Source organism: Anomaloglossus baeobatrachus, chromosome 10, assembly GCF_048569485.1.
Source record: "Anomaloglossus baeobatrachus isolate aAnoBae1 chromosome 10, aAnoBae1.hap1, whole genome shotgun sequence".
NCBI lineage: Eukaryota > Metazoa > Chordata > Amphibia > Anura > Aromobatidae > Anomaloglossus > Anomaloglossus baeobatrachus.
Window position 1 is genome coordinate 142,267,922 of NC_134362.1, and position 130,471 is coordinate 142,398,392.

General features: G+C 48.1%; 1 protein-coding gene across 1 annotated transcript; it reads left to right on the top strand.

The window, feature by feature from the left end:
• The first annotated feature begins 593 nt into the window (after window positions 1-593).
• LOC142254378 (5-hydroxytryptamine receptor 3A-like) lies at window positions 594-104,114 on the top strand. The gene is given in 7 exon segments (XM_075325423.1): window positions 594-610; window positions 72,699-72,871; window positions 80,118-80,278; window positions 102,727-102,811; window positions 102,814-102,918; window positions 103,049-103,252; window positions 103,335-104,114. Coding segments are annotated over 7 exon segments (1,026 nt in total). The 3' UTR covers window positions 103,616-104,114.
• Window positions 104,115-130,471: the final 26,357 nt, after the last annotated feature.

Genomic DNA, 130,471 nt, shown 5'->3' on the forward strand with positions numbered 1-130,471 from the left:
GGGAATGTGATGGCTTAGGCTGCTAAAATACTAAAATACCCCATAGTTATCGGCTTCAGAGGATTTTCCGTTGTTGGGAGAGGAGAGGGTGTTATTAAAAATATGCAATTTGCATACATGCAATCACGTGGTCACTTCACTTTAGCGGTCCACGCTCTATCAAAATGTAGTTTGTGGCCAAATATAGTGTATTCATAATGTGGATGAAACTTAGAAAAAAGCAGACTTGCAGTAGCATAACAGGTTCATTACTGTAACGTCAAATACTCACTTGGTGTATTGTGAGTGCTGTGAGGACAGACAAGTACGTAGTCAAATGAAGTGACTATTGGCTTGTCCAGCATTTCTCTGTTTTCCTTTGTCTGTTTTATTTTTGGGGTATTCCCATCACCAAGATCCTATCTCAATATGTATGAGGTGTTATAATAATAATATTAGCAAATATATGCAATTTGAAACGTAGTATACATCTCATGATTAGCCATGTATCTTACCTGATGTGGAAGTGATTAACTCTAAGGTATCCATGGTTACAACCAATCATATAGTGAAAGTTGATACTGTTCGTTGCCATTGATGCCTAGGCCGTTGGAATGCCCCTGCCCATGAGGTAAGTGACATGGCTTATCACGAGAGCTACACTACATTTATAATGCGATATATTTGCTAATATTCTTATTATTACATCTACTACATAGTAGTAGTGGATCTTGGACATGGGAATACCCCTTTAACTGTTAATAATGTTATCTGTTTATCTAATAATATTTTTTTTTAGTTGACATTGATTAAAACAGTTAATATTTTCATACACAGGTATAATTAAAAAGTCCAGTCAAGTACATATCATATTTTTCATTTATTTTATGCAGCAGAAATCACAGAGTGGTGCAGTTAGTGACATGTATCATCCGGTCACCTGCACAACAAGTCCCAGAGTGGAGGCAGTGACATGTAGCATCCGGTCACCTGCACAACAAGTCCCTGAGTGGAGACAGTGACATGCTCTGCTCTGACACATAGTGTGCTGCATGTCACTATCTGTCTCCCCTCTGGGACTTGTTGTGCAGGTGACCGGATGCTACATGTCACTAACTGTATCCACTCTGGGACTTGTGCAGGTGACCGGATGCTAAATGTCACTATCTGTCTCCACTCTGTGATTTCTGCTGCATAGTACCAACTGTATACACTCTCACCTGCAGAACAAGTACCACAGTGGAGACAGTTAGTGACATGTAGCATCCGGTCACCTGCACAACAAGTCCCAGAGTGGATACAGTGACATGCAGCACACTATGTGTCAGGGCACAGCATGTCACCAACTTGCTCTGCTCTGTCACCTGCGGTGCTGCATGTCACATTTTTGCTGCGATTTGGTGCGTTTTTTGCTGCGTTTTAGCTCACTGCGTTTTTAATCAGTGCACAATGCCATTAAAGATTGTTGATGAAAAAAAAAAAGGTCTGATGTCATTTCCTTATTCAAAATGTTCATTGTATGCAGGAGAGCAGACAGCAGCTGCAGAACTACAAGGCTCAGCATCCTCCATTCACTAGTGTATGCAGGAGAGCAGACAGCAGCTGCAGAACTACAAGGCTCAGAATCCTCCATTCACTAGTGTATGCATGAGATCGGACAGCAGCTGCAGAACTACAAGGCTCAGCATCCTCCATTCACTAGTGTATGCAGTAGAGCAGACAGCAGCTGCAGAACTACAAGGATCAGCATCCTCCATTCACTAGTGTATGCAGGAGAGCAGACAGCAGCTGCAGAACTACAAGGCTCAGCATCCTCCATTCACTAGTGTATGCAGGAGAGCAGATAGCAGCTGCAGGACTACAAGGCTCAGCATCCTCCATTCACTAGTGTATGCAGGAGAGCAGACAGCAGCTGCAGGACTACAAGGCTCAGCATCCTCCATTCACTAGTGTATGCAGGAGAGCAGACAGCAGGTGCAGGACTACAAGGCTCAGCATCCTCCATTCACTAGTGTATGCAGGAGAGCAGACAGCAGCTGCAGAACTACAAGGCTTAGCATCCTCCATTCACTAGTGTATGCAGGAGAGCAGACAGCAGGTGCAGGACTACAAGGCTCAGCATCCTCCATTCACTAGTGTATGCAGGAGAGCAGACAGAAGCTGCAGAACTACAAGGCTCAGCATCCTCCTTCCAGGACTGTATGCAGTTTTTTACCCAAAAAGAAAAAAAAATGACATGGGCTTCGCCATATTTTTGTATGCTAGCCGGGTACAGCAGGCAGGTACGGGCTGCCCCCAACCCCCAGCTGCCTATTTGTACCCGGCTGGGAACCAAAAATATAGAGAAGCCCTTTTTTTTTTAATTATTTCATGAATTTCATGAAATAATTTAAAAAAAAAATGACGTGAGCTTCGCCTAATTTTGGTGTCCAGCCGGGTACAACTAGGCAGCTGGGGATTGGAATCCACAGTGAAGGGTGCCCAAGCTTTCTGGGCACCCCCACTGCGAATTGCAGTCCGCAGCCACCCCAGAAAATGGCGCTTTCATAGAAGCGCCATCTTCTGGCGCTGTATCCAACTCTTCCAGCTGCCCTGAAGCCGGGTGGCTAGCCGGGTAATAATGGAGTTAGGGCTAGCTGTATAGCTGTATATTATCAGCTAGCCCTAAGCCCGAAATTCATGGTGTCACGCCAATATTAGACATGGCCACCATGAATTTCTAGTAATGATAAAAAAAAAAAAAAAACACAACACACAAAAATATTTTTATTAGAAATAAAACACAACACAATTAGTGACTCCATCTTTATTGAAATAAACCCCACTCCGCAGTAATCCTGGGTTAGGGTCCCGCGCCGTCCAATCCGGATCCAATATCATCTGATCGGTTTGCTGGAAGGCACAGCGATCAGATGTTGTGTCAGGATCAAGTGCCTGAATCCCATCACACATCAGCTGATTATATAAAAGCCGATTATACAATCAGCTGATGCATCAGTGCAAAAAAAAAAAAATACATACTCACTTATGTGCTGTGGTGATTACCGGCAGCTCCTGGAGCGATCGATTGGACAGGAGTCTGATCCTGTCCGATCGCTGCAGCAGCTGCCGGTAATCAGCTGATGAAGTCCCCTGACAGCAGGATCAGCTGATAGCCGGCCGGACACAAAAAAGCCGGCGAGACTACGATCAGCTGATGCGTCAGGTGACTGCATCAGGTGATCCACGGCCAGGTCCTGCAAGCTTCGTGCGTGCCCCGGGGAGACTGCACACAGCCAGAGCGGCGGGACCGGGACAGGGGCTGGAAGCAAGCATGGCACCCGGACCCTGCAGACAGGTGAGTATGACATACACATACATATACACACTCACTCACACACTGTATATATACACACACACTGTATATACACACACACACTGTATATACACACACACACTGTATATACGCGCGCACACACTGTATATACACACACACACTGTATATACACACACACTGTATATACACACACACACTGTATATTCACACACACACAGTATATTCACACACACACTGTATATACGCGCGCACACACTGTATATACACACACACACACACAGTATATTCACACATACACTGTATATACGCGCACACACACTTTCTTCCCCTGGCTGTGTAGAGCTGCTGCTGTCTGTATGATTGATCTCAGTGCATCCACAGGGAAGAGGCAGGGAGGAGGGTTTGGGTGGGAGCAGAGTGGGTGTATTAGAAACAATGGGTGTGTTAGATAAGCCAAACACCGCCCTAGAGCCACAAAGAATGTTGGGACTTGTAGGAACTGAACACAGGAAGTCAGAGGAGAGATTAACCCCATCAGAGCTGGAGCCAGCAATGACCGTGTGCTGCTAGTGCACAATTAAAGGTAATTTTGCTGAAAAAACATAATAGATGTGTTGAGGGGCACATATTAGCAAGATTTATCAGAAAAAAAAAATCAGTTTTGGTAACTGGACAACTTCTTTAAGTTGAGGGTGCCAACAATTTGGTCCAGCTCATTTTTGGGGGTTTTGTGTGAAAGTACGTCCAATTTGCATTGTTTTCTCAGTTTTTTTTTTGTTCCAATACACACAAAGGAAATAAACATCATATAACAAAATGTATAATTAAAAGAAATACTTCATATTCTGGAAGAATTTAAAGGGTGTCAACACTTTCGCCCATGACTATCTAAATGCCATCAGATTACAGACTGTGATTGATAGTAACATGTTCAAAACAAGTCTTTCCACTTTATAAAAAGCTTTTGCGTTCTTCAAGTGTTACTAGTTCACTCCCATATACATTTTCTAGAGAACAGGGAAACCTGTGAATTTTGTAGAGTTCTAATGTCGTCCCGGATTCTAGTGGAAGAATGTCCCCCTGCCTTCTGTTTCTGCTACTGCCGGTTATTGTATTCGGTAAGTTATGACATATAATTATCATTATGGAACCATCTTTGGATTCTCCGTGACCATATTCTATTTTTTGTTGAGAATGCAGACACCGATGTCAGTACTTTACTAACTTGTATTTTGTGACCTCTGTGGTATGTTAACTTATTACTACTGGGAATTGTCTTTCTTGCTGCTTTTATTCTCTATAGATAGGATGGGTGGACATATTGTTACTACTAGTTGTGGAGTGATATAATATCAGTGCTATAATCCACTTATAAAATATATATAGTATATTTCTAAACTGTTTGCTATCACTCAGTGCCAATCCTATTTTTTGGTGTTGGTTTGTTAAATGATTTAATGCTAATTTGTGTTTTGCTTTGGAATTGATAGTTTATTATCTGACTCGCTTTATGCTGTCTTAGGCCTTGTTCACACGTCAGTGATTCTGGTACGTTTGTGCTTTTTTTTAAACGTACCAGAATCACGGACATACGCAGACCCATTATAATGAATGGGTCTGCTCACACGTCAGTGATTTTTCACTGACCATGTCTCCGTGCAGCGTTCACGTGTGTCCGTGATTGCCGCACGGAGACATGTCCATTTTTTTCTGGCATCACTGATGTCCCACGGACCACACAGTGGTGTGGTCCGTGAAACACGTGCCAGAAAAAAACGTGCTTTTAAAATAAAAATCATTTTTACTCACCCGGCTCCAGCGATGTCCTCTGCAGCCCATGCAGCTTGCTGCTTCTAAGCCGGCTCATTACTGTCGCGCATATTCATGATGCACGACACAGCCGACCCGGAAGCAGCTGCTGCGGGAGTCAGAGCCGTCCGGATGCTGCACCACGGGAGCGATCAGCACCATGGAGAGCGGGAGCGGGTGCAGGTGAGTTAATCTCTAAGTGCAATCATGGGCCACGGAGAACGGAGCCCGGATTGCACTTAGACAACCCATGTGTGCTGTAATTCACGGCACACGGAGGGACATGTGCGTGTTTTACACACCAGTGAAAAACGTCAGTGTTTTTCACTGACTTGTGAAATGGGCCTTAGTATAGCACAGAATGAAATATCTTTTCTATTTCATTTATTAGAGGAAAGGTATGTGCTGCATTTGGAAAGAATCCTATTGCACTAAAATGTCTCCGCAATCTGTGTCCCAGCTGTAACAACTAAAGAAAAAAACTTACCAATTTATGAGAGTAGATTTCCATGTTCGGGTTTACCATAAAGTTTTTAAAGTAAAAAGCAGAAATACCTGTAAAGAAAAGACTGAGATTTATTTACTTTAATAAACTTCTGGCTTTTGATTTCTAAAACTGCATAAAACACCTGAGTGTGTGAATGCAGCCTAAGAAGGGAGTATGCTAATATCGCCTTGACTACTGTAACTCTCTATTAATTGGTCTCCCCCTAACTAGACTCTCCCCTCTACAGTCCATCCTTAATGCAGCAGCCAGGGTCACCTATCTGGCCAACCGCTACTCGGATGCCTCTGCTCTGTGCCAGTCATTGCACTGGCTGCCCATATATCACAGGATCCAATTCAAACTGCTTGTTCTCACCCACAAAGCTCTCCACAGTGCGGCACCCCCCTACATCTCCACCCTCCTCTCTGTCTATCACCCCACCCATTCTCTATGCTCTGCAAACGACTTTCGACTAACATCCACACTAATTCGAACCTCCCACTCCCGAATCCAAGACTTCTTCCGAGCTGCACCAAACCTCTGGAACGCTCTACCCCAAGAAGTTAGGACAAATCACAACTTACTCAGCTTCAGACGCTCCCTAAAAACGCATCTTTTTAGGGTGGCCTATCACACTCCCTAGCCAAACTAATTTCACCTAATCCCTCTACAACTTCTCAGAAAATAACCCCACGTCAAACTCCATGGCACCCAAATGCATCTCAAGGCTCTGGCCAACTGGTCCAGGAAGCCATCATCTATCCCCCATGAGCTGGCTGGATTGTCATTTTAAATAAACACTTGTACCTTGCCCCTCCCCGCATCTCATTGTAGATTGTAAGCTCTCACGAGCAGGGTTGCCATTTTTCCTTTTAAATATTGTATCCTCTATAATTGTTACTTGTTTGTATATGTTTATGTATATGATATGTATATGTTCCTCCTGAATTGTAAAGCGCTGCGGAATATGTTGGCGCTATAGAAATAAAGATTATTATTATTATTATTAATATCAGCTCAGATCTTTAAGGATAGACATCATCCCTATGTGAACATGGAGTCTTCAGTCTCCTTCACTTGTGTGCAGGGAAAGGACACCTTTAGGCTATGTGCCCACGGGAGCTCGCACCTGCGGATATATCCGCAGGTACAGCCGCATGTTTCCCGCAGCTGTTCGCCAGAATCCGCAACTATTTTTAGCTGCGGTAGTACAGCGAAATAGCTGCGGTAAACCTGCGGACATTTCTGAGGATTACCTGCGGAAGTCCCGGCCTCTAACTCCATGGTGGAGGGCTGGGGTTTCCACAGGTATTTCTGCAGAAAGAATTGACATGCAATTACGTGCGGCTGCGGAACATCCGCAGCATGGACACAGCACTCCCCATGTCCCATAGGATAACATGGGGAGTGTCTGTGCATGCTGAAACCTGCGGATTTATCTGGAAATCCATGGATTTTCAACAGATAAATCCGCAGGTTTAATCTCACGTGGGCACATAGCCTAAAACCTGCTTTACACGCTGCAATGTATCTTACAATGAAGAAAAAACAAAAAGCCAGCACTAAATGTGCACTTCAGCACTAAAAATTCCAAACTGTACTTATAAAAATTTTGAGATTTTTGGCAAAAAATTGCAATTTCTTGAGCTACCCCGCCACGTCACGGCAAATCGGCAAATCTCATTTGGGGCAGTCCTACACTAAAATATTTTTATAAAATGTGCCATACGGCCTCACATATGAATAGTAGAACTGCTCTTAGCAACACTCACCTGGTCTATTTCAATCCCGTACCCATGATTGAGTCATGGCTGTGGGCGGGACAGGTCCAAGCAAATGCTGCATAAAGTATATAGCCTGTGGACAGGGCCTGATGACTGAATGTGAACAGTCACCAACCGCCAAAATCTAGAAAGGTGGAATACATCCCAAATTGGGGTGCATAGCAAGGTGGAGGTCAACCACCGACCAATTCAATGAAGAAAAAACAAAAAGCCAGCACAAAATGTGCACTTCAGCACTAAAAATTCTAAACTGTGTTTATTATAAAAATTTTGAGATTTTTGGCAAAAAATTGCAATTTCTTGAGCTACCCCGCCACGTCACGGCAAATCTCATTTGGGGCAGTCCTACACTAAAATATTGTTATAAAATGTGCCATATGGCCTCACATATGAATAGTAGAACTGCTCTTATCAACACTCACCTGGTCTATTTCAATCCCGTACCCATGACTGAGTCATGGCTGTGGGCGGGACAGGTCCAAGCAAATGCTGCATGAAGTAAATAGCCTGTGGACAGGGCCTGATGACTGAATGTGAACAGTCACCAACCTAAACTGGTTGAATACATCCCACATTGGGGTGCATAGCAAGGTGGGGGTCAACCACCGACCAATTCAATGAAGGAAAAACAAAAAGCCAGTGTGGCGCCCCTGACCTGGTCAGGCACCACTGAGTACTGCACCCATGCTGGGGACAGTACAATACAGGTAATCCAGAAGGCTGACCGGGGTGTGGAACACAGGCGCATAGTGATCAGGTCTCACACATGTACCCATGAGAGGACCCCTGGGGATCCCAGGAGGGGGAAAAGCCTTGACCTTCACTGGAATAGTGGAGGGGGCCAAAAGCCTCCATCTCCTCTCAAGGGGTGTGGTAAGAGAGTCTGGTTGCTAGGTGGCGTAGGCAAGAACAGGAGAGGAGGGGCAGTGAGTCAGTTAGAGCAGAACTCCATAGGGCTCAGTGAGGAGCAGACCTGTGGGGCTGTTGCTGTCTAACAGCGCCCGCGCAGTGGCTACTGACGGGGGAGAACGGTCAACTAGGAGTGCTACCCGAAATCCATCTTCAGCTAAAGAGAGGGCACGGAGTGGGAAGTAAGGAGACTGCTAGAGAGTACCAGGCCCAAACGGGCGGCAGATCCCGAAGCGGAGATAGATCCAGCTTTCTTTTGCTAAACCTGCCGGTGTGGGGCTCTCAAAGCCCACGCCACAACACCACAAAAGCCGCAGCCACGTAGCCACAGTTAGGGCCCATAGCTCACAGGAGGCAAGAAGCTGGAGTGATCTGGCCCAGGCAACAAGCACACGGCGAACGAAGGGGAGAGAGGCTGCAGCATCTTCCCTGGGTGACCCCCATAGGGACTCAAAGTCGGGGTCACCCCAAACCACCAAGGGCTAAGGAAGGCGAGTTGGTAGTCACCCTCATAAAGTCAGCCTGAAGGATACCTGGTTCCCACCTGGTTCATCTCAGCTACGCCCGGGCTACTCACCCTGCCACCTGAAGTGAGTAAAAACCCTGAAAGACAGTTCTGCCTGTGTGAGTCATTCTGCGACCTGTAGTACTACGCATCTACACCGGGCCCTGGGGCTTGCCTCACTCTCAGGAGGCTATTCCAACTAACTGCACATACCATCAGCCCCAGGCGACCCTCAACCTGCAGTGGCGGTCCCTACTGGCCGCAATACTGAGAGTGGCGTCACGACAAGAAGAAGATCTCCTACCTGTGACCAGATCCAGCCGAGTGGAGTCCCTGAAGGTAATGCACCGACACTACACCTGTGGGGCTTCACATCTGGCGTCACGAACAGGATAAGGACTAGACCTGTTTAGACAGGTGACCATGTGCCTGGGCGGTCCGCTTGAAAAATTGGAAGCGCCGCCATATTGCCACCATGAAAAGCGCGCTGAAAAACAACAGCAGCCCGCGCTGGAAGAAGTTACCGCCCACGAAGAGGTGTGGCTACCCAGAGATCCCCTGCAGAGTTCTGACCTTGCCAGCTATGAGAGCGGAGGCGTCCAGAGACGGCGGGAAGGAAAGAGAGCCACAAGCCTGCTGCTGGGAGAGGAGCTGCTGAAAGAGGCAGAGCAGAAACTGAACAGCTTGCTATCAGAGGCAACGGCGAGTCCACAGCTGGAGAGTCGTGCAGAAGAGGGCGCAGAAGAAATGGCGTCTGACCGCAGAAATCCAGAACCGGGCTCCGCTGCCTGGTGGTATCGGGAGCTGGCCCAGTTCTGCGACCGACTGGAGACCCGGGTTGTGGAGCAGATCCGGGAAGAACGAATGGAAATGCTGGAGATGACCGCGGCGGTTCGGGCCTATGAAAGGAGAGCCGCGCGCCGAGTGCCAGACAGGACGGCGATGACGCAGACCCCGATGCTGCCACCGGTGGGTGAGTCGAGTGATGCCCCGGCCAGCGCAAGTGCCCCGACCCCTGCTGCCACGCCCGCGGTCCCCGAAGAGGCGTCCGGTGTGGCGACGCTGAAGCAGGCCGCAGCCACGCCAGGTGCGGCCTTCCAAGCCCCAGCGGCCGCAGCGATGCCCTGTTTGGCCCACCAAGACCCGGTCCCTGCAGCGATGCCCTGCTCGGCCCACCAAGACCCGGTCCCTGCAGCAACGCCCAGTCCGGCCCGCAAAGAACCGGCTGCCACCGCGACCCTCATCCGCGCCGCAGGCGTAACGCTGACCCAGGCCGCCGCCCTGCTAGGCCCGGCCCGCCGAGACCCCACCGCCGCAGCAACGCTCGTCCGCGCCGCAAGTGAGGTGCTGAACCAGGCCGCAGCCACGCCAGGCGCGGCCCGCCAAGCCCAGACTGCTGCAGCGACGTCCAGCCCAGCCTGCACAGATCCCATCGCAGCTGCGACGCCGATCCAGGCCGCCGCCAAACAGGGCGCGGCCCGCCAAGACCAGGCCGCCGCCATGCCGGGCGCGGCCCGCCAAGACCAGGCCGCCGCCATCCAGGGCGCGGCCCGCCAAGACCAGGCCGCCGCCATCCAGGGCGCGGCCCGCCAAGACCAGGCCGCCGCCATGCCAGGCGCGGCCCGCCAAGAGATTGCACCACTATTTTCCCCGGCCTGCAAGGCCAGAGCAGACACCGCTCCCCAGTCCAAAGAGGTCCCTGCTAGGAAGACCCTGATAGGAGAGGACCCCGAATACTGGAAGCTGAAGGCTGACCTAGAGGCCCAGTTCCCACAAGAGATGGTGGATCGGTATCTGCTCCCTCCGCATACCCCCAGGAGATTCAGGCAACCCCTGCAGCCGCGCCAGAGAGTCCACCGCCCAGACCAGCTGAGGACCACTCATCCCCAACGCTGCCACAACCAGAGTGCAGCAAAGAACTAAGGGGGAGAGGAGACCAGGAAGCTGAGGAGCTGACTCCGGAGCCACCGGCAGTGGAGCAATACTCAGAGCCGGAGATGTTGCCCTATTCCCGTTGGGATGAGGAGGACCTGACACCGTCCGCTGACGAAGATCTGCCTAAAAGTCTCACCTGGGAGCTTGCAAGCTGTACCACGCAGAGTTCAGGCCGCAAGACAAGGCGTCGCAACAGAACAACGCTGTCCCCTGCACCACAGTCTCCAGAACAGAGAGAAGTCACAGCCAGAGACCTACAGGAGAAAAGGTTACTGAGAAGGTCCAGAGCCCAGGTCAGAGGACCCCTTTGCAGAGGAGTAGTGGAAGATTTCAATTTGAGAAGTGGATATGGATTCATTGTAGCCCCTGGTATCAAAGAAGGGATATTTGTCAACAGAAGAGATGTGAACGCTCATCTGCCTAGAGGACACCCTGGCAGAAACTTAAAGATGGGAAATACAGTACAATTCACTATGCATGAAGGCGAAAGAGGATTGTATGCCTTAGATGTAGCACCATGTCCCAAAGAAGAAAGAAAAGACAGAGATAAAGAAGCAGATGCAGCAAAGGAAACAGATGAAGATCAAGAAAGAAAAGACAAGGAACCTACAGATGAGACTACCTCAGACGCCGACAAAGAGCAAGAAAGCAGCAGGTGCCGCAGCCCAACAGGCCCAAGCCCTGGTATGGAGGAGTAAAGGAAAGTAAGAAGTTCAGCAGTTAGAAAGTTCAAGTTTTGAAAAGTTTGTTTTGCAACGTTTACGTTTAAGCATGTGCCCACAAAAACTATTGTGAGAAAACCATAAACCTTAAGGCTATGAACTGGCTATAGCCACAAACTCTCGCAGTGTAAATAGTTACACCAAAAGGGCACCACCACCACCAGAGTCAGCCTGTTTAGGGGCTTGGCTCGTCTGCAACCAGGAGGAGCCCGTCCGTATATAGGGCCTTGGCTCACCTGCGACCAGAGAGCATACCTGTTTATGGGGCCTGGCTCTCCACCACAAAGAGGGTACCTGGTCAGCACCAACTGTGGAGGCCGCCTCTACATCCTGCCAGAAGAGGCTGAAGGCGCGGATCCACCAGGCCAGGTATACCCTGAAACCACCAGCCCATGTAAGCCGCCTCTACATCCTGCCAGAAGTGGCTGAAGCCGCGGCCAACGTGAGAGGGTTTTGGGTGGGTTAACGGACTTGTGGGTGGAGGGTGGTGATGTATGGTACCTGGTGCTTTTAAAAATGTTTTACATGTTTTAATGTTTTATGCATTTTAAAATGTTGTCTTGCAGCCCGAGGACGTGCTGGTGATAACTAAGGGGGAATGTGGCGCCCCTGACCTGGTCAGGCACCACTGAGTACTGCACCCATGCTGGGGACAGTACAATACAGGTAATCCAGAAGGCTGACCGGGGTGTGGAACACAGGCGCATAGTGATCAGGTCTCACACATGTACCCATGAGAGGACCCCTGGGGATCCCAGGAGGGGGAAAAGCCTTGACCTTCACTGGAATAGTGGAGGGGGCCAAAAGCCTCCATCTCCTCTCAAGGGGTGTGGTAAGAGAGTCTGGTTGCTAGGTGGCGTAGGCAAGAACAGGAGAGGAGGGGCAGTGAGTCAGTTAGAGCAGAACTCCATAGGGCTCAGTGAGGAGCAGACCTGTGGGGCTGTTGCTGTCTAACAGCGCCCGCGCAGTGGCTACTGACGGGGGAGAACGGTCAACTAGGAGTGCTACCCGAAATCCATCTTCAGCTAAAGAGAGGGCACGGAGTGGGAAGTAAGGAGACTGCTAGAGAGTACCAGGCCCAAACGGGCGGCAGATCCCGAAGCGGAGATAGATCCAGCTTTCTTTTGCTAAACCTGCCGGTGTGGGGCTCTCAAAGCCCACGCCACAACACCACAAAAGCCGCAGCCACGTAGCCACAGTTAGGGCCCATAGCTCACAGGAGGCAAGAAGCTGGAGTGATCTGGCCCAGGCAACAAGCACACGGCGAACGAAGGGGAGAGAGGCTGCAGCATCTTCCCTGGGTGACCCCCATAGGGACTCAAAGTCGGGGTCACCCCAAACCACCAAGGGCTAAGGAAGGCGAGTTGGTAGTCACCCTCATAAAGTCAGCCTGAAGGATACCTGGTTCCCACCTGGTTCATCTCAGCTACGCCCGGGCTACTCACCCTGCCACCTGAAGTGAGTAAAAACCCTGAAAGACAGTTCTGCCTGTGTGAGTCATTCTGCGACCTGTAGTACTACGCATCTACACCGGGCCCTGGGGCTTGCCTCACTCTCAGGAGGCTATTCCAACTAACTGCACATACCATCAGCCCCAGGCGACCCTCAACCTGCAGTGGCGGTCCCTACTGGCCGCAATACTGAGAGTGGCGTCACGACAAGAAGAAGATCTCCTACCTGTGACCAGATCCAGCCGAGTGGAGTCCCTGAAGGTAATGCACCGACACTACACCTGTGGGGCTTCACATCAGCACTAAATGTGTACTTCAGGACTAAAAATTCCAAACTGTACTTATTGTAAAAATTTTGAGATTTTTGGCAAAAAAATTGCAATTTCTTGAGCTACCCCGCCACGTCACAGCAAAATCAAAATTTTTATAATAAGTAGAGTTGAGCGCGGTTCGAGGATCGAGGTTCTCCAGTTCTAGGCTCGAGTGATTTTGGGGCCTGTTCTAGATCGAACTAGAACTCGAGCTTTTTGCAAAAGCTCGATAGTTCTAGAAACGTTCGAGAACGGTTCTAGCAGCAAAAAACCAGCTAATTCCTAGCTGGCTTTCCGCTGTAATAGTGTAAGTCACTCTGTGACTCACACTATTATGAAATTTCAGTGTATAGTGTGCGGGAACAGCGCCTTCAGATCACTGCTGTTTGTATAATGGCGATCGCCATTTTTTTTTTTTTTCCTGGTCTTCCTTCCCTAAGCGCGCGCGTGTAGTGGGGAGGGCCAGCATGTCAGCCAATCCCAGACACACACACAGCTAAGTGGACTTTTAGCCAGAGAAGCAACGGCATGTGTAATAGGATGTCCATGTCACATGTCCCTGCATTATAAAACCGGACATTTTCCTCCAGCACGCCATTATCTTCCTTCTGCGTCCTTGGTGTCAGACATCACTGGCGCAGCTCCGTCCTAAATCCTATCGCCGATACAGCTGTATGCGCTCCATCCACAGCGCTGGACAGCTTAGGGAGAGCACTTTCTATCAGTCCTTTTAAGGGCTCATACCGGCAGGGTCAGAGCCATAGGTGACAGGTCCTGAAAACAGAGACAGCATCTGTGTAGCTAAGGTCAGGGATTTCGTCGCTGCATTTCCCCATTAGGAGGGAATAGAAAGGCAGGCTTCCATTCCTCTACCCAGAGCCCCACAATCCTGGCACTGTACCCTCCTGTCCTCTGCACACTCCAACTCATTATAACTAAGCCATTATACTAGCAAACAGTCAGTGTACCTAGTGGCATCCTATACGTGGCTATTGGACTTTGCTATAGTCCCACTAGTGCAAAGATATTTGCAGCACCTCTGCCTGCATTGCACACTCAAACTCATTGTTACTAAGCCATTATACTAGCAAACACTCAGTGTACCTAGTGGCATCCTAAACGTGGCTATTGGACTTTTGTCTAGTCCCACTAGTGCAAAGATATTTGCAGCACCTCTGCCTGCATTGCACACTCAAACTCTTTTTAACTAAGCCATTATACTAGCAAACACTCAGTGTACCTAGTGGCATCCTAAACGTGGCTATTGGACTTTGCTATAGTCCCACTAGTGCAAAGATATTTGCAGCACCTCTGCCTGCATTGCACACTCAAACTCTTTTTAACTAAGCCATTATACTAGCAAACAGTCAGTGTACCTAGTGGCATCCTAAACGTGGCTATTGGACTTTTGTCTAGTCCCACTAGTGCAAAGATATTTGCAGCACCTCTGCCTGCATTGCACACTCAAACTCTTTTTAACTAAGCCATTATACTAGCAAACACTCAGTGTACCTAGTGGCATCCTAAACGTGGCTATTGGACTTTGCTATAGTCCCACTAGTGCAAAGATATTTGCAGCACCTCTGCCTGCATTGCACACTCAAACTCTTTTTAACTAAGCCATTATACTAGCAAACACTCAGTGTACCTAGTGGCATCCTAAACGTGGCTATTGGACTTTGCTATAGTCCCACTAGTGCAAAGATATTTGCAGCACGTCTGCCTGCATTGCACACTCAAACTCTTTTTAACTAAGCCATTATACTAGCAAACACTCAGTGTACCTAGTGGCATCCTAAACGTGGCTATTGGACTTTGCTATAGTCCCACTAGTGCAAAGATATTTGCAGCACGTCTGCCTGCATTGCACACTCAAACTCTTTTTAACTAAGCCATTATACTAGCAAACAATCAGTGTACCTAGTGGCATCCTAAACGTGGCTATTGGACTTTGCTATAGTCCCACTAGTGCAAAGATATTTGCAGCACCTCTGCCTGCATTGCACACTCAAACTCTTTTTAACTAAGCCATTATGCTAGCAAACACTCAGTGTACCTAGTGGCATCCTAAACGTGGCTATTGGACTTTGCTATAGTCCCACTAGTGCAAAGATATTTGCAGCACCTCTGCCTGCATTGCACACTCAAACTCTTTTTAACTAAGCCATTATACTAGCAAACACTCAGTGTACCTAGTGGCATCCTAAACGTGGCTATTGGACTTTGCTATAGTCCCACTAGTGCAAAGATATTTGCAGCACGTCTGCCTGCATTGCACACTCAAACTCTTTTTAACTAAGCCATTATACTAGCAAACAGTCAGTGTACCTAGTGGCATCATAAACGTGGCTATTGGACTTTTGTCTAGTCCCACTAGTGCCAAGCTATTTCTAGCACCTCTGCATGACACCCTCCTCCTCTGTTTTTAATAAGCTATAATGATAGCAAAAAATACTGCCATTTAGTGGCATCATAGAACTGGCTGTTGTATTCCATTAGTGCCCCACTGGTGCCAAGCTATTTCTAGCCACTCTGCATGACACCCTCCTGCACATTTAGCTATGCTAATTTTATAGCAAACTCAGGGAATTCCTTGCTGCATTTGATCATTAGGAGGGATAGAAAGTGAGGCTTCTTTTACTGTCCTGGTACCCACAGAACACGGCCACTGTACCCATCTGTCCACTTTTGCCACGCTATTTAATTTGCACAAAGAGCTGACTCTTTTTCTGCATTCCTAAAATTGTCTGGAATACTAAGTTAGTGTTCCTTTGCTGCCAAGCAAGGTACAACACATGTGCATTCTACACTCCTTTCCATTTCTGGAATGCAATTATTAACTGCAGGTAGTCCAGGCAATCTGTGACAAAGGTGCAGGCGTGGATATAATGTAGCCTGCATCCAATGTTGGTTTTCTCGATGTCTGACAGTTCAACAATACCTTCTGTTTCCACTTCCAAAACAAGTGATGACCTGCCAATCACACTCCCTGTTGCGGGTAAAGGAGTGGAAGTTCAGTGTGAAAAACCATGTGTGACTGCTGTCCCCACAGTCACAGAGGATGAAGAGCACGCAGATACACTTGATGGGGCAGGCGGTGGTTGCACAGCCCCGCTAGGCCGCATTGTAGCACAGTGAAATTCACATTGCGACTTATGCTTCATTTTAAGTCGTGTACAGGGTGGGCTCCCCAGTATGCAGCAAATCCAGGCAACAGGAAAAGGACTCTAGGCAGTTGGGTTGATAAATGATTGTTTAACTTTACCAAAACAAACAATAAGAACCATGCATACAATTAAAATAATTGAACAATCTATTCTGTTGCCTACTACCTGCTAATCCCTCTGTGTAGCAGTAATTGTGTGTTTGTGCGTGTGTGTGTGTGTGTGTGTGTGTGAATGTTGGTCTGTGGCACAGGATGCTGCTCACTGATGTTACAGTGCTCATCATCAAAGTACAACACAACTCCCCTCACAATTGAATGAAGTGTTTCCGTGGTGGCTCCTTGCTGTAACACACACCTTTAGCTTTTCCTTCTGTTCATAGACAGCATCTCCAAGTCCACACCCGAAGAGCAATTTTATATTGCTATAGTGACCAAACAAAGGCAGATCCAAAATAACAGCAGCCCCTTGTGTGTAGTCTGCAACAATGCATACAATGGCAAATTAGCATGTTGCATTGACAGTGGCTAAAGCTGAGCAATACACCTTCACGCTATCAATTCTTATCCATGTGACACTTCATGGAGGAAGTACTCAAAAGTGTGAGTTTTTGCCTTCTACTTACAGATTGTTGACAAATCTTACAGATTACATGACTTTTGTGATCCTTTGCGATGTCCAAAAATTCACAGGCTAGGAAAGGCTTACAGCCCATGCGACCTGCATAGCCAACACGACATCTGCTCAGAGTCAAAGTTGTGGTCCAGGATTCAGTTGTTGACGTGCTTCCAGTACTTCGTCTCTGGCCAGGAAGACGCAACGTAACCTCGTCGTCAGTAGCATCCTCCTCCACCTCCTCTGCTGACCTCATCGACTGGCTGACTTTGGTTTGACAGTAAGTGTTGTCTCCAACCTCATCAATAACCCTGTGTGTTTTCATTCCCCTCGTCCTGAGTCCTCCGAGAAAACCTCTTCCTGCCCTGACCGAATAGTAAAGTTGTCCTTCCAATCAGGTATCTGTGCTCCTCATCATGTTCCCCATTGTCTCCACCAGGAGGATTTAATTTTTGGAAATGAGGGTGTAGATTAGGCACAGCATCTTCTTCATCGGGGCCTGGATCCCAGTCACAAAGCTTCAGGCTATCTGCGCAGATCATTTCCCCTGTCTCATGGAACTCGCTACCTCAACACGTTAGATTATATGCTACACACGCAAGCTTCAAACTGAATCTGAAAACTCATCTGTTCAGAAATGACTATAACCTTCAATGACACCACCACCATACGTACTTGACGCTCAACCTAAACAACTCCTACTGTCTCCTCCCAAAAATCCTTTAGAATGTAATCCCGCAAGGGCAGGGCCCTCTTCCCTCTGTACCAGTCTGTCTATAGTTACTTGTATATGTATTCTGTATGTAACCCCCTTCTCATGTACAGCACCATGGAATCAATGGTGCTCTATAAATCAATAATAATAAAAATAATAATAACTTCCTTGTCTGTACTCATTGCAGCTTTGGAGCAGACCTCTGATTCCCAGGCTATAGTGCGACTGAACAGCTATGCAAACTCAACCATCTCTGTCACCCCATACTCAGCAGGGCTGGTGGAAACTTGAGAGCTGTTAGGAAGCAAGTGCGATTGGATTGACACCACAGAGGAATGGAGTATTTGGGATCTTGAAATTGGGGTGGAGGAGAGGCCACTTTATGGAGCAATTCAGATCCATTGAAGCAGCTGCTGATTTGGCCTCATCTACATTTGTTAGCGATGGTCGTGTCCATGAAAAAAGGGATCATATCAGATTATCCATGGGAAGAAGTAAACCTGTTCTTTTTGATGTTATTTGTTGTTACAAAACGGTGACGCCTTAAACGCAAGCAGCCTGCTGCGGTTTCAGTTGCGCCCAGGCATCAGCTGCCATTTAGGCCTGTCCCTCGGGTTGTCCAGCTGGCTGCTTTCTCCTCCACGTCTAAGTGTGGAGAGGCAGCTAGTGCGCATGCGTGTGCCGATTTACCCCAGCCGCAGCCTAACTCCAGTGTTTCGCCTAGTGAGTATGCTCAGCCTGACTGTGCCATTCCTGAGGCTAAGTCTTCATTTCGGGCTACAGCGCATGCTCCCACACTTAGTGCGAAAAGCCTCTTTGCACAGGTACTTGCACTCCGTGCCGGGTCTAAGTCCTGTGTTCTGCCTAGACACCATGCTAAAGCTGATAGTCTTTTTTCAGAGACTGTATTTCATGCAACTGACCATGGTCAGGCACTTACTGCATCAGAAACTAGGTCCGGTAATGAACTCTTTGGCCCTGCCCCTGATGTGGGGGGCCCATTTAGACCACAGGGCATCAGGTGTCCTGACGATGTGGCCAGGCCACTCCCAAATGGCTTGCAGAGGCCCGCCCCTATGACTTGTCACCTCATTATTGATGGTCAGACGATGACTGGTGAGGTGTTTGGGTCATGACAGCCATGAGGTCATCATTGAAGTTGCGGTTCCAAATAGGACGCTAGTTATGCCACTCATGACGTATCACTCTGCTTTTGTCTCCAGGAGGTGCATTGTGGTCCACCCTGGTTTGTGGCGGACCCAGGTTATAAAAGGGGCTGGAGACAACAAGGAGGTGCGCAGTCTTCTATTATGCTCCGAAAGAGCACACCTCCATGTGTTGAACCCATTGCGGCTTTAGGCCAGAGGTAGGCAGGGATAGGGCGTCGATGCAGGCCTCCACCACAGTTGGTAACGCAGAACGGTTAAGACCAGCTCCTGTCCTACAAGTCCTGCTTGTGCAGCCCAGTGGCATTAACAGGCCTGCTGCTGCTGATGCGCCTGCTGTTCACAGGTGTGGCCCCAATGCACACGGTCAGCGTCCTGAATGGCCCCTGTGATGTTAACAGGGAGTTCCTGGGCTGGGTGGGCGTGTGGACCCTGTTACGCTAACAGGGCTCCCAGTCTCAAGATCCGAGTGGCGTCTAACTTGGTTCAGGCTACTATTAGTTTCATAGCCACACAGCTCTGTATCCTCCACCGAACCTTCCAGTTGCCAACCTCTCCTTTTCCATCTGGCAGCACGGTGGACACTGACTGCTGATGGGGATATATACCTTTCTCTTTCTTTTCTTATTAATTTTCGTTATATAGTGGTAACATAGTATATACCACCTTATCCAAATCTGCCAGTCCCACCGTAACAGATGGTGTTTCTTCATCAAATGTTACTTTTGCTTAACCACCAAACCCACGGACCAAAACTTTTTTCCCCTTTCCAACACACCTGTTCCCCTTTTCACCCGCATCTGTCCTTTTTCAACTCATTTTGTATATGACCAAAAGTGCAACTCTGCAGGGACACCGTACTCAACGCCGTCTCAGCACAGCAGCCAGCCCCCGGTCCCTCAGATGTGGACAAGTAAAAGACCATTTCCTCCTATCCATGACAAAGAGTTGAGATTCACTCTGTGCAGCACTGGTGTTTAGTGGAAAAGCAGATTGAAGATTGCGTAACACCTTCTGAAGATACTCCTGTACACATGCGTCCCTTTATATGGCAGGAATTATTTCGCCAAATTTTGTCTTGTACCGGGGATCTAACAGTGTGGCAACCCAGTAGTTAGCATTACTTCGAATTCCTACACTCCGAGGGTCATGTTGTAGGTAGTGCAGCAAGAAGACGCTCATGTGTCTTGTGCATCCAGGAGGACCAAGTCCTTGGTGTGTTGGTGGCAGAGAGGTGAGAATCGTGCCTTCTTCCTCTGCCCTCTCCCCCCAACCTCGCACAACCGAAATGTGAGCAAGCTCTCACTCATCTACTGAGTCTTCCATGCCCATCGCAAGTTCTTCCTCCATTTCTTCATGGCTCCTGCACCTTCCTCAACAATTTTTGCTGATACTATGCGCCCTTGTTAATCCCTATCCCCCACCATAACTGCTGCCTAGGTGCCGCTTACCGTATGGACCTTGTAGATCTTATTATCCCTTCTGCATATGACTCCTCCTGTACTTCCTCACCTTCCTCTTGGACCAATCCCTGACTCCGAATAATGCTTACAGTGTGCTCCATCATGTAGATGACCAGAATTGTCACGCTGAGAATGGCATTGCCAGTGCTAAACATTTTCGTCGACATTTGTAAACTGTGTAGAAGGGTGCATAGGTCCTTGATCTGACACCACTCCAGCAGCGTGATCTGCACCACCTCTGGATCAAGTTAGCCCAGGGTATACGTCATACCGTATTTCAGCAGGGCTCTGCGGTGCTGCCACACACGCTGCAACATGTGCAGATTCCAATTCCTGCGTGTCGGAACATCGCATTTCCGGCGTTTAACCGCCAGACCCTAAGACTTCCGGAGCGATGACAGTTGTTGAGCTGCTGGGTGCGAAGGATGAAAGTGAGCACACAGCAGCGTGCCCGCTGCACAAGGCCATGTAGGCCGGGATGGTATTTTAAAAATTGCTGGACAACCAGGTTCAACACGTGAGCCATACAAGGCACGTGTGTCACATCGCCCTGAAGAAGGGTCGCAGACTGGTTTGCATCATTGTCGCACCCGACCTTCCCTGACTGCTGGTTGACTGTAGACAACCATTGATGAAACTCGGTCTCACTCTCCAGAGCTAACCGTCCACAATTCCTCAGCGGTGTCTCACATTTCCCCTACATTTCAAAGTAAACATTTGACCGCCTGATGGCCTTGAGCTCTGCTGCCAGCATAGTAAGGAGGTGTGTGGGATTCCTTGGGCGCAGTTACAAGGAAGGGTGGCCTGACCACACAGGGTTTGGGGCGAGGTGGAGGACCCACACGAGGTTGAGGAGGCAGAAGCAGTGGAGGAACTTGTACATACAGAGGAAGGATTGACACACAAGTCGTGGGGACGGCAAGACTTGTACAGCAAACCCTTCTCCATCTCTCACCATAGTTACCCAGTGCCCAGTCAGCAACATGTAACTCCCCTGTCCATGCTTACTGGTCCAAGTATCTGTGTTGAAATGCACCCTGTCACACACAGAGTTTCTCAAGGAATTGGTGAGGTTGTGTGCGACCTACTGTGGTAGCGAGGGCATGCCTTTCTTGGAGAAGGAGTGACGACTGGCCATCGGCTCTTGGGGCACTGCAATGGGCATAAGGTCTCGAAAATCCTCGGTCTCAAAAGGGTGTAAAGGCAGCCTTTCTGTTGCCAACAAGTTGCAGATGATGAAACTCAACCTCGTAGGCATGTCATGCCCTTCGAAAATCATGTAAAACATAGCGAGGGGACTCAAACCACAGTCTCCCTCGTTGCCAATAATTGGGCCACACACACCCCACTTGACTGGCATCAGTTGACCCAATTTTCAAGATGAAAAATATGCTTTGCATGAAGCACTCTCAAAAATACGCGTGCCTTTCGCCTCCCCTGGCTGACCCAGGGGAAGAAAAGTCCTCTGAGAGCCATGTCCACATTGTCAGTGGACAGACACGTGTGCTTATCTGTCAGCAGACCCCCAGCAGCACTGAAGACAGGTTCCGAGAGAACGCTGGCTGCAGGACACGACAAGATCCCCAAGGCGTACGTGGCGAGCTCAGGCAATTTATCAAGATTGGAAGCCTAAAATGAGCAGGGCTCAAGTTGCACAATAATGGAATCGATGTTTCCTTGCATATACTCATATATCTGTGTGTCCTCCTCTTTTTCCTTGTCCAGCTGTTTTGTTTTCGCATGAGTATATGTCCTTGTCACTTTCCCATGTGTTTGTGTTGTGTTGTGAGTTGTTTGTCACCTTTTGGACACCTTTGAGGGTGTTTTCTAGGTTTTTTATGTGTTTGTGAATGCCTGCCATTGTTTCCTATGTGGTTCTAGTTCGGTTCGTCGAACGTTCGACGAACCGAACTCGAACGGGAGCTCTGTTCGGCGAACCGACCTCGAGCCGAACCGGGACCGGTTCGCTCATCTCTAATAATAAGTACAGTTTGGAATTTTTAGTGCTGAAGTGCACATTTGGTGCTGGCTTTTTGTTTTTTCTTCATTGAATTGGTCGGTGGCTGACCCCAACCTTGCTATGCACCCCAATTGCCTGGTTCCGCCCCCTGGTGTGTCTATCAAGCCCTTAGGGGGGTGACTAGGGTTTTAAGATTGGCTGTGTGTTACCTGTGAGGGAAAGGTGTAATGCGGGGCCCTATTTGTGACTACCTGGCCCGGCCACGGCGTCACAAGTACACCCCTGTTTGTGTGATAACATGCTAAGAGGGAAGACTATTCGGGGGATATAACACCCTTGGGACTCATTAGCATATGATATATGATCTTTAGAAATACTTTTTCTAAAGATCCCTTTATCTATGCAAGTGTATACAGGGACGCTTAGGCAGGGATTAGCAATATGCACCTAGAACTGCTCGTGGCTCTGGGTGCATATTGCACCTGACAGGTTCCCTTTAACATGATCTTTTACATACTGTCAAAAGCTACATAGAGAGATAGATAAATAGATAACATAAATGTGAAACACATATATAATGTTCCACCTCCTACATATTGTAAGCTTGCACCCTTTAGTGCTTTTCATATGGCACTAAAGGGTGTTTAGTCTTGTCCTTAACAAAAAAAAAAAGGCAGTTGCGCTCTGTAATGCCGAAGCATGCAAAACATGAATGTAAGAATAAAGATATACATTACTGCTAAAGGAAATCTAAGAAAAGACTGAGAAATTTAGCATACAAAAATGGCCATTTCTATATCTGCATTGTAGCCACTTCAATGCAATCTCATAGACTGGGTACATACTCTAATGCCTTTCTCTGGATTAAAAACCTCCATGTGTATGGGCAAGGGGGGACCTACTACTAGAGAAAAGAAAAATCACATGTGGCTAATGGGGGAGGGGTGCACAGTCAGAAGGCATGACTCTATAGTCTAGGGCAGGGGTGGGGAACCTTTTTACTACCAGGGGCCATTTGGAATTTTCTACCAATCTTCGGGGGCTGCACCAAATTATCAACTTGAAAACTACCCTGCTATATTTGGTCAAACGATTAACTCACCTCTACTGTGGTGGCTGGAGCAGATTTGCTTTGGTGCGACTGTGATGTTCGGTGATATTGATCATGTTGTTTCTCGCAACTGCTTTTCCGGGTTTGTCTCGGTCTGGAGAGGTTGGGGGCATACACATCATATTAGACACTGGGGCATATACATCACAGGAAAAACTGGGGCATATACATCACAGGAGACACTGGGGCATATACATCACAGGAGACACTGGGGCATATACATCACAGGAGGCTGCAGCATATACATCCCAGGAAATGCTGGGTAATATACATCCCAGGAGAGGCTGGGGCATATACTGTACATTCCAGGAGAGGCTGGGGTATACACATCACTGGAGGGGCTGGGGCGTATACATCACAGGAGGAGCGTATACATCACAGGAGTGACTGGGGGCGTATATATCACAAGAGGGGCATATACATCACAGGAGAAGCTGAGCACGGAGATTACTGGCGGTGGCACAGACAGCACTAGGTAGCAGCATGAACAGCAATAGGTGGCAGCACGGAGAACACTAGGTGGCAGCATAGTGAGCACTAGGTGGCAGCATGGAAAGCAGTAGGTAGCAGCACGGAGAGCACAATGTGGCAGCACGGAGAGCACAATGTGGCAGCACGGAGAGCACAATCTTGCAGCACGGAGAGCACTAGGTGGCAGCACGAACAGCACTAGGTGGCAGTACTAACAGCACTAGGAGGCAGCACAGAGAGCATTACATGGCAGCATGGACAACACTAGGAGGCAGCAGGGAGAGCACTATGTGGCAGTACAGACAGCACTAGGAGGCTGCACGGGTTACACAGCACTGAGTGGGTACACAGCACTGAGGAGGTACACACAGTACTAGAGGGTACACAGCACTAGATGGGGGGGCAGCGATGGGTTGCGTACTCACAGTACTGGGGTGGAGGAGGAAGAGTCACACAGGACAGGTCCGGGAGGCATGTACAGTAGGGAGGCATCTGCTGCACCTCTTTTTCTGTGACAGGAGCACAGCGCACTGCTTACCCCACCCACAAGGTAAGCAAGCACAGGCCAGAGTTGAGCCTAGAATGTACGGGCTGCAGTCAGGTCCCGAAAAAAGCACATACATTATACTACGGGCTGAAATCAGGATCTGGAAGAAGCCCGTATATTCTAGCATCTACCCAGAATGCACTGGGATTTTAAAGGGCCGGCAGCAGGCAAAAGCGCGAGTGTCGCTTGAGCACTGCGGTTCCCTGGAATGTGCCCGGGGGCCGCAAAAAAAGTCATCACGGGCCGCAAACGGCCCAGGGGCCGGTGGTTACCCACCCCTGGTCTAGGACATGACTCTATTGTCTAGCATTGTATTTAGCCACAAATTCAATAATAAAAAAAAACCAATGTTGGTACCCTTCTAATTTTAGTAGCCAGCTAACGTAAAGCAGACAGCTGCAGCCTACAACCTGCAGCAGTCAGCTTTATCATGGCTGGTAATGCGAAATAGAGTTCCCTTGATGTTCCTCCAAAGAGAACCTGAAACACATAAAAAGAGAAGACGTATTAAAGAAAAAAGGCAAGAGACACCCTCATTCACCAATTTATTACCCATCAAAACCCTAGTATGGGCTTCTGTAACCCATATGGAGGTCCCACGTCTTTCCCAGACTCACTGTCCCAGCCTATGAAGAACACAACATTTCCTATAGACTGGGAAAGCACCCAGTGCTGGCTCTCATGCTGTGCTGTTTAAGAACCACTGCAGTAAACTGTGATAATCTTATGAGGTCACTGCAGGTCACAGCATATGGGTCACACAGTAGTGTGTGAACCGTTGAGGGCAGGAATGAGTGGTGATGTCATGAGTTCACCGCAGTTCACTGCCCACTGCGGTTTTCACACAAAATATCGCAAGAGCAGGCGGTTTTTACCTGCAGTGAACTCATGACATCACCGCTCGTCACAGTTGCCCGCTCTCATGTTACATTGTGTGACAATCGTGGTGATGAACTGCGGTGAACACATGTTGTTACCGCTCGTCACTGCCCACGGTGGTTCACATTGCTTCTGTGTGACCCACATAGAAAGAAAACCGATAACAGCTATTTATGTTACAAAAATGAGCTCTATTCAGAGAACAAATCAACCAACATGAAAAAGGAGTATTGAGCCAGAGGATAGCATATATAAGAACAACTTTTATTCAGATTTATTATATTATTTATAAAAGTAACAAAAAGAAGAGGTCACTCAAAACAGATCCAGAAGAATGTACAAATCAATAAATAAATAAATATACATACACAATTAAATACAAAATACAGCAGATAGATGTAAAAAACTGTTAGTGTATGCAAGGCTATATGTAGAGTCCACACAACAAAACAAAAAAAGCTGAAACATAAATGGAATGTGCAACATTCACAATGTCCACAAGATGGCAGTAAAGGATCAAAAACTAGAAAGTGCATAAGAGATCTAGTTGGATGAATTTAGATGCACAAATGCAAAGGAATTTGCAGAACTAAGGCTCTGTGCCCACGTGGCGTACTTTCATGCAGTTACGCTGCGATCTGCACCACAGCGTAACTGCATGCGTCCTGCGTCCCCTGCACAATCTATGAAGATTGTGCCTAATCCATGCCCACGTGGCGTATTAGAACGCAGCGCTTCGGCTGCTGCCAAAGCGCTGCGTTCTAAGAAGTGACATGTCACTTCTTTCGTGCGCTCTGCATGCAGCCCCTGCTCTGTCTATGGGAGGGGCTGCATCCAGAGCGCATGAAATCGGCAGTCACCGAAGCTTCAGAACGGAGTTTTTCAGCTGCGCTCTGAAGCGCACATGCAGTGACATTACGCTGCTGTGCAGAGCGCACACACGTGGACACATAGCCTTACAGGGTTTGTCTGCAAGGAAGAATGAAGCAGCGTGGCCACAGCGAGTCAGGATTCTCATAGACTTTGCTGGGATGTTTTTTCCTTGCTTTTATTGAGTAAAATAAGCAAAGAAAAGTGAATGAAAAAACACAAATAAATAAAGCAACGAGTGTCTTATATGTCATTAGCATTTTGCAGTGCCTTGTTTGTATATAGTGATATTTTGTCCTTTGTGGTCAAATGTCCATTCTTATATATGCCTTTAAGTCTGTCTGCTACATCTTCTCACCACTACCTTTTTTCACCTATACAGTGTGTCCACCCATATCCTGCCCACCGCCATTAACTTGAGCACGGCAGCAGCTATAGGTATAGAAGTGGTGTCTAGGTATAGTAAAGTAGCAATGCGCTACGCAATAAAACCACCTATAGCGCCTCCTGGTGGAAAATGGATTTAGCATTCTATCTCGAAAACGGAACGAAATAGAGAAAAAAAGGGAATTAAAAAGTTCAATTCAATTCGACACCTTGCATACAGAAATGCTATGATATGAAACCCATGACACCCCCAAAAAATTGAATGCTGGTCACGCATATGGCGCTCATTTAACTTTGATGCTCAAAGTGGCCACCGTCAGCAGCAATGCATATCTGGACTCTGGACAGCATACTGTATCTTGCTGCACGTTGTGCAATATGGTAGGTGACACGCTTGCACAAGCATCTGTGATACGTCGTCGTAGATCCTGCAATGGTGGTGGAGGGGTCGCATACACCTGCTGTTTGATGTGACCTCACAGAAAGAAGTCCAATGGGGTCAGGTCAGGTGAGCGTGGAGGCCACTCCACGCAGCCACCATACCCAATGACGTGTAGGAAGGTCTCCATGAAGTATCGCTTCATGTCCGCAGCCTTGTGAGTTTTACACGTTCTAATCATAGCATTTCTGTATGCAAGGTGTCAATTCATTTTGAATTGATGATGCCCTACAACTTTGTAATAAACTTTTTTTTCTCTATATTGTTCCGTTTTTGAGATAAAAATGCTAACTCTGTTGTTTTCCACCAGGTGGAGCTATAGGTGGTTTCATTGCGTAGCGCATGGCTACTTTACTATACCTAGACACCACTTCTATGCCTATAGCTGCCGCCGTTCTCAAGTTAAGAGCACTTGAGATTTCTATGTGCGAGTGCGATCCGATAAACAATCGGATTGCACTCACACCAGTGTTAATCAATGAGGCCGTTTCCTCTTGCTAAATTTTTAACGGCACGACTCGTGCTCTTGGTGAAATCGCAGCATGCTGCGATTTGCACCGAGTCTCAGATCTCGCTACCCCATGCAATCCTATGGGAGCGAGAAAAAAGTCAGAATCCGGGTGGAATGCGCATGTCATACAGATGGCATACGCATGTCACACGGATCCTTGACACTTGCATACCGCGTCAGACTGGCTACCGGAGGAATCTCCAGTAATACCAGTTCTGGCCGCGGTTACATGCACTGAACTCTGGAGCTGTCACCTGAGCTCCGGAGTGCAGCCTGAACAGTGAGCGCTGAGTGATTGATTCCCCGGCGACTGTTGTTCAGTTCAGCACAGCTGCAAACAGATCGGGCTGATTTCTGGAGCTCAGGTGACAGTTCCAGAGTTCAGTGCATGTAACCGCGGCCAGGCCTGGTATTATTGGAGATTCCTCCGGTAGCCAGTCCACCGCTGCATGCATAAACACTTACATAGCACTCGCATGATGCTCACATGTCATACGGATGCTATGTGAGGAAAAAAACACACACCGTACGCAGACCACACGCAGATCATACACAGGACACTCGACTCACATTTGTAGTATCGCTGTGATTTTTGAAACGCAAGTGGAGAAGAGCCCTAATGGCGGTGGACAGGATATGGGTGGACACACTGTATATCACAGTAGCATTTCATGCAGTGCTTTGTTTAGACATAGTGATAGTGATGTATTCCTTTGTGGTCAGTCATCTATGCATTTTTGCACCATGTTACCAGACAACCTCATTCTGCAGACCCTGTAGTTCTGCACATTCCTTCTCTACTAGTTCTCCATTTGCAATTGTGCATTTAAATTCAGCCAAATAAATATCTTATGCACTTTACACTTTTTGATCCTCTACTGCCATCTTGTGGACATTGAGAATATTGAACATTGCATTTATTTTATTTTCAGCTTTTTTTGTTTTTTGTTTTTGTTGTGTGGGCAATACATATAGCTTTCTACATCAACATTGTTTTGCATCAATTTGATATATTTTGTATATAATCGTGTTTTCATATTTAATTTATTTATTTTTTTTACACGTACAGCCTACTGCATCTGTTTTGTGTGACCTCTTCTTTTTGTTGTTTTTATCTAATTCTAAGAAAATGTTGTTCTTATATGTGCTGTCCTCTGGCTCAATACTCTTTTTTTCATGTAGGTTGATGTGACCTCCGGTGCCCTCATGAGGTCATCACAGTTCTCTGCCATGGTTCTCACACAGCAAAGTATGCAGCTATAGGGAATGAACTGTTCTTCATAGACTGGAACAGTGAGTCTGGGAATGCTGTGGGACCTCCATATGGATTACGGCAGGCAAAATTAGGGTTTTGATGGGTAATATATTGGTGAATGAGGATGTCTCTTGTCTTTTTTCTTTAATAAGTCTCTCTTTTTATGTCTTTCAAGTTTGCTTTGGAAGAACAATGTGGGACCTCCTTATGGATTATGTTGGAACTTAGAAGATTTTTATTATATAAAATAAATTAATGAATGAGGGCTGGTGTCAGGTTTTTTATTATAAATAAAATATTTTTGTTTACTTTAGATCACTTACAACTACTGGACTAGTAATGGGGTGTCTGATAGATGCCCACCCATTACTAATACAAGGGCTTGATGCCAGCTGGCATCTCACAGCTGGCATTAACCTAGTATATTACCCTGTTTGCCAATGCACCAGGACAGTTGGAAGAACCAAGGCGAAGCGCCAGGATTGGTGCATCTAATGGATGCACAACTTTTGGGGTGTCTGTGGCCTGCTATTTTTAGGCTGAGGAGGGTCCAATAACTATGGGCATTACCACCATGAAAATAGCAAATCCCAGCTGTCAGCTTTACCTTGGCTGGTGACCCAATATGGGGGGGACTCAACCTTTTTTTATTATTATTAATTTAATTTATAAATAATTTTAAACAACATTGTGGGGTGATCTCTGTTTTGGATTACCAGCCAAGGTAAAGCTGCCAGCTGCAGTCTGCAGGCTGAAGCTGTCTTCTTTACCTTAGCTGGCTACCAAAAATAGGAGGGACTCCACATGGTTTTTTAAAAAAAAATCTGGAATTTGTGTCTAAATACAAGGCCAAACACCCTTTAGTGCCACATGAAAGGCACTAAAGCTTATAATATACAGGGGGTGGGACATTATATATCTGTTTCACATCTATTTATCCTATTAATCTATCTTTTGACAGTATGTAAAACTCCATATTAAAAATGCATCACGCACGTACAGTATGTCCGTGTGCTATCTGTGTGCCACCTGTTTTTCTCGCACCAATTGACTTGTATTATTGAAGCATGCAGCTGCAGCATGCTGCGATTTGCCCCTTACACCGAATTTTGCAGAAGAAAAACTAGCGTGCTCTGCTCTATTGTTTAACATTGGTGCGAGTGGAATGCAATTTTTTCTCACAATGCACTTGCAGATTTTCTACGCAGATGTGACTGCACCCTTATTAAAAGGAACACAATATGATGAATTTGTTTTCCTATGTTGAGTTTATGTGTTGTTCTTCATGTGCTGCAGTAACAAAGGATTTTATTTTTAGAGCAAAGAGAATTCCTAATGCTAGTGTGAACAGTATTCTTTCTTCTGTTTGCCTTACTACTCTTTGGTAAACTGTCTGATCTTGACTTTCGATGGCCCCTATGTAGCGCTCCATGGGGCAGGTGTTTTAACCCACTCATCACTGGGCCGGAAGTACAGATCCTCTGCGTCGTCACGGGGTGGCTTGGTCCGGTTCCATTGCCCCGAGGCATACAGGAAGGGAAGAATGGTGGTGGATGGGAGGCAGGAATGGAGGATGTGGGTGGTAGTGATGGTTAGGAAAGTCTCTCGGATGATCGTGACGCCACCTGTGATACGTGGCCAGGTATGCGGCCACCGCTGCAGGGTCTCTCACCGGGGCAGATGTTGGGTGCAGCTGGAATGGTGTCGCTCTCCACAGGCGGAGCGGAATTACCCTGGGGAGGATGACGGAGGTGCTAAGTATCGGAGTCCCATGGCGTGAAGCACTTGGGGATCCCGGTGTCAGTAAAGTGTCCCGATAGCGCGGTTCCATTATGGGGCCGGTTCTCAACCCCAGATCCTATATGCTATTTGGCTGCAGACTCGTTGGGATGGATCCGGTGACTGTTCTAGCTGTTCCCCGCGACCCTTGCAGAGTTGGTAGATAACGTGAAGTATATCTGGCCTAGCATTCTGTATCTTAACAGCGCCAGTCCTGTGGAAGCAGCTGCCTGCTTCTCCCCAGCGACCATGTTGAACGCCTTGGCCCACAGAGCCGCTCACGGCACGTCCGCTCTACTCTGTGGTAGTTGTGCTGTGTGTTCCAAGCTGTTACCCCTAGCCTCTGCCACCGGCTGATTCACTGCTCTCACCAGGTCAACCTGCTTTTTCCCAGTGTCTGCTCCTGACTCCTCCTGGTGGATGTGTGAAGCCCCACAGGTGTAGTGTCGGTGCATTACCTTCAGGGACTCCACTCGGCTGGATCTGGTCACAGGTAGGAGATCTTCTTCTTGTCGTGACGCCACTCTCAGTATTGCGGCCAGTAGGGACCGCCACTGCAGGTTGAGGGACGCCTGGGGCTGATGGTGAGTGCAGTTAGTTGGAATAGCCTCCTGAGAGTGAGGCAAGCCCCAGGGCCCTGTGTAGGTGCGTAGTACCACAAGGCGCAGAATAACTCCACACAGGCAGAATGTCTTTCAGGGTTTTTACTCACTTCAGGTGGCAGGGTGAGTAACCCGGGCGTAGCTGGGATGAACCAGGCGGGAACCAGGTGTCCTTCAGGCTGACTTGTGAGGGTGACTACTAACTCGCCTTCCTTAGCCCTTGGTGGTTTGGGGTAACCCCGACTTTGAGTCCCTATGGGGGTCACCCAGGGAAGATGCTGAAGCCTCTCTCCCCTTCGTTTGCCGTGTGCTTGTCGCCTGGGCCAGGCCACTCCAGCTGCTTGCCTCCTGTGACCTATGGGCCCTAACTGTGGCTACGTGGCTGCGGCTTTTGTGGTGTTGTGGCGTGGGCTTTGAGAGCCCCACACCGGCAGGTTTAGCAAAAGAAAGCTGGATCTATCTCCGCTTCGGGATCTGCCGCCCGTTTGGGCCTGGTACTCCCTAGCAGTCTCCTTACTTCCCACTCCGTGCTCTCTCTTTAGCTGGAGATGGGTTTCGGGTAGCACTCCTAGTTGACCGTTCTCCCCCGTCGGTAGCCACTGCGCGGACGCTGTCAGACTCCAGCAGCCCAGGGGAAGGGGTCAGCTCCTCTCGGAGCTCCCTGGACTCTGCTCTGAACTGGCTCACTGCTCCTCCTCTCCTGTTCTTGCCTACGCCACCTAGCAACCAGATTCTCTTACCACACCCCTTGAGAGGAGATGGAGGCTTTTGGCCCCTTCCACTATTCCAGTGAAGGTCAAGGCTTTTCCCCCTCCTGGGATCCCCAGGGGTCCTCTCATGGGTACATGTGTGAGAGCTGATTACTATGCGCCTGTGTACCACACCCCTGTCAGCCTTCTGGATTACCTGTATTGTACTGTCCCCAGCATGGGTGCAGTACTCAGTGGTGCCTGACCAGGTCAGGGGCGCCACATTCCCCCTTAGTTATCACCAGCACGTCCTCGGGCTGCAAGACAACATTTTTAAAATGCATAAAACATTAAAACATGTAAAACATTTTTAAAAGCACCAGGTACCATACATCACCACCCTCCACCCACAAGTCCGTTAACCCACCCAAAACCCTCTCACGTTGGCCGCGGCTTCAGCCACTTCTGGCAGGATGTAGAGGCGGCTTTCATGGGCTGGTGGTTTCAGGGTATACCTGGCCTGGTGGATCCGCGCCTTCAGCCTCTTCTGGCAGGATGCAGAGGCGGCCTCCACAGTTGGTGCTGACCAGGTACCCTCTTTGTGGTGGAGAGCCAGGCCCCATAAACAGGCATGCTCTCTGGTCGCAGGCGAGCCAAGGCTCTATATACGGACGGGCTCCTCCTGGTTGCAGACGAGCCAAGCCCCTAAACAGGCTGACTCTGGTGGCGGTGGTGCCCTTTTGGTGTAACTATTTACACTGCGAGAGTTTGTGGCTATAGCCAGTTCATAGCCTTAAGGTTTATTTCTCACAATAGTTTTTGTGGGCACATTCTTGAACTTTAAAACGTTGCAAAACAAACTTTCCAAACTGGTCAAAACTTGCTGTACTTTACTTAAACTTAGGCGGATTCCTCTTCACCAGGGCTTGGGCCTGTAGGGCTGCGGCACCTGTTTTCTCCATCCTTGTCTTTTCCTTCTTCTTCTGTATCTGTTTCTTTTTCTTTATCGCTGTCTTTCCTTTCTTCTTTGGGACATGGTACTACATCTAGCGCGTACCAGCCTCTTTCGCCTCGATGCAGGGTAAACTGTACGGAGTCTCCCATTTTTAAGTTTCTGCCAGGGTGTCCTCTGGGCAGATGAGCTCTCACATCTCTTCTATTGACGAAGATACCTTCTTTGATACCAGGTGCAACAATGAACCCGTATCCTGACTTGAGGCTGAAGTCCTCCACTACTCCTCTGCAAAGGGGTCCTCGGACCTGTGCTTTGGCTCTTCTCAGGAACCTTTTTTCTTGTAGGTCTCTGGCCGTGATGTCATCTCTCTGCTCTGGGGATGGCGGAGCAGGTGACAACTGGTTTCTGCTACGGCGCCGTGTCTTGCGGGCTTGATTCTGCTGGGTGGCTGCTTCACTGCTGGCAGGCTCCCAGGTGAGGTTGCTGGATAAATCTTCCTCTTCATCCCAGCGAGAATATGGCAACATCTCCGGCTCTGGGCATGGATCCACTGCTGGTATCTCCGGGGTCAGCTCCTCAGCCTCCTGGCCTCCTCTCCCCCTTAGTTCTTCTGAGCACTCCTTCGGTGGCAGTGCTGGGGATGGGCTTTCTTCAGCAGGCCCAGGCAGGGATCTCTTTGGCATGATTGCTGCAGGAGTCGTCTTGGGGGTATGCGGAGGGAGTGTGTACTGGTCCACCAACCATTGTGGAAACTTGGCCTCCATGTCAGCCTTCAGCTGCCAGTATGCGGGGTCCTCCCCCAGCGTGGGCTTTCCAGCAGGGACCTCTTTGGACTGGGGAGCGGTGTCTGCTCTGGCCTTGCAGGCCGGGGTAAATGGTGATGCAATCTTATCTTGGCGGGCCGCGCCTGGCATGGCGGCGGCCTGGTCTTGGCGGGCCGCGCCCTGCATGGCGGCGGCCTGGATGGGCGTTTCTGGCGCAGCTTGGATCGGCGTCGCAGCTGCGATGGGGTCTTTGCAGGCTGGGCTGGGCGTCGCTGCCTCGATCGGAGCTTGGCGGGCCGCACCTGGCGTGGCTGCGGCCTGGTTCAGCACCTCACTTGCGGCGCGGACGAGCGTGGCTGCTGCGGTGGGGTCTCGGCGGGCCGGGCCTAGCAAGGCGGCGGCCTGGGTCAGCGTCACACCTGCGGCGTGGATGAGGGTCGCGGTGGCTGCCGGTTCTCTGCGGGCCGGACTGGGCGTTGCTGCAGGGACCGGGTCTTGGTGGGCCGAGCAGGGCATCGCTGCGGCGGCCGGGGCTTGGCGGGCCGCACCTGGCGTGGTTGCGGCCTGGCTCAGCGTCGCCGCGCCGGGCGCCTCTTCAGGGACTGCGGCCGTGGCAGCAGGGGTCGGGGCACTCGCGCCGGCAGGGGCATCACTGGACTCACCCATCGGTGGCAGCATCGGGGTCTGAGTCGTCACCGCCCGGTCTGGCACTCGGCGCGCGGCTCTCCCCTCATAGGCCTGAACCGCGGCAGCCATCTCCAGAAGTTCCATGCGTTCTTCTCTGATCTGCTCCACGACCCGGGTCTCCAGTCGGTCGCAGAACTGGGCCAGCTCCCGATACCACCAGGCAGCGGAGCCCGGTTCTGGGTTTCTGCGGTCAGACGCCATTTCTTCTGCGCCCTCTTCTGTACGATTTCCCAGCAGTGGACTCGTCGTTGCCTCTAGTAACAAGCTGTTCAGTTTCCGCTCTGCCTCTTTCAGCAGCTCCTCTCCCAGCAGCAGGCTTCTGGCTCCCTTTCTGTCCCGACGTCTCTGGACGCTTCCGCTCTCTTCACAAGCGAGGTCAGAACTCTGCAGGGGATCTCTGGGTAGCCACACCTCTTCGTGGGCGGTAACTTCTCCCAGCGCGGGCTGCTGTTGTTTTTCAGCGCGCTTTTCATGGTGGCAATATGGCGGCGCTTCCAATTTTTCAAGCGGACCGCCCAGGCACATGGTCACCTGTCTGAACAGGTCTAGTCCTTATCCTGTTCGTGACGCCAGATGTGAAGCCCCACAGGTGTAGTGTCGGTGCATTACCTTCAGGGACTCCACTCGGCTGGATCTGGTCACAGGTAGGAGATCTTCTTCTTGTCGTGACGCCACTCTCAGTATTGCGGCCAGTAGGGACCGCCACTGCAGGTTGAGGGACGCCTGGGGCTGATGGTGAGTGCAGTTAGTTGGAATAGCCTCCTGAGAGTGAGGCAAGCCCCAGGGCCCTGTGTAGGTGCGTAGTACCACAAGGCGCAGAATAACTCCACACAGGCAGAATGTCTTTCAGGGTTTTTACTCACTTCAGGTGGCAGGGTGAGTAACCCGGGCGTAGCTGGGATGAACCAGGCGGGAACCAGGTGTCCTTCAGGCTGACTTGTGAGGGTGACTACTAACTCGCCTTCCTTAGCCCTTGGTGGTTTGGGGTAACCCCGACTTTGAGTCCCTATGGGGGTCACCCAGGGAAGATGCTGAAGCCTCTCTCCCCTTCGTTTGCCGTGTGCTTGTCGCCTGGGCCAGGCCACTCCAGCTGCTTGCCTCCTGTGACCTATGGGCCCTAACTGTGGCTACGTGGCTGCGGCTTTTGTGGTGTTGTGGCGTGGGCTTTGAGAGCCCCACACCGGCAGGTTTAGCAAAAGAAAGCTGGATCTATCTCCGCTTCGGGATCTGCCGCCCGTTTGGGCCTGGTACTCCCTAGCAGTCTCCTTACTTCCCACTCCGTGCTCTCTCTTTAGCTGGAGATGGGTTTCGGGTAGCACTCCTAGTTGACCGTTCTCCCCCGTCGGTAGCCACTGCGCGGACGCTGTCAGACTCCAGCAGCCCAGGGGAAGGGGTCAGCTCCTCTCGGAGCTCCCTGGACTCTGCTCTGAACTGGCTCACTGCTCCTCCTCTCCTGTTCTTGCCTACGCCACCTAGCAACCAGATTCTCTTACCACACCCCTTGAGAGGAGATGGAGGCTTTTGGCCCCCTCCACTATTCCAGTGAAGGTCAAGGCTTTTCCCCCTCCTGGGATCCCCAGGGGTCCTCTCATGGGTACATGTGTGAGAGCTGATTACTATGCGCCTGTGTACCACACCCCTGTCAGCCTTCTGGATTACCTGTATTGTACTGTCCCCAGCATGGGTGCAGTACTCAGTGGTGCCTGACCAGGTCAGGGGCGCCACAGATGCTTCTCCCTGACCCTGAGTCCCCAGTTCCAGTGGATCCGGGGAGCCCCTGGTGCAGTGGCGTCCTGTAAACCCACCGCTGTAGTGACCCCCTACTGTGATCTCACCCTGGCCCGGTCCCCATTGGGGAGGGCAACCCAGTGTTACTGTATGTAGTGTGAGTGGAAACCGGTACTGACCTTCCCTGGACCAAGGTGACCCTATGTATGACATTTGTACATTGTCACGATTCCTCTGTATTCCCTGTGGCGATTTGTATAGTTCTATTCATGTGCCAACTACATTTTTTCCAGTCTCGTGGGCACATGACCACAACTAGGGGAATCACGGCAGTCAGTATTGCATACTGTCACTATTCGACACTATTGTTTGTTTTTGTTTGTTTTTTGTCACTATTCGACAGTCTGCTGTCACAGTGAGTGATTTCTTTCTATTTTTGGCCTTCTTCACCACGATATTCATAGAGTCAGCATGAAGCCCTCAATCATAATTTTTACAGGTCCATCAGGTGACCCTCCTCATATATTTTGATGTGCTCTCTCATCCATTTGGTAGGGCAGCACAGTGGTTCTGTGGTTAGCACTGCAGTATCTGGACACAATGCACACAAGATGGCGTCTGTGGATCTTATTATTTTTTGTTTCTTTTTTGGGCCCTGCAGCACTGCCTCGGTGAAGCAGCGACAGGCCCTGCTTCAATTACTATCTTTAGGTGATAAATCGCATACTGCAGCAGAGTTGTTGAAAAGTCTAATAGACCAGACAAATCTGTGGCTCTTACCATCCGAACCTACAACCAGCCATGAAGGGAAACGGGATTGTGTCCAGCTGCCTGGAGTGAAGGATTTTCCCAGCAGGTTTAAGATTTCCAAGCTTTATTTTCACAATATGTGCTTAATAAATGATGATTTACATCATGGGCAAGACATCCTCTATACAGAGGAGAGGAGGATATGACTGGGACAACGCGATTCGGCTACTTGGCTACTTGACAAAGGGTGCACCAAGTAGCAGAGACGCGTTGTCCTTGTCATATCCTCCTCTCCTCTGTATATAAGACGTCTTGCCCATGATGTAAATCATCATTTTTTAAGCGCATATTGTGAAAATAAAACTTGGAAATCTTAAACCTGCTGGGAAAATCCTTCACTCCGGAGCACTGGAAACAATCCCATTTCACTTCATTGCAGACTTGACTGGAATTGAAGTACACAGTGAATGGGTGAGCTGTACAAAAAACATCTTTTTGTCATTATATTACAACCAGCCATGGTCGTGTGTGATAACGTGCCTGTAACCAGGTGGTGGTTCTGACGCTTGGCAAGTTCACACGTACTATTCCTGGGCCATCTGCTCAACTCAGTGGTTTACATAAAGCAAACTCAATTTTCCTAAGATACCTGTGAAGGTACATTTTCTATGTGCCCATTTCTACAAGTCAACTCCAGCTTCCACTGTGCTTGCAAGTGGCAGCTCACTGACAGGTGTGTGCTGTGAGCACATACTAGAACTCCACATGTACTTGACAATGCTTTCTGACCAACAGAGGACATTAGTTGAGTCATACCTCCCATCCGTCCCGGATATAGCAGGACAGTCCCGATTTTATACTTCAGTTCCGTTCTCACGCCCGGGAAGCTCTGTGTCCCGCAGTGCAGTGAGACGCAGTTGCCATGCCCCCGCACTCTGCCGACCACACCTCCTCCGGATGCTGGCCACACTCTCTGGATGCCTTCCTTGGCATCTATACTGCTGGCCACGCCCCTTTGCGGTCGTCCACACCCCCTCTCTATGCTGGACACACACACTTCTCGGATGCCTTCCTTGTCCCCTCCTGCTGCTCGCTGGATGCTAGCCACGCCCCCTCTGCCTGCCCCTTCTACCCAGGATGCTCACATGTGACCAACTCATCTGCACAGCGGCTGCTTCAAAACCGTCAGTTCTGCAACTGAGGTAAGTGCACCAGCAGCATGGAGAGTACAGAGTGCCTGCAGGAGGGAGAGCGCAGTGTGCTTGCAGCAGGGAGAGAGCAGTGTGCTTGCAGCAGGGAGAGAGCAGTGTGCTTACAGCAGGGAGAGTGCAGAGTGCCTGCAGGAGGGAGAGTGCAGAGTGCCTGTAGCAGGGAGAGTGCAGAGTGCCTGCAGCAGGGAGAGTACAGAGTGCCTGCAGGAGGGAGAGAGCAGTGTGCTTGCAGCAGGGAGAGAGCAGTGTACTTGCAGGAAGGGAGAGAGCAGTGTGCTTGCAGCAGGGAGAGAGCAGTGTGCTTACAGCAGGGAGAGTGCAGAGTGCCTGCAGAAGGGAGAGTGCAGAGTGCCTGCAGGAGGGAGATTGCAGAGTGCCTGCAGCAGGGAGAGTACAGAGTGCCTGCAGGAGGGAGAGAGCAGTGTGGCTGTAGCAGGGAGAGAGCAGTGTGCCTGCAGGAGGGAGAGAGCAGTGTGCCTGCAGGAGGGAGAGAGCAGTGTGCCTGCAGCAGGGAGATAGCAGTGTGCTTGCAGCAGGGAGAGAGCAGTGTGCTTGCAGCAGGGAGAGAGCAGTGTGCTTGCAGCAGGGAGAAAGCAGTGTGCTTGCAGCAGGGAGAGAGCAGAGTGCCTGCAGGAGGGAGAGAGCAGTGTGCTTACAGGAGGGAGAGAGCAGTGTGTGTGCAGCAGGGAGAGTGCAGAGTGCCTGCAGGAGGGAGAGAGCTGTGTGCCTGCAGGAGGGAGAGAGCTGTGTGCCTGCAGCAGGAAAAGAGCAGTGTGCTTACAGCAGGAAGAGAGCAGTGTGCTTACAGTAGGTAGAGAGCAGTGTGCTTGCAGCAGGGAGAGAGCAGTGTTCTTGCAGCAGGGAGAGAGCAGTGTGCCTGCAGCAGGGAGAGATCAGTGTGCCTGCAGCAGGGAGAGTGCAGAGTGCCTGCAGGAGGGAGAGTGCAGAGTGCCTGCAGGAGGGAGAGTGCAGAGTGCCTGCAGGAGGGAGAGTGCAGAGTGCCTGCAGCAGGGAGAGTGCAGAGTGCCTGCAGGAGGAAGAGAACAGTGTGCCTGCAGGAGGGAGAGAGCAGTGTGCCTGCAGCAGGAAAAGAGCAGTGTGCCTGCAGGAGGGAGAGAGCAGTGTGCCTGTAGCAGGGAAAGAGCAGTGTGCCTGTAGCAGGGAGAGAGCAGTGTGACTGCAGCAGGGAGAGATCTGTGTGACTGCAGCAGGGAGAGAGCTGTGTGCCTGCAGCAGGGAGAGTGCAGAGTGCCTGCAGAAGGGAGAGAGCAGTGTGCTTACAGGAGGGAGAGAGCAGTGTGCTTGCAGCAGGGAAAGAGCAGTGTGCTTGCAGGAGGGAGAGAGCAGTGTGCGTGCAGCAGGGAGAGTGCAGAGTGCATGCAGCAGGGAGAGTGCAGAGTGCCTGCAGCAGGGAGAGAGCAGTGTGCCTGCAGCATCGAGAGAGCAGTGTGCTTGCAGGAGGGAGAGAGCAGTGTGCCTGCAGCAGGGAGAGAGCAGTGTGCCTGCAGCATCGAGAGAGCAGTGTGCTTGCAGAAGGGAGAGAGTAGTGTGACTGCAGCAGGGAGAGAGCTGTGTGCCTGCAGCAGGGAGAGAGCAGTGTGCTTGCAGGAGGGAGAGAGCAGTGTGCCTGCAGCATCGAGAGAGCAGTGTGCTTGCAGGAGGGAGAGAGCAGTGTGACTGCAGCAGGGAGAGAGCAGTGTGCCTGCAGCATCGAGAGAGCAGTGTGACTGCAGCATCGAGAGAGCAGTGTGCTTGCAGAAGGGAGAGAGCGCATTACCACCACAGTGTTCATTATCCTCTAGGTAATGTAATTCATGTTGATTTATGGCTAGCAGTGCACTTTTCTTATTTCCTGCACCTCTGCATGAGTACCGTCAATATATGGCTGTGTCTATGGTATCCTGGCGCCACATGTGCTGCGGTTTGACTGCGCCCTTGGTTGATATATAGGGATATATGTTGGCCCTTTATTTGAATGCAATCACCTAATGGACTGCCTGTGAGACATCTGCTATGACTTTATGTTAGACAGATCTCTTTTATCAGTATGTGATTGTATGGTGATGTCCGATGTGCACTCCATTATGTGTTGTATTGCGATTATGTGCTGGAGTGCTGATTAGACATCTCGTGTGATCCCATGGTGGATGATCTCTTTGGGATAGGTTTCCATTTATATATACATGTGCAATGATGGCTTGTGTGCATTTCACTATGGGTATTTCTGCACGCACACTTGTCATGTGATTGCTGGGCTCTTTCTATGGAGTAATTTATTAATCCCTGACATATGTGATTTCCTTGTTGCGCTAGGTTATATCCTATGATCAAAATCTTTTTGATCGTGGAATAATGAACAATTTTTGACATAGACATAGCGGTATTGGACTGGTATGAATATATGTGTATCACTGTTTGCTCTCGTATGGTATGCATTATGTTGACCCCATGTTGTTGATGTGATAATGACGTGGATATATGTCAGAAGTATTGAATATTGGATGGTATACACAGTAACATGGGCTCAACATACATATCCTCTATGCACTGCTTGTCAGCCATTTTTTCATTATATATATAATATCACCTTGCATTTGTGGTGATGTAAATTCGCTTTTTGTCTCTTACCCCTTCACCTGTTTGCAATTATTGTGAATAAAAATAATTTTTGTACCAATTGATCGCCTCTCTCCTTTGCTTGCCTTGTAACCTTATAGCGATTTGGTCCATATTTAGTAGTCCTCACTTGCATTCATGATATATACATATGATATATTGATATATCCCTATGAATATGCTGATGTTTATGCCGTTATTTATTATTGCAGCAGGGAGAAAGCAGTGTGCTTGCAGCAGGGAGAGAGCAGAGTGCCTGCAGCAGGAAGAGAGCAGTGTGCTTGCAGGAGGGAGAGAGCAGTGTGTGTGCAGCAGGGAGAGTGCAGAGTGCCTGCAGCAGGAAGAGAGCAGTGTGCTTACAGCAGGAAGAGAGCAGTATGCTTACAGCAGGAAGAGAGCAGTATGCTTACAGCAGGTAGAGAGCAGTGTGCTTGCAGGAGGGAGAGAGCAGTGTTCTTGCAGCAGGGAAAGAGCAGTGTGCCTGCAGCAGGGAGAGATCAGTGTGCTTGCAGCAGGGAGAGTGCAGAGTGCCTGCAGCAGGGAGAGTGCAGAGTGCCTGCAGCAGGGAGAGTGCAGAGTGCCTGCAGCAGGGAGAGTGCAGAGTGCCTGCAGGAGGGAGAGAGCAGTGTGTGTGCAGCAGGGAGAGTGCAGAGTGCCTGCAGGAGGAAGAGAACAGTGTGCCTGCAGGAGGGAGAGAGCAGTGTGCCTGTAGCAGGGAGAGAGCAGTGTGCCTGTAGCAGGGAGAGAGCAGTGTGACTGCAGCAGGGAGAGAGCAGTGTGACTGCAGCAGGGAGAGAGCTGTGTGACTGCAGCAGGGAGAGAGCTGTGTGCCTGCAGCAGGGAGAGAGCTGTGTGCCTGCAGCAGGGAGAGTGCAGAGTGCCTGCAGAAGGGAGAGAGCAGTGTGCCTGCAGAAGGGAGAGAGCAGTGTGCTTGCAGCAGGGAGAGTGCAGAGTGCCTGCAGGAGGGAGAGAGCAGTGTGCTTGCAGTAGGGAGAGTGCAGAGTGCCTGCAGGAGGGAGAGAGCAATGTGCTTGCAGGAGGGAGAGAGCAGTGTGCCTGCAGAAGGGAGAGAGCAGTGTGCCAGTAGCATGAAAAGAGCAGTGTGGCTGTAGCAGGGAGAGAGCAGTGTGCCTGCAGCAGGGAGAGAGCAGTGTGCTTGCAGCAGGGAGAGAGCAGTGTGCTTGCAGCAGGGAGAGAGCAGTGTGCTTGCAGCAGGGAGAGAGCAGTGTGCTTGCAGCAGGGAGAGAGCAGTGTGCTTCCAGCAGGGAAAAAGCAGTGTGCTTGCAGCAGGGAGAGTGCAGAGTGCCTGCAGCAGGGAGAGAGCAGTGTGCCTGCAGCATCGAGACAGCAGTGTGCTTGCAGGAGAGAGAGAGCAGTGTGCCTGCAGAAGGGAGAGAGCAGTGTGCCTGTAGCAGGGAGAGAGCAGTGTGCCTGCAGCAGGGAGAGAGCAGTGTGCTTGCAGCAGGGAGAGTGCAGTGTGTTTGCAGGAAGGGAGAGAGCAGTGTGCTTGCAGCAGGGAGAGAGCAGTGTGCCTGCAGGAGGGAGAGAGCAGTGTGCCTGCAGGAGGGAGAGAGCAGTGTGCTTGCAGGAGGGAGAGAGCAGTGTGCTTGCAGGAGAGAGACTGAAGAGTGCATGCAGGAGGGAGAGGCGTGTGCCTGCAGCAGGGAGAGGGCAGTGTGCTTGCAGCAGGGAGAGAGCAGTGTGCCTGAAGCAGGGAGAGAGCAGTGTGCCTGCAGCAGGGAGAGAGCAGTGTGGCTGCAGCAGGGAGAGAGCAGTGTGCCTGCAGGAGGGGAGAGCAGTGTTCTTGTAGGAGGGGGAACAGTGTGCCTGCAGGAGGAGGGAGAAGTATGCCTGCAGTAGGGGGGAGCAGTGTGCCTGCAGGAGGGTGCAGAAGTGTGCCTGCAGGAGGGGGCAGCAGTGTGCCTGCAGGAGGGGAGAGCAGGGGAGAGTCCAGCACTTGTCTTCTCAGGTCCCCCCTGTGCCTGCAATAGAAAAAGCAGACAAACAGGAGACTCAGAGAAAGCAGCCAGAGGAGCTCTCAGGCTCTCGTGCTGCAATGCTGCCAACCTGTGCCCTCAGGGCCCCCATCACCACACCAGCCTGTGCCCTCAGCGCCCCCCAGCCCCACAACAGCTTGTGCCCTCAGCGCCCCCCAGCACCACGCCAGCCTGTGCCCTCAGCGCCCCGCCAGCCTGTGCCCTCAGTGCCCCCCCCAGTGATGCCAACCTGTGCCCTCAGCGCCCCAGCAGCCTGTGTCCTCGGTGCCCCCCAGTGCTGCTAGCTTGTGCCCTCAGTGCCCCCCTGTGCTGCCAGCCTGTGCCCTCAGCGCCCTGCCAGCCTGTGCCCTCAGTGCCCCCCACAGTGCTGCCCGCATGTGCCCTCAGTGCCCCCCGCAGTGCTGCCATCATGTGCCCTCAGCGCTCCCCCGTAGTGCTGCCAGCTTATGCCTATAAGCACCCTCCAGTGCTGCCAGCTTGGGGCCTCAGCGTCTTCCACCGCTGCCAGCCTGTGCGCTAAGCATCCCTAGGGCCAGTATGTATGCCCTACAGGCCACCACTGTCAGTATGTAGGCTCCACAGGCCCCAGTAATGTGTAAGAAGGGCAGTGAGCCCCATAGGGGTGAACAGGCCCATGACGATCGGGAGGGTGCAGGGTAGTAAGGAGTTAAAGGTTTTGGTTGGGGATGAGGGAGGTAGATGGGGGCATGGGATTGGTGGTTGGTACTGGAGGGGGGATTGGTGGAGAGCAAGGAAGGGGTGGGGGCGTAGTTGGAGGTATAAAGTGAATGTAAAATGTGTTACCTCCCCTTTCGTCGCTTGAACTTTGTGCCCCAGGACGTCTGTGCTGCAGCCCACTGCGATGGCTGACCTGGCCGCGTTAATGGATTTAGTGCGTGGGGCTGCTGAGGTCCTGGGTGCGGACGTACTGCGGGATCAGCTGGCGGCGGTCTGCGGTGCTGGAGCGGTGATTCCTGCTGCTCCTGCGCCCGGGCCTGTTCTACGTGCTCGGCGGTCACGGCCGCCGGTGCGCTACTCCCCCAGCGGAGGGGGGAGGAGGAGATCAAGGAGCCCCTTCGGGGACCCTCCGGCACGAGGGAGCCCCGCGTCTGCTGTAGTGGAGCTGCCGGCTGCCGGGAGGAATCCTCGCCGGAGATCCCGCGGGTCGGAGGTGGGCGGAGCTTCGGCGAGGCCTACTTCCGGTCCGCGGCCAGCAAGGTCCCGGAGCGGAGTAGCGGCAACCCCCGGTGATGTGCGGGCCGGGGGTGGAGCCCAGCGTATCGGATTGGCGGTGGAGACTCCCTGCAGACGGCAGGGGAGCGACTCAGGACGGGTAGTGGAGGTGGAGTGCGGAGGCGGGCAGAGACGAGCGGGAGAAGAGTGCGGTGGCCCGGCGGGCATGGTGCGGTCCCGGATTACGGTCCCCTCCGGCGAGGATCGTGCTGGGGGGGTTCCCGGCGTTTGTCAGAGGCGGGACGGCGGTCCTGCAGTCGGCAGGGAGGGAGCCCAATGAGCAGGGAGGACGCAGCAGCGGCGCAGCAAGGATACCGGAGGCCAGCAGGGATGGACGGCGGTACGGCGCCACGTCGTGCCAAGAGACTGAGGTCCAGCAGGAGGCGCCCGGAGGAGCGGGGTGTGGTGACCGTGGGGGTCGACGGCCGCCAGGTGCGGGCTGTCCCCTCGCTGGTCCCCCCTGTGGCCTGCAGCGGCAGTTCGGACTCCGGAGGGGATGAAGAGTCGATGGCAGCGACAGGTCGGACGGAACGACAGCAGGATGATCGGGGCACGGCTGTGCCGACGTCAGTGCAACAGCAGCCTGGTGAGCGAACGACAGAAATGTTTAATGCTGTGGGTAGTGCGGGCGGGGGAGGGGGTTCCTCCGCGGGCAGTGTTACGCAAGGGGCGAGTGCGGTCGGTCAATCTGGTCTACCGGGCCCGGAGTTTTGGGGGCAGCTTTTGGGGGTGTTGCAGGGGTTGTCGACGGATCGGGGTAGTCGGATTGGGCCTGGGGCTCCGGTGGGGGCGTGGGTTGGCCCCTCGGAGGGGGTGCAGACAGAGACGCCGGTGCGTGAGGTTGCGGCGCGGGACACTACCGCGGCGGTAGGTGCGGGACAGGCGGCCGGTGGGGCGGCTGACATGGGTGCGAGTAAGGAGGCGGAAAAGGAAAAAGAGAAAGAGGATGAGGTTGTGCGGTTGGATGATAGGGCGCGGAGTGAAATTTATGTGTGTTTTGAAGGGCAGTTAGGGGTTCATTTAAAAAAGGAAGTGAGGGACAAGATTTGGAAAGGGGAGTATGTGGAAATTTTTTCCCTGCTTCCCTTGGAGAAGTTTAATTTGGATAAGGTGAAGCCCAGTGATACAAAAAAGGAGAAGGAGGACGAGGAAAAACGGAGGTATAGGTTGATCCCGAGGACGTTTACCAATTGGCTGCAGGCCTTTGCGATCTTAGCCAGCGTGATTGGGGAAAAGGAGCCGGAGCATTGTTCCGCCCTATTTGGTTATATGGACGCAATAGGGGAGGCGTATAGAGTATACGGCGGATTAGGGTGGTTAAGATATGACGAGCAGTTCCGGCAATGGAAGGCTCTGCGGCCTGGTGTTCAGTGGGGACACAAAGATATTTCTTTGTGGATGCGGCTAATGACGGCTCCGGCTCAGCCCTTTCGAGGTGGTGCCGGGAGCCCGGGTGCGAGCGGTGGGTCCCCGGCTGGACAGAAAAAGGGGGCTTGTTGGCAATATAACGAGGGCCAGTGTAAGTTCGGGGCCTCATGTCGTTTCAAACATGAGTGTTCCGGATGTGGAGGTTCTCACTCCCTGGCCAGGTGCTTTAAGAAAGGAAAAGGTAAGGCGGGGGAGGGGTCTGGAAAAAGGGAGGACGCCAGTGAGGGTAGAGGTGATGCTTCCCTATCTAAATAGGTACCCGGATGTTAGAGCAGCGGAATTGTTGGCACGTGGTTTTACGGAAGGTTTTCGGATTCCGTTTGAATCTGAGGCGCCGGTGTTTCGCCCGGGGAATTTGAGGTCCGCAAAAGAACATCCGGCGGTGGTGAAGGAAAAGCTGCAAAAGGAGGTGGAGTTGGGGAGGATGGCGGGTCCATTCCAGGACCCGCCATTCTCCAATTTAAGGATTTCCCCCCTTGGGGTGGTACCTAAAAAGGAGCCGAACAAATTTCGGCTCATCCATCATTTATCTTATCCGGCGGGATTGTCGGTGAATGATGGGATATCACCAGAGTTGTCGGCAGTTTCTTATGTATCCTTTGATAAGGCATTGGAGCTGGTAAGGGCTGCCGGGCGGGGGGCCCTGATGGCAAAGGCGGATGTGGAAGCAGCTTTTCGTTTACTTCCGGTGCATCCAGAGAGTCTTCATCTCTTAGGGTGTATGTGGGATGGGGAATACTATGTGGATCGCTGCCTGCCGATGGGCTGTTCCATTTCGTGTGCTCATTTTGAGGCATTTAGTACCTTTGTGGAATGGGTAGTCAAAGACGTGGCAGGGGTCCATTCAGTGATTCACTATTTGGATGACTTCTTTTGTGTGGGTCCGGCGGGCTCTTCGGTTTGCTCCTTGTTGTTGTTTACGTTAGAGCGGATTGCGCGGAGCCTGGGTATTCCGTTGGCAAAAGAAAAAACAGAAGGGCCGGTGATGGCTCTATGTTTTTTAGGTATTGAAATTGATACACTGGCAATGGAATGCCGATTGCCGGAGGGGAAGCTTCTGGATTTGAAGGCGTCGGTGCGGTCTTTGTATCAGGCCAAGAAGGTGCGGTTGCGGGATTTGCAGTCAGTGCTCGGAAAATTGAATTTCGCTTGTTGCATTATGCCGATGGGGCGGATATTTAATAGGAGGCTGGCAAGTGCAACCGCGGGGGTAAGAGCTCCGAATCACTTTGTCAGAGTGACAAAAGTGATGAAGGGGGATTTGTTGGTTTGGGAGAAGTTCTTGGACCGATACAACGGTCGGACCCTTTGGATGAGCAAGGCTTTGTCCAATAGCCAGTTGGAGTTGTATACTGATGCGGCTGGAGCGACAGGTTTTGGGGCAATTTTTCAGACGCACTGGTGTGTTGGAAAATGGCCAAAGCTTTGGGTGGAAGCAGGTCTGGTGAAGAATTTGGCGCTGCTGGAATTGTTTCCCATCATTGTAGCAGTGGAGTTATGGGGCCCCGTTTTTTCCGGAAGAAGGGTTTGCATGCATTGTGACAACATGGCGGTGGTGCATTCCATCAATGCGCTGTCGGCAAAATCCCCGCCGGTTGTGGGGTATTTAAGGCACTTGGTGTTGCGTTGTTTGGAGTTGAACATTTGCGTGGTGGCTCGGCACGTGCCAGGGATTCGAAACGAGGTGGCTGACGCGCTATCACGGTTTCAGTTTTGCAGGTTCAGGAAGCTGGTGCCGGGAGCGGACGCGGATGGAGAACCTTGCCCGGACGGGCTGTGGGACCTGGCATCGGTGTAGCTTTTGAGGGGATTAGGAGATCGGTGTCTGAGGCTACTTGGTGCCGATATCAGGCGGTGTGGAAGGAATGGGCAGAGTTGGAAAGAAGGGACTTCATGGAGTCGGGTTACAAAGGCCGAGTGTTGGGGGTCCTGATGTTAATTAGTGGGGATTTTTCGGCAGGTCGGTCCGTTTCGGTGATGGGTGGCAAGTTGGCGGCATTGGCCTTCTTGTTTCAGATGCAAGGGGTCCGGGACGCGACTAAGGATTTTCTGGTGCGGCAGGCAATGAAGTGTTTTCGGAAAGGGGCCCAGTCGCGTGACATGAGGCGGCCGGTGTCATTGCCTTTGTTGGGGCGTTTAGTGGGATGTTTGGGGGAATTGTGCTCGTCCCCTTTTGAGAGGGTGTTGTTTTCGGTAGCTTTTGTATTGGCGTTTTTTGGTGCCTTTCGCATTGGTGGAGTTGGTCAGCCCGACTAAGCAAGCATTGGGTGGTTTGATGATGGAGGATGTAATGCTGGGGGAGGATAGAGTGGAATGTCGGCTTCGTTTTTCGAAGACGGATCAGAGGGGGCGGGGGCGCTTAGTGGTGTTGTTTGCGTTACCGGGACACCAACTGTGCCCGGTGGTACAGGTTTCGGAGTTTTTAAAGGTGCGCGGAGGTTACCCTGGCGTTTTCCTGCGGCATTCGGACGGATTGGCCTTGTCGCGTTACCAATTCATTGCGGTGCTGAAGGCGGCCTTAGCACGGGTGGGGGAGGAGCCAAGTGAGTACGGGTCTCACTCCTTCCGGATTGGGGCGGCAACGGAAGCCGCCAGGTGGGGTTTGAGTGAGGATTGTATCCGGCGGATTGGGAGGTGGGAGTCTTCCAGGTTTCGCTTGTACATTAGGCCTCATTTGGTCAGATGATGATTCGGGGGTGGGGAATTCCTGTTTTGCGTTTTGATGCTGGTATGTGACATTTTTCTTGGCTGTTGCTGTTTTATTCGTGGTGTTTATATTTTGTAGGGCCATGCCTTGTGTGGATCCTCGGGCACTCCTACGTGTATTGGGGAGCGTTGCGGGCGGATGTGCGTCGCGATGGTCGGCAGCTTGGAGTGTCGGTGACGGAGGCCCGAGTAAAGTGGCTGGGAATCCGGGGCATGACCTGGGGTAGGGTGCGCCCAGAGGTGGCTTATTATAGCCGTGTGGATCGTGACCCGGATGTGTTAATTTTACATGTGGGTGGGAATGATTTGGGAGTAAGGTCGGCAAGGGAATTGAAAAGGGACATAAAGTTGGACTTGTTACATTTGTGGAGGGCGTTCCCGGGCATTGTGATTGTTTGGTCGGACATCATAGCTCGGACGCAGTGGCGTTTTGGTAGGTCAGTCGACCGTATTAATAGGGCTCGGAGCAAGCTGAACCGGGCAATTGGCAGGTTTGTGGCACGGAATGGTGGGTTGGTGGTGCGGCATAGAGAATTGGAGGAGTCCACGGAACAGTACCTAAGGGGAGATGGGGTTCACCTGACCGATGTGGGTCTGGATTTATGGATGCTGGGTTTGAGGGGTGGCCTGGAGCAAGCACTTGGGGTGTGGGGGGCCCGGGCCAAGTAAGGGTGTCACTTGGCCGGTCTGTGGCGGGGGGATAGGTCCATCTGAGAGGTTGGGAGTACCGACAGTCGGTTTGTTGGTACGAAGTCGCTCAAGGTTAGTGGCTTCGGAGTGGATGGGAACTTGTAGGCGAAGGTCCTGCAGGTTCTGGGTGGGGGTAATTAACGATGGAACGTTATTACCCCTCACCTTGGGCCGGTTGGTCACGGCCGAGGTGGTCCTCTGGGCCGGTTGGAGGTTTACGGCCGGGGGGTTAAGAATGATGGTTGTCTCCCTCTCGGATGGATCTATCGGTGGTTTTGGTTATAAGGGTATATATGTATAAAGGTTATGTTTAACAATGGGTGGCATGTTGAGCCACGAGTTTGGTATACATATATACAGTTAAATAAAAGCTGTGGCCATTCCTTGCAATAAAGTCGTAGTTATCGTCTTTATTTAAGTAAATATGGTATGGGGGGTGTGGAACCTGTTAACCTGCCTATCCCTTATAGATGCGTCATGTATAGGAAATCATTGTAATGAAGACAATTCGTTCCAAAACTTGTTAAATGTCCCATCCTGGTCCCCTGTTGTGCCATTCCACACATGCACAAACTCACACAAACACACGCACATGCACATATTATATGCTCACCTTACCTTCCTTCCATCGCCGGCCTGCTGGGACTTGCTGTTCGCTACCATGGGCTGTGTATCGGGTAACCATGACGACAAGGGAGCAACTTCCACATCCAGAGCGCTGACGTCAAAGGCAGGAGTCTCTGATTGGTCAGCGCGCTGCGTTTGAGTAGCGTCTGACAGCGGAAGTAGCTGCTTTGTCGCCGATGGTTACCGATACATAGCCTGGAGCGGCGAACTACAGGACCCAGGATGCCGGCGATGGAACGGAAGGTACACATGTTATGTTCCATCACCGGCCTCCTGGGTCTTGTAGTTCGCCGCGAGGATTCCTTCCTCGTCGCGATGCATCGGCGAACTACAACCGTGTGCGCACGTTGCGTTTTTTCCCCGCGTTAACGCTGCATTTTGAACTGCAGCATTTCACTGCCAAATTGCATGTGTTCTGCTTCCCCAGCAAAGTCTATGAGAAGTCCGAAAATTCAATGCGCAAGCTGCATTTGTAAACGCAGCGTTTTGGATGCCAAAAATCGCTGTGGGAAAAAAAGCAGCATGTCACTACTTTTGTGCGTTGTAGCTGCGTTCTCCACCCATTGAAATCAATGATAGGGGTCAAAATGCAACCAAAATGCACTTGGACTGCATTTTTGTTGCGTTTCGCATGCTTTTTTGACAAACAAAACACAGGTCTTTTCAGTCTCTCTCTGTCGATGTCGGTCAATCTCCCTCTGTCTGTCGGTCGGTCTCTTTCTCTGTCAGTTGGTCACTCTGTCTGTCACTCTCTGTCCGTCGGTCGGTCTCTCTCTCTCTGTCCGTCGGTCAGTCTCTCCCCCTCTCTCATACTCACCTATCACGGGCGAGGCACTGCACGGCTGTCACAAAGCTCCGGCGGCTTTTCCTCTTTTGAAAATGCCGGCCGCTCATTATTCCATCTCATATTCCCTGCTTTCCCCGCCCACCGGCGCCTAAGATTGGTTGCAGTTAGACACACCCCCACACTAAGTGACAGCTGTTTCACTGCAACCAATCACAGCCGCCGGTGGGCGGGTCTATATCATGCAGTAAAATAAATAAATAATCTTAAATAAACTGTCCCCCCCAATTTTGATACCAGCCAGGGTAAAGCCACACGGCTGAAGGCTGGTATTCTCAGGATGGGGAGCTCCACGTTATGGGGAGCCCCCCAGCCTAACAATATCAGCCAGCAGCCGCCCGGAATTGCCGCATCCATTAGATGCGACAGTCCTGGGACTCTACCCGACTCATCCCGAATTGCCCTGGTGTGGTGGCAATCGGTGTAATAAGGAGTTAATGGCAGCCCATAGCTGCCACTAAGTCCTAGGATAATCATGGCAGGCGTCTCCCCGAGATATCTACCATGATTAACCTGTAAGTTAAAGAAAATAAACACATACACTCAAAAATTCTTTATTTAAAATATAAGACAAAAAAAACCCTCTTTCACCATTTTATTAAACCCCCAAATACCCCTCCAGGTCCGACGTAATCCACATGAGGTCCCGCGATGCATCCAGCTCTGCTACATGAAGCTGACAGGAGTGGCCACAGACCATGATTGCTCTCTGTCAGCTCCACGCAGCAACTGAAGTGAGCCGCACGATCAGCGATGACATCACTCAGGTTACCCGCGGCCACTGCTGGATCCTCCAACTGTGACAGTAAGTCGCCCAAGTGACTGAAGTGAGCTGCGCGATCAGCGATGACATCACAGGTGAGTTGCTGTCTCAGGTGGAGGACTCCAGCTGGCCGCGGGTAACCTGAGTGACGGCACCGCTGATGGCGCTGCTCACTTCAGTCACTCAGGGGATTTGCGGTCACCGGTGCGTCCTTCAAGGGTGACCGCTAATCAGGACTCGATACACAGACAGAGCCACGGGATGACAATGAAGTCGGGTGAAGTTCATCTGAGTTCATTCTCATTGCGCAACTCTGTCTGTATCTGCTGTCAGCGGGCATGTAGCAGAGCTGAATTGACGGGGGAACGCACTGTCAAAAATGCATCCAAAACGCATGGAAAATGCATCTAAAATGCATGAGTTTTGGGTGCATTTTTTTTTTTTTTTTTTACAAATGCAGTGTTTACATTTGTCCAGTCTGCCAGAGGGTGTGTTCTTTTCCGCACTGCACAGAATGCAACGTGCGCACATACCAAGCTGAGGTCACACTGGCATATCACATGGGATGCGATATGCTAATGACCCTCGGCTCCTGCTGTGCTGTGAGCGTGAGCCATTACACTGTGATCTGATCCTGCCGTCGGATCACAGCTGAGGAGGAGAGGGAGGGATTAAGGATGTCAGGCGTTCAATTGGGATGAGCCCTGGGCCATGCTGTCTTTCTAAAGGCGGCTGGATCAGCGGACGAGAGCACCCACTGACCATCGTGTCTCCACAATTGGAACAATCAGAACAGTAAGTTGCCTGTATTCACTAATTCCTCCCATTAACCAAAAGCACAGTATTACAGATATTTTATCTAATAGAGCAAATCTGTCATGAAGTCTGCAGTTTTGTACATGGGGCAGATTTAGGGGACATATCTGCTTTAAAACAGAATTTTGTGGTTTAAAATATTATAGTTTAACCCACGGCGGGTTAGTAGCATCAGCCGCAGCGGGTCCGTGGTGACAGCGGCGTCCGTGGTGGAAGCAGGTGACAGGTGGTGCAGGCCGGTGAAGTAAGTGTCTCAGTGTGTCCGCGGTCCCGCTTCAAATGATGGCACCTGGAGCGGCGCATGCGCAGATGGAGCGCTCATCCAAGAGATCCATCTGCGCACGCGCTGACTCCCGGCGCTATCATTTGAAACTTGGACCGCGGACACACTGGGACGCCTGCCGCACAGCCGCCCGGCACGCACGGAGAGCCAGCCAGCACCAATGGGCACCTGGCTGCCCGCACGCACGTACAGAGAGGCAGATGGCACCGACGGGCACCCGGCTGCCCACCCGCACGCACGTACAGAGAGGCAGCCGGCACCAATGGGTACCCAGTTGCCCGCACGCACAGCGAGGCAGCCTGCACCGACGGGCATCCGGCTGCCCGCACGCACGTACAGAGATGCAGCCGGCACCTACTGGCACCCGGCTGCCCGCCTGCCCGCACGCACATCCGCTCGCCCGCATGTACAGAGAGGCAGCCGGCACCAACGGGCACCCGGCTGCCTGCACGCAGCTACAGGCACCCGGCCACCAGAACGCACCCGGTCGCCGCACAAACAGCACCCCGGTAAGCTGTATTCGGATCTTAAGACGCACCCCTCATTTTCCTCCCAAATTTTTGGGAGGAAAAGTGCGTCTTATAATCCGAAAAATACGGTATTTTTTTAATTATTGTTTCTAAAACAATGATTGTCATTGCTGACTGTGTGTAGTAAGAGGCGTGGCCATGGGCGTGGCCTAAAAATTTGCCGCGGCGCTGCTAGCAGCGCTAGCCGTGATATGCGGCCAGGTGATTAGCCGCCGCTGCACAGTTTCTCTCCGGGACAGGTGTAAGTGTTGCGGGCGAGGGCCGCTGCCACTTATGGGGACGCTCGGATCCGGGATCGCTGCTGCGGCTCGAGTGGTGACTGGACCCGGGCTCGCACGGCCATCTGTCCTCACAACCGTCGGAAAGGGATATTTACAGGGGGTTGATGTGTCGGTGACGCCACCCATTGGTTGCGGTAAGGGATGGTGATACCGCCGCTGCCCGGTGATGGGGCGCCCAGGGCTGATGGAGCGGGGCAGCAAGGTGGGATCCCCTCCATGGGTAGGGGAGGTGTAGTCCCAGGGCCCTCTTTGGTACACGGGAGTAATGGCTGCTGGAGGTGGCATACCGGGTTGGACCAGGGATCAATGGTGTACTCACAGTTCAATTATTGCACACGAGACCAGTAGTAAACCAAGTTGCCAGTAACCAGTCGCCTTTGGCGGGTGTATTCGGGTCCCACACCCTGGTGTAGTAAACAGGGGTCCCTTCCTCCTGCACGCTGTGTTTGTATCTTCTCTGGGACAACTCTGCATGGAACGGGGAAGTCCACTCCCGGTACTGTGTATGTTGGATGCTGTGGCCCACGAAATTTGAACCTTGGGATTTCTGTAGGTTCTGACGGACACCCTATCCCCCGCGTTGGGCTTCCGTTTCGCTCTCTGGGCTTCTGGAGAACAAGGCCTGAAACCTCATCCTCTGCTGGTTGATTAACAAGGGGCATTTAACCTTCCACGTCCTAGGGTCCAGGCACCCCGTCTGTGCACGGCCTCCGGACCGGATTCCTGCTGTCGGTACCGGCGGGCTGCAACGCTGCCCCGGTCCACTTAACACTAGAACTAGTGAGGTAGTCATTTTGACTACTTTGCACTATGTATTTCTATATAGGTGTCACGAGTCCAGTAGTTCTAGTGTTAAGGTCTCCCGCGACCGGATGTCCGTCACCTGTGGCCGTTTACTGTCTGCCACCTAGCCAGGTCATCCAGGGGCCCCTACCCCTTACTCTACTGCTGTCAGCACTCCTCCACAACTCTCAACTTCAACTCATCTGTCAGCTTCCAACTACTGTGCTTCACTGTGAACTGTCAGTGCTTGACTCCCCTCAACTCAACTACTGTCTTCCCACCCCTGACACCTCAGGACCCCTAGGTGGGCGTTCTCATCCGCCTGATCCCGCCCACTGGTGTATCCTTATTATCATGAGGGTGTGGCTAGGCTTTAATGGCTGTGCGTTGTACCTGGGTGTGGGTTTTTGGTGATAAGGAGGGTGAACTACTTCTGTGACTACCTAGTTTTGCCAGGGCGTCACATTAGGTGCAGCTGGGATGGAATCGCTCCCCATGGGTGGAGCGGGGAAGCCCTGGGAGGTTAGTAAGAACCGGGGGCGGCAGTCCACGGGAGCACTGCAGCACAGGACGGAGGCATTTACTCACACAGTCACCGGGTGCAGGTTCCAGATTCTTTTATTCACTGGTCTGTTCAAAGTCACACCTGGGTGCTGGTCCTCACCGTTGTAGTCTCCGGTCGGTCCTGGGCAGGTCAGAGGCAGGGTCTGGTAGGGTAATCTGAGGGTCTTCCTTTCACATGCGTATTATTGTGGTCCCCGTGGCAAGGAGCTTGTTGGGGACTCGCCGCCTCTCTCTCTCTACTACTCTGGTAGCGCCTCTGAAACCTACAGGCACCACCAAGTACATTGTCCATGATCCCCAGTACCTGTCCCTGTTCCCTTCCTCCGGGTGTTACTAGCCCTGGTCTGGCTGGTTCCCCTCTGCAGGAGCTGTCTCTGCAGAAGTCAGTGTTGTTTCACATCTCAGACGGTTCTAACTGGATGTTCTGTCTGCTCTGCACTTGCTCCCAGCTCAGGCCCCCCTCCCTCACAGGAATTCAACACGTTGTCATGGGGACCTGTCTGTGTGAGGCCACCTGCTTCCTGCTCATTTAGGAGACAGGATGTGTTATGCAAACCTCAGCTAGATGCTAAAAAATTATTAACTCATCCCTAGTGGTGTGATGTGTGTGTGAACTTACCAGCCTCCTCCTGCCCGGGAAGGATATTATACAATACCCTGTAATGACCAGGCGTTACATTTTATATATAAGAATAAAAATAGTGTACATACATATAAGTAAAAAAACAAACAAAAATAAAATAGAATAATATAAATGATATAAGAATACATAAAACTACAATATATTAATAAAAATACCGTAATAAATAATGTGTGGAAGATATGTAAACTGTGAAATGTACAATAATAGACATAGTGTAAACATGAGTGTGATGAAGAGGATCCATATGAATACATGTATGCACATAAATAAATAAATGTAAGTGTATGTGTGCCATAAAGTGTGTGTTGAAGGCAACATGAAATAACTATAAAGTGAAATAATGTGTATTGTGTATATGTACAGCACCCTCACATATACACGCCCTTGATATTATGTGCATATATATATGTGAAATGATTATTTATATAATTCCCTAATTCATCCGTGTACAAATTCCATAACATTCCTCTTTTCGATGGGAACAAAATCAGCGGCGAGACAACAGACCGCCTACAACTGTCCAAAAATCGGCCCCTGGTGAACAAACTACCAGCATATAAATACTAAAAGATAAAAAGACCTGGATTAAAACACACATAAGTATAGGAACAAAAAACATATGACAAGATATACAAATTCCAAAAGCCATACGACCCACCCCTAAAAAAGACCAAGCCAGGGTTGTTGCAATTCAGCAGCAAATATATGTTTATAGTGCATTTTATTATTTTTTGCGTAGCTTCCCATAATTTTTCAGATAATCTTTTGATTACTAAAGTACTTATATATTTATGTGAGGTATTTATTATATTTATTCTATGAATTATTGTATCAATGATTTCCCTGTATCCCCCCTTTTGAGTATTTTTGTGTAAACATCTGGGTAATTGTTTGGGTCCCTCTCAGGAGCATTGTATCTCTGCTTTATAACTTAATTTTTTTTAATTAATAAAGTATACATATTTTAGCATGAATCGCTTTTCTGTCTCTTTTTTTTGGGACATTTTCTTGGTTGATTTATCACGTCCACAACCAGACAGATGTACAGTTTGACAAATGAAAGAATGTGTCCCTGGCAGGGTATTGTACAGTCTACAAATCATAGGATATCTGCCACCGAGACACAAGATCTGTGGAGCATACTATGCAAGTGACGAGAACTGGTACAGAGCTCAGGTGAAGAACCGAATAGGCCCAAGTGTGCCAATGCTGCTTGTTCCACTAAATGTAAGGGCGGCCCCCAAAATTACCCCTGAGGGCGATGTCTGCCACGTCCACAACCAGAGAGACTTACACCTTCTCAAAATAAAGAATGTGTCCCTTGGAGGGTATTGTACAATCAACAAATCAGAGATATCTCCACCAAAACAAAAGATCTGTGGAGCATATAATGCAAGTGACAGGAACTGGTACAGAGCTCATGTGAAGGATCAAATAGGCCTGAGTGTACCAATACTGTTGTTCCTCTATTTGTAAGCGCGGATTTTTTTTTTAACTCTAGGGGGCTCTGATATAGACTGGAAGAGATGGTGAGGAGGGCCTCATAAAATATTGTGTTACCATTAGTAAGGATTGGCACATCTGAAGAGGCAGCGCCAATGCACTATATGCAAGGGTGGACAAAAAAATAACCTTCAGGGGGCTCCGATACAAACTGAGAGGGGATGGTGAGGAGGGCCTCATAAAATATTGAGTTACCATTGGTAAGGCGGGTACTCCTCGAGTGGTAGAGCTAATCCATTATATGCAAGGGTGGACAAAAAATGTACACCTGGGGTGCCGTTGGGGAGGAAAGGGTTTCTGCGTACTCACTGAGTCCAAGAATACTGACACCGACAGCTTGTAAGCCAGAATTCTGAGCACCGCTGCAGCAAGGAGGGAGCACGCTTGGATCCGTGCCATTGGTGTTGCTTGTTAGCCTGTGACCTTTTCCGTGGCACCTTCACTATTTGGACCCTGTAGTGGGGAACTAGTCAGGTCCCACTCACCTGTATGGCTAACGGAGTGAGCTTGCTCTCAGGCTTCACGCTTGGGATTTTCTGGACTGTGTTTGGGAAAGTCCTATCCTATCGGTGCGCTAGTACCCCAATTTTGGAGCGGGTGAGGGATGAATCTTGAAGACTTCACCCCTGTCGGGTAAATTAGCTGGACGCTTGAAGCTACTTCCCAGCCTAGGGTCCACGTACCCCGTTGTGCCCTGGCCCCTACCCGGAGATGGCTCAAGGCCGCCGGCTTCCCTCCTCGGCAGATCCGTGCCACTTGACAGGATCCCCTGCGACCAGGGTTCCAGCTCCTACCAGGCCCAGACCAACGTCTGCCACCTAGTATTCTACCAGGAGCCCTGCTCCTCTCTTCTGCTCCTCACACCTCTCTCCTCTCTTCACTACTGACACTTCTCACTTCCCCTTACCAACTCCCCAAGTGGGTGGCCCTATTCCCTTCAGGCCTCCCAATGGTGTGTCTGGTGGGTGTGGTGCAAAGTGTTCCTAGGGTTTTGATTGGCTCTGATCTTAGCAACACCAAAGAACAGTGATCCGTAACCAAGGAGGATGCGGATACTATGCAGAAGGGCAGGTTGCACAATACCCTGTGACGACCTAATAGGCCAGGGCGTCCCACGGTTTCCAATGCTTCCTGCTAGGGGAAAGGCCTCATCAACGTGGTTAGTTGTTGTTCCAAATTTGTCTGTTTCTTCTAGGTTTGCCTTGGCTCCATGCTCATGAGCCCGTTTCTGTGCTCATGTGAGTCTAAAATGTGATTGTGTCAGCAGTGCAGTTGTGAAGCCCCACAGGTATTGTGTCGGTGCATTACCTTCAGGGACTCCACGTGGAGGAACAGTTAGGTCTGGTCACAGGTAGGCAACCTTGTCTTTAGAATTTTCGTGACGCCATACTCAATATTGCGGTCAGGGGACCGCCACTGCAGATTAAGGGACGCCTGGGGTTGTTGGTAGGTGCAGTTAGATGGTGTGGCCCCCCGAGAGTAGGGCTGGCCCCAGGGCCCGTTTTGAGTGGGTGGAACCACAAGGCGCAGAATGACTCAAATACAGTCCAGGCAGTCTTTCAGGGTTTTTACTCACAGTTGATGGCAGGGTGAGTAACCCGGGCGTAGCTGGGATGAACCAGGCTGGAACCAGGTATCCTTCCGGCTGGCTGATGAGGGTGACTACCAACTAGAGAGGAGTGAACCGGTCGCGGTTCGGCTTGAGCTTGGTTCGCCGAATGGAGGTCTGGTTCGAGTTCGGTTCGGCGAACCACTCGAACCCATAGGAAACAATGGGAGGCAATCACAAACACATAAAAACACATTATAAATGTACACATACAGTTAATAAACATTGCCATAACACTTACCGGTCCCCGGGATGCATCCTGCATTCTGTCTCCTGCCGCTATTCCTCCCGATAATCGCTGCGTCCTTGGTAACCAGTAGTGATGACAGGACCTACGTGACGTCATCAAAATAGCATGTGACCAGTCACGTGTCTGTTATATCATTGGCTACAGACTGGTCACATGGCTAGACGTCATGTCCTGTCCTAGGTCCTGTCAGTGCATCTCCAGTACGCGGTGATCGTTTCTGTATCGCCGTGTACCGGCGACATGCTCTGGCACACGGTCGTCTCCCCGTTCTGCTTCCCCGTTCCCTTATTGACCAGCTGACACAGCCGGTCAATAATGGAGATCACCGTTGCCATAGCAACGCGCTTGGTAGCGGTGACGGTGACGTCACCGCTACCAGACGCGGTGGCACCGGAGTCACGTGATCGGAGCAGCATTGCTATGGCAACCCGTCCCTTACAGCCAGGAGCCTGTGGTCACTCTCACAGAGTGATTTCTGCATGAAACACAGCGTCCTTTCTCCCATGCTGTCTGATGGAGCAGAGCTGCATGTGTTGAGAAAGAAGACAGAAGACCATGGATCGTGGAGGGCTGAGAGGGCGTAATAAAGATGGAGTCTCTAAGTGTGTCTGTGTATTTATTTCCATTAAAGTATTTTTTCTCTGTGTGGTGCTTTTTTTTAACTCTTTATTGGAGATTCTTAATGGCCGGGTCAAACTTGCCTGACATTAAGAATCTCTGGCTTAATACTAGCTAGTAATACAAAGCCAATATTAACCCTTATTACCCAGCAAGCCACCCGGCTTCAGGTCTGCTGGAAGAGTTGGATACAGCGCCAGATGATGGCACTTCTATGAAAGCGCCATTTTCTGGGGCGGCTGCGGACTGCAATTTGCAGCAGAGGCGCCCACAAACCTCGGGCTAACCTGTGCTGCGGATACCAATCCCCAGCTGCCTAGTTGTACCCGGCTGGAAACAAAAATGGGGCGAAGCCTACGTCGTTTTTTTTTTTTAATTGAATAAAATTCATGAATTAATTAAAAAAAGGGCTTCCCTATATTTTTAGTTCCCAGCCGGGTACAAATAGGCAGCTGGGGGTTGGGGGCAGCCGTACCTGCCTGCTGTACCTGGCTAGCATACAAAAATATGGCGAAGCCCATGTCATTTTTTTGTAGTTTTTTGGCAAAAAAAATAAAAAATGCTTACCCGAATTTTCCATTGCCAGTGAAAGTAACACCAAGCAGTGGGGGTTAGCAGCCCATAGCTGCTTGGATTATCCTTAGCTAGCAATACAAAAAATGCAGCGGGAGCTAATATATATTTTTTTTAATTATTTATTTAAATAACTAAAAACAAAAAGGGCTTCCCTGTATTTTGATTGCTGGACATCACAGTGCTGTAAAAATAAATCTTTAAAAAAAAGGACGTAGCGCTCCGCGGTATTTTTAATTCTCAGCGCAGATAAAGCAGACAGCTACGGGTTGCCACCCCAATCTGCCTGGCGTTACCTGGGCTGGCAATCAAAATACAGGGAAGCCCATTAATTTTTTTTATTTAAAAAAATAGTTAAAAAAAAAAGACATTGGGTCCCCCCATTTTTGATAGCCAGCTAGGGTAAAGCAGAAGGCTGAAGCCTGAAAACCACAGCTGGCAGCTTTACTGTGGTTGGGGATCCAATGTGGAGGTCACCCCAGGCTCTTTTTTTATAATTATTTTATAAATAATAATAATTACAAAAAAAAAGTAGGGTCGCCCCCCAAATTGGATCACTAGCCAAGGTAAAGCGGACAGCTGTGGTCTGGTATTCTCAGGGTGGGAAGGTCCATAGTTATTGGCCCTTCACAGCCTAAAAATAGCAGGCCGCAAGTGCCCCAGAAGTGGCACATCCACTAGATGGGCCAATCCTGGCGCTTCACCACAGCTCATCCCGTGCTCTGGTGCGGTGGCAAACTGGGTAATAAATGGGGTTGATACTAGCTGTAAGGTCACCTGACATCAAGCCCAGCAGTTTATGATGTCATGGCGTCTGTCAGATACCCAACATCACAAACTGTCAATACTAACAAAAAAATAGAAAAAAAAATGTATTTGAAAAACAGTCCCCAAAACATTCCCTCTTTCCCCAATTTATTGTAAGAAAAAAAATAAAGGGGTCCCACGACGTCTCTGGACTGTCTAGAATATGATGGGGACATGCTCAGGGAACGTATCCCCCATTTTCTAGGAGTACAGACCCTCCATGTGAGGAGTGTGGGTGCAATGAATCTGCACCCACTCTGCCCGGGTGCACAGCAGCAGAGTCCATGTCGTAACTGTTGCTACCAAAGCTGCAATGCCCTGCTCATGAGGTAAGGGCATGCCTAATCAGGAGAACTATTCTACATTTCCAAATATTGGTATTTGCTGATATTATTGCTATTCCACCTACTATATATTTGGGATAGGATCTTGGAGATGGAATACCCCTTTAAGTCCAGTTATCCAGCTAAATGAATACTAAACAACAGAGATCGCTATTTAGATGTGTTTACTTGTGGTGTATAACGGACTTTCATGTTTGGTAGTCGTTCAGCAGGGCAACTATAAAATCAAATACCTCCATTTGGAAATGTAGTATAGCTCTCCTGATCAACTATGTTCCTTACCTCATGAGCAGGGCATTGCAGTAATAATAAAAATAATAATTTATTCATTTATATAGCGCTATTAATTCCATAGTGCTTTACATACATTGGGAACACTGTCCCCATTGGGGCTCACAATCTAAATTCCCTATCTGTATGTCTTTGGAGTGTGGGAGGAAACCCATGCAAACACGGGGAGAACATACAAACTCCTTGCAGATGGTGTCCTTGGTGGGAATTGAACCCAGGAGCTCAGTGCTGCAAGACTGCAGTGCTAACCACTGAGCCACCGTGCCGCCCATTTAGCTTACACCACTCACTGTGTCTGAACACAGGAAGCTGAGCTGACAGCCGCTCTGCGCATACGGCAGCATCTATTGTGAAGGAGAGGGCCGCGGGGGATCAACGCTGCACTGGTACCGGGAACACCGGTGGTGTTATAGGGGGCGTTGCTCTAGAATCACTGCGTTGAGAAACACGTGATAGTGTCTCCGCAGTGGATATGTTGATCTCCCTAAGGTCAACAATGCTTGCTTAAATAGGGGGTGACCTGGCAGGGCCTGGGGAGGAAATTTCTGTCGCATGTGTCATGGCACATGCGACAGAAATCAGAGGAGTAGGGTGAATGCGGCCGGCGCGCTGCTGTGCGCGCGGCCATCTTGGATTTCCGGGAGTGGGTCAGCGTGGGCACTTTGGTGACACCGGGGGACCGGGGAGGAGATTTATCATGTTTGTTCATGCCAGATGGGAGATAAATAATTTTTTACTGGCGCTGTCATTTACTGTAACGTGATCATCGGTATACGGTGTATACCGGTGATCACGTTAGCGGGGACTGGAAAAACTGGCCTAAATCATGATCTCCAGGGTCTCAGCTACCCCCTGAAACCCCGTAGATATTCTGACGCTGGGGGGCGCTATTCACTTATTTCTGCCTGCTGTTTATAAACGGCAGATCAGAATAAGACTACATTCACATGACCGATCCGTTTTTGCGGTCCGCAAAAAACGGTTCGTTTTTTTTATGGGTGCATCCATGTGGCATCCGTTTCTGTTCCATATACGGTCCATATGTCATCCGTGTTCCTTCCGTTTGTTTGCGTACTGCAAAAAAATAGAAGGAGGGAAAATACATAAATTTACCCAGGATCTGTGACGCCCTGGACCCCCAGGGGTCACAGGTAACAACACACAACACCACACACACACCCACCCCAGTGAGGCACCAGCAGCCAACAAGTCCTGACCGCCTCCCTCAGGTTTAGCCAGGCACACCAGGTGGGCGGAACCAGGCGGATAGGTACGCCCTCCGAGGAGTCTCCTGGCCTGAGGCAGGGAAAGGACAAGTGAGTCGAGTGGGGAGAGGAGTAGTGAGAGGAGTAAAAGTGGCGAGCTGAGAGTCAGGGGCCTAGGACGGAGCCTAGGACCCCTTGGAACGGTCAGGCAGGCAGATGGTGGTGGCCGTCTGCAGGAGTCCGGTCAGGGACTGAACTGCGGAACTGTAGGGGTCGAGAAGAGGGTGGCGACCCTTCGGACCCGAACCGGGGAGCTAACAAGTCAACCGGAGCACCAGGCAGGGTACTCAGACCCCGTTCTAGCCCAGAAGCAACCGGGCTCAGACATATCTACTGATTGCGGTCTGGACCTCAGGGGTTCATTCCCACCCAAAGTCCCGATAGACGGCAACAGCCCACCTATTCCGGATAAGAGCCACTGCCAAGGGCCAGATATCCAAAGGGCCAGCACCGGCGGGTAAAAGGGCTTCTTCGGTACCCAAAAGCCGGGGAGCGGACTACCATTGCTGAAGCATAGGAGTCACTATAGCAAATTTAAAGGTGCAGGAGAAAGGCGACATCACCAACCTCACTGGGGACACACGCAGCCGGCTGCGGGCACCGATCTACACCGAACTTGGTTTACCATTGACTCTGTGTGGTTTAACCGTGAGTACACCAGTGCCATCAGGCACCACGCCGCAAGCGAGCCCCTGCGTCCTGCAACCCCCCGCTCCTGCCACCTGGCCCCGGGACCAACAAACCTCCTACCCACGGAGGGGTCAACACCTAGCTGCGACCCACCACTGATCCCGGATGAGCCCCCACACCCTCACCGCAGCAGTGGTGCCCATCATCTCACCACGACCCGTGGGTGGCGTCACGAACTGTTACCGTTATATGGAGATAACACCACCAGTGAGTATCCAAGGGGAATACATGTAATAGCAGAAACTGCTGTGTGAATACTGACATGAAAAATTCAATAGCTATATGTAAGAATGAAATGGGAAAAATGGAACCTGCATTACTGCCATGAATATATGAATAAAGAGAAATGTAGCTACTGAATTGATCAATGCAATAGAGCCCCAACACTACGCCAAAGTATTTCTCTACGTTGGGGTCCCTAGCTTGTATGTGTCCTCTCATGCAGTTAAAAAAAACTTACCGTGTATGGGAAGCTGAGACCCAGGCTATATATACGTATCATGTGAATTGGCAATAGGTGTGAGTGGGGTGGGTTCACAAACGAAAAACTACTAACAAACGAACTGTTATCGGTCACCGCGGCTCCGGCCGTGAAACCGGTCCTCCCCAAACCAAACCCCCCCCTTTCCAGAGCGACGTGGCCCCCGGACCAGAGGTGCTCGAGCCACCGACAACCCGAGCCTGGATCCGAGCGGCTCGGCAGAGCGCAGCCGAGCCCCCAGGGCGGTACAGATTCATAGCTTCAACCTACATGAGGCGGTCACATGTTCACTCCAGTGCCATTTTCTACTGCTTTTCCCAGCGTAGAGCGCTCTGGTGATTTTCTTGTGCTTGTACACTTCATATCAGTCTTTTCTGTCATTATAGTGGCAGAAAGACACATAATGCCCCACTTTCCTGCATTTTGTAATTTTGCACCATTTGGTGCCTTTCATGTGGCACTAAGGGGTGCTTAGCCTTGTATTTAGCCAAAAAAATGAAAAAAAATGACGTGGGGTTCCCCCTATTTTTGTAGCCAGCTAGGGTAAAGCAGATGGCTGCAGCCTGCAGACCACAGCTGGCAGCTTCACCTTGGCTGGTAATCCAAAACTGAGGGCACCCCACGCTGTTATTTTAAATTAAATAAATAATTTTTAAAAAAAAAACACGTGGTGATCCCCCTAAAATTGGATCACCAGCCAAGGTAAAGCGGACAGCTGGGGTCTGACATTCTCAGACTAGGGAAGTCCATGGTTATTGGACTCTCCCCAGCCTAAAAATAGCAGGCCGCAGCCGCCCCAGAAGTGGCGCATCCATTAGATGCGCCAATCCTGATGCTTCGCCCCAGCTCATCCCGTGCCCTGGTGCGGTGGCAAACTGGGTAATATATGGGGTTAATACCAGATGTGTAATGTCACCTGTCATCAAGCCCTGGGGTTCATGATGTCAGGCGTCTATCAGATACCCGACATCACCAACCCAGTCAGTAATAAAAAAAAAATAGACGACAAACACATTTTTATTTGAAAAAACACTCCCCAATACATTCCCTCTTTAACCAATTTATTAGAAAGAAAAACAAATCCAGGTCTGCTGTAATCCAAGCGGTTCCCATCCACACTGTCCCAGTCAATGAAGAGCAGGATGTTCCCCATTGGCTGGGAGAGCAATGCAGTGACCTGAGCTAACATCAATAGGTCAGCCCAGGTCACTGCAGGGGATGACAAGTGCTGCTGTCAGTGAGGTACATTACCTGCGGTGACGATCTCCTGCACTGCTGACAGCACCTGTCACTGACTTCAATGACCTTCACAGCCAAGTATCGCGAGCGGCCCGTGATGTCACCGCTAGTCACAGTCTCGGGTCGGAAGAGAGAGAAGGTGATGTGACAAGTGGCGGCCATGGAGGACAGTGACAGCGCTGAGGTCGGGAGGGCGGGACTTCATCACCGCAGGTAAGCCAAGCGGGGCCATGTGTGCGGAGTGCAGGTGGGTGGAGCCAAGCGGGGTAATGTGTGCAGAGTGCCAGGTGGGCGGGGCCATGTGTGCGGAGTGCCAGGTGTGCGGACCCAAGCGGGGTAATGTGTGCAGAGTGCCAGGTGGGTGGAGCCAAGCGTGGTAATCTGTGCAGAGACCCAGGTGGGTGGAGCCAAGCGGGGTAATGTGTTAGGAGTGCCAGGTGGGCGGAGCCAAGTGGGGCCATGTGTGCGGAGTGCCAGGTGGGCGGAGCCAAGCGGGTAATGTGTGCAGAGTGCCAGGTGGGCGGAGCCAAGCAGGGTAATGTGTGCAGAGTCCCAGGTGGGTGGAGCCAAGTGGTGTAATATGTGCGGAGTGCAAGTGGGTGGAGCCTAGCAGGGCAATGTGTGCGGGTGGCGGAGTACAAAGTGGGTGGAGCCTAGTGGGGCCATGTGCGCTGAGGACGCCAGTGCTGGGGACTGCATGGCTGGGGACAGGTGAGTGTGAGTGTGTGTGTGTGTGTACATGCCGAGTGCAGGAGGGGGCGGAGCCCAGCGGGGAAGTGTCGGCTCCCTGCACACGTAACTAGGATAAATATTGGGTTACTAAACAAAGCGCTTTGCTTGGATACCCGATGTTTATCTTGGTTACCAGCTTACCGCAGGCTGCCAGCGATGGCTCCCTGCACAGTGTAGCTGTAAAAAGCCCTGCTTTTGCTGATAGAACCATTCTCGAACGTAACTCGAACTGCCGAACTTTTACCAAAAAGCTCGAGTTTGAGTTCTAACTAGAACACCCCCCAAAATCACTCGAACTGCGAACTGGAGAACCGCGAACCGCACTCAACTCTACTACCAACTCGCCTTCCTAGCCCTGTGTGTTTTGGGGTGACCCCTACTTGAAGCCCTGCTGGGGTCGCCCAGGGAAGTTGCTGATGCCTCTCTCCCCTTCTTTTGGCCCATTTGCTTATAGCCTGGACCAGGTCACTCCAGCTGCTTGCCTCCTGTGAACTATGGGCCCTCTCTTTGCTACGTGGCTCCGGACTCTGTGTGTGATGGTGAGGGCCTGAAGTGCCCCCACTGGCAGGTTTGGCAAGAGAAAATTGAATAATCTCTGCACTGGGACCTGTTACCCTTTCAGGCCTGGTACCTCCCTGGCATCCCTGGCAGTCCCCTTACTCTGCCACCCCGTTGCTCTCTCTAGGCTTGGGTGGATTTCAGGTGGCACTACCAGGTGACCGATCTCCCCCGTTGGTAGTCACTGCGCGGACGCTGTTAGATTGCAACAGGCTTCAGGGTCTGCTTCACACGTCTGCCCTCCCTGAGCTGCACTCTCCAACTCGGCTCACTACTCCCTACTATGTCTGCCTATGCCACCTAGCAACCAGGCTCTCTACCACACCCCTTGAGTGGACATGGAGGCTACGCCCCCTCCTAGATTCCCCAGGGGTCCCTATCAAAGGTAGATGTGTGAGACCTGATTACTATGCGCCTGTGTAGTCACACCTCGGTCAGCCTTCTGGATTACCTGTATTGTACTGTCCCCAGCATGGGTGCAGTACTCAGTGGTGCCTGACCAGGTCAGGGGCACCACATTCCCCCTTAGTTATCACCAGCACGTCCTCGGGCTGCAAGACAACATTTAAAATGCATAAAAACGGTAAAACATTTAAAACATTATAAAACCACCAGGTACCATACATCACCACCCTCCACACAAGTCCGTTAACCCACCCAAAACCCTCTCAGGAGGCAGGTCACCGGTCCTTTTAGCAACCAGGTCTGGGCCATCCACTTCCCCAGACCTTTCCCTCAATCTTCCTCTCCCGTTGAGCCGCGCCTTCAGCCACTTCTGGTAGGATGTAGAGGTGGCTTTCTTCATCTGGTGGTTTCAGGGTATACTTGGCCTGGTGGAGCTGCACCTTCAGCCTCTTCTGGCAGGATGTAGAGGCGGCCTCCACAGTTGGTGCTGACCAGGTACCCTCTTTGTGGTGGAGAGGCAGGCCTCATAAACAGGCGTGCTCCCTGGTCACAGGCGAGCCAGGCCCCTAAACAGGCTGGCTCTGGTGGTGGTACATTCAAGGTAACTATGTACACTGCGAAAGTTTGCGGCTATTGCCAGTTCATAGCCTATGGTCCGCATTTCAACTTTGTAAACTGGTAACTTTGCTGTGCTTCTTACTTCGCTTTAGGCCCCCTTCACACGTCCGTGAAACACGTGCGTGTTTGGCCCGTTTCTGAATGTACCGGAGACACGGCCAAACGTGCACCAATGTTATTCTATGTTTGAGGTCACACGTGCGTTATTTCATAATGTCCGTGTGTCCGTGTCCGTGATCCGTATGTGTTTCCGTTTTGCACTGAAGCATGTCCGTTTTCTGCACGGAACACGCACACGCAGACACCATGAAAGTCAATGGTTATGTGCGCACAATACGTGACACGGATGCATCTCTGTATGCTCCGTGTACGTTTTGTGCTTTTTTTCTAGCGCTGTTGGTCATTCTTTCTTTTCCTATCAAATAAGAAATAACGTTTGGAACTCCATTCTATGTCTGAACTGGGTGCAAAAAACCTAAAAAACATCACTATGGGGAGATAAGGTATGCACACCAGTGACTATGCAAGGGGAATACATGTAATAGCAGAAACTGCTGTGTGAATACTGACATGAAAAATTCAATAGCTATATGTAAGAATGAAATGTGAAAAATGGAATCTGCATTACTGCCATGAATATATGAATAAAGAGAAATTTAGCTACTGAATTGATCAATGCAATAGAGCCCCAACACTACGCCAAAGTATTTCTCTACGTTGGGGTCCCTAGCTTGTGTGTGTCCTCTCATGCAGTTAAAAAACTTACCGTGTATGGGAAGCTGAGACCCAGGCTATATATACGATGTGGATTGGCAATAGGTGTGTGTGGGGAGGGTTCACAAACGAAAAACAACTAACAAATAAGAAATAACGTTTGGAACTCCATTCTATGTCTGAACTGGGTGCAAAAAACCTAAAAAACATCACTATGGGGAGATAAGGTATGCACACCAGTGACTATGCAAGGGGAATACATGTAATAGCATAAACTGCTGTGTGAATACTGACATGAAAAATTCAATAGCTACATGTAAGAATGAAATGTGAAAAATGGAATCTGCATTACTGCCATGAATATATGAATAAAGAGAAATTTAGCTACTGAATTGATCAATGCAATAGAGCCCCAACACTACACCAAAGTATTTCTCTTCCTGTCCTCTTCCTTTCTTTTCCTGTCTATGTCGGTCAATCTCCCTTAGTCCGTCGGTCGGTCTCTCTGTCTGTCTGTCGGTCTCTCTCTGTCTTGTCTGTCCCTCTCTCGCTGTCTGTCGGTCAGTCTCCCCTCTCTCATACTTACCGATCCCCGATCACCGGCGCAACGCTGCACGGCTGTTCACTAAACTCCAGTGTCTTTTCCTCTTTTGAAAAAGCCGGCCACTCATTAAACAATCTCGTATTCCCTGCTTTCCCCACCCACCGGTGCCTATGATTGGTTTCAGTTAGACACGCTCCCACGCTGATTGACAGCTGTCTCACTGCAACCAATCACAGCCACCGGGGGGCGGGACTATACTGTGCAGTGAAAAAAATAAAAAAATAATTAAAAAAAAATGCCGTGCGGTCCCCCCCCCATTTTGATACCAGCCAGGGTAAAGTCATACTCTTGAAGGCTGGTATTCTCGGGATGGGGAGCTCCACGTTATGGGGAGCCCCCCAGCCTAACAATATCAGCCAGCAGCCGCCCAGAATGGCCGCATACAATAGATGTGACTGTTCTGGGACTCTACCCGGCTCTTCCCGATTGGCCCTGGTGCGTTGGCAATCGGGGTAATAAGGATTTAATGGCAGCCCATAGCTGCCAATAAGTCCTAGATTAATCATGTCAGGTGTCTCCCCGAGATACCTTCCATGATTAACCTGTAAGTTACAGTAAATAAACACACAAACCCGAACAATCCTTTATTAGAAATAAAAAACACTAACAAATTCCCTCATCACCAATTTATTAACCGCAACAAAGCCTTCCATGTCCAGCGTAATCCACGGACCTCCAGCGTCACATCCAGCTCTGCTGCATGAAGGTGACAGGAGGAGCAGAATACACCGCCGCTCCTGTCAGCTCCACGCAGCAAATGAAGTGAATAGCGTGAACAGCTGAGCTGTCACTGAGGTGAGTAGCGCAATCAGCTGTATCCAGCGGTGGCCGCGAGTAACCTGAGTGACAGCAGGGATACCTTCCATGATTAATCTGTATGTGACAGTAAATAAACACACACAACGAAAAATCCTTTATTAGAAATAATAGACACTAAAAAAAACCCTCGTTCACCAATTTATTATGCCCCAAATACCCATCCATGTCCGACGTAATCCACGGAGGTCCCGCGTCACTTCCAGCTCTGCTACATGAAGGTGACAGGAGCTGCAGAAGAACGCCGCCGCTCCTGCCAGATCCACACAGCAACTGAGGTGAGTATCGCGATCATCTGTGCTGTCACTCAGGTTACTCGCGGCCACCGCTGGATACAGCTGATTGGCAGCTATGGGCTGCCATTAACTCCTTATTACCCCGATTGCCAACGCACAACGGCCAATCAGGAAGAGCCGGGTAGAGTCCCAGAACAGTCGCATCTATTGTATGCGGCCATTCTGGGCGGCTGCTTGCTGATATTGTTAGGCTGGGGAGCTCCCCATAACGTGGAGCTCCCCATCCTGAGAATACCAGCCTTCAGCCGTGTGACTTTACCCTGGCTGGTATCAAAATGGGGGGGACCGCACGTCATTTTTTTTTAATTATTTTTTTTTTTCACTGCACAGTATAGTCCCGCCCACCAACGGCTGTGATTGGTTGCAGTGAGACAGCTGTCAATCAGCGTGGGGGCGTGTCTAACTGCAACCAGTCATAGGCACCGGTGGGCGGGGAAAGCAGGGAATACGAGATTGTTTAATGAGCGGCCGGCTTTTTCAAAAGAAGAAAAGCCGCCGGAGTTTAGAGAACAGATGTGCAGCGACGCGCCGGAGATCGGGTAACGGTGAGTATGAGAGAGAGGTACTCCATTCAGTCACTCTGGGGATTAGCGGTCACCGGTGAGTCCTTCACGGGTGACCGCTAATCAGGACGCGACACAGACAGAGCCGCGGTATAACAATGAAGTCGGGTGAAGTTCACCCCAGTTCATTCTCTACACGCGACTCTGTCTGCTGTCAGCGGGTATGTATCTACAACATTGTGCATCACAAACACGCATACATTCACACGGACAACACATACACATGTCAGTTATTTCTCTCACGCATAAACGGACAACCAACACGTACACACACGGCTAGCATACGGCATTCACACAGATGGCACACGGACACAAAAAAAAGACACAAAAACGGAAAACGGACCCGAAAAACGGACGTAACACACGTGCGTGTTTTTTCACGGACGTGTGAAGGGGGCCTTACATGGACTTCTCCTACTCTTCTTTTTCCTCACCAGGGCTTGGGCCTGTAGCGCTGCGGCACCTGTCGTCATCATCTGTGGTTGTATCTTCTGTTGTTTTTTTGCCTTTATTGGTGTCTCTTTCTAGTTCTTTATCTTCTTCTTCTGTTTCTGTTTCTTTTTCGTATTCCCTGCTTTCCCCGCCCACCGGCACCTATGATTGGTTACAGTGAGACACGCCCCCCCACGCTGAGTGACAGGTGTCACACTGCACCCAATCACAGCAGCCGGTGGGCGTGTCTATACTGTGCAGTGAAATAAATAATTAAATAATTAAAACAAACGGCATGCGGTCCCCCCCAATTTTAAAACCAGCCAGATAAAGCCATACGGCTGAAGGCTGGTATTCTCAGGATGGGGAGCTCCACGTTATGGGGAGCCCCCCAGCCTAACAATATCAGCCAACAGCCGCCCAGAATTTCCGCATACATTAGATGCGACAGTTCTGGGACTGTACCCGGCTCTTCCCGATTTGCCCTGGTGCGTTGGCAAATTGGGGTAATAAGGAGTTATTGGCAGCCCATAGCTGCCAATAAGTCCTAGATTAATCATGTCAGGCGTCTATGAGATTCCTTCCATGATTAATCTGCAAATTACAGTAAATAAACACACACGCCCGAACAAATCCTTTATTATAAATAAAAAACACAAACATATACCCTGGTTAACCACTTTAATCAGCCCCAAAAAGCCCTCCATGTCCGGCGTACTCCAGGATGGTCCAGCGTCGCATCCAGCGCTGCTGCATGGAGGTAACCGGAGCTGCAGCAGACACAGCCGATCCGGTCACCTCCACACAGCAAATGAAGACAGCCGCGCGATCAGCTGAGCTGTCACTGAGGTTACCCGCTGTCACTGGATCCAGCGGTGGATGCAGCGGTGGCCGCGGGTAACCTCAGTGACAGCTCAGCTGATCGCGCTACTCACCTCAGTTGCTGCGTGGAGGTGAGAGGAGCAGCGGTGAGTAGCGCGATCAGCTGAGCTGTCACTGAGGTTACCCGCGGCCACCGCTGCATCCACCGCTGGATCCAGTGACAGCAGGTAACCTCAGTGACAGCTCAGCTGATCGCGCGGCTGTCTTCATTAGCTGTGTGGAGGTGACAGGAGCGGCTGTGTCTGCTGCAGCTCCGGTCACCTCCATGCAGCAGCGCTGGAAGCGACTCTGCATCATCCTGGAGTACGCCGGACAAGGAGGGCTTTTTGGGGCTGATTAAAGTGGTGAACCAGGGAATGTGTTTGTGTTTTTTATTTATAATAAAGGATTTTTTCAGGCGTGTGTGTGTTTATTTACTGTAATTTACAGATTAATCATGGAAGGTGTCTCATAGACGCCTGACATGATTAATCTAGGACTTATTGGCAGCTATGGGCTGCCAATAACTCCTTATTACCCCGATTTGCCAACGCACCAGGGCAAATCGGGAAGAGCCGGGTACAGTCCCAGAACTGTCGCATCTAATGTATGCGGCAATTTTGGGCAGCTGCTGGCTGATATTGTTAGGCTGGGGGGCTCCCCATAACGTGGAGCTCCCCATCCTGAGAATACCAGCCTTCAGCCGTATGGCTTTATCTGGCTGGTTTTAAAATTGGGGGGGACCGCACGCCGTTTGTTTTAATTATTTAATTATTTATTTCACTGCACAGTATAGACACGCCCACTGGCTGCTGTGATTGGGTGCAGTGTGACACCTGTCACTCAGCGTGGGGGCGTGTCTCACTGTAACCAATCATAGGCGCCGGTGGGCGGGGAAAGCAGGGAATACGAGATTGTTTAATGGGCGGCCGGCTTTTTCAAAACAGTAAAAGCCGCCGGAGCAGTGTGAACGCCGTGCAGAGTCGGGGATCGGTGAGTATGAGAGAGGGCAGCTCAATTCACTTACTCAAGAGTTTAGAGGTCACCAGTGAGTCCTTCATAGGTGACCGCTAATCAGGGCGCGACACAGACAGAGCCACAGCATGACAATGAAGTCGGGTGAAGTTCACCCGAGTTCATTCTGACAGTGCGGCTCTGTCTGCTGTCATCTACCATTCACCGCTGCTACATGGCTGTCTGTGTCTGCTGTCATCTACCATTCACCGCTGCTACATGGCTGTCTGTGGCTGCTGTCAGCGGCCATGTAGCAGAGCTGAATGGCAGATGACATAGTAAAAACGCATCCCTACACATTACACACGCTTGGCAAGTCAATAAATAAAAAAAAAAAAGGGTGCCCAATGCATACGTCACAGAACACATGATCTAAAGGATTGCACACAAAATTGATCAATTTAACATAGACTACTAACGCACGTGTGACAGCAAATGAACGACCTACGTGCAATCTCATTCAATCGCATATGCGACCTGGGCGTGTCACATCGCATACGAGATCGCACACCTAATTGTAAGGTGTAAAGCAGGCTTAAGAGTCACACACATCATGGAGTGTTAACAACCGGTTTTTATAGTTATTTCAATCCAATTTCTTTAGTTAAAAAATTGCATCATAGGTAATTATTATATTGTGCTTGAGTTTCATATTGAGTAACCTTCTTGTATATCAATTTTACAGGATTGAATCTTATGGCAAGTCCCCAGATATCCAATATTACAGGATAAGTTACAATGGGAAAATTGTAAATGCAATGCCACTGCGGATTGTCGTTGCTTGCAAATTAAACGTCTTTTCTTTTCCCTTTGACAACGAAACCTGCAGATTGTCTTTTGGATCCTACCTATACACAGGTATGCTTATAGAACTGAAGAAACAATGTAAAATTTTGTTCCCTGTATCAACAAAATAATATGCAAACCAAACTAGTTATATCAATCAGTCCATGTGAAAAATATTCCAGAAACTTGCACTCCTTTGTTGGAAGTGACAATACTTGCAACAGAACCTGAATACTGTAGTCATGGCCAAAGGTTTTGAGACTGGCACAAATTTTGTGTGTCACATTTTGCTGTGTTAGTGTTTTCACATATTTGTAGTCAGATGTTTCTATGAGTTCATAAGTACAATTTTCATCATTTTTGTAATGATGTGACTCCAGGATAGCGAGGGACAGGGGCTGCTATACTGTCCCTCACGCTAGGTGACCATAGGCTACCCCTACTCTGGATTACCCCTGATGGTGGAGATGCCGGAGTCCCATGCCTTACTATTCTTCTGGCCAGCACTAAACTGTTACCCCCCCAAGGAAGGAAGGGGAAGGAGTATGATGGCAACACAGATGTAGACAGGAAAAACAAAACTCAGACACACTGTAAACTCACAGGAACAAACATTAAGAAATCTTGGAGAAAGCAAAAGGAGCAAGGCGGCAACAAAAGGACAGTAAGGCTTAACAACACAACTGCTCAAATCAATAAAGTACTACAAATACCAGTAAGTCTGGATCACCACACGTCTCGAGAACAGTATAAAGAAGCTATAGCTGGCATTAATGAAATAGTCCAGCTAGCATATATAGGAGGGGAGCAAATGAGACTTGCTCACCCACAGCATGTGATCAAAGGAGACTAACAAGCCCAGCAGGGGTTAACTCTTGCTAGCCTACCTATGAATTACAGGTCTGTGAGTCGACTCCTGACTCTCCCTGCGCTGATCACATATATCAGAGATGTTAGCAGGCAGAGTCTGAGAATCTGTAGTCTCCACAGATCCTGACACATCATGACAGTCAGTGATGTTTGTAAAAAACCTCCTTGTGACCATTTCATAAGATTTTAAACATTAACAAATACATGACGTTTATGCAAAGATTTAATAATTATAGCATTGACCCTTATTTTTCCAGACTTCTGCCCTTCACTCTGGAAGCTGGATATCAACTTCATGCTCAAATCCTGACAGCTTACAACACATTCTTTTCAAATCATTGTTTGGAGTTTATAACAATTTCTATTTTTGTTTGTTCTCCCATTTTTTGAGGATAAATCACTGGGGAGTTACCTGCCCATGAACCAAAATTTTAGTATTCTGTTCACCAGGCCTCTTAGTTATCAATTTTAGCTTGTGACATGGTCTCTATCATGCTGGAAAATGCATTGTTCATCAATTGCTCTTGGACCATTGAGAGAAGGTGCTCTGGGAGGAGATTAAGATTCCATTCTTTATGCATGGCAATGTTCTTAGCCAAAATTGTGAGGGAGCCCCCTCCATTGATGAAAAGCCCCGACACATGAATGGTCTCAGAATGCTTTATTGTTGATAGACACAGGACTCATGGTAGCGCTCACCTTTTCTTCTATGGACACTCATGCTTCCAGACGTCCCATACAGTCTGAAGTGGGCTACATCAAAGAAAATAACTTTACCTTAGTCATCTGCAGTCCAATCCCTGTACTTTTTTCAAAGTTTTTTTTTCTTATTTTTCAAAAATTTGCTAAATTAATCAGCGTACATAAAGTCACTCCATAATGTATACAAAACTTGGCACTCAAATATGATAAAGAGATGATTATATTGTTATATTTATTTATTGACAACAGGAATCCAGACCTTGATCAGTATACTGGAAAAATATTATACAGTACTTAACAAAACATTTAACTATATTAAGACTTGATGTCATTGTATGATGATTAGGCTTTATATTATGATTTGCACCAAATATGTTTTCAGTTTTCCGCTTGTTGACATGTTATTTTGCTAAGAACTGTATATATTTTTCCATGATACTGATGAAGGTCAAGTCCATAAACCGAAACTTATTATTTCTGGATTGCGGTCATTAGCAAATACTGTAAATATAATAATAATCATCTCTTCATAATATTTAAGTGGCAAGTTTTGTATACACTAATTAACGGAATAGGGTCCTACTTGCCAAACTACTTACCAGAAGTGCCGTGCTTTCTCATTTCATAAAATCACTCCCAAGGATGGAGACTAGTCTAGAATTGTGTCAAATTTCATAAATCTGTCTAAAACATCTGGAAAAGCTAGATCGATGGGAAAATTTAAAAAAAAATAACTAGACCACAAAATACAACTTGAAAAAAGGCACCAATTATTTGATGAATTTATCATAAATCAACAAGTCACTAATGGAGAGGTATTCACGTCTAAAAACTGTCAAGCTCTGAGACTTTGCATAAACTATCTATTTGCGAATAAAAGTTCAAAAAAGTTTTTTTATGTAATGATTATAATTCTAATTCAGTAACCATTTGACTAAAAGATCTAAAAACACTAAAGTACAGTAAGTGTCAGACTAGGGCATCTAGGACCCATAGGTGGAATCCCCTCCAGAGGCCCACCCTACTGCTATTGCATTTTATAAATATTGCATGCACGGTTGAAACCAGACGTTTACATACACTATCTAAAAAAACACATCTGCATGTTTTTCTCACTATCTGACATGAAGTTAGAATAAAACTTTGCTGGTTCAGGTCAATTAGGTACCAAAATTATTTATTTTTGCTAAATGAAAGAATAATGAGAGAGCGAGCAAAAGAGAGATAAAGAGAGAGAGAGAGAGAATGTTTAAGGCATTTTTATTTCTGCAAAGTCAAAAGCTTACATACACTAAAGCGGGCTTTACACACTGTGACATCGCTAGCAATTGCTAGCGATGTCGAGCGCGATAGCACCCGCCCCCGTCGTACTGCCAATATGTGGTGATCGCTGCCGTAGCGAACATTATTGGTATGGCAGCGTCACACGCACATACCTGCTCTGCGACGTCGCTCCGGCCGGCGACCCGCCTCCTTTCTAAGGGGGCGGGTCGTGCCGCGTCACAGCGATGTCACACGGCAGCTGTCCAATAGAAGCGGAGGGGCGGAGATGAGCGGGACGTAAACATCCCGCCCACCTCCTTCCTTCCGCATTGCCGGTGGAGGCAAGTAAGGAGATGTTTGTCGCTTCTGCGGTGTCACACATAGCGATGTGTGGTGCTGCAGGAACAACAAACAACATCGCTAAAAAAGCAGAAAACGATTTTTATTCATCTTTTTTATTTCAAGACGACCTCTCCGCGGCAAACGATTTTTCCCTCTTTTGCGATCGTTTCAGATCGCTCTTAAGTTTTACACACTGCGATATCGTTAATGACGCCGGATGTGCGTCACAAACACCGTGACCCTGACGATAATTCATTAACGATATCGTAGCGTGTATGCCCGCTTAAGAGTACTATGCCTTTAAACAATATGGGACAGCCCATATGATGATGTCATGTCTTTGGAAGCTTCTGATAGGTTTATTGGCAACATCTGAGTTAATTAGAGACACACCAGTGGATGTATTTTAATGCACACCTGAAACACACTGCTTCTTTGTGTAGCATCATGCGAAAGTCAAAAGAAATCAGCCAAGATCTCAAGAAGACATTTGTTGATTTGCACAAGTCTGGTTCATTCATGGGTGCAATTTCCAGATACCTGAAGGTGCCTGGTTCATCTATACAAACAATTATACGCAAGTACAAATGAGATGGGAATGTCCAGCCATCATACAGCTCAGGGAGGAGACGGGTTCTGTGTAGACAGAGATGAATGTGCTTTGGATCAGACATTATTATTATTATTATTATTATTTATTTATAGAGCACCATTAATTCCATGGTGCTGTACATGAGAAGGGGGTTACATACAAAATACGTATACAAGTTACAGTAGACAGACTAGTACAGAGGGAAGAGGGCCCTACCCTTGCGGGCTTACATTCTATAGGATTATGGGGAGGAGACAATAGGTGGGGTGTAGGTCAGGCGGCAGCTCCGCAAGGTGGTCGGGCGGCAGCTCCGCACGGTGGTCGGGCGGCAGCTCCGCACGGTGGTCGGGCGGCAGCTCCGCACGGTAGTCGGGCGGCAGCTCCGCACGGTGGTCGGGCGGCAGCTCCGCACGGTGGTCGGGCGGCAGCTCCGCACGGTGGTCGGGCGGCAGCTCCGCACGGTGGTCGGGCGGCAGCGAGTTCATTGTAGATTGTAGGCATTTCGGAACAGGTGCGTTTTCAGGTTCCGTTTGAAGTTTGCAAGGGTAGGGGATAGTCTGACGTGTTGAGGCAGCGAGTTCCAGGAGACTGGGGATGCTCGGGAGAAGTCTTGGAGTCGGTTGTGTGAGGAGCGAATGAGAGAGGAGGAGAGGAGGAGATCTTGGGAGGACCGGAGGTGACGTGTTGGAGTGTAGTGGGAGAGTAGTTCGGAGATGTACGGAGGGGAAAGATTATGCACAGCTTTGTAGGTCAGTGTTAGAAGTTTGAATTGGATACGGTGGAAGATTGGAAGCCAGTGGAGGGACATGCAGAGAGGAGAAGCGGGGTGGTATTGAGGAGAGAGGTGGATAAGTCGGGCAGCAGAGTTAAGGATGGACTGGAGAGGGGCAAGCGTGTTGGCAGGGAGGCCACAGAGGAGGATGTTACAGTAGTCGAGGCGGGAGATTATGAGGGCATGCACTAGCATTTTAGTTGATTGCAAATTGAGGAAAGGGCGGATTCTGGAAATATTTTTGAGTTGAAGACGGCAGGAGGTGGTGAGGGATTGGATGTGTGGTATGAAGGATAAGGCAGAGTCAAAGGTCACTCCGAGGCAGCGAACTTTGGGTACTGGCGAGAGCGTGGTGTTATTTATTGTAATAGATAGATTAGGTGGAGAGTGTAGGTGAGACGGAGGAAAGATGATTAGTTCAGTTTTGGCCACATTGAGCTTTAGGAAGCGAGAGGAGAAGAAGGAGGATATAGCAGATAGACATTTCGGGATTTTGGACAGCAGAGATGTGGCATCTGGGCCAGAGAGGTAGATCTGGGTGTCGTCGGCATATAGGTGGTATTGGAAGCCATGGGACATGTACATATCAATCCAAGAAGCAAGCAAATAACTTGTGAAGATGCTAGTGGAAGCTGCTAAGATTGTGTCATTATCCACAGTGAAACGAGTATTGTATCAACATGGGCTGAAAGGCCACTATGTCAGGAAGAAGCTATTACTTGTAAAGAAGCATAAAAAAAGACAGATTAATGTTTGCAAATGCACACAGGAACAGAGACCTTACTTTTTGGAGACATGTCCTGTGGTCTGATGAAACTAAAATTGAACTGTTTGGCTATAATGACCATCACTATATTTGGAGGAAAAAGGGAGAAGCTTTGAAGCGTAAGAACAACATCCCAACTGTAAAATACGGGGGTGGCAGTATCATGATGTGGGGTTGTTTTGCTGCAAGAGGGATTGGTGCATATCACAAAATAGATGTCATCAAGAAGAAAGAAGATTATGTGGCAATACTGAAGTAACAGCTCAGGATATCAGCCAGGAACTTAAAGCTTGGGTGCAAATGGGTCTTCCAAATGGAAGACCATTTTAAATGGCAGCATGCTTCTTCCAAAAGCATACTGCTAAACTGGTTTCTAAATGGCTCAAGGATAACAAATTCAAAATTTTGGAGTGGCCATCACAAGGCCCTGATCTCAATGCTATTGAAAATTTATAGACAAAGCTGAAAAGGCTGGTGCGAGCAAGGTGACCTACAAACATGGCTTACTTACACTAGTTTTGTCAGGAGGAATGAACCCAAATTCCTACCAACTATTGTGAGAAGCTTGTGGAAGGATATCCAAAACATTTGACTCAAGTCATACAGTTTAAGGGCAATGGTACCAAATACTAATGAAATGTATGTAAACTTTTGACTTTGCAGAAAGTAATAAAAATGCCTTAAAACATTCTCGCTCTCATTATTCTCACATTTAGAGAATATAAATAATTTTGGTAATCCTAATTGACCTTTAACTCAGGGCCACCATCAGGGAATGACAACCATGACTGGTATTTGTGGCCTAGTGAAGAGGGGGGCACAGCCGATCCCGGGGTAATTACTTATCTGTTTTAAGCCTCCGGCCAGGCCACCCTATTCTTGGACCCTAGTCATAGCCACAGCAGATGGGCCCAGCAGTGTTGCTTCAGCCACTACACATGACTTATTTGCATGCAAAGAGGCATCACATGGAAATTAGCTATGTGCTGATTCTGATGGAGGTCAGTGGAGAGCAGGATGCCAGCGCATCATCTCGTGGCCCAGTGTGCAGCAGTGTGATGAGATCATCACTCTGTGACCTCATCACACTACTGCAGGCAAGCAAAGCCGCGGAGGTGGCGAGAACGTGGTACCCAGGCGGGGAAAGGTAAGTTCTCCATGTGCTGAAGGTAGGTATTTGGACGATCACCGGTGGTGGTGGGGTGTTCACCAACCCTAGCCCCTGCCTTGCTTCATCTGGATGTGCGTCAGAGGGTGCACATCAAGCTGAAATGCATTGTGGCTCAGAGAGGACACAATATGGAAGTCGGGAAGGGTGATCAAAATGGTTTTTGGGGGTGTTTTTTGCACCACACAAATATACCAGGAGGAGCCCAGGAAGGGGACATATATACCAGGAGGACATATATACCAGGAAGGGGACAAAAACCATGATGAAGACATATATACCAGAATGTGCCCAGGAGGGGGATACACATATACCAGGAGGAGCTCATTTCAGGAGGAGCTCATTTTTTTATATATTAAAAAAATATTTAACCCTGCAGTAAAAAACAGTGACTTGAAAATGGTGTCAGTTCAATCAATAATTTTGCTACATTTGACATCCTTTAGTTAATAATAATATGCCTTCTTATGGCAATCACTATGGACCTTTATCTCGCTCTGTGGACCTTTCACTCTGCTGCAGCAGAAGCATGGCTTGGGCACTTGGCTGTCCACTGATATTCAGGCTCCTAGTCCATCCCTCAGAGTTTGTTCATCCCCTTAGATGACACAGTCAATAGTGACTGTGACATCTACGTGGTTTCATAGGGAAGTTGCTCTTTGTAACATTGTTAGTACCACAGACTGGAATACTCCACCATAATATAATGCAAAATGCACTCGTAATTTGCTTTTGTGAAACCTCACTATATCGGAAAGTCACAAAGCCTTTTTATTAGACAATATGTTTGCTATAAGAATGTTAAACAGTTTAAGGTTTTATAAACTCTTTTTGATGTTACAGTTTCAGATATCCTCATGTTGCCAAAAAGTAACTCATCTGTGGTCAACCAAAACGCCTGGGATGTGTTTGCCAGCAAAGGCGACTGGGTTCTCCAAGCTGTTACGGTGCAAGAAAAGTCGTTTGTGACTGAGGGAGAAGAATATAACCAAGTCATTTACAGTGTAGGAAATTATTCAGCTATTAGCTTTTGCCGAAATGTCATGATCTCCATATCTAGATTGTCCATCTCTATTCTGAATCGGGTTTATCTACATATATTTTTGTGCTTTAAAGTTTGTGAACCTTCAGAATATTATTTTTTAGGATAAATTTGACATAAAACTAAGTCAGATTTTCATACAAGACCTAAGTAGAAAAAGAACCATAACAAACAAATCAGTCAAAATGATTAGACTTTGATATTTATTTTATTTTGGAAAATGATGCAATATTGCAGGTGTGAGTGACAAAGTATATGAAAGTTTTGGATAATTTGAAGGTTAAAGGAGTCTGGTGTTTTAATTTAATGGGATAACAATCAGGTATGAGTGGGTGACCTGTTTTCTTTAAACAGGGATGTTTTAAAGACTGATTTTCAAAACATGTTCGTGAATTAGTATCATGGCACAAACAGAAGATTTTTGAGGACCACAGAAGAAGAGTTATTAATACTCAGCAGACTGGAAAAGGTTACAAAACAACTTGGCACACCATGACTAATATTGTTTAAAAATATACCCACAAAGCCTCAGTAGTTATAACTACACACAGGCACACAGGGGTCATAATATAACGGAGGTCCCTGGCACAAGGGAAGCGGGGTCACTACCTGCACTCACATTTGGGTTATTTCAACCCATTGCTGATCACATTCCTAAGCCCTCGCTTGCCCTAAATTCACCCTGACTAGTGAGTAGGCCGACGTGATCACTAGTCTCTCCACTACTATACAGAAATACAAGGGTAGGAAAACAGACAGGCGAAAATAGACATGAAAAGGGAAGACACTCCAAGCAACTTCAGTGCATCACCGCAGAGCACAACACAACAAACTTCTTCCAGAGCAGGCTACATCCAAAGTGGACTAAATAGAAACAAGAATTCCATATCTATCACATGCATCAGCTGCTCAGGCACATGATCTTAAATAGTAAAGGGAAGTGAGCTCAAAGAGCTGAACCTGAGATTGAAAACTACAGCCACCAGCCACGCATGAAAGGATGCTTAACCCTTACGGCACCGTTAGTAAGAAGATGATATTGAAGTAACAGCAGTGTATCTGCCAGCGCTGTGACCTTCTGATACCGGACTCTCACGACGTCTCCCCAGGGCGGGACACACTCATGATATATCTCTAGTGAGTTTGCACCCCACTGTCAGACAGATTGTGTACAAATGGAGGATATTACAGAACATTATTGCCATCTACAGGCATGCTTGGCCAACAAAGATCATGCTAAAAGCAAGGAGTAGACTAGTCTGTTAGGTCATAAAGGAACCAAAGCTAATATTTACTCAAATAACATTTACTTGAAATAATAATTTTCTCTTTCAAACTTTGCTTTCCTCACAGAATGCTTAATGCAGCAATTCCAGCTTTGCAGACCTTTGGCATTCTAGTTGTTAATTTGCGGATGTAATCTGGAGATATTTCACTCCATGCTTCCAGAAGCCCCTTCCACAAGTTGGATTGGCTTGATGGGCACTTTTTGCGCACCATATGGTCAAACTGCTCCCACACCAGCTCTATAGGGTTGAGATCTGGTGACTGGGCTGGCCACTCCATTACATAGAATACCAGCTGCCGGCTTCTTCCCTAAATAGTTCATGAATAATTTGGAGGTGAGCTTTGGGTCATTGTCCTGTTGTAGGATGAAATTGGTTCCAATCAAGCGCTGTCCACAGGGTATGGCATGTCGTTGCAAAATGGAGTGATAGCCTTCCTTATTCAAAATCCCTTTTGCATTGTACAAATCTCCCACTTTAGCAGCACCAAAGCAAAGTATATTATATACAAAGCATATTTTGTACTGCAGCATCTAATGAGCGTGTGTAAAGGCTATTGTGAAGGGATTAGAAACAGGGACAGCTGTCACATCATCTGTTGTTATTGCTGTGCTATAGCAGTGTTACCTATCATTGTAATCCTACCTGTGATGATAGTAAGACTGCTGAAAAGTGTTTGTACAGCAAAAGAAGTATGACTATAATTTAGCCCTTAGCAAGAATTTAATAAAAAAATAAAACAGAAAAAATAACAATAGATTACAATGTGAAAGAATTGCCCACAAAATATAAATTTAACATAAAAACTTGATTTAAAAGATAGGTCATTTTCAAATCATACATTTATTTTAACCCATTGACGACATATGAAGTAAACTTATGTCATATATCATGTCCCTTCTTTTGATGAGGTCTCGCACACTGAGGCCGCATCCTTCGCTGCACATAATAACTGGTTTCATCAGACATCAAGTGCCTCTAACAGATCAGCGACCCACCTGTAGCTGTTAACCAGTAAAGTCCCTCTGTCAAACTCTAACAATGGGGGGCGTATCATTCCCTACTCCCACCAGTGTGATCGCGGGCACCGACCTGATGACCCCTGTGTCTGTTGTTATGATCATCCTGTGAATGCTTCAAGCTGGCATTCATAGGAGTTCATGATATCTGCTATACGAAGCAGTGCTGATACTAATGCCTTGCTCTGTATAGCACAAGCAATCATATGGTCGCAGCTTCAAATCCCTTAAGTAGACTATTAAATCAAGTGAAAATAAAAAAGTTTTAAAAATATGAAAAAATGTAAAAAAAACCCAAAAGTTCAAATCACCCCCTTTTAACCCATTGAAAAAAATAATAATAAAACACACATTTGGTATTGCTGCGTTCAGAAATTCATGATCTATCAAAATATAAAATAAATACCGTAAATCCGGTCAGTAAACAGCATATAGGAAAAAAAACCATCTGAATTATGTTTTTTTTGGCTACCACAACATTGCAATAAAATATAATTAGGCGAGATCAAAACATTGCATCTACTCAAAACTTATATCAGTAAAAACATCAGCTCAGGGTGCAAATAACAAGCCATCACACAGCCCCATATACCAAAAAATAAAAATGTTACAGGTTCCAAAAAATGGCAACAACGGCAAAACATTTTTTATCACTTAAATAAAAAAAAAACTATACGTTTGGTATCTACATGCTTGTACTGACCTGGATTATCATATTGCCAGATCAGTTTTACCATAGCATGAAAATGGTAATAAAAAGCACAAAAAACAATTGTGGAATTGCACTTTGTTGCAATTTTTCAGCACTTGTTTTTTTTCCCCTTTTCCAGCAAAATGTATGGTAAAATTGATGATGTCATTCAAAAGTACAATCCATCACACAAAAAACAAGCCCTCATATGGCTATATGGATAGAAAAATAAAATAGTTATGTCTCTTGCAATAAGGGGAAGAAAAATAACAAAACAAAATAATGGAAAATGGCCTTACACATGAAGGGGTTAAAGGGCTTGCCCCTTTTCAGAAAATGTTTGGCCTTAGCTACACCTTCTTATAAAGTGTCAAATACGTTTTCTATAAAATAAGAAACTATGTCATTCTCAAGTCAAGCGCTGAGTTTTTGGTGCTGCTCCTGGGGTCCGGAATAGACTGCGGTGCTAATGTCACATTGGCAGCTCAACAACCAATCAGGGAGCTCAGTGGCGTTCAAGGATGTGTAGGGGGTTAAGGATTAGACCCACCCCTGCATCTGTCCTCGGCACACCATTGTACTGTGTTACAACTGTAAAAGCCTTGTTTGTGTAGTTTTGCCACCGTGTCGCAGTGTTGCTATGGCTAGCATCCAGCACAGGGGTGGGCAGAGGAAGAGGAGGATAGGGATGTGTATATAATAGGAAGTTGAGGGTGTAGTCAGGAGGAGGGGGACCAGAGAGATCTAGAGTGAAGATGTCTCAACAAACAGTCCCTGACCTTATGGGTCACCCCCACGGCTGCGACACGTGGGATCCTGAATAGATGATGGTACCGCGTCCCCCACGGAGAGGGGTTTAGTCTGACAGTCGGGGGTCTAGCGTTGGTGCCTCTTGGTGGGAATGGAAGAAGACCCTCACCCACGGAGTAGGTCAGTGTGCCCCCCCTGGTGGTGGGAGGGTATGTCTGGATGTCCTGGCACGAAGGGGAGAACCCTGAATGGATGTGGACCTCTGTGCAAATATGAAGTGGAGTGAGGGAAAGGAAGTGTTTAGATTGTAGACTGTGACGTGTGAATAGGAGAAGAAACCCTTGTGAGATGTATACCAGTGCCGGCGAGATTATTGTCTTTTGAAAGGAGATGAATGTGTGATACCTGAGATTGTAACAGAGTCCTCCTGTGTGTGGTGCGACGACAGGGAGGTGAGGGGTTAACAACATGTTGTGCTGTGATCTGTTGTTCACCTGCTACCATGACTACTACACACTGCCTGCTCCATGCCCTCCACCACAGAGGCATTTTTTCTCCAAGGATAGAACCGCTCAGCTCACTGATTGGCTGTCGAAATGATGTCAGCACTGCAGCCAATACTGTAACTCAGAAGCAGTTGCTCAAGAGACTCGGTGCTGAACATGGAGTTAATGAACACAGGATGGTTTGTTTTTTTATATCAACCTACAGTCAGGGCTGAATATTTTTTTAAAAGGGACTACCCTTTTAACGAGAGTCTGTCTCTCAGGCTTTTGCTATGGAATCTGATGACAGCATGCTGTAAGGGTTAACACAGAGAATTCAGTGATACCTCTCTTATCAATGATACTTATTGTTTACTTGGTGTAATACCAGTGTTCCCTGCATTTGTGAGGAGGTGGCCAGACTTCTGCCCCCTGAAGACACAAGCATTACTTGTGTACATAATGTTTGGAGTATAAGAGGATGACAATAATAATGGTTGTAGGAAATGTTGCCATCTAGTGGCCTGTTTACATAGTGCTTGTAGAGACACATGATAGAGGTGTAAGAAAGAATTAAACTGTAGGATTAGCCCACAGGGGAGGAGCCACTTCGTGTGGGTAGAGGACAGACTTCATGTTAGGCTATGTGCGCACATAGCGTTCTGTCCCTGCAGAAATTTCTGCAGCGATTTGAACAGCATATGTGCGCTTCAAATTGCTGCAGAAAGAGTTCGTAATGAAAACAAAAAAGCCGATTTCATGCGCTCTGAGTGCCGCCCCTCCCATAGACAGAGCGGGGGATGCATGCAGAGTGCACGGAATAAGTGACATGTCACTTCTTAGAACGCGCGCTTCGGGCAGCAGCCGAAGCGCTGCGCTCTAATACGCCACGTGCGCACATCTCTTGCATAATCTTCATAGATTATGCTGGGGACGCAGGACGCATGCAGTTACGCTGCGGTGCAGATCACAGCGTAACTGTATGCAAATACGCAACGTGCGCACATAGACTGCCTGTCAGCTGGAGCTAGGGCCACAGAGAGAGCTTAGTGTGGCCAGGAGTGCCCAGCGTAAGTCAAACAGGACTCCCAGGAGTGAAGACTTCTTGATGTCTGGAGCATAAGTCTCAGGGCTGATGTTCAAAAGCCCACTTCTGTATAGGGATAGGAGACAAGGAGTCGCTGAGAGAAAGAGTCAGGGAGCCTGAAATCGAGAGAGTGAAGGCTGGTAGGGCTAGTTACACATAGTACACTATGTTCAGAGTCGTCCCAGTTCTCTAGCACAGAAACTCCTGAGATGTCTGGGGCAAGAGGTTTGAGTAGGGTGGCCTAGGTGCGTCACTCGAGCCCACTCCCAGTGTAGGAGTACGGACATAGAGCTGCGGGTGTGTTAGAGAAGGAACTCTGAAGGTGATGAGAACCTAGTGCGAGAAACAAAACCATCAAAGTGTCTAGTAGCATGCCATTTTTAACATAGATATATGATTTTTGAGGGACATGATGTAATTTTGTAAATATACAGCGTGTGAAAAATTGTCTACCGTATATAATAGATAATACAGCGGGGCTAGAGTGATTAAATATTAAAACGTAACTTTTAATACCACAATTAAAATTGAGTAGCCAATAACAGACAAACATGCAAGGAAAAACCTGCGTGAAAGGTAGGCCTATGTGCATCTTAACTATTGTCCAGGCTACATTGAAGCACTTAAAGTCCACTGTTAGTTACTTAAGAGGTACATGTCTCCATTCCCCTTTCTTCAATGATATGAAGTTTGCCAGTATCGTATGCTGAAAAACAGCACCACACCATGATGTTCCCACCTCTAAACGTCCCTGTTGGTATGGTATTAAATAGAGCTAAGCGAACTTCTCAAAGATTGGTTCGCAGAGCCCAACTGAACAATTGGTGCGTTCGTCGAATCTTTATCGAACCTTTCCAAACCCCAATAAATTCAATGGGAGGCCAAACGTAAGGCAGAGAAAACACCTTTAGGAGGGTCAAAAAGACAACAGCAAAAATACATTTTACAGTGCAGCACCACTGTTTTGGTATAGCCATTAGTTTCTTAGACTATTGACATAAGAAATAAAGAGGTGTATGATAATAATGTATAGTAATAATTTTGGGTGGATGAGAGACAGTTATAAGGCTGGTGCTCCAATACCCCTTCAGGTACAGACAAGAGACAACTTTGAGACCTATCTAGTAGTTTCGACATTCATAATCTTTTCAGGCAGACAGCAGTACAGTAGCATCAATTGCCCCCTTCCCATAAGGCATTAAAAGAGCTGTGAGGTACGGTCCATGCAACACAAAGGCTGTGGCCTGGCATTTTACTTTCAAAAATGAAGACATGCCTAAATAGCAGGTGTAGGCCTGTTCCTCCCAGAAGCCTGGCACTGCCCCAAGACATAACTTTGAGACCCATTTTGGAGTCTTGACATTTAAAAATCTTTCAGGCAGACAGTTGTATAGTTGAATGAATTGCCCTCCTCCTCATAGGGCTTTAAAAGAGCTGGGAGGTACGGTCCATGCAATACACAGGCTGTGACCTGGCATTAGAATTGGAAAAATAAAGACATGCTACAGTGACTGGTGTAAGACTCTTGCTCCCAGAAGACTGGCACTACCCACAAGACACAACTTTGACACCTATTTGTAGTCTCAACATTTAACAACCTTTCAGGCAGACAGCAGTACAGTAGTATCAATTGTCCCACTCCCCATAGGGCTATAAAAGAGCAGGGAGGTACAGTCCATGCAATACAAAGGTGGTGGACCGGCATTTGAATTTTAAAAATGAAGACATGCTAGAGTGACCGGTGTTGGCCTCTTGCTCCCAGAAGACTGCCACTACAGACAAAAGCCAACTTGGAGACCCTAATTGGAGTCTTCATATTTCAAAAAATTAAGGTCAGGCAACAGAAAAAGCAGCAACAATTGGTACACACTACAAATAGCCCAATATAGCAACATGGCAATATTGGACCGGCCCAGGAACAAGGCCTAAACCAGCATTTCTACATTCACCAAAAACAGCAAGATGACACACAGGCATAGGCCTGTTGGTCCCAAAAGACTGACGCTACCCACAAGATACAACTTGGAGACCTATCTTGTAGTCTCGACATTCAAAATTATTTCAGGCAGACAGCAGTACAGTAGCATCAATTGACCCCCTTCCCATAGGGCTTTAAAAAAGCAGGGATGTATGCTCCATGCAACACACTGGATGTGGCCTGGCATTTAAATTTTAAAAATTCTGAGATACATGGCGAACAGATGTAGGCCTCTTGCTCACAGAAGCTTGGCAGTACACCATCGCCTAATCTACACAGTCTGGTACTGGGGTGGCAAAGTCACTGGACATCCACGATTCTTCATCTTTATGACCGCTAGGCAATCTACGCTTTCGTTGGCAGCCGGATGTGCTTATCTGTCAATAAACTGCCAGCAGTGCTGAAGACACTTTCTGAGAGAATGCTGGCTGCCATTCAGGCCAAAACTTCCAAGGCATGAGTGACAAGCTGAGGCCACTCTTCCATTTTTGAAGACCAAAATGCAAAAGGGTCAAATCCCCCCCTTATGGCATTGATGTTCAGCTCTGGATACTCCTCCACCATCTTCTCCTCTCTAGTTGTTCACTATGTGTCAGATTTCTACTCTGTTCCACTGGTGCTTGCAAGGGTGTAAAAACAGTGTGCCACAAATCACAGAAATTGCTTCTGGCACTTGAACTGCTACTGTTAATGTTTCTGCATTGATGATGCAACATTCCTGTGGTTGGAATTCTAGAACTGCGATGCTCGCTGTGTGCCTCACTGATGTCTTGTGGAAAACTACTTTTAAGATGGTCTACAAGCTTGTTTTGATACTCCAGCATTAGCACATCCCTTCCTAGGGGTGGAATTATCTTGCTAAATTGACTCTTGAACCGTGGCTCTAACAGAGTGGTAACCCATAAGTCAGCACTATTTCTAACACTAACAATACTGAAATCATGTTGCAAATAGTAAAGAAAGAAGGCTCTCATGTGTCAGATGCTTCCATGAAGTCCAAGTCCATGTTGAGTTGCTGATGGTGAGGTAACGCTCAAGTTTGCCTCATCCATCCCCTCCCACCAACCATGAACAAAAGAGACGGGATCAATATCTTATTTATCTCTTGAGTTTTCTGCGCTCATCACGTCTTCCTCCTCCATTTGTTCCTCTGCTCCTGCACCTTCACTACCACTTTGTCTGTTACCATGAGCCCACCTCAATCAATGAACTCTACCCTCCCGTGAAACTTGCCTGTGCGATGACTGTCTGGATCTTGGAATCCCTTCCCCATCCTCCTCTGCTTCCTCCTCTTCCTGTGGGCCCCCCACCTCATCCCGCAGACTATTCAAAGTGTGATCCTACATGTAGATGAGCGGAATAGTGATGCTGATGACGGCATCATCAGTGCTAACCATCTTTGTAGCCATTTCAAAACTGTGTATGATGGTGCAGAGGTCTTTCATCTGTGCCCTGTCCTCAATCGTGATTTGCCCCACACCCTTACTGTGTTGTCCAAGGTTATGCATCATAGTATAGTGCACCAGGGCTTGCTGCTGCCACAGTCACTGCAACATATGCACAGTGGAATTCCACTGTGTCAGCACATCGCATATCAAGCTGTTAACCGGTGGGCCAAAAGTCTTTCTAGCGTTGCAAGTCGATTAGCCACAGAGTGTGAATGGCTGAAGTGAGCACACATCAACCATGCCTTCTGGAGAAGTGCATCCAGCCCGAAACAGTGGGCTAGAAAGTTCTGTACAACTACAGTAAGTTCAGGATGTGAGCCATGCAAGGCACATGTGGGATGTCACCCAGGTGTAGGGCCACTAACAGGCTTGCACTATTGTCGCACACATTCTTCCGTTCAGTGGAGACAGTAATTGATCAAATTCAGCCCAAGTAGCAGTCCACAATTCTGCAGCTGTGTCACTGTGTCGCAGGCAGGGGGTGACTGACAACGTCAGGGAAGGCTACCCGAGCAGCTCAGATCTGGGATCGTGGCTTGGGCTCGAGTGGCAGCCGGATCCGGGGCTCGTGCAGCGGCCCATCGCCCACAACAATAAAAAAAGGGGGTATTTACAGGGGAAGAGTTTGTCAGTGACGCCACCCGTGGATTGCGGTGAGGGTTGGTGACACCGCCGCTGCCTTGGTATGGGGGGGTGCCCGGGGCTGATGGAGCGGGAAAGAAAGGTGGAATCCCCTCTACGGGTAGGGGAGGTGTAGTCCCGGGGCCCCTTTGGATAGTGAGGGTGCAGGGAGCAGTCTTTTGGAAGGAACTGGATGGTACTGGTGTACTCACTGTGGCAATAAAACACAAAAAGTCCATATTGTAAACCAAGTCCGGATGTCGGGAGCCTCTGGAGGGGTGTGCTTGGTCCCGCACATGGGCTGACAGGGCAGGGGCCCTTCCTCCTGCACTTGTAGTTTCTTGTGTGGTGACTTAATCCGCATAAAATGGGAGAAGTCCGGTCCCTGTGATTCTGTGTGTTGGGAGCTCTTGCCCGCGAAAACTGACCCGTAGGATCTCTGTGGGCTCTGGCAGATGTCACATCCCCCTCGTTGGGCTTCCGTTTTGCTCTCTGGGCTACTCATGGGACAAGATCTGGAACCTTGTCCCCTGCTGCTAATCGGTAAGGTGCTTGAAGCGGTCCTTGCCCTGGGGTCCAGGTACCCCGACTTTGCACGGCCTCTGGACCGGATCCCTGCTGTCGGCACCAACGGGCTACAACCCTGCCCCGGTCCACTTAAGGTCTCCCGCAACTGGATCTCCGTCGCCTGTGGCCCTGCTCTGCCATCTGCCACCTAGTCAGCTCAGGTAGTCCGGTATTCCAGGCCAGGGGCTCTGACTCCTGGCTACCCTGTCACTTTTCCACTCCTCACACTTTTTATGTCCAGACTAATCTGTTGTGTTTCCTCCCCTGACACCTCAGGACCCCTAGGTGGGCATTTCCATCCGCCTGGTCCCGCCCACTGGTGTGTCCCTATTGTCCCGGGTGGGGTGACTAGGCTTTTGTCGCTGATGTTACCTATGTGTGGTGTTGTGTTGGTAGAATTCCAAAGAGAAGGTGATTCCTGCACCCAGGAGGGGTACAGTTATCTGTGACACCCTGATTTTTTCAGGTTGTCACACTCCCCCTTGGTAAAGCACAGCCCGTCCTCGGGCTGTCCGGCACCGTTATTTATTTTAACTGCATCAAAAAGAATGTAAAAATAGTAAATACATAACATAATATAACATGAACATTTCTTCCCTAATAGGGAGGCACATTCCTTAAACGTTGCAAAAACGACATCACCTTCTCCCTTCAACCTGCCACCCAAAACACCTGCACCTCCGGTGCCACCGTTAACTCTGGTGTCACACCGCCTCGAGTTCTTGTTGGTGTCCTTGGTGACCGGGAAGCAGTTTCGTACCCACCAGTCCACCCCAAAGGGTCCCAAAGTTCTGGAATCCCCTGGCCTGAAGGTTAGCCACCGGTTTTGCTGGTGACGGCCTTGGCCGACTCTACCACAGGCCCTTCCTCCACTCAGTCCACTCCAATGGGTGTTGCAGTTCTGATGGTGGGACAACAAGAAGGTAGATGGGGGTATATACAAAGACCCAAGAAAGTTTTTTTGGGTGGCCTCTACAAGTCCAGAGGCCTTGGTCCATCAAAAATAAACAGGGGAAAAGCTGGGTTTAAACTGGGAAGGGGGGTAGCCAGGATCCGCTACCCTTTTACTCTTTTTCATGCAAGTGACGGTGGGAGGCGCGGCATTGGCTGCTCGTTGACCACGATCCATTTCTTTATGTCAAGGGAAAACCACCCCCGCTCTCCACAATGCCTTGTGTGGCTGACCATGTCCCTGGGTTCCAGATTCCTGTCTGGATGGCCAGTTGGCAAATGAGGGGCTACATCCCTTCGGGACACAAAGATTTCTGCTTCCAGTCCCGGCTCATATATGAATCCCCACCCCTTTTGGAAATCAAAATGGCGGACTTGCCCTCGGTAGGTCGGGCCCTGGACCCGGAGGGTAGCTTGCCGCAGGCACTCTTTCTCTTTGTAAGTGCGGAAAAGCTCATCAGCCTTGCGCTTCTCCCTGGCAGCTATCTCTCTGCGTAGCTGCTGCCGTTCTCAGTATGGGGCACGGGTTCCGTGCTCCGCCTCCTGCTTAGGAGCCAGGCCTACTCGGATGCCCTCGGCGCCGGCTACAACCGGCCTCACATACTGCCGTGGGCCCCACTGATCAGTGGCCTGCTCCATTTCCCTGCAGGTACACTCCGGATGCTCCTCAGCCAGGACGGGATGCTTGGGAGTGGTTGGTGCTGCCGCCAGGGTAGATTTTAGGTCAGGTGCCACCTCCGTTGCGGCCGGGCGGATAGCCGGAGCCAACGTCATCACCGGTGCAGCTGTGCTCGGGGCCGGATGAGATGTCATCAGGGTTGCGGCCTGGCTCGGGGCTGGATGAGATGTCATCGGGGTTGCAGCCTGGCTCGGACCGGATGAGATGTCATCAGTGTTGCGGCCTGGCTTGGGGCCGGGACGGGTGCCAAGGCGGTGATGAGTGCAAGGCTCGAGGTCCCTGGAACTGGGTCCTCACTTGCAGACTGCACGGGTTCCGCTGTCGAGGTAACGGGTCGGTCAGGGCGTTGGCTGTGGACACGGGCGATGAAGGAGGCGACGTGGCGGACGGGGGCAGACCGGACCCCTCAGCCGGGCCGGCCGGTTCCTAGGGAACATAGGGGCGTGGGTCAGTGCTTACCCGCTTCTCCGAGGCCATCTCCATCTTGCGCGTCTGGACTGCTGCAGCCAGGCCCTTCATCTCCATCGTCCACCTCGCCAATATGAAGTGAGCTTGGGCCTGGATCCTCCGGCACATCTTCTCTGTCTGTTCCTCAATCCAATCTGCAGTTCCGGGAATGGGGCTCTACGAGCGCTGTTTGCCAGGCTGCTGTGACATCTTGCCACGTTGGTGTCCAGGAACGGGTTTCTGCAGTGTCCTGGTGTCCCTGAACTTTATCTCCTCTGGTTACATGCCGATTTTCTTTCCCTCCCCCTTGGTTTTCCAGCAGCAGTCTTTCTGCTCTGGGAATCACCGGGTTCTGCCCGCATTCTTAGGGGGGCAGGGCTTCAGATTTGCACTCTTTTCGGGGAAGAAGATGGTGAGGTCGTGGTTTTTTGGCGACAAAATGGCGGGCAAGATGGTGTTGGTCCAAAAATGTCTGCGTTTCACGGTTTAACAGTCCAGGAAAAGCGCACTTCACCCAGATCAACGGATGGGGTAAGAATCCTGTTTGTGACGCCAGAAGTTGTCGCAGGCAGGGGGTGACTGACCACGTCAGGGAAGGCTACCCGAGGTGCTCGGATCCGGGATCGTGGCTGGGGCTCGAGTGGCAGCCGGATCCGGGGCTCGTGCAGTGGCCCGTCGCCCACAACAATAAAAAGGGGGGATTTACAGGGGAAGAGTTTGTCAGTGACGCCACCTGTGGGTTGCGGTGAGGGTTGGTGACACCACCGCTGCCTTGGTATGGGGGGTGCCCGTGGCTGATGGAGCGGGGCAGCAAGGTGGAATCCCCTCTACGGGTAGGGGAGGTGTAGTCCCCTTTTGGATAGTGAGGGTGCAGGGAGCAGTCTTTTGGAAGGAACCGGATGGTACCGGTGTACTCACTGTGGCAATAAAACACACAAAGTCCATATTGTAAACCAAGGCCGGATGCCGGGAGCCTCTGGAGGAGTGTGCTTAGTCCCGCACACAGGCTGACAGGGCAGGGGCCCTTCCTCCTGCACTTGTAGTTTCTTCTGCGGTGAATTAATCCACATAAAATGGGAGAAGTCCCCTCCCTGTGATTCTGTGTGTTGGGAGCTCTTGCCCGCGAAAACTGACCCGTGGGATCTCTGTGGACTCTGGCGGATGCCCTATCCCTCTCGTTGGGCTTCCGTTTCGCTCTCTGGGCTACTCGTGGGACAAGATCTGGAACCTTGTCTTCTGCTGGCTAATCGGTAAGATGCTTGAAGCGGTCCTTTCCCTGAGGTCCAGGTACTCGACTGTGCATGGCCTCTGGACCAGATCCCCGCTGTCGGCACCGGCGGGCTACAACACTGCCCCGGTCCACTTAAGGTCTCTTGCAACCGGATCTCCGTCGCCTGCGGCTCTGCTCTGCCTTCTGCCACCTAGTCAGCTCAGGTAGTCCAGTAGTCTAGGGGCTCCAACCCCTGACTAAGCTGTCACTTTTCCACTCCTCACACTTCCTGTGTCCAGACTAATCTGTTGTGCTCCCTCCCCTGACACCTCAGGACCCCTAGGTGGGCGTTTTCATCCACCTGGTCCCGCCCACTGGTGTGTCCATATTGTCCAGGGGGGGTGACTAGGCTTTTGTGGCTGATGTTACCTGTGTGTGGTGTGGTGTTGGTAGAATTCCAAGGAGAAGGTGATTCCTGCACCCAGGAGGGGTACAGTCATCTGTTACACCATGATTTTGTCAGGGCATCACAACTGCATTCTCCAATGCAGATTAATTTCAGCACTGCCTGATTGCATTGAGCCCTGGCTGGCTGAGTTGTATGGCGGTAGGGGGATTCTCTCTGCACTCTTGGAACATGTATTACATTAAGTGAGGGGTTGAGGGCATAGGTGGAGGCCCTTGAGGAGGTGGTGGAAGCAGAAGAGAAAGCTGTAGATCTAGAAGGTTGTCTGGAAAGCCTTAGGGTTTTCAACATTTGGGAAGCAGCCCCTTCTCCGCTTGCCCCTGCAGCCAACAGAGTAACTTGGTGCCCAGTCAGCGAGATATAACGCACCTGTCCATGATGGCTCGTCCAGGTGCCGGTGGTGAAATGCACCCTAGGAGACAGTGAGTTTTTCAAGGAAAAGGTCATCTTGGCTGTGACATGATGGTGTAGCGCAGGCACAACTTTATTAGAGAAGTAATGGCAACTGATATTGGGGAACTGCGATGGCCATCAGGTTTTGGAAACAATTCCACCAGGTGGAAAGGCAGCATTTCCATGGCTAACAGTTTCGATATGGTGAAGCTCAAGCACTTCACTTTGCCTTGTGGGGGAGAAAATGGTCATTTACGTGACCAAAACTGCAAGATCGAGGACTGGCTGCTGTGCTGAGAGAGGGTGGAGTAAGGTGTACACAACCGAGCGGTGGACTGGGAGGGAGGTGTAGTGGGAGATGTAATGCTTAACTGAGAAACATGTGGTGTACTCGGTGTGTCACATGGATAAAAAACACTAGGCACGGTCTTTTCCGTAACGCCTGACGGGCCCTCACTCAACCCCACTGTAGCGGGTACACAAGAGGAGGTTCTACGGCCAGAGACCTGTGTTACAATAGTTTCGCCTGTGATGCAAGAGTAGGAACAAGCAGCAGACGATGTTGATTTGGCGGCCGGTGGTTGGGTGGGCCCATTAGTCCGCATTTTAGCGCAGTGAGATTTCCACAGTAATGCATGCATGTTGGTTGCACATGTGCCTGTTCATGCTTGTAGTAGTCAAATTATTTGAATTTTTTTCTCTACTCAGTCATTGTTTAAAATGTTGGCAGACAATGAAAGTTGGGTCATCTTTTGCGGTCTCAAACAAGGCCTTGGCTAGTCAACCCTTCTTGCCAACTGCAAACTCGCAACCGCTGCTGGCCACAGCCAGAGTTATGGCTGAGGATGCCTTTCTTCTTATGGTTGCATCACTACGTGTTTCTACGGGAATCGCCACCGTAACATCCTCGGCTTCCTCCTTCTCATCTACTGAGCTACTCAACTGCGTGTCTCTAGGTTCACACCAAGTGGGATCTACTTCACCATCATGCTCCATGTTGCCCCCCCTCCTCCTCTTCCTGAAGCAACATCGCAGCACAGTATGCGTGCAGCTCAGGTATCTGAGTCTCATCATGATCACCTCCACCCCCTGGGGTTAACGTCAGTTGACAAGGATCGGTATCCTGCTGGGACCCTACTTTGTCCAGGCCAGGATTCAACTCACAAAGATTTTGGGCATCGGTGCAGATGCTGTCAGAGTTCCGGGATTTCCAGTTTTCTTTTGAAGGATCTTGCCCTTTGTTAACATGGAGTTTTCTGTTCTGTTGCCCTACTTCCTGTTCATCTGTTTAAAAGCCCGCCCCTAAGCTTAGTCTAGTTGCCTGAGTATACTGCTTCCTGTGTACTCCTGCCCTGCTGCTCTCATCTCCTGATTGCTGTTTGGATACGGTTGAAACACCTGACACCAGCTCTGGACTTCACCTCTCATCCAACTGTGCTCGGACTCTGTCTGCCGTCTCTGGTCAGCACTTCTGCCCAGTCCCTTCTGTTCATATCCACCCTAGGACTCACATCACGTACGGACATTTTTTGGACTATATCTGTTTCCCTTTTGTGTCCCGGCTGCTGTACATTTGGGCCTTCTGGGGTGATTGCCGGACAGCCCCTGTATAGGGGTTCGCTTCTGGCGGTCTCCCTGGGGGAGTCCAGTGCGCGGCCCCGGGAATTCCCCTTTGCTCAGAACCCGGCAGGTATTTACTGTGCTTATGTTCCACTGTGTATATTTTGTTCTGTTTACATATTGCGGTTACATATTATTGTGTATATTCTGTTCTGTGCACATATTGCGGTTACATATTATAAAACGTCTTTTGCACCAATAACTCGTCTCTGGTTGTCATTGCCCTAACGCAATCGAAATCCTCAGTACATACAATAGTATTACAGATGCTTTCCTCCTGTGGGAATCTTTGGAGCAGAACTCTAATGCCCTTGGGATAGAATGTGGAAACAGCTCTGCAGACTCACCCATGTGTGGTTCCCCACAGTCAGTTTGCTGGTTGGAAATTTGTGGCGCAAACAATTGTAATTGGGGTGGCACCTCTGAGGAATGAACTGTGTGTGATTTTGAGGTGGAGTAAGAGGAGAGGCTACTTAATGCAGCACTTGCAATCCCCTCTAACACCTGCTGTTTATCAGCCTCATTTCGAATTTGAAGCAATGTGCGGCTGCCAAAGAAATCTAGTAAAGTTGGCTGTCCAGTAACAGAAGCTGTGCACATTTTATGCGGATAGGATGAGCCGGCGTTTGATCACTAGACCTTTGACCAAAAAGAACATCCCACACGTACACCTCCAACACCCCACTTATTCCCTCTTCCACAACAAACTTGTGATTTACAACTCATGGTTAATGTACCATTCCCCTTTTTAAACAATCCTACGCCCATACCTGTCACACACCTGACACAAAAGATAAATTATTTATTTCCTGACTGAGTTGGCAATATTATGAAAACACTGAAAAGTACCACTACATACAAATGTGGTTCACTGTGTAATTTTGAGCAGACATGGTAAAGTGCCAAAATACTTTTTTTTGCTTGTTTAATAGCAAATTTTCATCAGGCACCATTAACAATATCTATGCATGTATTTCACTGCAAAGTTTTCAGCAGGCAATTAAAATTGCCAATAACCACTTTTTAGATCGTACATTAGCACCTTTTTTAGACTAATCATGCCTGCACTAAAAAGTACCATTACCTATAACTTTGCAGATTTTTTTTGCAGGCAATTAAAATTGCCAAGAACCACGTTTTAGATACTGTACTTCCCTAGCAACATTTTTAGGCCAGGCACTAACAAGTAACATTACTTATAACTGTGTTTGCTGAATTTTGAGCAGGCAATTAAAATTGCCAAAAAACACTTTTTAGATACTTCCCTAGCAACTTTTTTTAGCCAAGGCACTAACAAGTAACAATACCTATAACTGTGTTTGCATAATTTTTAGCAGGCAGTTAAAATTGCCAAGAACCACTTTGTTAAATAATTCCTTAGCAACGTTTTAGGCGACGCATGGCTAACGATCAATACCTATAAAAATGTTTGCATCATTTTCAGCAGGAAATTCACATTGGCAAAAAACACTTTTTAAATACTTCACTGGCAACTTTTTAGACCAGGTACTGCTAACTAGCAATACCTATAAATGTGTTTGCATACTTTTGAGCAGGCAGTAATACATACAGTAGCAATACCTATGTATTTACATGCTTCATTGGCAACTCTTTAACAGGCACTACAAGTACCAATCCCTATTTCGATCATGAATTGTGCCTAATTGTGGCACACACACACACCTTTCCTTACACTGCACGTCCTTATTGTAAACTCCCGCTGTCCTATTTATCTCATCTAGCTAGCATTAAACCCATAAGTAAGCTGACTGTCTAGCATCCTCGGCGGCAGGAGCTTCCCTAACATTTAACATTCACAAAATGACACCAACGCAACATGTCCGCAATATATATGCACACGGACATGCAACTTAGGCAGCCAATCACAGGAGCACCTCTGTCTGAATCTTGCGGATGTTTGCTGCACCATGATTGGCTGCAGCAACATCCATTAATAAAGTTAAGAATAAATTAATGGTGCCACGCGCCAAAAGCCATGTCTCAGTCTAGAGTCCCTGCCTCCTCCGCTGATTTTACACATCCCCACATTATCATACAACACCACACTCTAGAAGCAGAAAATGCTTTAATAAAGAATGTTTGGAAATGTGGCCAGCGTTCGGGGGCAGAAAACGAAAAAAAAACTAACATTACCCACTTTTGGGAAAGTGCTCAGGGTTGCCGAGCCCAAACAAACAAGCTAAGGCTTGTACCACAATTGAAATTGGCGAACAGTTACCAAACAGGTTTGCTCATCTCTAGTGTTAAGGTCCAGTCACACTAAACAACTTACCAGCGATCCCAACAACGATAGGGATCGCTGGTAAGTTGCTAGGAGGTTGCTGGTGAGATGTCACACTGTGACGCTCCAGCGGTCCCACCAGCAACCTGACCTGGCAGGGATCGCTGGAGCGTCGCTACACAAGTTGCTGGTGAGCTCACCAGCAACCAGTGACCAGCCCCCAGCACCGCGTGGAAGATGCTGCGCTTGGTAACTAAGGTAAATATCGGGTAACCAACCCAATATTTATCTTGGTTACCTATCGGGTAACCAACCCAATATTTATCTTGGTTACCAGCGCACGCAGCTACACGTGAAGAGAGCAGGGAGCATCGCACACTGAGCGCTGGCTCCCTGCTCTCCTAGTTACAGCACACATCGGGTTAATTACCCGATGTGTGCTGTAGCTAAATGTGCACAGAGCAGGGAGCAGCGCACACCGGATGCAGCTGCACAGGGTACATATATAGGGTATAGAGTACAGGGTGCAGCTGCACAGAGCAGGGAGCAGCGCACACCGCTTAGCGCTGGCTCCTTGCTCTCCTAGTTACAGCACACATCGGGTTAATTACCCGATGTGTACTGCAGCTACATGTGCACAGAGCAAGGAGCAGCGCACAATGCTTAGCGCTGGCTCCCTGCTCTCCTAGCTACAGCACACATCGGGTTAATTAACCCGATGTGTCCTGCAGCTACATGTGCACAGAGCAGGAGCCGGCACTGACAGTGAGAGCGGCGGAGGCTGGTAACAAAGGTAAATATCGGGTAACCAAGGACAGGGCTTCTTGGTTACCCGATATTTACCGTGGTTACCAGCCTCCGCAGAAGCCGGCTCCTGCTGCCTGCACATTTAGTTGTTGCTGTCTCGCTGTCACACACAGCGATCTGTGCTGCACAGCGGGACAGCAACAACTAAAAAATGGCCCAGGACATTCAGCAACAACCAACGACCTCACAGCAGGGGCCAGGTTGTTCCTGGATGTCACACACAGCGACATCACTAGCAACATCGCTGCTACGTCACAAAAGTTGTTCGTTAGCAGCGATGTTGCTAGCGATGTTGCTTAGTGTGACAGGGCCTTTAAAGGCATCCAAACATGGTGTGCATCATGGTAGCTATTCAATTTAGGACTCATCTGACTTGACAATATTCTCCCAGTATTTCACATGATTGTCTAAATTTTGTTAAACAGACTTTAAACACTCTTGAACATGCTTTTTATTCATCAAAGTGCATACGGGTCATGTAGTTTGAGTGTATTACTAATTGTTTTCTTTGAAAATATTGTACTTGCTGACTCCAGGTCTTTCTGTAGCTCTTCACAGGCAGTTCTTGGCTCTTGCAACTCTTTGGATAGTACTTTTCACTCATCTGTCTGAAATCTTGCTGGGAGCACCTGGCTGTGGCCAGTTTGATTTTTCACGCAAGGTATGGGGAATTACCACGTGTACGGTGACAGGGAAGAGAAGAGAAACCCTATGTCTAGGAAAGGGGGAGATGGTGACCCCTGACCAAACCTTTCTCTGGCCCCTGGCTCCCCTAACCACACTAGATGGGTTCCACACCAATGTGCTGAGCAGGATACCTAGCCCTGGCTGACCCTGAACTAGGCCAGAGGTAAGGAATGGATGAGATGATCTCTTAGTCAACTCCACTAACTCTAAAGAAGACACAGGGAGCACGAACAGGAAAAAGTGAATGATTAACTTATTTCCAAGAAGACTTGGAGAAAAACAGCAACAAACAATGTTTCTTCAGATAAATACAAGATGACCGCTTGAATCCAAGGCCTGTATAAGAATATAACTCTATCACCAGCAAGCACCAAGGGGAAATGTGGGTATTTAAGAACACAAAGGGAAGTGATGATGAACAGCTGAAAGGTGAGGATATCCACAGGGTCCTAAAAGGAAAGGGATTAACCCAAACGAGAAAAGATACATAGAATACCATTTACTCTATAGCAGGAAGAATAGAATATCAGAGAGTTTCTGTAGCCAAATGCTGTGACCTTATACAGCCGGACAACCCAGGACTATCTGCCAACTGTGATACACCTGTGACAATGGTGAAATGATGCTCTTTCCACTTCTGGAAGGAGGCCCCAACAGTGCTCACTAGAGCCTTCACTAGTTTAGAAATTCTTCTGTAATCAATGCCATGAGTAGGTTTTGCAACAATAAAGTTGCAAAGGTTTTGAGACAGCTCACTGGTTTTACTCAGCATGAGATGTTTCTTGTGTGCTACCTTGGTAATGAGACACCTTTTTATAGGCCATCAGTTGAAGCAGCTGATATTATTTTTCACTAAGTGGCAGGATTTATTTCTAATTACTAATAGATTTCAGCTGGTGCCAGACTTTCCAATAATTTTTGAACCTCTCTTTCTTCATGCGTTCAATTCTTTTTCTGTGTGTCATTTCTAAATACTAGACGTGAAGTCAAGGTGAAAACATAAAAGCACAATAGGTTGATACCTGATGAACCAGGGGTGAACCTGAATAAAAGAATTTTAAAATAATCAACATCTGGACTTTTTGGTGACAGCACGGCATACACCCGGTTTCTCTACTCTAGCACTTACCGTATTTTTCGCTTTATAAGACGCACCTGATTATAAGACGCACCCCCAAATTTGGTGAAGGAAAAGAGAATTTTTCTTTTAATGTTAAATGGGGTCTATCTTATAATGCCAGTGTCCATCTAACAAATCATATAGGGTATATGTCCCTCATAGCCCCCCATCCTAAAATTAGCCCCCTCAATCTGGATATGGCCCCCTTATATTGAATATAGCCCCCTTGTGATGGCACACGTTGCCCTGTGCTGCCTATGGCCCCCTATGGATTGCACACGTTCCCTGTGCTGCCTATGGCCCACTATGGATTGCATACGTTCCCATGTGCTGCCTATGGCCTCCTATGGATTGCACACGTTCCTCTGTGCTGCCTATGGCCCCCTATGGATTGCACACGTTCTCCTGTCCTGTCTATGGCCCCCCATGGATTGCATACGTTCCCCTGTGCTGCCTATGGCCCCCTATGGATTGCATACGTTCCCATGTGCTGCCTATGGCCTCCTATGGATTGCACACGTTCCCCTGTGCTGCCTATGGCCCCCTATGGATTGCACACGTTCTCCTGTCCTGCCTATGGACCCCCATGGATTGCATACGTTCCCCTGTGCTGCCTATGGCCCCCTATGGATTGCATACGTTCTCCTGTGCTGCATATGGCCCCCTATGGATTGCATACGTTCCCCTGTGCTGCCTATGGCCCCCTATGGATTGCATACGTTCCCCTGTGCTGCCTATGGCCCTCTATGGATTGCATACATTCCCCTGTGCTGCCTATGGCCCCCTATGGATTGCACACGTTCCCCTATGTTAGATATCGCCCTCATGGTGCTGCCCATGGCCCCAATAGATCGCACAAGTCCCTCTGTGTTAGATATCGCCCCCATGGTGCTGCCCATGGCCCCTATAGATCACACAAATCCCTCTGTGTTAGATATCGCCCCCATGGTGCTGCCCATGGCCCCTATAGATCACACAAGTCCCCCTGTGTTAGATATCGCCCCCATACTGCTGCCCATAGTAAAATAAAACACTCTTTCCTTAGCTCCTCAAGCGCTGATCTCCCTCCTGTCTCCCTCTGTGCTTCTCTTCCTCCACTTCCTGGTTCTTCGTGCCAGTCATGTGATCGGCACAGCAGAGTGACTTCATATCTGTGTCCCTGATCACAGTGGAAGCAGGGACACCGGGGAGAAACGCTGGAGGGGGTAAGTAAAGCTTTTCTATTTTAGAATGAGCAGCAGCATGGGGGCCATATCTAACACAGGGGGGGCATGTGCGATCACAGGGGGGCGCAGGGACATATAATATGCCCCGCTTTCCGGGCCTGTCACTGCGGTGCAGTTTCAGCACCATGGAGATGGACAGCGGCTGTGCATATTATATGAGCGGGAGCAGGAGATCTAACGCTGCTGCCCGCAGCGTTCACTGTGCTCCAGAGCTGCCCCCACCTCCCCTGGACCCTGCAGTATATATATATATATATATATATATATATATATTACACACCCCCCGTATATTCGGCTTATAAGACGCACCCTACTTTCCCCCAAAATTTGGGGGAACAAAAGTGCGTCTTATAAGGCGAAAAATACGGTAATTAAAATTGCTGTTGGGAGAAGTCATACTTCAAATATGAGAGACCTGGGGCAGTTTGGAAAAAGAAGAGTCATCAAAAATTCAAGTTCAAATGTGTCAGAAGCTTGTTGATGGTTATTGGAAGCAATTGATTGCAGTTATTTATTCCTAAAGATGTGCAACTAAATATTAAGTGCCAACAATTCTATCCAGGCCATAATTGGAGTTTTGGGTGAAATTATTACATTTTATATGTTCTTATAGCTGTCTTCTTTATCTAGATTTATATTAGAAGAGCTCCTATGATTTATATAATCACCCTCATAATGCCAGCATGCTTCCTGGTTTTCATGGACATCGCCAGAGTTACACCGAAAGACTGGGTTTTAAGATCACCATTGTTCTGGGATTTTCTGTACTTCTCCTGATTCTGAAGGACTCATTGCCCAATTCGGATAACACTCCTATGATAGGTATGTTCCTTCAAGGACCTCTGCAGTTTGAAACTTTTATATACTGTATTGTGGTACTCATTACTGATTTTAAAGGATCTTTTTTGTTTAGTTAAACATTCTTCCATTTTTGATATTTTAATAATTTTAGGTATTTTCTGCTGCATTTGTATGGCAATGATGGTAATTAGTATCGTTGGAACTATTACTACCTTATACATGCTGGAGCAGTCCAACACCAATGCAATTCTCCCGCTTTGGATAAAGACGGCTGTCTTTAAATATCTGGCCCGAATATTATGCTTCAAGAAGGCTATAACAACTGAACTTGTCACACAAGTCACTGTAGATAATGGTGAGTGTAACTAAAAAAGGAAATGCAATTTTTGTTGGAAAAAAGTAATTGGCTCATTTTATCTCTTTTTGTCATTTTACAGAACCTGACACTGCTACAAAAGTTACGGCAAATGAAGAAAACGTCAGAAAGGAAAAGAAGCATTTTGATAAACAAACAAATAGCCAAGAAATTAAACTTCTGAAAAAACTTTTGTCACAAATTTTGAAAATTCGTGATGACTTAAATTTTGCTAAGAAAGAAAAAGAAGCCAAATCAGACTGGTTGAAAGTGGCAGAGATCGTGGATCGCCTGGTCCTTGTTTTGTATCTCTTTACGGTGTTATTGATCTTCACTATAATGATTTGCGTGTGGGTTATATGATGAATGTATATACAGATTCAAAAATCCAGAATGAGGTTATTGAATGAAAACATCATAGATATCTCTGATACTGTCTTCATTAAATATATGGACGGACCAGAATAATGCACCTGTAACGTGTTCATGTGATACTGCCTTATGTCAGATAGTTAGTTACACACAATATGTAAGTGATATAGAAGGGTTAATAGTTTCTCTATTTCTTCATTAAAGATTTATTGTTATTAGTAAGTATATCTGATGGTAGTTCATAGTCATGGAGCCTACGGAATAAGAGACCGGCTCAAGGATTATTATGGTCTCTAAATGTTCTTCTAATCTTCTTCTTATCTCATATGCATGACTCTACATTTTTGTTTTGCTAAAACTTAAAGGTTATATGAGCAACTGGTAAAGTTCAGCTAGAAGTTTTTTTCTCTTCATTTGCAATATCACATTGATCTGTAAATGGTATAAATAAACTGTACTTTCCTTAAATAAACAGAAGAAATTGATCATGCTCACATGGATGCTGGTCTTTTCTCTCCGAGCGCTCGATCTTGATTAGGTCTGAAGAGGCCTAATTCAGAGGACCTCACTTGTGATCCCATAAGCTGACTTGTGACAAAACAGAACAGCTACAACAGTTTTGGCGCCCAACGTGGGGCCGTGGCCAACCAGCCTATTCGGAAGAAGTTTTGGGGACTCTTGAGACAGTGAAATTTCAGCTGCAGCAAGGTGAGAAGCTTTATTCTTACACTTCATTTCACTCTCTCTGATTTCCCGAATATTCTGGGTAAGGCTGTACACACGGTTCAAGAACTCTGGCATCACCAGTGAGTATTGTTTTTTTTTCATGCATGTCTGAATGAGAGTTGAAATATAGAGTAATAAGATAATCTGTTGTCCGTCCATTAACTGATTGCATAGATTGCATAGTACGGAATTTGGGACAGTCTCTGTATAATTGCATTTGCTGTGTTGCTGTGTTTTGTGTTTTGCTTTGGCCATCTTTGCATCTTTGATGGGCAATACACTGGTCTAGGGATATGTGTTCATAAGTGGTTTCATATTAATGCCTAGATAAAGTAGGCAGGCAATAGGTTGTTGTATATTGATGAGAAGCCTCTGAATAACAAAGTGACAAGTAATTGAGATAAGAGACTTGGTGAAATAATATGTATGTATAAGTCTAATGGTTATAGGCTATACTGTGGACTGTGAAAAGATGTTCCGGTTGTGACATGTCACAGGGCATAGCCATATAGAGTATTTGAGTGGATACCTGACATATGTATTTTTTCCCATCAGTGTCAAGAGCGGTTTAGATAATTTTATTTGCATGTGAGGTTAACTGATCCTTGGAAGGTGTATTGTTACATATGTTTCTAGAATCAAGTGCTGTGAAGGTATATAAGTAGTCTCAATTTTCTGCAGGGATTGTGTATTATACCAGTGGGTATTAGGATTGTGTTTTGGAAAGCTGAATCTGAACGAGATAACACTCTTGCTAAACAAACTGTGCGCTACTGACATTCTTTTGGGAGGGGTCAAGTGAACAGCTGCGCGATTTTCTGCCCTTTGTGAGAAGTCAGCTCTGTTAAATTGTATTGGTTTAACTCTAGTTTACGTTCGTTGCTGGAATACTCTGTAAAGGACCAGCATGAAGTACCCAACTGCACATCAGATTTGAAGAAGTGGGTTAGAGAGCCGTGTGGCCTTCCCACTTACATGGAGATGGTCTAGCAGGTGAGAGGACTATCACACCTGGTCCTTCCTGCTTTAGTCATCTGGTCTATTGGGTGAGAGGTGTTTTTAACCCTTCCCAATACGCCCTACAAGTGTAGCAGGTGAGAGTGAATGCTGATTGAGCCTTCTTGCTACCACTTGAGAGCCCATTCTGACTTGCCAGGAGACGTGTGGCCTGTTAACAAGGTTCAGGGACACTGAGAGGGCATTTGCAGAAAGGTGGGCTGTGTGGGAATAAGTTGAAGCCATGGGCAACTTGTTCAGTGTGCAGCGTGGGGCTCCAGCAGGATCCAAAACAGCCAAACAGATAGTGCAAGAAAGAGAAGGCAAAGAAGCAGTGAAAAATGTCAGACCGATACTCAAAAAGGCAGACATGCCAGAGTACGGATGTTTGGATGTTGAGAAATGGCACAGATTCAGGGAAGAAAAGAGAGGTTGGATAAAAGATAAGAGAGTAGAGCAACAAGTAAATAAATGGTGTCGTGTGGCTGAAGAGGTGCAGCATTGTGGATATAAAGAGACCACAGCGGGAGATAAGGTGTATTATGAATGTTTTAATGCACCAAAAGCAGGAATTGTGACTGCTACCGCCCCCCCTTCACATAAGCAGAAACCCAGACCAGATGAATGGACTTGTAAACATTGTAGTCAGAAAAACCCAGACTGGAGAGGTACTTGTGCTACGTGTAATGTTACTCGCCCTAGGCAGATTGCACTAAATCCTGTTCGAACCAGGTCACATGTGATGACAGAGGACGCTGACACTGAGACAGAGGTAGTGAAGGAATTGAGTTTTGCGGAGGAAGCTGACGGTGAGGAAAGAAAAGAACTCCCTGGGACAAGTACAAAAAAATCAGATGCATCCCGACCGAGGAAGGTCACAAGAATCAGACAGACACAGGAATATTACCCCTGGAGCCCCTCTGACCAGCTAGCTATGTTGAAACAGTTACCTGACCCTGAAAACCAACCTTTCCCATTTTACAGGCAAATACAGACAATACAGGTGACTTATAAATGCACTTGGTCAGACCTCGAGAGTTTGGTGACTGCAAAGGCAGGTGACGTGCTGGGACACATAATTAAGACGCATACTGATATGATAAAGGAGCAATCATGGGTCATGGATGTTCAGTCTGAGAGGTCTGGAATGACGTACTGTGAGGCATTGAAAGGATGGGCTACCAAGAAACAAACAGAGCAGTCTGTACTGATGACTGACGTGACACAGCAAAAAGGGGAGAGTATAGAGACGTACTTTGGGAGGTTACAGCTGAAGTGGACAAACATGGGGTACAGTGCAAGAAACGACCTTGATATCAAAATATTGGTGAGTGACGAGACTGTGGAGTGTGTCGGGGTGGAGGGATTGGTGAGCGACGAGACTGTGGAGTGTGTCGGGGTGGAGGGGTTGGTGTCTGAAACTCCCTTGACAAAACAGATGAAGCTGAGATTACAAGATAGCCAGGAAATTCTCACAAAGCTTATTGTTAGTGAAAACACTCCTATGAATTTGCTGGGGGCTGATGTGTTAAGTGCTATCCAGGCTACCATACAATACACCCCAGAAGGTATTACAGTCACAAGTCCCCTCTCTGACAAACACTTGTGCAAGATTGCAGCAATGGTGTACATGTCCAAATCTGCGAGAGTGTCCGATACCAGAACTAGTGAAGACATAGCAATGCAACAAGTTCCAGACATTGTATGGGCAAAGGGAAAAACTGATGTTGGTCGGCTTCCTATTCCCCCCAGACAATCATAGAGGGGTTGCATCATTTGCGAGGCAGACCTTATCCAAGGCCTGCAGTATGACACTAAGCCCAAAAAGGTGCGCAGTTGCCGGTGGGACCTGGGTAAGGAGAGATTTTGGACTGCTTGTTTTCTCTCCTCAGTCAGGTGTCTCGTACCTTCAGAGATACAGTGACCCAAAAAGGTTACCTTTTGCTTACAGTACTGTAATTTCTCACGTGAAACTTTGCAACCATTCTCTGCCAGAAAACACAGCAAAGAAATTGTGGCTTCCTTGCAGGACGTCTGGTCTGGACAGCAGAGCAAAAGGTCATCCACGTACTGCAATAGCGTAACCTGTGGATGAGGCGGTTGCCACTGTTCCAGAATTCCTGCCATAGCTGTGGAATAAATGGTAGGTGAATTCATTCCTCCTTGCGGGAGGACTGTCCACATGTACTATTCCCCCAGTCATGATAAAATTAAAAGAAGGCTCCACTCCTCCTTGTTTAAAACAGTATCCCTTAAGCCCAGCCAAATCAATGGCCCTGACCAGAGATATAAGAGAATACGTGGAAGCAGGGGCTCTAGTACAAAGGTCCTCCCCCTGTAACACTCCCTTGTATCCAATCAAGAAAAAAGGGCCCAAAGGTTCCCCTGACACGTACAGAATGGTGCATGATTTGAGAGCTGTCAATGCTGTCACTGAGAGTGTAACACCAATTGTTCCAAACCCACATACCTTACTGTCACAAATCCCAGGGACCGCCAAATGTTTTACAGTAATTGATTTGGCAAATGCATTTTTCTCTGTGCCTCTACACCCTGACTGTCAGTATCTTTTTGCCTTCACACATGAGGGGAAACAGTACATGTGGACAGTCCTCCCGCAAGGAGGAATGAATTCACCTACCATTTATTCCACAGCTATGGCAGGAATTCTGGAACAGTGGCAACCGCCTCATCCACAGGTTACGCTATTGCAGTACGTGGATGACCTTTTGCTCTGCTGTCCAGACCAGACGTCCTGCAAGGAAGCCACAATTTCTTTGCTGTGTTTTCTGGCAGAGAATGGTTGCAAAGTTTCACGTGAGAAATTACAGTACTGTAAGCAAAAGGTAACCTTTTTGGGTCACTGTATCTCTGAAGGTACGAGACACCTGACTGAGGAGAGAAAACAAGCAGTCCAAAATCTCTCCTTACCCAGGTCCCACCGGCAACTGCGCACCTTTTTGGGCTTAGTGTCATACTGCAGGCCTTGGATAAGGTCTGCCTCGCAAATGATGCAACCCCTCTATGATTGTCTGTCATCTGACCCCTTTGACCTCACTCAGGAAGCTATTGATTCCTTTCATTCCCTTAAACTACTCATTGTATCTGCCCCGGCCCTGGGTATTCCAAATTACGATCAACCATTTTTCTTGTTTTGCACAGAACAGGGAGGGCATGCGACAGCCGTCCTCACACAGCAACATGGTGACAAACAAAGACCAATAGCTTACTACTCAGCGCGATTGGACCCAGTTGTCAGAGGGTCACCCACATGTGTCCGTGCTGTAGCGGCTGCTGCAGTACTGCTAGGGAAAGCTTGCGAGATCACATTGACATTTCCCTTAACAATTTACTCCCCGCATGACATCCATGCTATACTTGTGCAAGTCCAACCAAAACACCTGTCTATGGCCAGACAGCTCAGACTTGAATGTGCCCTTCTGATTCCTGAGTATGTCACCCTCAAGAGGTGTAATGTTCTGAATCCAGCCACTCTTTTGCCAGTAGATTCAGAAAAGGGGGAATTGGTGACAATGGTAGCAAGTGAGGATGAATACTTTGACATGATGCATGAACATGACTGCATAGAGCTGATGAGTCAGGAGACAGCAGGTTTTCCACATGTCTATGATACACCTATTACTAATGGAGATTTTGAGTTTTTTGTAGATGGCTCCAGATATCACCTGGATGGGAGATTCTACACTGGATATGCAGTAGTATCCTCACATGAGGTAATCCGAGCTGAACCACTCCCGCCGCACATGTCCGCGCAGGAGGCGGAGCTAACAGCGCTCATTGAGGCGTGTAGAGCGGGGTCAGGTAGGAAAATTAATGTTTATTCAGACTCAAAGTATGGATTTGGGATCTGTCATGATTTTGGCCCTATCTGGAGAAGTAGAGCTTTTCTTACGTCAGCTGGTAAGCCTATTAAAAATGCAGAATTGGTAAAACGGTTAATGGAGGCACTAATGTTACCAGTCCAGGTTGGCATCATTAAGGTGAAAGCACACACAAAAGGTGACTCACTGGAGGTAGCGGGCAATAGAAGGGCGGATGCAGCTGCGAAAGCAGCGGCAAAGAGGCCTAGGGATCAGAGGATAGTGGCAGGGAGCCAGCAAGTCCCAGCCACAGTGAGTCTGGATGTCCTGAAATCCCTCCAGCATCAGGCTGCCCAAACAGAGAAGGAACACTGGGAGAAAATGGGAGCTGGGCTGAACTCGAATGGAGTATGGGAAAGTAAGGATAGGTTGTGTTTACCAAGGTCCCTGTTCCCTATGATGGCACAAGCAACACATGGCCCCACTCACGCCTCAAAAAGTCACATGTGTAACCAGGTGAATGCCTTCTGGATCGCTCCTGGCTTCAGTTACGTAGCCTCCAAACATGTACAATCCTGCATTATCGGCGCACAACACAACCCAGGTAAAACAGTAAAAGTCCCTAAGAAAGCAACACCCAGACCGCTCTATCCGTTTCAACGACTGCAAATAGACTACATACAACTACCCAAGGTAGGAGTGTATGAATACGTCCTGGTATGTGTAGATCTCTTCTCAGGATGAGTTGAGGCCTATCCAGTAAAATGTGCAAATGCTAAAACAACTGCAGAAAAACTGATGAAGGAACTAGTCTGTCGGTATGGCATCCCAGAAGCCATAGAAAGTGACAGGGGTACACACTTCACTGGAGAAATAATGAGGGACATTATGCAGGCCCTGGGAATAGAGCAGGCATTCCATACCCCTTATCATCCACAGAGCAGTGGAAAAGTAGAGAGATTAAACGGGACACTTAAACTAAAAATTCAAAAGGCCATGGCAGAGACAGGAAAGAATTGGGTAGAGTGCTTATCCCTGGCACTCTTTTCAGTCAGACACACTCCAAATAGAAAGACAGGCTTGTCTCCTTTTGAAGTCCTTTTTGGTAGTGCCCCAAAAACAGGTCTCTACTTTCCACAAGTGTTACAGATGCAGCACGGCACTATGACAGCCTACGTCCAGGCCTTACAGGAAAGACTTAATGTGGTGCATAAACATGTCTTTTCATCCATTCCAGATCCCAATGCAAGTGCAGATGTGCATCAGCTGAATCCAGGTGATTGGGTGGTCGTGCGCAGACACGTGAGAAGGAGCCTAGATCCACGCTTTGATGGCCCATTCCAAGTCTAGCTGACTACATCCACCTCAGTGAAACTTGAGGGAAAACCCACCTGGATCCACGCCAGTCACTGTAAAAAGGTCACTCCACCGGCAGAATGACAGTTTTGCTAATTATCCTGCTAGGTGTAGCAGGGTTGCTGCGCCAAACAAAGACACTGAGCGAACTTTTAACTATGGACTGGGATAATAAACTCATTCGCCACCATATTTCTCTTACTGAGGACATGGAAGGAGAAAAGCCAAAAGACTGTTGGATCTGCACACACAGTCCTATTTCTTCAAAGACTATGCCTTATTTAGCCTTACCTCTGGAACCACAGGAGGTGTTGGTACCAGACTGTATACACAATGAAACCTGGACTGAATCTAGATTTTTGGGAGAAGATGTACCTCGTGATGTATCTGCTACATTGACTATAGTTGGATGGGTCACTAAACCCTGGTTCCAGCTAAATATCACACGACCCGATGGATACTCGTGGTGGATGGAATACGATTCAGACAAGGGCATAATTGCCAAAATAAGCTACAATACATTGGGATGAATCATGTTAAGTGAAGAGTGAACCCGCAGATGTTCAGGTTCGGTGGGTCCAGCTGGACTTTAAAAAATATTAATTCAGATGGACGAATTTGAACAGTTACAGGAGTTCCCTGAGAACTCCATGTTTGCGGTCCATGCATGGACATTAGGAATCCAATAACGTGTGTGTGTGTGTATGACATCATATAATAGTCGCCTAACGAAAGGTCATTGATCCACATGAGGGTGGAGGAAATGCAGAGGAAAAAAGGCTGCAGCTAGGGCCTAAAACACACTTCCGCATAAAAAACGTACGTGTCTCACGTTCCGTTTTTCGGGTCCGTGTTCCGTTTTTATGGGCGTTTCTCCGGTACGTATGACATTCGTGTGATGGCGTATGCTAGCCGTGTGTGCATGTGGAATGGCAGTGTATGCGTACGTGTAATGTCCGTGTGAAATGATCCGTGTGTGAAGCTCAATGTCGTTGATACATGTCGGCAGATAGAGTTGCGCGATGAGAATGAACTCGGGTGAACTTCACCTGACTTCATTGTCATACTGCGGCTCTGTCTGGGTGTCGCGTACTGATTAGCGGTCACCCGTGAAGGACTCACCGGTGACCGCTAATCCCCTGAGTGACTGATGTGAGCAGCGCGATTTGCGCTGCCGTCACTCAGGCTACCCGCGGCCAGCTGGAGTCCTCCCCCCGCGACCGCAACTCACCTGTGACTTCATCGCTGTCACTCGGGCGACTTGCTGTCATAGTTGGAGGATCCAGCGGTAGCCGCGAGTAACCTGAGTTACATCATCGCTGATCGCGTTACTCACCTCAGTTGCAGCGTGGAGCTGACAGGAGCGGCGGTGTTCTTCTGCAGCTCCTGTCACCTTCATGTAGCAGAGCTGGAAGCGAAGCGGGACCTCCTTGAATTACGCCGGACATGGATGGGTTTTGGGCGCTTAATAAAGTGTTGAACGAGGGTATTTGTTAGTGTTTTTTATTGCAAATAAAGGATTTTTCATTGTGTGTGTTAATTACCTTTATAGGTTAATCATAGTTTACATAGTTACTTAGGTTGAAAAAAGACCTAGGTCCATCTAGTTCAACCTTCCTCCACCAGTTCTACATTTAGTCACTAAGTCATTTATAACCAACAATGTTTTGTGTACTGAGGAAATCATCCAGCCCTTTTTTAAAAGCTGTTATAGTATCTGCCGTTACTACCTCTTGTGGTAGTGTATTCCACAGTCTGACCGCTCTAACTGTAAAGAACCCTTTCCTATTTAGGTGTCGGAATCGCTTTTCTTCCACTCGCAGTGAGTGCCCCCTGGTCCTTAGTATTGTTTTCGGAAGAAATAAGTCATGTGCCAGTCCTTTATATTGACCACACATGTATTTATACATATAAATGAGATCTCCTCTGAGACGTCTTTTTTCTAAGCTAAACATATCTAACTTTTTCAACCTGCCATCATATGGGAGGCCTTCCATTCCTTGTAGGAATGGAAGGCCTCATAGACGCCTGCAATGATTAATCTAGGACTTAGTGGCAGCTATCAGTTGCTGCCATTAACTCCTTATTACCCCGATTGCCAACGCACCAGGGCAAATTGGGAAGAGGCGGGTAGAGTTCCAGAACTATCGCATATAATGGATGCGGCAATTCTGGGCGGCTGCTGGCTGATATTTTTCGGCTGCGGGGCTCCCCATAACGTGGAGCTCCCCATCCTGAGAATACCAGCCTTCAGCCGTATGGCTTTACCCTGGCTGGTATCAAAATTGGGGGGGACCGTACGTCGTTTTTTTAATTAATTAATTAATTATTTATTTTACTGCACAGTATATACCTGCCAACCGGCGGCTGTGATTGGTTGCAGTTAGACACCTGTCACTCAGCATGTGGGCGTGTCTAACTGCAACCAATCATAGGCGCCTGTGGGTGGGGGAAGCAGGGAATAGTAAATTGATTAATGAGCGGCAGGCATTTTCAAATTAATTGAAGCCGCGTATCTTTGGAACAGCTGTTCTTCGCCGCGCTGATGGTCGGGGATTGGTGAGTATGCGACAGGGGAAGGTACAGACCGAGCGCCAAAGGGATGATGACTAAGAACAGCAGAAAAAAAGGTAAGTAGACTGACATTTAACAAAAAAACCCAAAACAACATCGTTTGTTTAAAAACGCACACGGACGGTACGTGCTGAACACGGACATGCTACTTGTGCTGTCCGTGCAGGCACGGACCCATTGACTTTAGCGGGTCCGTGCCTGCATGCTGACCGCCAAAAACGGACATGTGGAAAAACACACACACGTACTAACCACATGGACACACGTTCCGTGTGATTTTATGTGTGTGTGCCATCTACCATAGGGTAACATTGGTCAACGTGTCTCCGGTACGTGCAAAAACGTTCCAAACACGTACCGGAGGCACGGATGTGTGTTGAAGGCCTAGAATGGAGTTGACAGAAGGAGGTTTGCTTATCTCTAATACTAACAACTTTAATCTGGTCTATCTGTGGAGAGGCAGTTGCAATTTAGTGGGGAAAAGGGAGCAGTTTCGAGAGAACACCTTTTTTTGCTTCAGTCTTGCTAATGTCAGTATACTGGAAAGATAAAATTGGGAAATGTAGTAGTTTACGCTATTTAATTCAATTTTTTCTATGTTTAAAGAAAAAAACACACTGCCTTTTTTCACATGAGAGTATTTGGATGCCAGAGGCCACCTAATAGCGTCATTACAGTTTTCCATAGGACATATTCTCAAGGTTTTTCTGACTGGCACCTTTTACACCTATAGTTAAACTAGGACAAATTGTACCTTGACAGCATTACTGGATAACAGTGAGGGCCTAGTGTTCACTCCAACAGAGTGCAGAACATTTCCTTCTAAATACGTCACAATTTGTTCATTTTTTTGCAATCCATCATATATATATATATATATATATATATATATATATATATATATTAGGCAATTTGTATTTTTGATGATTCATCTTATTATTGAACAGCTGCAAACAAAGCTGTTGGTCAGTCACCATTTATGTTATCAATCTGTTTACAGCTGCTGTTAAGTTTTCATACCAATGTTTATGGCAGTGTACTACTTGGACATTGAGAACATTGTGGCCTTCAGTACTAACAACTGGCCACAAGAGGTCACTGTCTTCCGTATCACTTATATAGACTAATTTGAAATTTATGGATAGGAGAGACAAAAATGGATCTTTTGTTGATGGAAACTTGGGTTTTGGTAAATGGACTCTGTTCAGCTAATTTAGACTGCATTTTGACTACATGGGGTGGAGCCTGGGCAGGAGGAGGTGCTGGCACCTAGAAGCAAGTGCCTGACAGGAAGTGTGTGGACAGACATCTTAAGAGAGGAGAGTGAGAACTGCATATGAATCTTCATCGAGCGCCATCCATGTGGCCTGCTGTGACAAACACCATTTCAGTTATCAGAGGACACCGTCCTGATCCAGTTACTTTGGCAAGGCAGAAGGTGGTTTCAGTAATGTTTACAGCAGGGAGTTGAGACAAAAACCGAGGGAGCAAGTATCAGTGACACATCTAGAGGGCCTTTTCGCAAGTCGGCAGTGGTGAATCGCTACTGTCCTCTCAACCACACAGCTGTCCGCCAAATGGACATAACTTTGTATCATTACAGCAATCACACCCAGGTCGGTAAGTTCTGATCGCAGGACCCACCGCAGTAATCACGGTGGGAGCGTGCATATAAGCATAATTAGTTTGGTGCCAAACCTAGTGAAGGAGATATAGGCACCAAATTGTATCAATGCCCAACAGAGGCAGCTCTCTCAGCTAACCATATTGGGTTACAGATAAGTACTTCATAGTTTAAACACAATATCATAGTTGTGATAACTGTAATTGTTTAGTTTCATTAGGGAATTGTGTGTCTGTTTGCGATTCTGTGAAAAAGCAAAAAAAAAAAAAAAGTTTGTCTTGTGATTTAATTAGTAGTATTAGCCACACCTGTTTCTAGAAGCTTCTAGCAGCTTCTGGTAGTCCTTGTGGAACTATATAAACCAGCCAGAACAGCGAGGTTCTGAGCGTGCGAGGTATACAGCAAAGTGCAGGTTACAGATAAGTGCTTCATAGTTTGACACAATATCATAGTTTGATTTATCCTTATACGTTTCTCATTATTTTCTTTTCATTGTTTTCAACTTTACTGTCTATCCCCATTTAATAGCAGCTCCATGGACAATGCTACCAGGTATGTATCTTGTCAGATGTATGCATGCCTTGAGCAGCTGTTCAAGGGTGAATATGTCTGCACTCGATGCAAGCATGTTGCGTATTTGGAAGCCAAGGTAACTGATCTAAATAAGCAGCTCGCAACACTCAGGGGCATTGCAAACCTGGAGAGGAGTTTAGAGCTCACTGAGCTTTCTCTGGCTGGGGCTAGTGATATGGAGGAGGGTGGAGGTGGGGAAGATCAGGACCCAGAGGTAGGTAGCTGGGTAACAGTTAGAAGAAGAGGTGGGGGAAAAGTGTCAGGGAGCCTAGCCCTGACCTGGCACAACCTAGTAAATATGCCTGTTTGGCTGATATTAGGAATGAAGGGCCAGGACTAGGGTCACTACAGCAGGACGTTGCTCCTAGCAACCAGGAGAACGACTGCTGTAGGAAGGAGGGAAATAGGAGTGCAGCAAAGCCCAGACAGATGTTGGTGGTAGGGGACTCTATAATTAAGCGGACAGACAGGGTCATCTGTCTCCGAGACCATGAATGCCGAACAGTGTGTTGTCTCCCGGGTGCTCGGGTTCGGCATATTGCGGATTGGATAGACAGATTGCTGGGTGGGGCTGGGGAAAACCCAGCGGTCATGGTGCACATTGGTACTAATGACAAAGTTAGAGGCAGGTGGAAGGTCCTTAAAAATGATTACAGGGAACTAGGAGAGAAGCTGAAGTCCAGGACCTCCAAGGTGGTGTTTTCAGAAATACTACCGGTGCCACGAGCGTCACTAGAAAGACAGCGGGAGCTTAGGGAGATAAATACGTGGCTTAGAAATTGGTGCAGGAAGGAAGGGTTTGGGTTCATGGAGAACTGGGCCAACTTCTCAGTTGGCTACAGGCTCTACGGTAGGGATGGGCTGCACCTCAATGGGGAAGTTGCAGCTGAGCTGGGGGAGAAAATGGTCAGACGGATGGAGGAGCTTTTAAACTAGGATCTGGGGGGAGGGAGGGTAGTGGAGCAAATAAGGGGATAGATAGAGCAGATAGAGACAGTGAGATGGTAAGGGTCAATGAAGGATTAGGGGGGATGGGACATGCAAGGAACGTTGGGAGGCTAGGAGTAATAAAGGTGTTAATAGTATTAAATGTCTACTGGCAAATGCAAGAAGTCTTGCAAACAAAATGAATGAATTAGAGACTCTTATGTCAACCATGGATTATGATGTGGTGGGCCTTACGGAAACCTGGCTGGATGAAAGCCATGACTGGGTGACAAACATACAGGCTTATACTACATTTAGGAAGGACAGGAAAGACAAAAAAGGTGGTGGGGTGTGTATATTTATCAAATCTAACCTAAAACCTGTGTTGAATGATGACATTGGGGGAAACTGCAACAATGTAGAGTCAGTATGGGTAAATGTACATGGGGAGGGGAATAATGGAAAAATGCTAATTGGAGTTTGCTATAAGCCTCCTAACATACCTGAACAAATAGAGGGTGAAATGCTGTAACAAATTGAAAAGGCAGCTAATAATAATAATCGGGTTCTTATTATGGGGAATTTCAACTATCCAGACATTCAGTGGGACATAGAATCTTCTGGTTCTGCTAAAAGCTGTAAATTCTTATCTACCATTCAAGACCATTTCCTCTCTCAGATGGTAGATGAACTGACAAGGGGAGATAATTTGCTAGATCTGGTACTGTCAAGTAGACCAGATACCATTTCAGACCTACAGATCCGGGAGCACTTGGGCACCAGCGATCATAATACAGTTAGGTCCAGAAATATTTGGACAGTGACACAAGTTTTGTTATTTTAGCTGTTTATAAAAACATGTTCAGAAATACAATTATATATATAATATGGGCTGAAAGTGCACACTCCCAGCTGCAATATGAGAGTTTTCACATCCAAATCGGAGAAAGGGTTTAGGAATCATAGCTCTGTAATGCATAGCCTCCTCTTTTTCAAGGGACCAAAAGTAATTGGACAAGGGACTCTAAGGGCTGCAATTAACTCTGAAGGCGTCTCCCTCGTTAACCTGTAATCAATGAAGTAGTTAAAAGGTCTGGGGTTGATTACAGGTGTGTGGTTTTGCATTTGGAAGCTGTTACTGTGACCAGACAACATGCGGTCTAAGGAACTCTCAATTGAGGTGAAGCAGAACATCCTGAGGCTGAAAAAAAAGAAAAAATCCATCAGAGAGATAGCAGACATGCTTGGAGTAGCAAAATCAACAGTCGGGTACATTCTGAGAAAAAAGGAATTGACTGGTGAGCTTGGGAACTCAAAAAGGCCTGGGCGTCCACGGATGACAACAGTGGTGGATGATCGCCGCATACTTTCTTTGGTGAAGAAGAACCCGTTCACAACATCAAATGTAGTCCAGAACACTCTCAGTGAAGTAGGTGTATCTGTCTCTAAGTCAACAGTAAAGAGAAGACTCCATGAAAGTAAATACAAAGGGTTCACATCTAGATGCAAACCATTCATCAATTCCAAAAATAGACAGGCCAGAGTTAAATTTGCTGAAAAACACCTCATGAAGCCAGCTCAGTTCTGGAAAAGTATTCTATGGACAGATGAGACAAAGATCAACCTGTACCAGAATGATGGGAAGAAAAAAGTTTGGAGAAGAAAGGGAACGGCACATGATCCAAGGCACACCACATCCTCTGTAAAACATGGTGGAGGCAACGTGATGGCATGGGCATGCATGGCTTTCAATGGCACTGGGTCACTTGTGTTTATTGATGACATAACAGCAGACAAGAGTAGCCGGATGAATTCTGAAGTGTACCGGGATATACTTTCAGCCCAGATTCAGCCAAATGCCGCAAAGTTGATCGGACGGCGCTTCATAGTACAGATGGACAATGACCCCAAGCATACAGCCAAAGCTACCCAGGAGTTCATGAGTGCAAAAAAGTGGAACATTCTGCAATGGCCAAGTCAATCACCAGATCTTAACCCAATTGAGCATGCATTTCACTTGCTCAAATCCAGACTTAAGACGGAAAGACCCACAAACAAGCAAGACCTGAAGGCTGCGGCTGTAAAGGCCTGGCAAAGCATTAAGAAGGAGGAAACCCAGCGTTTGGTGATGTCCATGGGTTCCAGACTTAAGGCAGTGATTGCCTCCAAAGGATTCGCAACAAAATATTGAAAATAAAAATATTTTGTTTGGGTTTGGTTTATTTGTCCAATTACTTTTGACCTCCTAAAATGTGGAGTGTTTGTAAAGAAATGTGTACAATTCCTACAATTTCTATCAGATATTTTTGTTCAAACCTTCAAATTAAACGTTACAATCTGCACTTGAATTCTGTTGTAGAGGTTTCATTTCAAATCTAATGTGGTGGCATGCAGAGCCCAACTCGCGAAAATTGTGTCACTGTCCAAATATTTCTGGACCTAACTGTATGGTAAGCTTCAAAGTAATATTCAATAGAACATTTCAATGGGGAAATGCAAAAACCTGGAATTTTAGGAAAGCTGATTTCAACAAATTAAGGGAAGATTTTAAATGTGTAGATTCGGACAAAGTCATGGTAGCTGGGGATACCGAACATGAATGGGGTAAGTTCAAGGATATACTGCTAGAGTCCTGTAAAAAGCTTATACCCTCTGGTAATAAAATGTCCAGGAATAAAAAGAAACCACTATGGATAAATAAGACTGTACAAAGTATAATAAAACAAAAACAAAAAGCGTTTAAAATCTTAAGGCTGAGAATACAGAAAAAGCATTTCAGAAGTATAAAGATATCAATAGGAAATGTAAAAAAGAAATCAAGCAAGTAAAACTAGCTACTGAAACAAAAATCGCCAAGGACATTAAAATAAATACCAAAATCTTTTATAAACGCATTAATGCCAAAAGGAAAACAAAGGATAGTATTGGCCCCTTAAAATATAGCAAGTTAGTTATAGAGGACAAACAAAAGACTGAGATATTAAATAGGCATTTCTCATCTGTGTTCACCAAGGAACTGACTGTACCAGGGATCATTCAACAAGAGAAAAATCAAAGTTCACCACCCGATATAATTAATTTAACACAAGAAGTACACCTACGTCTAAGTAAATTAAACATTGACAAATCCCCAGGGCCAGATGGCATTCATCCACGAAAATTGAGGGAATTGAGCTCCATTATCGACAGACCGCTGTATCTCATCTTTTTAGACTCGCTTGTAACAGGGTTGGTACCTCAGGATTGGAGGATTGCTGATGTGGTACCGATATTTAAGAAAGGTAAGAGGGTAGATCCAGGCAACTACCGTCCAGTATGCCTGACATCAGTAGTATGCAAAGTTTTTGAGGGCATTTTAAGGGATGACATGCAAAAATATATTGCAGAAAATAATATAATAACTGACAAACAGCATGGATTCATGAAAGATAAGTCATGTCTAACCAACCTGTTGGGGTTCTATGAGGGGGTAAGTGCAAACCTGGATATTGGTAATGCAGCTGATGTGATTTATTTGGACTTTGCAAAGGCATTTGATACTGTACCACACAATAGCCTTATATTATAGCTCCAGAAGCAAGGACTAGGGGAAACTATATGCAACTGGGTAAGGAATTGGCTAAAAGATAGGAAACAAAGAGTAGTCATAAATGGAACATTCTCTAAATGGGCTGCAGTCAGCAGTGGGGTGCTGCAGGGATCTGTGCTAGGACAGATTCTTTTTAATCTCTTTATTAATGACCTTGTGGAAGGGATTGATAGTAAAGTGTCAGTCTTTGCTGATGACACCAAACTATGTAGGATATTAAAAACTGACCTTGATAGTACAATATTACAAAAAGATCTGGATAAGATGTCACAATGGGCAGATACTTGGCAAATGAGATTTAATGTTGATAAATGTAAAGTAATGCACCTAGGACGGAGTAATCCTATAGCTGCATATACATTAAATGGAAGTAAACTCAGGACTACAGAACAGGAGAAGGACTTGGGTATTCTTATTACAAATAACCTGAGCAGCAGCACTCAATGTGAAGTAGCAGCTGCTAAAGCAAACAAAATTTTAGGGTGTATAAAAAGAGAGATTAGATCCTGTGATCCCAATGTATTGTTACCCCTCTATAAATCACTTGTAAGGCAACATCTGGAATATGGGAACCAGTTTTGGGCTCCACATTTTAAAAAGGACATTCAGAAGTTAAGGCCACTTTACACACAGAGATAAATCTGCGGCAGATCTGTGGTTGCAGTGAAATTGTGGACAATCAGTGCCAGGTTTGTGGCTGTGTACAAATGGAACAATATGTCCATGATTTCACTGCAACCACAGATCTGCCAAAGATTTATCTCTGTGTGTAAAGTGGCCTTTAGAGGCAGTTCAAAGGCGGGCAACTTGTTACGGGGGGACCGGCAGATTAGGACCAGGGGTATATATCCCAATCGCCAGTCGGGGCCCACCGTGCTCCAGATGGTAATGGAGCTGCTGGCACCCTGTGGGTTAGGCGGAGACTATAGAGCTGGATGGCTCTGAGATAACTCAAGGAACCGGTCACGTGTGTAGGGACACGTCAGACCAGACGACAACCCAGTTAGCGTTTCGGTGGAGCGGACGCTACTCCGACCACGTGTGTAACAACACGTCAGGCCGGATGGTAACCAGTTAGCGTTGACCGAGAAGACCGCTGCGACAGCGCCCTGTCGGCCACGTGTGTAAGACATGTCAGGCCGAGCGGTCCTCCGATTAGCGTTTCTGGCCACCACTCGACTGGCCACGTGTGTAAAGGACACGTCAGACCAGGTAGTCACACCAGTAGCATTTGACTGGGAAGCCGAGGAGGATAATTGGGTTCACACACCCAATCCAGGAACACCCTGTTAACTTCACAGGGGTTCTGGGGTGCGCTGTCCGTGCGCGTAGAGGGCACAACCGGACAGGTGGCGCAGCAGGTACACTGTCCATGTGTGTAGAGGTATATGGAAAAGGGGGGAAAACGGGTTTAAACCGCGCTAAAAACCACAATGCAGGATTAATGAAGAAGTTTCTTTTTTATTGCAGCATTCCAACGCGTTTCGGAGACAAGGACCGTCTCCTTCCTCAGGGAAAAAAAGAATCAACTTCTTCATTAATCCTGCATTGTGGTTTTTAGCGCGGTTTAAACCCGTTTTCCCCCCTTTTCCATATACTTCTATTTTTCGGGGCCGCTGCTTTTAACCTTGCTGACACTCATAAGCGATCTAAGGAGTTGTGACTTGCACAACCATATCAGGTGAGTGTATATTTTTTCTCCTTATCATTCAAGTTATATCGGGTAAGACCCTATTTGCGCTTTCTGTCTCCCCATCTCTAGTAACCACATGTGTGTAGAGGGCACTCTCGGACAGGTGACGCAACAGGTATTCTGTCCGTGTGCGTAGGAGGCACAACTGAACAGGTGACGCAGCAGCCGCAGCCCAGTTAACGCCACTGGACTGCTCTAGCACACCAGGAATGGTAGTAAGGAAGCACGGCGCCTGACCCTCATGTGCTGAGCCACGAATCTTGGCGTGACAGGCACCGTTCGCCTAGCCCTACCTACCGCTTCCAACAAGACTTATGCCACCAAGAACTCTAAATGAGGACTGCGCACCTCCATATTGTCTCTAGCCCGTTTTATAACCTGGGTCCACCCCAAACCCAGGGTGGAACCACCAAGGTCCAATAGCAGAGTGCCATGTCATCAGTGACGTCACATGCGACCTATCCGGAACCGCCACGTCATTGATGACCTCATGGCAGCCACGCCCCAAACAGTTCACCAGTCATCGTCTGACGACCAATGGTGAGGTGCCAGATCATAGGGGCGGGCCTCTGCGAGCCAGTCCGGAGTTGCCACGTCATCAGGACACCTGACACCCTCTGCCCTATCAGGGCCTGCCACCTCACGGACATGCTCAGTGAGGTCCTTACCGGACCTAGCCTCTGATGCACTAAGTGCTTGAGCATGCTCAGTAGCCTGAGCAACAGGCTTAGAAAGCAGACTATCAGTTTGAGCATGCTCAGTAGGCACATCCCAGAACTTAGACACAGCACGAAGTCCAAGTACCTGTGCAAAGAGGCTGTTAGGGTTAATTGTGGCAGCATGCTCAGTAGCCTGAACTGAGGACTTAGTCTCAGACATAACACAAACAGGCTGAGCATGCTTACTAGGCAAAACACCGGGCTTAGACTCTGGCTGGGGTAAATCGGCGCACACATGCGCACTAGCCGCCTCTCCACACTTAGACGTGGTGGAAGGAACAGCCAACTGGACGACCTGAGGCACGGCCAAGAACGGCAGCCGGCGCCTGGGTGCAACAGGAACCGCAGCAGGCTGCTTGCGGCTATGGCGGCGCCGGTTCGTAACACAACTAGACTATTACAAGGAATGGAAGGCCTCCCATATGATGAGAGGTTGAAAAAGTTAGATATGTTTAGCTTAGAAAAAAGACGTCTCAGAGGAGATCTCATTTATATGTATAAATACATGTGTGGTGTGGCACATGACTTATTTCTTCCAAAGACAATACTAAGGACCAGGGGGCACTCACTGTGAGTGGAAGAAAAGCGATTCTGACAGTTAAATAGGAAAGATTTCTTTACAGTTAGAGCAGTCAGACTGTGGAATGCCCTACCACAAGAGGTAGTAATGGCAGATACTATAACAGCTTTTAAAAAAGGGCTGGATGATTTCCTCAGTACACACAACATTGTTGGTTATAAATGACTTAGTGACCAAATGTAGAACTGGTGGAGGAAGGTTGAACTAGATGGACCTAGGTCTTTTTCAACCTAAGTAACTATGTAACTATGTAAAAGACCACAGCTGTTTAAAAGTGTACACCACTGACTCCCGTGCTGCTCTGACATGCAACCGCTGTAAGCACCCAGGATTCCCATTCCTACCGACCTCCTGGACATTCATTACCTGTGGTCAGGTAAGACAACTTCAGCCTCTCATCTGCAGCCAGCTCCTACTGTATTCTCCCCACCACCAATGAGCAGCTATATTTTAAGTAGTGCCTCTCCTATTTCCATCCATCCTAATAAGCAGTACACCGTCGCCTCTGGCTCTGCTCTTAAGCGGCTGCCCACAGAAGCCTGCCATTCTCCAATTTCTCATACTAATGGACCTACCCTGGAAGCCCTTCATTACTAGGGTAGATACCACTACAAGATCCATCAACCCCGTAGCCACATTGAGTTCTACCCCACCCAAACATTCCTATCTCAGTCCACAAACAGTGTCATAACTCCACCACTTTACTTTGCTCAGCTTTCGCATCACCAGGACAGTCCCTCTCTCCCCTGCAGTGATTCGCTGAAGAAACCTACCACAAGATACCTGGTTAACCAGCTCAACATACAGGTATTCTGTATAGGTTCACTACCCCAGTTGCACATGTTACTGGATCAATTCAATCTACTTCTATTTTCAGCCACAAACTAGCTTCCTTTTCACTTTCTAAACCGCCTAAAAAAACATAAGGCCCCATTCAGCACCATCAATGGAGAAGCAAAAAAAACTACAGCTTTCAGAATAAAGTGATTCAAAAACAATTCTTTTTTTTTATAAAATTGTTCTTAGTGTTAAAGAGTCACATTTTTTAAAAAAAAGCTACATAAATGTGGTATTGCTGTAAACACATTGACCCGAAGAATAAAGCTGTCTAATCAATTTACTACATAATGAATGGTATACAAACAAAAAACAATTACTGAATTGCTTGTTTTAGTACATCTCTGACTCTCAAAAATTGAAATAAAAAGCGATCAAAAAATGTGCCCCCCAAAAATCTTCAACTTGTCCCACAAAAAACAAGCCCTCACATGACTCAGTTGGCAGCAAAATACAACATTTATAGCTCTGAAAATATGGGGATGCAAAAACTTTTTTTCTGTTAATAAAAGTGTTTTTTTAGTGTGCAATAGTAGCAAAACTTAACAACCCACTATAAACCTGGTATCTCTTTAATTGCACTGACCCTTAATTGCACTGACCCTAGTAAAACCGTCTTATCACTTATCCCACACAGTGAGCATCGTAAAAAATAAACAAAACCAATTCTAAAGCTGGTGTCACACACAGCAACAACGACAACGACGTCGCTGCTACGTCACCATTTTCTGTGATATTGCAGCGACGTCCCGTCGCTGTCGCTGTGTGTGACATCCAGCAACGACCTGGCCCCTGCTGTGAGGTCGCCGGTCGTTGCTGAATGTCCAGCTTCATTTTTTGGTCGTCGCTCTCCCGCTGTGATGCACACATCACTGTGTGTGACAGCGAGAGAGCGACCAAATGAAGCGAGCAGGGAGCAGGAGCCGGCGTCTAGCAGCTGCGGTAAGCTGTAACCAGCGTAAACATCGGGTAACCAAGGGAAGACCTTTCCCTGGTTACCCGATATTTACCTTCGTTACCAGCCTCCGCCCTAGCTGCCAGTGCCGACTCCTGCTCTGTGCACATGTAGCTGCAGTACGCATCGGGTAATTAACCAGATGTATACTGTAGCTAGGAGAGCAAGGAGTCAGCGCTAAGCAGTGTGCGCGGCTCCCTGCTCTCTGCACTGTGACATGTAGCTGCAGTACACATCGGGTTAATTAACCCGATGTTTACTGTACCTAGGAGAGCAAGGAGCCAGCGCTAAGCGCGGCTCCCTGCTCTCTGCACATGTAGCACAGCGACGTTATGATCGCTGCTTCTGCTGTGTTTGACAGCTAAGCAGCGATCATAACAGCGACTTTACAAGGTCGCTGTTACGTCACAGAAAATGGTGACGTAACAGCGACATCATTGTCGCTGTCGCTTAGTGTGAACCCAGCTTTAACCTACTGTTCATTTGTCCATTCTTTCTCCTAAAGATCACAGTAAGGGGTACTTTACATGCTGCGACATCGCTAGCATTTGCTGGCGATGTCGAGCGCGATAGCACCCGACCCCATTGTACAGCCGATATGTTGTGATCACTGCCGTAGCGAACATTATCGCTATGGCAGCGTCACACGCACATACCTTCTCTGCGACGTCGCTGTGACCGGCGAACCGCCTCCTTTCTAAGGGGGTGGTTCGTTCAGCGTCGCAGCGACATCACAGCAGCGTCACTGAACCGCCGCCCAATAGAAAAGAAGGGGATGAGATGAGCGGCCGGAACATGACGCCCACTTTCTTCCTTCCTCCTTTTCCGGTGGACAAAGGTAAGGTGATGGTTGTTGCTCCTGCGGTGTCACACACAGCGATTTGTGGTGCCGCAGAAGCGACGAACCACATCGCTACTGAGCAGAAAACGATATTTTGTTTTAGGATGACCTCTCCATGACAACTAATTTTTCCATCTTTTGCATTCGTTTACGGTCGCTCAGAGGAGTCACACGCTGCGATATCGCTAACGAGGCCGGATGTGCGTCACAAACATTGTGACCCCGACGATATCTCCTTAGCGATATCGCAGCATGTAAAGTACCCTTAAGGCTAAGCTCACATTTATCCTGCACTTTACACTGAATGCTTTTACCGGAGTTTATATTTAAATCTCTGAATACGTGTATCAGGTAAAAGCCCCGATTTAAGATACACTGTAATGAGGCAGAGGGAGAGACTGTGGACTCTTTGTCTTATGATCCAATAGTGTCTCCATTTTTAAGTGTGCATAAAAAGGTTGTCCATAGTTTTGTTCACTTCTGAAAAGGGCAATGCTAAACAGGGGCCAGATGGAGTCCAGAATAACTCTGCTTCCATATTATAGTGAATGGATCGTTACGGGGTTTAATCTGAATTATGCTATTGAGAGATTTAGATGGAAACAGCGATAAAAGTGCTCAATGTAGAGTACAGGCTGAATGTGATCCAAAATTTCATGGAAAATATTCCCAAATAAATCTTCCATTCAATACACAATCCACATCTCCACTCAGGTCCATTATCAATTAACGGAATTATAGGGGTAACACAAAGGCTTTTGAAAGGCGAAATGGCAACCTCCACAAAAGAAATCCAGCAAATTCTGTGCTTCCAAATCCAAATGACCCCCTCCTTCTGAGACTCGCAGTGTGCCTAAACCCCATTTAGTGTCCACATTTTTGGCATTTCTATAGTGAGGAGTGCCCGCTTTATATACAGGGTGTGTGTATCCAGAAGGACAAGCTGGGCACAATGTGGCACTACAATGTACGGGCACTACAATGGCCGATTTGCAATGTTCACTCTGCAACATCCATTGCTGCTTGTTTCTGGAAAAAAAAACCTTGGGATTCAAAATCGACACTTTACCTGTAGATAAATTTCCAGAGGGATGTAAATTCCAAAATGAGGTCACTTCAGGGAGATTCTGCTCTTCTGGCACTTAGGTGCTCTGTATATGAAGTCCGCAAACTATTCTAAGAAAATCTGTGCTCCAAGAGCCAAATACCGCTCCTTCCTTCCTAAGCTCTGGAGAGTGGCTACGCAGTACCGTACCACTACATGTGAGGTATTGACTAGTGATGGGTGGACCCGGACTATAAAAGTCATGACCCTCAGAGAATTCCGGGTAATGATCCAGATCCTGCACTCAGGTAATAAAAAAAACTAAACATAAAATAAATAAAAAAAAATAAAGCAAGTGCGCTATACTTACATAGTCTCCGGCGTGGCTGTAACTGCTCCCACTGCCATTTCCTTCCAGGCCTGCTTATTACCTTCATTGCATATGCATGGTTTTCCTCGATCACTGGCGTCTATGATTGGTTGCAGTCAGATGTGCCCCTACCCTGAGAGACAGAGTGTCTGATGCTTCCAATCTTGCCTGCGGGTCTATCGTACAGTAAAAATGCATAAATAAATAGAACATTTGGCACAGGGTCACCCCATATTATGATATCCAGCACGGATAAACCATATGGCTACAGGCTGCAGCCCCCAGCTGTCTGCTTATCCTAGCTGTGTATCAAAATAAGAGGAACCACATGCGTCTTTTTTTTTTTAAAAATAAGAATTATTTAAATAAATAATTTTTAAAAACGGCATACGGTGCCCCCCAATTTTGATACCCATCCCAGAAATAGCATGACAGCTGGGGACTGGTAAGCTCAGGTTGGGGAGACCCAAGCTTATTGGGACCCCGCAGCCTAAAACTAACAGCCTGTAGCCGCCCAGAATTGTCGCATCCATTAGTTATGACAATCCCAGCACTTTACCCATCTCTTCCAAATTGCCCTGGTGCAGTGGCAATTAGGGTAATAAGGTGTTAATGTCACCTCAGGTGAAGTCACTGAGTTTAATGAAGTCACCTGAGGTCAGGTTACCTGTTGTTATGGGGATGGCGGCTTAGAGGGAGAATGGTACATATTATTTTAAGCGCAACGCGGGGTCCACTTTGCAATGGATGGATATAGATGCTAAGATGCCAGAGAGCTGGATGGACAACTACAGACTGCAGTATAATTCGGTTCAAATTAACAGGGCGCAAACTTTGAGTGTTATTTGCACACTCACTTCACTACGAGCAACCGTGGGGTCAAGGTGACCACACCACAGTTGAGAACTTAGCACCTATTAGAAACGTTGGTCAAATACAGCAGAGCCACACTTAGCACGCCAGTGCTCTAGTACCTGCCACAAATAATGAGGTATATGTCAGCAGTTCACTTAACCAGCGCTGCTGCCTAATAAACTAAAAGGCAATTAGGTAACAGAATGAAATACCTGCGCTGTTACAGAGTTAGACATGAGGCAGGCTTAGAGATAGCAGATATATATATATATATTAGGAGTACTGCGGTAACCAGCACGCTTAATCAGCGCAGTTACCTGCTATTACTCAGTAGCAGAATGAGTAAAGAGAGCCCGCTATAATTAAATGGAGGATTGTAAGACACCTGCCTAACAGAACCTCACGCCGCAGAGCAAGAAAAGACTGAGCGCCATCTGGCGTCAGCAGCATCCATATATAACCTAAGCATCGCCCAGTCTCACCTCGCACCCAATCAGCATAGTTGATGTCCAACAGGCAATCCAGAGAAGCCACGTCATTGGGGAAGCTGACGTCCAACAGCCAATCCGAAGATGCCAAGTTACGCGCATGCGCAGTGGCCAAAGAGTCAGACTTAGAAAAAGACTTGGCCCGTGCTTGTGCACTCAGCCACTTTCGACACTTAGACTTTGTTAGCTGAACAACCAGTAGTAACACAGCAGAGGATTGGGCCAAACGCTGAGAATGGTGCCGAGGTGGAGCAGGCCACGAGGAGATGGGAGGCACCCTGAGCCTGACCTGAGAAGGAGGACGTCTCTGGCATATAACCATAACACCTGTGGTCCAGGTGGAGGACCGTGGGAACCTCCAGCTCTGGCCACAAGTAACCTGAGTGACGTAACTGCTCATCGCTGCTCATGACCTCACCTCAGGTAAAATCACTGAGTTTAATGAAGTCACTGAGTGACATCACTGCTGATCTCTGCTCAGTCTGTGCCCGAAGTCCACAGCAGGTGGTAATGTTCCATGATCGCGCACTGTAACTTCAGATGTAGCAGAGCTGGAATCGTCATGGGACCTCGTGTGGATTAAGTCAGACCTGGGTGTTTTGGGGGTTAATAAATTATTAGAAATAAAGGATTTTTTCGGTGTTAGTGTTTATTTCTTTTCTCTTACAGATTAGTAATGGGAGTCTCATAGATGCCTCTCATTACTAATCTAGGGCTTAGAGGTAGTTGGGAGCTGCGATTAACTCCTTATTACCCCGCTTGCCAGTGCACCTGGGGATTCGGGAAGAGCCGGGAAAAGTTCTGGGTTTGTCACTTCTAATAGATGCAGCAATCTTGGGTGGCTGCAGGCTGCTATTTTTAGGCTGGGGGTCCAATAAGCATGGGTTTCCCCGCCTGAGAATTCCAGCCCCTAGCTGTCGGACACAATGTTTTTTAAACTATTTATTTAATTTTTTTTTATTATTTTTTTTAAAAAGCCGCATGCGATTGCTCTTATTGTGATACACAGTCAAGATAAGTGTACGGCTGGGGATTGCAGCCTGTAGCCATATGCTTTATCTCTGCTGGGTATCATAATGTCGGGGGACCCTATGCCAAATTTTTTATTTATTTATTTTATACCATGATATATGCACAGAGCATCTGTGATTGGAAGCAGTCATCTTACACTGAGACACTCAGGGTGGGGACGCGTCTGACTGCAATCAATCACAGATGCCGGTGGGCGAGGAAAGTAGTGCATATGCAATGAAGGTAATGAGTGACCCAGGCAGGGAATGAGCAGTCGTGAGAGCATTACAGCCATGCCGGAGACTAGGTAAATATAGTGAGCTTGTTCCTATTCCCCTATACATTCTAACACCATTTTTAAGATAGAGTTATATGGGGACCAGTGTCGAGCCAGATACCCAGTAACAATCCCTAGCCAGAAGCATTTTGTTTTCGATAGGGTTAGATCTGCCGGTCCCGGGTATCTGCTAGTCCGCCCATCACTAGTTTTGACACTTTCAGCAGAAATTATGTGACAAATTTTGGTGTAATTTTTACCCATTTCTTCATGGGACAATTTCAAATCTGAAGCTCAAACCAAATTTTTGAGGTAAAAATTAAATTATTTTTTCTTCATCACCCAATAGTATAAAGTTCTGTGACACACCTGTGGTGTCAATATGATCATCAAGCCACTTGCAGTGTTTTAACGGCTCACACTGGGGGTAACAACAGCGTAATTGGATGTAGTGTGCACCAAGAAAAAAAATTGGCAAAAACCCTGCCCACTCTTCCCCCGGAAGTGATCTGTTTATGACTGAGACCCTGACTGCTGTGCCCCATTTTAGAGGGTTAAGACAGAGGTCCCATCTAATGTCTTCCTCCTCCCTGCTTTGATGCAGCCAATGATTCAGCTCTCCTCTTGCTTCCCCCTTATAAATCTATTCCCTGCCTCTTCCTGTTGCTCCTCACTTTGTGGGACGTGGAGACTTGCTGTTCCACCCTCCGTCCCTCAGTCTTTCATATGTATCTTTCAAAGTTGTTTTAGTAAGTTACAGCTGCGGTCAATTTAACAGCATTGATGTTTTTTGTACGAAAGCTAAGCTACCTGTAACGGGAGTCCAGAAGCAGGATAACGCTTTGTACTGCTTAAGGCCCTGTGCGCATGCTGCGGATTTACCGCGGATTTTGCCGCTGAATTGCTGCAGAAAATGTGTCTAACATTGCTGAACTCATTCCCCAGCAAATCCTATGGGTTTTAAAAAATGCTATAAACACACTGCATTTT